This window comes from Perca flavescens, chromosome 12 (assembly GCF_004354835.1).
Source record: "Perca flavescens isolate YP-PL-M2 chromosome 12, PFLA_1.0, whole genome shotgun sequence".
Classification (NCBI taxonomy): Eukaryota; Metazoa; Chordata; class Actinopteri; order Perciformes; family Percidae; genus Perca; species Perca flavescens.
The window spans coordinates 13,593,820-13,735,385 of record NC_041342.1 but is presented as its reverse complement, the minus strand read 5'-3'; the positions used below and the strand labels follow the sequence as shown (position 1 = coordinate 13,735,385).

The 141,566-nt window shown below is 40.8% G+C and overlaps 10 protein-coding genes, 1 long non-coding RNA gene, 2 other non-coding genes and 1 pseudogene across 15 annotated transcripts in view; 3 read left to right on the top strand and 11 right to left on the bottom strand.

The window, feature by feature from the left end:
* LOC114565939 (uncharacterized) overlaps nt 1-4,550 on the top strand; it is an 8,205-nt pseudogene extending 3,655 nt beyond the window's left edge.
* per2 (period circadian clock 2) overlaps nt 1-17,798 on the bottom strand; it is a 70,931-nt gene extending 53,133 nt beyond the window's left edge. The window contains exon 1 of the mRNA XM_028593276.1: nt 17,766-17,798. The gene's annotated coding sequence lies outside the window, so the exon portion shown is untranslated. The remainder of the gene's footprint in view (nt 1-17,765) is intronic.
* On the bottom strand, nt 8,490-12,598 carry LOC114565938 (uncharacterized). The gene is made up of 10 exons (XM_028594284.1): nt 12,466-12,598; nt 11,454-11,565; nt 11,274-11,354; nt 10,608-10,788; nt 10,368-10,457; nt 10,144-10,221; nt 9,879-9,939; nt 9,439-9,477; nt 9,166-9,353; nt 8,490-8,671 (listed from the first exon to the last, which is right to left on the bottom strand). Exons 1-10 carry the CDS (start codon nt 12,501-12,503, stop codon nt 8,490-8,492), a joined length of 1,050 nt encoding a protein of 349 aa, XP_028450085.1. The 5' UTR covers nt 12,504-12,598.
* A 6,040-nt stretch (nt 17,799-23,838) lies between the features above and the next one.
* Nucleotides 23,839-33,885, bottom strand: LOC114565724 (solute carrier family 12 member 9-like). The gene is made up of 14 exons (XM_028593932.1): nt 33,444-33,885; nt 32,809-32,943; nt 32,196-32,333; nt 31,744-31,841; nt 31,226-31,427; nt 30,427-30,534; nt 29,804-29,915; nt 29,288-29,445; nt 27,938-28,020; nt 26,527-26,651; nt 26,225-26,417; nt 25,970-26,144; nt 25,364-25,510; nt 23,839-25,231 (listed from the first exon to the last, which is right to left on the bottom strand). Exons 1-14 carry the CDS (start codon nt 33,649-33,651, stop codon nt 24,285-24,287), a joined length of 2,829 nt encoding a protein of 942 aa, XP_028449733.1. The 5' UTR covers nt 33,652-33,885; the 3' UTR covers nt 23,839-24,284.
* A 1,134-nt stretch (nt 33,886-35,019) lies between these two features.
* thpo (thrombopoietin) lies at nt 35,020-39,462 on the bottom strand. The gene is made up of 4 exons (XM_028594282.1): nt 39,300-39,462; nt 37,570-37,751; nt 36,993-37,157; nt 35,020-35,163 (listed from the first exon to the last, which is right to left on the bottom strand). Exons 1-4 carry the CDS (start codon nt 39,460-39,462, stop codon nt 35,020-35,022), a joined length of 654 nt encoding a protein of 217 aa, XP_028450083.1.
* Nucleotides 39,463-42,602: 3,140 nt separating this feature from the next.
* Nucleotides 42,603-53,068, top strand: LOC114566101 (uncharacterized). Of its 2 annotated transcripts, none has more exons than XR_003694010.1 (3): nt 42,603-42,922; nt 50,853-50,963; nt 52,791-53,068. It is a non-coding gene; the product is annotated as an uncharacterized LOC114566101 (long non-coding RNA). The 2 variants fall into 2 exon arrangements; XR_003694009.1 differs by having other exon boundaries at nt 50,848-50,963.
* A 1,487-nt stretch (nt 53,069-54,555) lies between these two features.
* Nucleotides 54,556-56,931, bottom strand: LOC114566099 (zona pellucida sperm-binding protein 4-like). The gene is made up of 7 exons (XM_028594453.1): nt 56,562-56,931; nt 56,275-56,462; nt 55,946-56,043; nt 55,710-55,867; nt 55,297-55,637; nt 55,132-55,207; nt 54,556-54,725 (listed from the first exon to the last, which is right to left on the bottom strand). Exons 1-7 carry the CDS (start codon nt 56,926-56,928, stop codon nt 54,664-54,666), a joined length of 1,290 nt encoding a protein of 429 aa, XP_028450254.1. The 5' UTR covers nt 56,929-56,931; the 3' UTR covers nt 54,556-54,663.
* Nucleotides 56,932-57,071: 140 nt separating this feature from the next.
* Nucleotides 57,072-75,935, top strand: clcn2a (chloride channel, voltage-sensitive 2a). The gene is made up of 24 exons (XM_028594454.1): nt 57,072-57,416; nt 61,146-61,277; nt 62,058-62,186; nt 62,558-62,691; nt 63,040-63,120; nt 64,757-64,780; nt 65,206-65,284; nt 65,709-65,834; nt 66,270-66,354; nt 66,784-66,885; nt 67,358-67,442; nt 68,951-69,106; nt 69,190-69,259; nt 69,351-69,461; nt 69,997-70,210; nt 70,425-70,558; nt 71,012-71,256; nt 71,653-71,764; nt 71,907-71,953; nt 73,104-73,172; nt 73,672-73,710; nt 73,808-73,912; nt 74,828-74,914; nt 75,064-75,935. The coding sequence occupies exons 1-24, from the start codon at nt 57,167-57,169 to the stop codon at nt 75,577-75,579; spliced, it is 3,132 nt and encodes a 1,043-aa protein (XP_028450255.1). The 5' UTR covers nt 57,072-57,166; the 3' UTR covers nt 75,580-75,935.
* A 4,221-nt stretch (nt 75,936-80,156) lies between these two features.
* fam131aa (family with sequence similarity 131 member Aa) lies at nt 80,157-86,308 on the bottom strand. The gene is made up of 5 exons (XM_028594281.1): nt 86,090-86,308; nt 83,304-83,415; nt 83,027-83,203; nt 81,195-81,378; nt 80,157-81,069 (listed from the first exon to the last, which is right to left on the bottom strand). Exons 2-5 carry the CDS (start codon nt 83,392-83,394, stop codon nt 80,580-80,582), a joined length of 942 nt encoding a protein of 313 aa, XP_028450082.1. The 5' UTR covers nt 83,395-83,415; nt 86,090-86,308; the 3' UTR covers nt 80,157-80,579.
* A 1,145-nt stretch (nt 86,309-87,453) lies between these two features.
* eif4g1a (eukaryotic translation initiation factor 4 gamma, 1a) lies at nt 87,454-109,119 on the bottom strand. Its single transcript, XM_028594280.1, has 31 exons — nt 108,667-109,119; nt 106,662-106,788; nt 106,491-106,577; nt 103,767-103,946; nt 102,683-102,782; nt 99,276-99,427; nt 98,927-99,019; nt 98,084-98,159; nt 97,194-97,987; nt 97,070-97,163; nt 96,892-96,980; nt 96,520-96,700; nt 96,235-96,368; nt 95,879-95,998; nt 95,077-95,466; nt 94,718-94,864; nt 94,359-94,595; nt 93,715-93,819; nt 93,230-93,523; nt 92,987-93,104; nt 92,801-92,903; nt 92,265-92,602; nt 92,019-92,140; nt 91,698-91,870; nt 91,417-91,542; nt 90,906-90,987; nt 90,654-90,752; nt 90,109-90,252; nt 89,887-89,968; nt 89,465-89,605; nt 87,454-88,860 (listed from the first exon to the last, which is right to left on the bottom strand). Exons 2-31 carry the CDS (start codon nt 106,734-106,736, stop codon nt 88,679-88,681), a joined length of 5,058 nt encoding a protein of 1,685 aa, XP_028450081.1. The 5' UTR covers nt 106,737-106,788; nt 108,667-109,119; the 3' UTR covers nt 87,454-88,678.
* Nucleotides 93,924-94,000, bottom strand: LOC114566103 (small nucleolar RNA SNORD66). Its single transcript, XR_003694011.1, has one exon. It is a non-coding gene; the product is annotated as a small nucleolar RNA SNORD66 (small nucleolar RNA).
* Nucleotides 94,962-95,040, bottom strand: LOC114566104 (small nucleolar RNA SNORD66). Its single transcript, XR_003694012.1, has one exon. It is a non-coding gene; the product is annotated as a small nucleolar RNA SNORD66 (small nucleolar RNA).
* A 1,315-nt stretch (nt 109,120-110,434) lies between the features above and the next one.
* On the bottom strand, nt 110,435-122,891 carry tfa (transferrin-a). 2 transcript variants are annotated; one of them, XM_028593120.1, is made up of 17 exons: nt 122,774-122,891; nt 122,528-122,676; nt 121,649-121,754; nt 121,335-121,526; nt 120,321-120,450; nt 120,037-120,092; nt 119,445-119,608; nt 119,114-119,276; nt 118,848-119,008; nt 118,660-118,756; nt 118,537-118,557; nt 117,814-117,975; nt 112,262-112,412; nt 111,657-111,724; nt 111,373-111,557; nt 110,963-111,155; nt 110,435-110,798 (listed from the first exon to the last, which is right to left on the bottom strand). In XM_028593120.1, the coding sequence occupies exons 1-17, from the start codon at nt 122,811-122,813 to the stop codon at nt 110,752-110,754; spliced, it is 2,085 nt and encodes a 694-aa protein (XP_028448921.1). In that variant the 5' UTR covers nt 122,814-122,891; the 3' UTR covers nt 110,435-110,751. The 2 variants fall into 2 exon arrangements, with proteins under 2 accessions (XP_028448921.1, XP_028448920.1); XM_028593119.1 differs by having other exon boundaries at nt 111,373-111,724.
* Nucleotides 122,892-132,731: 9,840 nt separating this feature from the next.
* Nucleotides 132,732-141,343, bottom strand: ubxn7 (UBX domain protein 7). The gene is made up of 11 exons (XM_028593194.1): nt 141,264-141,343; nt 139,020-139,173; nt 138,673-138,737; nt 138,492-138,557; nt 138,211-138,323; nt 137,226-137,372; nt 136,728-136,818; nt 136,130-136,260; nt 135,163-135,649; nt 134,981-135,060; nt 132,732-133,871 (listed from the first exon to the last, which is right to left on the bottom strand). Exons 1-11 carry the CDS (start codon nt 141,331-141,333, stop codon nt 133,710-133,712), a joined length of 1,566 nt encoding a protein of 521 aa, XP_028448995.1. The 5' UTR covers nt 141,334-141,343; the 3' UTR covers nt 132,732-133,709.
* Nucleotides 141,344-141,566: the final 223 nt, after the last annotated feature.

Genomic DNA, 141,566 nt, shown 5'->3' with positions numbered 1-141,566 from the left:
GTGTTTATCTGTAGATTATTTTAGAATTTGAAAAGAATTCATCCCAAATAAAGATTCCATCTGATTTTTAAACATCTAGGGTATACTAAATCAGGGTCCTCCGATGATTCACATACTCAAACCATATCCATCCAAATGTATGTTATAAGCAATTATTAAACATGAAATGGCAAGCATAAAATAAATAAAATAAAAGAATAAACACTGTAAAAACCACAATTAATCTGTAAAACAAAGTAGTTGGGTCAAGTGTTTACAAGGCTATCAGCATCAAATATTCTCACATTAAAAAGATTGTCGAAGGCTTATACCACCCCTCTCAAACAAACTTTTTACTGGTTGGGCTAGTCTATTCAGATCAAGGTGGTCAATTGAAACATTAGTAGTCACATATGGCTATGAGTCCATTAGACTCCATGTATATGGAGCTAATGTATAGTTTATGTAATCTCCATAAGCACTTATTTCTCACCTGTGACAACACTGTTTTCATAGAGATTGCCTAGCCTGTTAAGAGTTGTTTCATCAGTGTATGTTGGATCTTTAAAATTAACGTTTGTCCATTTTGTTTATAATCAATTATTTACTATTTTGTGGTTTGCTTGTTTCTCTAAATATTATAAAAGGTGTCCAAGCTTGAGGCTCTGGGTGTGGACGGCCATTTTATCCTTTGACAGTCAAAAGGCCAGCTTAGAGGTCTTTGAAATGAGTAGCAAAAAAGCCACTGTGTTCCTTGACTCAACGGACACAGTGATCAATTTTGCACTGCATTTCAAAGGTAATATTTGTTGTATGAAAGTCCACACAAATGGACTCAGCCCCATAATAGTGCAAATATACATAAAACAGTTTTATGGAATTAATTGTTGTCTGTTTTCACATCTGCAGCCAGCTCCTCAGCCGCAACACCTACTACTAAAGAGCCCATCAGTGTGCTTTTTTGAAAAAAGTACAAGATCTTTTCAACCAAAGATATAGTAAGCATACGTTCAAACACTTTTTTATTATTATCAAATTAATAAATTATGTATCTTATGTACCCATCAACCATAAGATTATGACACTTTAACAAAACTAGCTTTCAACAGGAGGGAAGTCAGAATTATCCAACTGTGTAACATGTGCATGCATATGTGCCCACTTCTTTCAGAGGAGGCCGGAGGTACTGGAAGGCTCCCCTACCAGTCCATTGTGAATAACGATGATGTAACAATCAAAGTTGCTGGGCTGCCCATTGGACTTCACATCAAGAAGCCCTCCTTCTACGGAAGAAACCAATTAGAGGCCATTTTGGCAGCTGCTGAGCAAATTTCATTTGAAATAAGTAAGTGATATTAACAGTGGCTGTTGTCTTTCTTCACTTGTGTTCCTGCAGACCATTTGGCTCTATGCAAAGTTGGGAAAATAAGTTAACTAAAGAATAATACAGGCCTTCATGTGAGTCTTTGTTAAGTGCTGGGCCATTGCAGACATCCAGAACAGCTTTATTGCATTTTATGTCTTTGACAGTTTGTAAAGATTGTTACAATATTCCTCAGTTGGAGTTTTTATCATTATGGGGGGTGGCAGTAGCTCAGTCTGTAGGAGTTGCTGGTTGCTGGTTCAAGTCCCAGTACGGACCAAAGTACAGAGTGTGGATTGGTAGATCTAGAGATGCCAGTTCTTGGGCACTGCCAGCAAGGCACCGTACCCCCCCACCCCCCTACCGCAGCCCACTCACTCTGACTCTCCATTTGTGCATGAATAGGTCCTGAGCATGTCTGTGTGTGTTTCAGGCCAGTGTGTAGTGATTTCTAACAAACAGAGTGTAAATTGTAATTTCCCACTGGGGATCAATAAACAGTATAAATTAATTAAAATTATAGTATAACACGTTTTCTAAAAAGGCACCTCTTCAGAATATCCTGTAAGTGTTTAGTTAAATGTGACTGGGATGGCCCTTGGCAATGGTTTACATATTTTTCATGCTCATTAAACTATTAACTATAAACTATTAAACTAATCTTCATTGATACTGCTATGTGATTATTTGTTCTCCAGTAATGCAGGAAGACCAATTATTTGTTATGCTCATATTACACATGTTTTCCTTTTTCCTAAACATATCAATTAGATACAGCACAATGCAACCCCACTGACATGGCAGAGGGAATGTCCGAGCACATGGACGCGCGAAGGTACGCTGAGTAATAAAACATTATTACCTCCTGGGAACTGCCAAGGTGATCTTTAGCAAGGCACCGAACCCTCCCAACTGCTGGAGATCAATAAAAATATGAATTAAAAAATTGAATTAAATTTAAATGAATATTTAACATTAAACTTAAGAAGCACATTTCACTACATATGTAACTTTTGTAATTCAACCTCATTACACAGCATATTTGACCACTGTCCACATGTCTGATGTAAATTATATGATGAAATTTTCACCTTTGTGTCATGGTTGAATGTCTTTAAATCAACAGACGCAGCAGTTTGCATCCAAAAGAAGTCAGTGGAACAGATCTTTGAGGCTATGTGTGGAAATGGTATTTCTTGCAATCTTAATACATTTTGAAAAACAATTGCTACAAATCATTTACTTGTTTGAAAATTACAATATATAGATACAATATTTATCCAAGTGACATTAAACAGTTTCTATAAGCTTGGTATCCTGATCATTTCACACTTTGAATTGGCTGTTGAGATTTAGATTTAGATGTTTACTATAACCATTGACAGTATAAATGCTAAATTAAAAATTTTTAATTAAGATTCAAAATTTGCATCTAGAAAGATGTTATTGTGTTTTTTTTTTTATGTTCTTTAGGTGCACAGCAGATGGAAGGAGAGTCCTCAGAAACAGCCACTAATGTAGCCATTGTGATGACTGAAGATGAAGGTATCTGTCCAAACTGTGGTTATATATATTTAAGGAAGTCCAATTGATACTAATAATGCCTTTTTCAAGCAGCAAAGATAAAAACAAGTAATTTCAACAGATTACAATACTGCAATATGTTTCACAATTACAATTACACAGGTGAAAACTGGTTGAATTGGATTGAACCTAAAATGCATTTGATTTAGGTGCAGTCCAGTGGAAAAAAAGAAGTTGAAACAACTGAAAATAAAATATAAGAACAAGGTTCTGACATGAAAATTAGGGATATTTCCATGTACAACTAAAAAGGCCAGGCCTGTTATCTATGGGGAAAAACGACAGTTTTGTGTTTTTTTGACCATGGTAACGGTTATGCTGTGATAAACTGAGGTGCAGGTCACCTGATAAAAGGTGTCACTAAATAATTACTTAAATTATCTCCCTAATTTAACATTTTCAGAAATTATTTTTTCATTTCCCAGCCCCCTCAGCTAGCTCGTGAGACCGTCCTGATCTGGCGAGCTCCAGTTTTCCACCGCAGATCAGTCTGGTATCTTGAGGCAGAGAATATTTGGAGCCGATAGCCAAACGACCGGCCCAATCAGCGTTGGTTTTGAGGCGGGTTAGGTGGTGATAGACAGATGGTTTATCCAATCAGCTAACCAGTATTATCAGCCAGCGGTAGCCCTAATTCTGTTAGCCGCCGCTAATGCTTTTTTTCTCTTGGATCCTTCTTTTGGAATATGGTCCGGGAACCTGAAATGGTGCCTTTTATTCCTAAATTCTCGTTACACAAACGGTAAATCTCCTTTACCGACATGTTGCTTGCATGCTGAGCTAACGAGCTATGCTTTGCCTGCAGCAGCAGGGGGGGCTTGTGGTTGTATTTTCATACGCTTCGTGGATCTGATTGGTTGATTTGGCCCGTCTATCACCAACATAGGTGATAGACAGATAGTTTATCCAATCAGCTAACCAGTATTTCCGCCCCTTCCCAAAAGTTCTCCAACGGAAAGTTCCCAGATGGATATGCCGAGCAAATGCGGCGATCCATCTGGCGGAGTCAGGTTACCCCTCAGCCCCTCTGATTGTCAAACCAGCGCAATTTAAATGTCAACTGGGCTCCACAGTCTTTTCTGACTTATTTTATTGTTATTTAATTTTGCTTGGTGTTTAACCGTTAAAAATCAGGGAGATTTTCATTTGGCAAAAGTTGTAAATGAAATGGCTGCCTTAGAGACATTGTTTTATATATGTTAATGATTTCAACTAACTGGCTTCACTTCCAAAATATTTATGTTTTTCTTTCGGTAGATGGAGGCAATTTGTGCTGTGTCTGCCGCATACATTTTGACGACCAGAAGAAGAATGCTACAAAGAAGTGGCGTTCATGGTCTCAGTGCTCAGTGTGTCAATCATGGTCCCACACTGCCTGTGGTTTTAAAAGAAGCATGTGCCTTCATTGCCAGGGTCAACACACCATGCAAACACCCTGATTTCTAGTAGTCTATATCTAGGTCCATTGCCACCGAAAATTCCACGGATAGCCATCATTTTCAGCTGATGTCCATCCCCTTCCTGTTTCTTTGTGTTGGCAGTAGTTTTTGTGTTCTCTGCAGGGTAAATCCAGACAGCTAGCTAGACTGTCTGTCCAATCTGACTTTTCTGTTGAATACAAATATTTACGTATTTAACGCACACAAGTTTGAGGTTTTTTACTGTGTTGATGGCCCCGACTGCATCTCTACAAACACACACACTCCGCTTAAAAAGAACCCTGGAGTGTTTGGTCGGAAAGTCCGCTTGAGTGAAAGCTCATTTGAACTCTGGTGCATGTCTGTAATGGATTTGGCCGGCAGCCTTGAGTTGACACGTGATTTAAAGCCTGTTAACATTTATTAGGTGCCTGTTCATCATTTTCATTAAAATAGGCTCCTTGTGAATCTTGCCTCTACATGCCTTTTTGGATTACACTTATATATTTTAATTTACCCTAGTTAAAATTCTTTGTACTTTATTGTTGTTTATTGGCTCCATCAATGTGGTCCCTTTCAAACCGTACAATGTGGGGAACATTTAAAGTTATATTGTACTGAATTGAGTACACATGTTGGAAATAAAAGGTATCCTATTTCTCAGTTTCATTATTGGCTTACCTATTCAATACCCAGGGTCACTGTATGATTTGATGTTTTACATAACTTAAACTTATTTTCCACAGTCCTACTACCCAGACTGTTAAAATTTCCTTGTTTATTGTCACTAGTAGGTATTTTGCAAAATTGATACTGAAAAGAGGGTTTATGTCAAAGGGATTAGTAAACTTGTGAAAACGTGGGCATACAGTTGAAGACTACACTTTATTTCTAATTTAAAAATAAATTAAAAAATAATGGTTGGATTTTCAAATGTGCAGCATGACATTAAGTATCAAAAGAAAATATGAAAAGTACAATTGATACATCAACAAGATAGAAGAAGAAAAGCTACAAGCAAAGAAAGGAAAAAAAAATAAGATAAAGATACAGAAACGTAAGTACACTACACAACACAACCCAACAGCTAGCACAAGACAACCATTGTTTTCATTGGTTGCTATGGACGCTGCTTTAGCTGAGGCTGAAACCATAGAGGCTGAAACCAGCTAGCTTGCATCATGGCTTGCATGACGTACTTCCGCTCACAAGTATTCTTTACTGTCACGTGTTAAGCTTTTCTTTCTAACGTTTTAGAGAAAATATGAAAGTGTCCGTGACAACTCAACAATATGACGTGTTTATGTTAAGGATATCCGTTTTAATTATTATCCATCGATTCTGAGAAGTACATTTTATTACGTCAGTTTGGATAGCGGAAGGCTAGGGCGCGTTCAATCATGGTTAGAGCTGTCCGCCGTGGATGGGCTCCATTCCGTTTCAAATTGCCGCCGGGTCGGCCGCAACCCACATCCAAATGCCACTAGACTATATCTCTATTAAGAAAAGACGTTTAATAACCTGTGATTGTAAAATTTTATTTATGTCATTTGATTGTATACTTAAAAGAATATGTCGCTGGGGATATGCTACTTAATATTAAATCAGCGTTCTTGAAACATAAAACAATTTCTACATTAAGTAGGCCTACCATCTGGTTGGATTTTACAGTAGGCTAAATAGGCTATGCTAGATTTGCCAAACATAGCTGAAGCATTTAGTTGCTCACAGTGACAGGGTGTTGGAAGGAGGAAAATGTTAAGAGAAAAACTAAATATTTGCCTTTTGTAAAGCTCAAAATAAAAAATTTCAATGGAGGAATAGCCTACAGAGAATAGAACAGGGCCCTAGGGCTACACTATGTGTCCTCTTGGTTTTGAATAACACTAATAATACACGTTTGATTTACAACCCTAATAGCAGCATTAACATAATAGCCTATGCCATGTGTGTGTGTGTGTGTGTGTGTTAAATATTTTTACACAGTCAGAAACAAACAAACAAACAAAAAGCTTCATTTTATATATTAAGCCTTGAAAGTGCTCTCTGAAAGAGTGCACCTGCTGGCTTGTGTCTGTGAAATGAGAAAATTAAAACTTTGTTGTAGAGTTGAACCAAATACATTGTTGGAAAGGTCTTGTCCTGGAGAGTAACATATGTTAGTATAAAGATTCTTCATGGCTCCTGCTTTGAATGACCGCCCTTTGAAACATCCCTCTGGTGCATGTTTAAATGCTTGTAATTCAGTAACAAAAGGGGTTAGAGACATGGGACCAAGTGTTATAAAAAGCTATTGGCCTCATCTATCAAGTCATTATAGTCAACAACTGGGGGTGGTGTCAAATACTGTTAAAATGTAATTTAATTAATTTTAACCAATTTAACAATTACATATTTGAAATATGATTACATAGATGCGTTTACTATACACCTAAACCCCTCACTCTACTCTCATCTCAATATTTACAACCTCCAATTCTAAGAAAAACTGTAATGTTTTAAAAACTACAACTCCCTGTAGCCACGCCATGTAGCTTGATACAAATCAGCACTACAGTTGTAGTTCTTCTGGTTTGCAAATTAGGGTTGTAAACTAGGGTTCTGAAAAGATATATCTACTGAATATTTCAAATATCTAGTAAATCCGAATTAGTAATTACACAGCATCTAGATGTTCTGTTATGAAAAAATGTATATGTTGGTTTATTTCAGAAATATAGAGCTCAACATTGACTACCCACTTTTGAATGGCTCTGCTTCCGGAAGTGTTTTTCCCCATTCGAAAATAGCTGATAGAAAGTTTTAAGCCTGTAACCATGACAACCAGCTACAGATGAATAGTGAGCATAAACCATTTGATTCGGCAAAAAAAAAAACATTTTGAAAACGGCAAGAAAAGGCATATATATCTATGGAAAAGGCAAAGGTAGCCGTTCAGATTTTTGCGGGTAAACGTTTCTATGGTAACAGCGAGATTGGACAATCAGAGACGTTGCTGTTACGCGTAACATTGTGGGTAGTGTTGTTTTTTCAATGTACTTCCGAAAACCTTCTGCTACCAAAGATTGAAAAAAACTTTATTTAAGTATCCTTCTTAGAAAAACATACTGTACAGATACAATATTATGGTTAAGTGTTAAGTGTAATCATTCAAAACACCAAAGCTGGCTATACATTGAGTACAACAACGCTTTAAAAAGTTACTTAGACAGCAGCTTCGACAAAAAAGTGTTTATTTATTGTCCAAAAACAGCTTGTTTCAATATTTTTTTTTGGTTCACATTGGCAGGACTGTTCAGAGCTCAAGAAAAACAAACATGGATTTTTTTTGCAGTTAGACTAATCAACTAATCAGCAACACAGCATCAATTAGATCCTGATCAGTTACAATGAAAACACACAGAACCTAAACTGTCAGTTTGTTGAATTTTGGTTAGCGCTGAATTAAGGAGACATTTTGAATGATAAATAGCAAAGCATACAAGCCTGCTCAAACTATTCATTAAAAACCAGGAAGCAGCAAACCAGCCCTAGTTATGAGTGCTTACAGTGCTAGTTGCTGTCATTATCATCATCATCATCATCATCATCATCATCATCATCATCATCATCATCATCATCATCATCATCATCATCATCGTATACCAGTGTCTGTATGCTTGACATGGGGAGGTCCTGAGACAGGTAGGGGGTTTCTGGGACGACATAACTACATGTTGCAGGAACAATGTCTGGTACATGTTGGTGAAACATCACAGTGGCATGATGTAGCTTTCTTTCCAGCTGTTTGAGACGTTGGATTAGAGCAGCTTTTTTGCACCAGGCTGCTCTGTGTCATTGATGGCAGAGCACAGAAAGGCATGCTGCTGATTGAGGTGTTCAGTTACAGTTCTCATTTCCTGGTAAAGCATGTGCTTTTCCTCAGCTGCCCGTGTCCTCATATGTAAGACATCAATTCCACGCCTTTTCAGACTCCTTGAAACATCATCTTCTTCAATCTAGTAGAAGACATAAGGAAACAAAGTGCTATCTCATGTTAGCAGGTGGTTGATGAAAATGATTTCCAGGTAGTTGTGGTTACTAAGCGGTTGTCAGATGGTTACTAGAGTGATTGCAGTGTGGTTACTAGGTTTAGGTAACTAGACTTACAGTCTCATCAGAGCAGAAGTAGACAGGCCAAGAGGATCGCATGCTTCCTGAAAATCAATTGTTGCAGGGAAGATGCTCATCTGCGGTGGCCACTGAATACGGTTGTATTCCTTGATTGCTTGTCTCAGTCTCTTGTTGGCTACCTGCTTGGACAGTCTAATGGCAATGCCCTGCCCATCTGAAACAAAGTTAGAAAACACACATGCAAAGAAATTAATTAGTTTGTATTATGGTCCTTTGAAAAGTTAAAATTCAAATCTTAAAATTCTATCTACTTATTTTATCTACTTATCCTAGAGCTGGGCAATATATCAATATTATATTGTCTTAGATTTTGATATCGTAATATCATAAAATGACATAAGTGTTGTCTTTTCCTGGTTTTAAAGGCTGCATTACAGTAAAGTGATGTCATTTTCTGAACTTACCAGACTGTTGTAACTGTTCTATTATTTGCCTTTACCCACTTATTCGTTATATCCACATTACTGATGATTATTTATCATATATTATATTTTATCATTTATCTAAAATCTCATTGTGTAAATATTCTGTGAAAGCATCAATAGTTAACACGACACTATCGTTGTGGTATTGATATTTTGGTCAAAAATATCGTGATATTTGATTTTCTCCATATTGCCCAGCCCTAACTTATCCACAGCACTTTACCTGGATATTTTCTTTTCAGATAGAGGAGGACTGCTCTCTCCCTTGATTCAGTTCTTGCCTTGCATATAAGTTGGCCTCTGAGGTCACTGTCAACATCTTTAAGGGTAGACTGGAAGTCGAAATCAGATTCTTTCCATCTTCTCCCAATGCGGTGTTTTGTTTCCATGTTCAGCAGAGAGTTCTCAATTCTACAATGGTCATCAAGTAAATATTATTAAATGTTATTTAGACACTTGATCAGAGAACAGCAACAGACAGATACAGCCTACTTACTCTGTTCCATCCTCCATGTACAACTCACGAGTTCCAGATCTATACATTACAAGAAGTACAGCACAAGAATTCAGTAGTTACCTACCAGAAATCATTACTGTGGTACACCTGACCAAACACTGTAGAAGTTATAAGGAACTGGTACTGCAGCATTATAGCAACTCTTCATTTATAACAGGAATCTTCAACAGGGGGTCTTCAGAGTCAATGCGGTGGGGGGTCTTAAAATGAATCCAACATATTATGAGTTGAGCTGCTTATAGGTGGGCCTATAGGTAATTAATAAAAACGTTGGAAGAGTTCCCTAAAAAATATGCTGTTATTGTCTCACTCATAGCTATGTAATCACACCTAGTCTTCCATGTTGAAGCACATCAGTAGGTTACTTAAAGATGGGTGTAATTACTATATAGTCTTACATCAACACATTGAAGTCTTACTTGAACTTGTAGAACTGAATCAGCTTGGTGATGTAGTCCCTTTTCCATCTACAGACAGTGTCTGGAGAACAGATAAAGACATTACTACTGCTATAATAAAGCGCTTAATTTCATGTTACTTCTTTACCCTCACAGTTTACAGGATTGTCTTTCATTACTGTACATGGAAAGGTAAGTATAACATATTTGCAATAGTCTTTGTTAATAATATTCATGACCTTATTACAATATTAAAGACATTCACACATTCACTTCAGTTGCATACGTATTGGTTTCTGTTTCTGTTGGGCTAGTTTGATCTCCCTTTTCTTCCATCTCTCCATGTCTCGCTCAGAAACCAACACTAGGCAACAACAAAATAACAGGAAACAAGACAATTAAAAAATAAAAACAGTCATTGCTACATACTCACAAAATGCGCTTGTAAATGGAATCTAAAATTCTTCCATTCACAACTATTGTTGACTGCTTCTTATGTGCAGGGTTTACCTGGTGCCTCTCTGATGACAGATGAGATGTCTTCTTGAGCGAGAATTGATATTTTCTCTGCTCTGTCTAATCTTTGCAGGAGCTGGACCTCTGTAAAGAAAGTTTAATGTACTGATGCTTACCAATTTGTGTGCGATCAGCTTAACTCCAAAATATATCAAATGTTTAGACATTAAACCACTTGGCACAGTGGTAACACTGAACAACAAATTTAGACAGGTTATACAGCAGTGGACAAACCCAGGTCAGTTGATTTCCTCCGTCCATAATGTAAAAGGGCATCAGTCAGCAGGTCAAGGCGGTGAGATGGAGTCATCTCCTTTGTGACTCTGGCAAATCTTCGGAGGAAAGACCACAGCCTTTCCATTCCTTCCCCATCTGTGAGCCCAAACCCTTCAAGCCGCCTGGTGCTGTACTTGATCTGTGATTAAAGCAAAGTCTTAGAATATCACATGCACTGGCACTAAGCATTATCCTACTACAGTGGAAACTGCTTATCGTGATCATGGTTACACCCTGACCTTTCAGACTTGAAGGGCTTGGGGCAGGAGAGGGCCCTGATACAGTTTATGTTATTTTAAATCAGTAGCAAAACTGTCCATTTCATTACTTTATATTAATGTAATAATTATAGAAATTAGATGTTAATCAGCATAAAAAATAAACAAAAATAAAACAAATTTGCTTATAACAATCAACTTACAGTTATTAACTTGACCTGGAGAGATATGAACACTGTAAGCGGTTTCCAATATATCACTAAAAAGTGCATCTCTGAAACAAGTCAAACACTAGGTGGGGAAATGTTAGAATAAAGATTACTTTAAGGCATTTGTACTTATCTCAGGTGTACAGTGGATAGACATTAAAAATGGAGGCCAAAAAGAGAGCAAATTATGAATTTACCTGGCAGGGCAATTTGTGTCCATAAATGTGAAAAGCTGGTACGGCCAAGGAGATGTTTTGTGGTATGCCCTCCCCGGATTTCTAATTGAACACAGTATGGCATAATTTTGAGTTAATTTGTCAAGGTCTTTAATCGAATCAATAATTCAGTTTTACACACACAAAAAAAAAAGTACTTACACGCAAATGTGAGGCAACAACACAGGCAATGTCATAGACTACTCTGAGGTGTATGTTCTTGTCCTCACGTCTTCGAAGAAGCTCATCAATGACATACAGAGGATAGGCTAATCTATTTCAACACAAAAATATGAATAATCAAACACTTCATACTGAGGAAAAGTGAAGACTTAATAAGGACACTCAAAATCATACAAACATATAAATAAAATGAAAATTAGAATGGTGGCAAGGTTTAAATTTTGCAATATTTTGAAATCTCCCATATACATTCCATGAGATTCATATTTGGTGATTGAAAAAAAAATGTATAAGCTGTTTCCCAATTCAAGGTCTGCAGCCTTGAAGGCTGCCACTGTAGACCGAATGGCTTATGTTAGGTTCATGTTATCCCACGCATTGAATATTGACTGAGTCAGTAGTAGGGCTGGGCGATAAAACGATAACAATATGTCTCGCAATAGACACGTAATCAATATCAATAGAAAATGCGGCTGATAAAACGTTTCATAACTTGTTTTTCTTCATCAGAAGAAACCAGAGGTTGTGAAGCAAGTTTGGCTGCATGAACAAAGGTACTCACTCTCTGGTAACCTAGCAATGTAGGGAGTGACACTCTAACAGCCAATCATGTAACAGTATCAAGTTTGGTTCCGCCACATCACTGTCTCGTGTTCTTCAATAACAGAACTGGCGTGGAGTGATAAGTGGAAAGTGAGTGCCGCAGTGAGCGAGGAAATTGTTGATAAAACAAAGTCAGTATGGCAGTTTTTGGGGATTTTATAATTCTGACCGTAGACAGACCAATGTCATCAGACCGTCGTCTCCACCAACACCGGTAATACCACAAACTTGTTTTACCACCGTAGCAGCTCCTGGTCCTTATTTTAAATAGGTCATAAAAAAATATCAATAATTATCAATATCGACCGATATGAAACACTTATATCGTGATACAGTTTTCAGCCATATCGCCCAGCCCTAGTCAATAGTCATAAATGTCACTACTTGCTTTTCTCCTTGGCTCATGTTGACAAACATTAGCGGCATTTCATGACGACAGGAAGCTCCAAACCCTCCTGTAACATCAAGTTTCTTTGCTTGTTGTTGGGACCTCAGAACATTGCCAGCCTTGAAGTTACTGCAGTCCTAAAGATTTAAGGAACTATTAGATTTATGAGCAGAATAATGGTCTTCTTCCAGGAGTTACATTTAACATTTCATGGACTCAGATTTTTCAGTCCTAATACAGAATTCTGCAACTGTGACTAACCTCGTTAGGGCTTTGAGCTGTCAGGATGTGAAAGAAGGCATTCCTCTACATCGTTTTCATCAACAAACATGCGGGTTCCATGAAATGGCTCAACCACACTTGTCCCTGAGCTTTGCTTCCGCACAAGGCCAAAGTTGGCATCCAATGTCACTATCATATCTCCATCTGCCTGGGAAACAAACATTTACAGTAATCCTGGTTAATCTCATACAGCCTTCATAAATGCAGGTTGTACCAGAGAACACCTGGTTGATACGCTCATACTAATATTGTCACTATTTTATTATAATACCTTATACAACAATTAACTGATTTTGCGATATAAATTTAATGCCAAAAGGTCAAATATAGTTAATCAAACAATAACCATGCTAGAACTACAACCAACCTTTGGAAATGCTGGGCATGTGGTCCCATCATCTAAGTGTGGGCAAACATCTACCAAACTTCTTTGTCGAAAGTGGTAATGCCTAAACTGGGATATGGATTCTCCCACCAGGGCTCTGTAGAGTGCGATAACCTACAGTATAAGCAGCATTTTCACATAAGTGAAAACCTTTACTTTTCATACAATTACACTTCCTAAATAAAGTCCAAGGTGATGGTAAGACATTATTTTTATAGAAAAATATCAATAATAACTTTGCATGTAACTATATAATCCTAGACAGTTCCATAAATAATAATGATGCAGTACAATCAAAGTAAAAGGTCCAATTGTCACATCTATGCGGACTGGTCAGTCTTCCATGAAAGTAACTAAAATCTTCACTTCACAAACATGACTTCTAACTGACCTCTGCAAACTGACTTACCTCTGCAAGTGTAAGGTTGTTTTTCCAGCGTAGGGTGTTGCAAAAACCCTCAACAGAAACCTGACACTCGAGTGACAGACAAACAAAAAGCTCTAGCAGAGGGATGGAAAAGGCTGTCTGGGGCTTGTCGGCTGTTGCTGGCCAGAGCCCATACCGTAGCAGAGTGCAGGCTTCTGGTTCACACACACACATATTGACAGTGACGGTGCAGAGCTGTCCTGCCAAATAAAAAGAGGGAAATAAAATAAAAAACATAACAAAGTACTACTATAGAGACACATACATTACTCCACATTTAATAGGACTGGATTCCTCAACTTTAAAATTAAATACATTACATACACATTTTTTCAATGTAAAATGACAAACCTGTGCTGATAATTACTTTCATGTCCTTCATGTACACAGCATGGGTGCTATGGCCTTCAGGTAAGTATAGGAATAACCCCAGGAAAACGGCTCATAGTAGGCATTCTGTAAGAAAGATTCATAGCTCTAGGAAAGTTTTTAAAACAACAGACTGAAGACACAAATAATTGATACAACACAGTGCTAAAATATTACCATAACAATTTAAAATTACTTTGAGTTAGTTATATCTGTATGTATGACTGCATGCTATTATTCTTACATTCCACTTATCAGGTAGGTGCAGTGAATTTCTGTGAGTCCTCTTCAGACAAGCCTCACAAAAAGACTGCAGTTGTGCTGCACTCAATGCACCTATAATCAGCATCTTCTAGGCAGACAACACACTGCGTAGCGATTGGTGCTGAACATTCAAATGACACCTTAAGCATGTCATCCTTGACTGCATCCCAGGCATGAATCTCTCTCTTCTTTGCCTTACTGTATGCAGTCTCAGAACATGAACTAGGTGCCACATCATCAGATTCAACCTGAGGTGTAACAGATGTGGAAGGGTCTGAAGGATGGGTCTGTTTGGTGCTGGGTTGGGGAAGACTTTGACTAAGGTAAGAAACCTTTGCACGGCCAGCGATACACCTCCTCGCCACCTTAATCTTAACGCTCCTGAAGCGTGCACTCTTAATAGCTTTTCCCATATCTGAAATCAAAATATTTGGCAATTATTTATTATTTAATAATGTAAAGTGCACTCCTTGCTGGAATGAGGAATATGTGATAGATAGATAGATAGATAGATAGATAGATAGATAGATAGATAGATAGATAAGCACAAAGAGTGTGCTTTTGGGTACTATTATTATTTATTTTTATTTCACTCAATAGGCGTATGGTATAGCGTTATTGAAGCGTTAATGAGCAGCTACATGCAATAGGCCTTACTATTTACACTGTGAACAGTGTGGAAAAAACTACTCTTTACACTGTGAACAGTGTGGAAAACTACTTACTTTCAAGCTAATGGGGACATTTACTAAAACAAAACATGCTAATTAGTAACGTTTTATGCTAACGTAACGAATGTAGGCTAATAATACAATAACGTTAGCTAACGCAATTGCAAAAATTATTTCATGTCAACACTAATGTCACGCTACACGATATATGCAATAGGCCTTACTATTTACACTGTGTACATTGTGGAAAATTACTTAATTTCAAGCTAATGGGGTCATTTTCTAAAACAAAACATGCTAATTAGTAACATTTATGCTAACTTAAAGCAAGTAGGCTAATAATAGAATAACGTTCGACTTACGTGCAGTTTAGTGTCCCAAATTATGTTCAAAAAACTGAGTGTCCCAAATGAAGAGGGTCTTATTTGAGACAAGTTATGGTAATGGTTATGGTTAAGATTATGGTAGCACAGGTGGTTTAGCAGGTTCATAGTTAATTAAGGACGTTGTATGGGGAATTTGGGACACTTAACTGCACGTATACCATAACGTTCTCATGTCAACATTAATGTCACGCCATCATAAAAAACAAATTCTGTATTGTTTTCGCTTATTGACTAAATAATCACAGTTTAAAGGCTCTCATTTTAATGGTCTTACCTGTGTATACATATGCCGTTATCCAACAGACTTCCGGTTAGCGGCGACCTGGATTGCTCTGGGATTGGATCTGGAGTCTTCTCGTGTATTTATCCGTGATTAACCATGCGAATGGATGATAACAGCCCTCTGAGCCTACCAGTAGGCGCAGCAGGCCCCTGCTGACCCATATCTATGAGGCTGATAACCACTGATAACGCCCATTCAATCCAATGATAACATTCGAAGCGGGTGGTATAAATTAAATAGGCTAAACTTCAGCTGGAGTCCGATTTACTACGGCAACACTGTTGACCGCATCAGTGATCTCTTTTCATCCCGCATTCTTTCTACAGCCTTTAATACCAGTTTTCAGGCTGCCAAATAGTACACACGTTAGTGCAAATGAACCGGAGATATCAGGGTTTCAATCTCCACCTCTGAAAAGTGTTGCTTCTCAGCCGGATTACGTCTCGCCATGTCGTAAATTGTAGGGGCGAGGCCTCAAAACCCAGAATATATTGGGGCGTGATATTTAAATGACGATCGTTTCCAGCCGCCGCATTTATCAATGTACGACCATTTTTACGCTCGGATTGGTGTGATACGAACTTTTCATGAATCCCACGTGAAGCCTGTCGTAAGATGATTTCTGTCGTAAGAGGGCCATTGGCCCTCATTTATCAACCTAACGTAGAAACCAGCGCAGATATGAGCGCAGAAATCATCTTCGACGGGCTTCACGTGGGATTCATAAAAGTTCAGATCACACCAATCCGAGCGTAAAATGGTCGACATTGATAAATGCGGCGGCTGGAAACGATCGCCATTTAAATATCACGCCCAATATATTTCTCGGTTTTGAGGCCTCGCCTACAATTTTACGACATGGCGAGACGAATCCGCTGAGAAGCGGCACTTTTCAGAGGTGGAGATTGAAACCCTGATATCTCTGGTTCATTTGCACTAACGTGTGTAGGCCTACTATTTGGCAGCCTGCAAACTGGTATTAAAGGCTGTAGAAACAATGCGGAATGGAAAGAGATCACTGATGCGGTCAACAGTGTTGCCGTAGTAAATCGGACTCCAGCTGAATTTTTTTTTTCCTATTTAATTTATACATCCTTGATGCATTTTCTATAGTCCTAATAGTAATATACAGGCTTATTGCAATCTCTTAGGCCTACATGGTGTACCTATATTTAAATAAACACACGGTAGCGGAGTTTATGCAGTGTCTTTTATTTTACTCGTGTTTTTTTTTTATGAGTCAGAACGAGTCGAAACTTGCGTACACGAGTTCAGACCAGACGTGAGATTTGATCGCAGCCTACGCCCACGTCCAAATTGATAAATGCCGAGCTTTGCGTAGGAATCGTCGTACGCCTGTTTTAGGTCGTACGCATGTTTCATAAATGAGGGCCAGTGTCTATATTATTGAAGATAAAGCACTTGCATTAGTGCCCACTCTGTCAAGTGGGCACTAGCCTACTTAACAAAAATAACTGACAATACTGTTTTGTATTACTTAACACTGCCAGCCTAATAAAAGTCCACAGACAGCTTTTTATGCTTTTCACACATCAGCAGCCAGTCAGTTAGAAGTAATGCAGTTCCTTCATCTAGTGGGCATGGAGGGATCACCCTCAAACGGACACCTATGGCTGTGGAGATGTGTGCCTATGAACGTATCACTTTATGGCACTTTGAGCCCAGACTGCCTCAGTCTGTGAACACACTACCTCCCACATGCAGTTTGTCAGTGACATGTAGGCGGGTGTTAGCACACCAAAATGAAAACTCATGAATTCTGCCACAAACGTGACGTAGCCCGCAGATGGCCTCGTCTCTTCGTCAGAAGGAACATTGTTGCTGTTGCCCACTGCCACCAAACCCGACTGAACTGCCAATGATAAATTGCATTAGCCAGGTTATTTTTCATGCCAAACTAAACCAGGTGACATCTGATACTTTAGACTGAAGACAGTGGAAGTATTAAGCCTGGCATTAGGTTTACTGCTTGCCAATGTTTTGTCAGACAATGTGCCAGAAAATCCAAATTGAGACAACTCTCAACTGGGCAAACATTCTCCAAAACAAATGTTAGGCCTTAATAGCTTAAATTGGAGCAGTATTTTTCAGCATCAACACTATGACAAACATAAGGGGGTGTTTAGTCTATATCGACGATGTTTCATTAATGGGATTGTTCCGGCCAGAGGTTCGGCAGGATATCCTTCATTTGCGTCCGGATGTCACTCACCTTCCGCTTTCTTTGTGTTGACATTCTAAACTCTGGTTCCCTCACTAACAGGTCGATTCGGGAAACATCCTCCGAGCTAGAACCGACAATCAAATTATATTTATCTTTTATTTGAATAAAATTCTTATCACACACTCAACAGCCATTTACATTTTTTTTTTAATTTAATAATAAAACAAGTTCCTTCCTGAGTCTATTTTGCAGAGGCACCGTACCTGCGTCCAGCGCTTAGCGGCACCCAAGATGATCGTGATTGGTTTAAAGAAATGTCAATAAACCAGAGCACGTTTGTCTCCTATCCAGGAATGCTGTGTTAACTAGCAGACCCTCCTCTGCAGCACTGTGGAGATAGGTCTGGCAATGCGAGACAAGGGGGTTAAATTAACTACTGAGGCGCTGCCGTTTTATGGGAAAGTATTGACTGGTTAAATCTAATGGTGATTAGAGAAGCTTTAAATTAAGACAGTCTCCTCCATAGTCTGTTATGATGCCATGATGGTTGGTTTGGTCAAATGCCCAACCTAGGCATGCCAATAAAACCATACATCTTCATAATACAAGGGATTTTTCTCAAGTGAGTTGAAGGGCTACAGATTAAGTACAGTACAGATTAAGAGAGATTTTATCCGCCACTGTGCTGAATGATCCAAAGGTCAGCAGTTCAGGGCAGTGTTTTATTATTCCTCCAAATCAGAAGGATGTTTTGATACTATTTTTTGGTCATGTTAGTTTCATAGGGATTCCATTTGTTACTCATTTTGGGATTCTGAACAGCTTCTCAAAAGGTTACATTTCCTTCATGACCCCAATTCACATATTGAAAGATCCTGGGAGGCAGATGACAGGATGTACATGCCCCTTTTAGGAATAATTCCTCCTATTGATCAGTGGATGCTTTATAACAGAATTCTGTCCACTTCTAGAGCCTGACAGGATCCCACTCCCAACATGGTAGTCGGATATTAGTCAGCAGGCTACAAGCACCACTTCACACCTCAAACTGCACTTGTTCAGCTCCTCTTCTAATGATGATTATACATGTATGACATGTCAATGCACTTTTGAATGAAATAAGTAAGATAAATTAATGTTATCCACCATGTTAAACAAAAGCAAGGGTGGTTTTGAATGAAGGCCTTAGTCCTCAACAGTTTGATAAAAAGAGATGAATAGACGGCGTTACATAAATGTATTAAGCACCAGTTGTTTCCGCACTGTCAAATTGGTACTTGTTACGTCCCTCATCCGTCTAGGGGTCAGAGGACGTAAACAATTTAAAATAATAACCCGGTAGAGAAACAAAGGATATCCGGCAACGCTTCCAACAAGAACTTAAAGGATTTATTGTACAAACTAAACACAAAACGATCTTCAAAAAGAAGACGAATCAACCAAACAAAACAGAACATGACTGGCCCACTGGCTCTGGTAGTTTGCAGACTTCTCTCTGTCCTCTGGCTTCCACAGCGCCTTCACCCTTTGGCTTCCACTGCCCAGCACCACACACTCTGTCTGGTACCTTTAACACCTTTTGCTGATTAGCAGATCAGCAGCAGCTGCAGCTCACACCTGAAGGGAATCACACACACACACACAGACACACACAATGACACACACACACACACACACACAGCGACAACACAGCAAAACAAGGCACGTAACACCCCCTCCCATAAGAAGAAACCCCTCCTCTCTTACTCACGCTTATACAACATCACAAATCAACACATCACTAACAAGGTTCACCATCATTTTCACATCACCATCACTGACCCACCGGTCTAGCTGGAATCCCACTCATGTTCGTCCAAGTAGTCTCACCCACGGGACAGCGCATCAGCCACGATGTTGTCAGATCCCATCTTGTGTTTGATGCATATGTTATAGCCCTGAGCCAGGAGGGCCCAGCGCATCAAACGCTGGTTGCTGTTATACATCTGGGCTAAGAACACAAGCGGGTTATGGTCAGTGAATACTGTAACAGGAAAGGAACTGCATCCCACGTATACTTCGAAATGCTGTAGGGCAAGGAGCATGGCTAAGGTCTCCTTCTCAATAGTGGAGTAGTTCAACTGATGGCACTTGAACTTTGTTGAGAAGAAACAAACAGGATGACACACATCCCCATCACCGTCCTGTAACAACACCGCACCAGCTCCAGTGGCACTGGCATCCACCTTAAGCTGGAAATGTCGGGTAATGTCAGGCACAGCACAGGAGCACTACAGAGGAGAGACTTAGCAGAGTTAAAAGCATGGTCGCACTCATCATTCCACACAATCTGGTCAGAGGAGCGACTACTACCGAGAAGTTCTTACAGAAACAGCGATAGTAACCTGCCATGCCCAAGAAACGCCGCAGTTCTCGCCTAGTGCTGGGCACTGGTAGCGACACAACAGCAGCTACCTTAGCGTCCACTGGCCGGACCTGCCCCTGACCAACCTGCTTACCAAGGTAGGTAACGGTAGCCTTACCAAACTCACACTTGGCCAAGTTAAGGGTGAGAGAGGCGTCCGCCAGCCGCTGGAATACGGTTTCCAGACTGGACATGTGACTCTCCCACTCACTGGAGTAGACCACCACATCGTCAAGATACACACTGCAGTTGGGTACATCCCCTAATACACGCTGCATTAGGCGCTGAAAGGTGGCAGGCGCGTTCTTCATGCCAAAAGGCATCACGGTGTACTGCATAAATGCATCAGGAGTGACAAAGGCTGATACTTCAGAAGCTCGCTGTGTCAAAGGAACCTGCCAGTATCCTTTAAGTAGATCAAGCTTTGTGATACAAACTGCTGGTCCAACCCTGTCAACACAGTCATCCATTCGGGGCAAAGGGAAAGAGTCTGACACAGTAACAGCATTCACTTTGCGAAAATCCGTACAGAAGCGAGGACTACCATCAGACTTAAGCGCCAACAAGCACGGAGAACTCCATGGACTATAGCTGGGCTTGGCAAGGCCATTCTCTACCAGATAGCTAACCTCTTCTCTCATGGCTTCCCTTTTAGCCAGCGGACAGCGATAGGCATGCTGTTTAATGGGAGCGGCATTGCCCACATCAATGTCGTGCTCTAGCACACTTGTACGTGATGGTACGTCTTGTAAAACACCAGGATACCTGCCTATAGCAAGCTAATCACATCCTGTTTGTGAGGCACGGGGAGATAGGACAGCTGCTGGTCGATTGTAGACAAGAACTCAGAGTTAGCTAGCCTACCACACAGATAACCTTCACGGGGTGTCAACAAGTCGACCTCCAGCTCAGGCCGAGTACCGACGAGAGAAGAAACCCCTACCACAGCAATGTCTGAGGTCTTCTCTGGCCCTCTCAGGTCAGTGTCCCTGGGATGAAAAGATTTCAGCATGTTAATATGACACAAACGTGTCTTCCGTCTACGCTCAGGCGTACGGATAACATAGTCTGTGTATGAGACTTTACCTTCCACCACGTACGGACCTGAGAACCTGGCGGCAAGAGCAGAGCCTGGTGTGGGCAGCAAGACTAGCACTTTATCGCCTGCGTCGAACTGCCGCACAACTGCCTTCTTGTCAAAACGTCTCTTCATGTTGACCTGAGATGAAGACAGTGACTCCTTGGCCAACCGTGTAGCAACAAGGCACGTAACAGTACTGAAAAGGGAAATTAAGGTCTTGGGCATATGGGAATCACCTATTAACTGAACTACTATCTCAGGTAAATGCTGTAGGCTAGGATGTTTTTCCACCTTTATTCTCCAAAATCATTGAAAGTCTGCCTTACATCAAAACTAATGTGTAATCCATTTATACCTAACGCTTTATATTGTCCATTTAATTTTAAACAAAAATGCTTGTTTTTGTTAAGGGGCTCTAACAAACCCTGCATTTAGCAAGTATCTGATCCCTCTCTAACAAAACAAGAACCAGGTGATATTATTCACAGTTCATTACGATTTCCTACATCAGCAACTTTTTTTTGAAGTCAATCAGCGGTCGGAAGTGATTCTGTCCCTCGACCTTTGCTTAGACGGAAGAGAAGGATAACCCTCAATCGGACACCAAAAACTACTGATAATTTGGATGTATCTACAGGTGCACCATTCATTCTTTCCAAATTAATCCAAATAAAGTTTGTCTTTAGAAATGTGTAGATGACAGAATGGATACTGTACAATTATATCTTAAATGCCCCCATTTCCTGCTCGACTGTTAACATGGTATCCCTTTATAGTACTGGAGCCCCATCTGCCTCCATCTGTGAACACACTCCCTCCCACATGCAGGTTGTCAGTGATGTGTAGGCGGGTGTCAATACTCCTATGTGCAAACTCATGGAATTTTCTCTAACCAAACGTGAAATATGCCACAGATGGCGTCAGCTTTCCATCAGCAGGTACAGCCTTACCATCTCCCACCACACACTTCCTATGCCAAATTACATACTGCGTCATTAGGTAGTTTTCATTGAATTATAACTAATACTCTAATAATGCAACAGCCCAGAAGAGAGGTTAGTTCATTTGTCAAATGACAAAGCAGATTATTTGGATATCATAACTGCATGTAAACATAATATGGTTTTCCTCTACAGAACTCAAAGGTGGAAAGATTAGGAATGTAAATCAAAATATCCCCTTCATGGTAATGTTTAAATTACCCTTTTGGATTGTGCATGTCAGTCCACACCACTTACTGGCCTACTCCCAATGTCCTCTAAACTCCCCAAGTGTTGGGCCATTGGGAATTTTATTATTCATTTATTTCATTTGTGTGCTCAGTCAAAATGTCCATGTTCTCAAAATTCTTTATGCAGAATGGGAAAGCAGTGTGTATTAAAGGTATAGTAAGTGATGTTAATCTACTACACTTTGTCAAATTCAGAGAATCATGGTCACCTAGCTCTCCATTTTCTGTGTGTGTGCGCTGAAAAAAGAATCCAGTGTTCCTATACCGCCCTGGCTTTGTAAATGCAAAAGAAACAGAAAAACACGCACAACCACACAACACTATTGCAGCCAATCAGCACTAGGTGGCGAGTGCAAACGAGTGATTCAGGCAGGCTCCCCGGCAGTGGCCGGGGGGCCAGGAATTATTAGTCTCACATTGCCAGACCTATCTCCACAGGCTGCGGAGGAGGGACTGGCTAGTCCACATAAGATTTGGGAAAAACGTGCTCTGGTTTATTGGCTTTTTTTTTTTAAACCAATCACCATCGTCTTGGGTGGAGCTAAGCGCCGGATGGAGCAACGGTGCCTCTGCAAAATAACCTCGGGAAGGAACTTGTTTTAGTGGAACAGGTTTAAGTAAAAAAATTGTTTTAGTCGTGCAAGAGAAAACTTAGATTCGACAGTCTAGCTAGCCATCTGGATTTACCCTGAAGAGATCTGAAGAGTTAACCATAGTCTTCATAAATTGACTGGAGTTTAGATTGCCAACACAAAGGAAGCAGAAGGAGAAGAAAATCTAAGGGAAAATAAGGGACATCCGGAGGATCCTCCAGCGGCACCAGAACAATCCCGGAAATGAAACGTTGTCAACATATCTATGATATGCAGATATTTTGCTTATAGTCGATCGGATATTTTTTGCTCTTTTGGGGAGGAGCCACACATACTAAATAAATAACTTTGTGCCACCTATGACACAAAACACACCTATGAAATGATGACCTCTCACCATCTTGCAAACTTGTAAATTCTAAGATTTAAATATCGTTCAGTCGAGCATAGGAGCCAGTCAGCAACAGGTCAACCAGTCACTGGTCTGTGCTGAGTCAGATTGTGAGGCTGCTAGTTTGAGATAAAGAACATCTGTGACTGAACAGATTAACCAACATGTGCTCAAAAGTACAGATGCATATTAATAACTGCCATTAGCACTATTACAACAGTACACCAACAGCCTAGTGAAGGCAGACTTGGTACAGCACATTAGCAGCCATAATACTGGGTATATATCGCCCTCTGCAGGCATACAACAGCCAATAATCTCAATGGTTCTCTACACCAAATTGGATAAAAAGCTTTAAGAACATCTTTGTAAACTGTATACTAGCAGCACGTCTCTTTTCTCAATTCAAAAGTCAAAAAGGTAATACAAGAATTCATTTAATTCATTTTTCTATAACATGTACAAAAAGTCAAAGTTGACAATGTTCAAGAACATGTGGTTAACAGTATTTTAACAAATGCGTGGGCCAGAGCATGAGCCTACTATACTTCTTTCCGATTTTAACTACAACCTTTCACCTCACAAAATGTGCAAATTGTACATTTCTACACCACTTTAGCATTTACAGAAGTAAACTTGAGGTCATCAAATCCATTTCCCCCAAGTATATAAGGGAAACAAATTGCATAAACTCAAAATGTGGGTGTGACCCAGGATAAAATGAGTTTGTTGTGTTGTCATTGTCAGGTCTGATGTTGTAGTTGACAGCTTAAATATCAGGTGAATAAAGTGGTAGCAAGAGGCACAGTCCCATGGACAAACTATCAGATCAGTGATTTTGATAGAATAAGAGTTGATAGTAAAAGTTTAGAGGTCAGTAGTGACCACGGGAGTGACCCCGTGAATGAGCAATGTTGGGCCCAGATCCCGACTCAACACGGCCAGCTGGTGGAGGTAGGCGTGGTAATGGCTTGTGTCTGCTGGTGGCCGGGGTAAATACAGGAATCGAACAGCAGGCTGAGGGGCACCGTGTCTGCGAATCAGATCGTTGACAGCACAGATATACTCATCTGTCAGCTGAGCAACATTATTGGGAAATGTTTGGATATCATCTTCCTTTTCAGCTTTCTCTTCCTCTGGTCTGTCCCTCCTTTCCTCATTCTGTGCAGACTCTACCAGATTCCCTCTCTCTCTTCCTCCTCGTCTCTGCCAGTGCAGTGCCACCACCGGGTCCCATGCCACCATCTGCACCTGAGCTGAAATCCTTAGCTCCTTAAGCATCAACCGGAGCTTCTTCTCCTCCTCTTCTTCTTTCAGACTGCAACCAGCCTCGACACACAGGAAGAGGCGGAGTCTTGCCTGGCTCCAGGCACGGGTCTCTTTAAGCACGCCGGCCAACTGCAACAGGAACAGTGAGCAAATGTCGACATAGCCACAGCGGTCTGGCCGAAGCAGATTCAGAAGCCACATGTCAATGAATTGCCCCGTCATGCTTCGGTTGCCCCCTATCTTTCTTCCTGAGCCCATGACCTTCTCCCGGTTGAACTGGTTGAAGTAACGAGCCAGTGTCACATTCTTCCCCATTTTTACAGCGTCAGCGATCACAGACACATATTCCTCTTCCTGAAGGTCTTTGAGTTCCTCGGCATCCCGCACATTATGGAAGAAGGGGCACCATTGCTCTCGGGGGTCTATGGATGGAGTTTTTGTATCCAAGCTACAGCCTGAAGACAGAAGAATTTTGCCTTGGAGATGGTCTTGAGGGGTGCAGTCATCATAGAAACCCAAGACAAGGGTGTTTGGTCTCATTCCACCTAGATGCAAACAGAGGTTTCAAATCTGTGGTTTTGGATAAGAACTGTAAAGTTTGTAAGTAAAACGTTCAGATCATAGTTCAATGACGGAAAACCAACATCATAATACAGCAGCAATGTAAACTTGGCTACCAAAGCCTGTGACGAAAAGCAGGTTCTGAACTCCGTGTCGGACAGAGTCTGCCAGGGTAAGGTTGACAAATGCCTTGATGTTTAGATGGTCCACTAGAGACAGCCAGGAGTCATAATGGCTCTGCAGAGGATCAGAGGGCAACCCATCTGCAGAATCACACACACAAAGACACACATAATGTAAAATCTAACAGAACCATCTCATTCCTTAAACGGCAGCATGTGTTAAGTTTGTGTTGAGTTACCAACATAACTCTCTGGGTATCTGTGTATTTTGGTAAACGTATGACTGATGGAAACATACTAAGTTGTGGCTTAGACTGCAGGAGGGGGGTTAGGAAGTTTGTCTATTTTGACACTTTTTCCCCTCAGCGTGAAAACTTGTTATTGACATTAAAATTCATTCCAACTGATATGAATTCAAGCTTACCATGGCTGCTGTTCCTTATAGCTTTTAACGACAAAACCTTCAGCTACTATCCACTTCAAAAAACTTTAATAGCGGAGTTTTCAATACTAAAAACGTCACACACAACCACACACACACACAACCACACCCACACACCCACACACCCACACAACCACACACACACACACACACCTTACCCAGTGAACCCAGCTTTACATGTCCCAGTACATAGAGGCCACTCTTCTTCAGGTCATTCATAAAAGTCATTAGACCTGTACAGCTGCGAGGGTTTGCCACCATCAGCAGCAGCTGGGGCCTCCAGAACTTCACATGGTCCTTACGCCCATCCAACATCAACAGGTACTTGCGCACCTGAGAGAATAAAGATGTGGTAACTCATACAAACTTGCTCCTTATTGTTGCATTAGTGAGAGAGATGGCCTTTGTGACACCTGGTGGTAGATGAGAGCCTGGCTTATGTAGCCCCAGTTGCTGATGGGGCCGAGGTAGTGGATAAGCATCAATAGCAGTAGCATAAAGGCTATGCTGGCAAATGCATAAATGGCATTAATCAGGAACATCATGACCAGGCAGCCAAGAATGCCCAGAGTGCAGGTATGCCATGTAAAACAACGGAATGAGGGTCTAAATTCAAAAACAGACAATGACAAAAAGAAAATGAAAAAGACCTTTTCAATCAGGATAGTGCAAATAAATTCCTAAAGAGAAAGCCTGCCAATATCCTGCACAGTACCTGAAGTTTGGTGCAGAAGCCCATTCAAGAGCCAAACAGGCCAGGTTCACAGCAGCATAAACCAACAAGAAGAAGATAGTTACAATACCAGCAATGGTATTCAATTTACCAGCAAACAGCACCACCTAGTGGGAAGAATAAAGAAAATTAATTTGGCTTGCATCTAATATTTTGATTTTTATTATTTAACCAGGCAGGCTGTTGAGAACAGGTTCTCATTTGCAACGTCGACCTGGCCAAGAAAATCATAAGCGTGCAAGACAACATACAGTTTCACATTCAATATAGTACAAGAAAACAGAATACAATAGGCTAAATAAGTAGAGATTAAGTAGGCATTTCAAAGCCGGCGCAAAGTGAGGTGTAAGTAAGCCGATGGATATGCAAAAGTGATATGGTAATAATACGATATACATATTTAGACAATCTTTAACACTGCTGAGATGTAGTAAATAGTCAGAATACAGTTAGTGCAAATTGTGGTCTAGTTAGTGATGTGGATCAATTATAACGCAGTATATATAAATAGATAGTGTATATCTATTAATATCTAATCAATATTTTTGTATCTCGTGCTGCTTAGATATCATTCAGGTTGCAGCTACAAGTTTTAACATCATTAAAATATATAATAATTCTAGCAATACAAGTGTGCAAGCTTGGCACACATTACTTTAGTGTTACTGAGAACAATATACAAACATAACTCCCCATATCAATCTACATGAATAGCTTCAGACCTCTGGATGTCCCTTGACCCCATTAGGACCACACTGATAAACAGCTTAACTGGTTTAAATTACAGCTATACTATGGCGGAGTGGTCTGTGAAAGACCAGTCGATCCAAATCTTACAGTTATCCATTAAATGGTCAGCTGCTAATTTATCTTCCTCCATTCCAGCTCTACCCTTAAGTTTACATTCCCCTCAGGGCAGGGCAGCACTGACAAGCAGTGGCAATAAATGGTATAATGTCAATGTTGATGTCATTCCAGCATTTGTGGATTAAATGATTAGAGCAAGAATGTTTAAACTTTGTCTACTTCATCTTTCCCATTAATGTTACTTTTACTACATTAGAAGCAGAGAGCAAAACGGAAACCACAATTAAAGACAAACAATTACGGTGTAAATGAGTTTTTTTTTTTTTTTTTAAATCATCTTCTTCTTGGGTTGTTTAACTTTAGCTATTAATAATGGTTTATTAGTAGCCGTCAATGCGTAATGGTAAAAACAGCTTAATTTCACAGGTCAAACTTGTAAACTAGGTCAATAATCTAACATGCAAAAGAGCAATATGAACAGTAAGGGGTTAAGGCCAAGAGAAGTGAGCTTTAGTAGAGCCACTCCAAACTTTATGAACAGAGGAAAAGTATCATCGCTCCTTACTGTCTGTGTGTATTAGCCTACCTGTACAAGCAACCAGGAGACAAGCACAGCAGCCCATGGGTTCCCACTCTGAGACGTTTTACTCGCCAGAGCCAGGACACCCCCTGTAGAGATTTAAAACATTAATAAAAGCCACTAGTCATTGCCAGTATTGGGCAAGTTACTTCAAAAATGTTATACATTAAAGATTACTAGTTACTGTAATTTGAAAGTAATTCGTTATATTACAATATTACTCTCTGAATTTCTTTAGGCTACCTTTACCAAAATAACAGCGGAAGTAGGCTATGACTTGGCAGGTAGCTTGTGAAATCCACCAAGGGATCAACAAAGTCTCATCTTTATCCACTTTAATACATAATTTATTCATAATATTTTATATTATTAATCTGAATCTGCAAAGTAACTAAAGCTTTAAAATAAATAGTGAAGTAACATGTAAAATAGCCTACTTGACACTAGAAGTAGCCTATAAAAGTAGGAAAAAATATAAATAACTCAATTAAAAGTAGCCTACCTTACAACTGAAGTAGGGTATAGTTATACTTTCCACCTCTGATAAAATGTAATGCTAATATTTACATGTACCAAGCCTAAACATTAATTCCCGACATGTTTATATCTGTAAGCTGCTCGGACACACGGCTGTCCACTCTGACGTACCATTACCTGCTGGGACACAGATGTTGTCCATCTCGCAAATGTATCCGTCTCTGCAGTCATTTCAACCACCAGATTCCAGCAACAGGAAATAACACTCGCGGACTTTAAACGGGTATATTATTACTAAAATGTTATTAATAATGCATTATATTACTCCGTTACAGTAAAAAAGGAATACATTACTGTAATTGCGTTACTTTTGTAACGCGTTTCTCCCAACACTGGTCATTGCTCATGGTCATTAATCAGATAAACAAATGAATCATCCTGCAGTCCTGAAGCCAATGAGGATTTTTTTTTCTAAGAAAAACACAGCAAGCCATCTGCTGTCAAACGATGCTTTCCAAATGAACATGCCTCCTCTTGAAAAATGAGAAATGATGAAATTAATAACAAGTCAATTTCTCACATTTGAGATGGAGGCCTCTTTCAACAGATGGCTGATTATTGAAATGTTGACTCAGCTTTATAGAAGACCAGCTAGAGTTGGATATGCTTTCATATAGTCTGGATCAACTATTTAGCCCTTATCATAGCCTAAACAAGCTAGATTAGTACTTAAATCCTTCGCTGTCCAGAAATTATCAAATGCAATCAGTTAAAACCCCATTCCACCAAAAAACAATAATTTGGTATGTCATTTTCTAATGTTGGGGACAACAGACAAAACTAATAGCAAACATTGGGCAATAGGACACATGTTCTCACCAAACAGGTTGTCTTTGGACAGGGCATACAGGACTCTGGAGGCTCCTATCAGGTTACTCATGGCAGCAGACAAAGTGGAGGAGTAAACCCCAATTGTCACCAGGGGAGTCCATATATTGATGTCTCCCAGGAAACCGTAGTCTTTTTGAAGAAGGTGACTAAGGATAATGGATGAAATTCCAAATATGAAATGAGTCAAAACATAATTACATAGGCTAGATTTAACGTGTTGATAAAACCACATTTTAAATCCCTTGTAATGTATACAAACAGAACGAATCCAAGTAAAATCTCAAACTACAGCTGATATATTCCATCTCTGAAAAAGAGAGCAAAAATATGCAAAAGCGCTTAAATGCAAAAGCCTCTTTTTTTAAAAACAATTGTTAAATATTGAAATGCACAGCAGCATTTGGGGAATGTATCTATATATTGAATACAAACTTGTGTTTAATATATTTCAGGGTATTTGTACAAGGACTACTTTGACTGTGTGTGTGTGTGTGTTGGTCTAACCGGTCACAGGATAACGCAACCAGCAGGCTAAGCAGATTGTATGTGATGAAAGTTGTAAGAACTGCTGCAAGCGTCCCTCTTGGGATGGAAAAGCTTGGGTTTTTCAGGTCGCCTGGAAAATGCATGACAAAAGTTGCCTCTTAAACAAAACCAAAATGATTAAACACCTTATACAAAAATTTGTCAAAGTTCACCCTTTCCCAAATGTGTACATGTATTGTGTCTTAAATACCAGGGCCTGGTCTACCAAAGTCTGCATTTCAAGACCTGCAATAATTGGTTGGCAAATGTTGCTGAGAAATGTAGCTTTCTCCCCTCCCACCCCACCCAATCCCTCAGTATTGCATTATCCATTAATAATATCAGGCATAATCATGTGGCCATGTTCATGATTACTAGGTTTTTCTCTCAGGTGATCAATTGTCACTGATAAATACATTATCAGCAGCCTGAATATGCTGTTAGTCAAAAGGACACTAGCCTCTGAAAGACCCACCATGATGGGCTTCCTGTTTTGGTATAGTTTCCTTCCTTAACGTAGCTAGAAAAAAAAAAAAAAAAAAAAAAAAAAAAAAAGGGCCCTTTGTTTGCCCTTTACGAATTTGATTTTAATACCATTTTACCTGACATGTTGGAGCCTGCCATAATCCCAGTGCAGCCATTGAACATCACAGCGAACACTGTGGCAAAATTCATCATGGCACCAGTGGTGTAGTCTACTGTGTAATTGGCTAGGAGGTACAGGAGAACTGTATGAATGATCATACATAAAAAAAAAAAAAACATACATACACATACATCTTTTTGTGCATGTTATAGCTTTACAAAGTAAAAAAAGCCCAAAGTCCACCCCAAAGGGAGTTACCATCTTCCAGAGAAAACACTGTCCACAAACTGCTCCAAACAGCTCTACTGTAGTCCAGCCTTTAGTTCCGTGATAAATGTGCATCATTTTGCGTCACTTTGTAAACACGTTATAATGCTCACCTAGGTGCTAGCGTGGCACGCCCTCATACTCTGCTTCTGACTGGCTAGTAGTCCTTACCTAGGTACTGCATCACTTTGTAGCTAAAAGGGAGAGCTCAATACCCAGGGTGAAAACAGGAGCTGCAGCAATGTGCAGTTTTAGAAAAATCTTTTTGCCCCTGCTGCCATTATTATGCAACTATTATTTACCAAAAGACTGTTACACACATTTGAATGATTACTCACAAGACACAGTTATATTATCCAATCTGCCTGTAATACACTTTGACCAACAGACGGTTTTGTGTGCAAATTAAGCCTTTAGAATTGAAAGGTTCTGATGCTTTGTGAAGCTTCATCTCACCACTACTACTAAATATTGTTTAAATAGGTTTAAGATTATGAAAGCTAATAAAATGCCCAACCATCACATCTGACAAAATTTCCAACACTTACGCAATAGGTTTCCCTCCAAGGTGTGGAGCTGAAGGCCAGTATAATTGGCGGTGCTCAGCCTGGTACTGTTTAGACCAGAACTCTCTGGCAGAATCACCACAATGGGCCCCACAATGAAAAAACTGATGAAGATAGTAGCCAAAACTGCCACGACTATGACTACGATAATAAAGGTGGCGGTGGCATAAATGTGGGCTCCAACCTGTAATGACAACACAGTTAAAAATATAGGAACTACTGACTTATGTTATCCATCTATCTCGTAGCACCACTGTCAAGTCCAATTTTTCTTGACTGTCAATTTGGCCTAAAGCAAAAGGTATCTTGGGAAAGGAAAAAAAAAAAAAAAAAAAAAAAAAAAAAAACTACCAGTTAAGAGTTTGCTAGTGGATATTCACGTTTTCAGTGAATTTTCCTTTAGCACCACCATAGCCAGAATTTCCACTTTTACATAACAGATAACATAGTACTTAAAATTACACAGTAAAACACAAAGTAAAATGAAAATGAAGTCTTACCAAGCAGACAATAAAACACAGGAAGAGTAAGACAGTGCCGTACAGCAGAGACCACCAGTATCCTGAGGGCAACACCTGATGGAGACCTGCAGCACCCTCTGAAGGACAGTGAAACAGGGTTGATTGATAGAACACACTCACATGCCTACATGTCCCACCTTGTAATAATAAAAAATCATTAGTTTGCCAAGTACATTTTACACATACAAGGAATGTATCCTCTCCATTTTACTTTAACTAATTAGGAGCAGTGGGCAGCCATAGTCCAGCATCCAGGGACCACCTTAAATTGTAATCCCAGTACCTACGTCAAGGGGGATGGTAGGAGTTCCTAGCATAATTGTCATTATGGAGGGAGGAAACCAGAGCAACCGGTGTGCAGTGCCTATTTTCTGTGAGGCAGCAATGCTAACCACTGAGGCACAGTGCCGCCATCTCCCAATGTTCCTTACCTTCTGGGATGCCAAAGGTAGACAGGATAGCCTCAACCAGACCCAAAACATAGAGAGCACTGCCACACACATTGGCAAAGAAAAACATGATCCCAATGCCGCCGCCAAACTCTGGACCAAGGGCTCGACTGATCATGTCTAGGGATCCAAGTTGAGGGATTTCTGACTCCACATTTGTAAACTAGGACCGGACACAATATCTCACCTTAGTAAAGATGATTAAAAAGATCAACCCCTGGTCAGATTTACAACGAAAAGGAACCTGTGCCATTGGATACAGCAAATCATGAGGAGAAATAAAGAGCAAGAAAAATTTTTTCTTAATCTATGAGTCAGGCTTAATCACAGACAAAACACCCAAGTGAGGCTTTTTAGCTACAACATTAAGCGTAGCGTTCTCAAGCAGTGTGTCGAAACGCTGATTAAACACCAAGTTAAACCGCAGCCAAGGAGTCGTAGTAAGTTTGACCGTTGGCTGTCACACTTTTTTATTAACAGGCTGGTAAAAACTGTATTAAAAAAAAAAAAAAAGAATTAAAAGACAATACAGAAATATTCAGTCTGTAACTAAACATTGTCAACACAATAAGTCTCTCTAAGCAGTAAAGGATACAGTAGGCACCTCCAGCATCTAAAGCCCCATTGGTGGAGATGGCACAGACAGAAAGCACGGTCATTGTGATGATAAAGTAGGCCACCACGAACATGGCAATGGACTGGTAGAGCCCTGCTTGACCCACAACAAATCCTGCAAGAGGTTGGAGGAAATCTTATTGATAATGTAGTCTAATGTTCACCTCAGACCTGTAGCATTACTTTTGTCTGCAAAGTAAAATGCAGGATCATTGTTTCCCTGATTTATTCTACATTATGGACACAACAGATGGAATAAATTGGCGCAAATGCAGTAACGTTAGGCCTATGTATGACAGACGGTTGAGATCATCTGCACTGTAATTGCTTGCATAGTTTGACACTCTTTGACCAACAGGTGGTTTTATGTGCACATAAAGCCTCGATAAATTAACGTTAAACCCTTTTGCGAACCAATTTGCCGATAAGCTCCAAAGCTTCATCTCGCAATCTTAGTAGTTATAGCATCGACTAATCACAAACCTCTTTCAAAATGAACCAGAAATGCCTTTATTCAGAATATGTGCAGTTGTGTTTTTGTTTAGTCTAATGTGTTCTTTTTAGGATAACATTTTCCAGATTTAAGATTAAAGTTGTTTTGCCTCCTCAACTTACCAATTCGCAGAAACAAAACGACGCCAAACATGGACAGTACAGTTGGTATGACCACGCCAAACACCACTCCGAGCTCCCGGGCGGTCTTGTCCCCGGTCCGTCGACCGTCTCTGCCCGCCTTAAGCCCGCTGTGTTCAGACACATCTTTCGCACACGGACTGGTGCTTGGTGCGAGTCGGTAATGTAGAAGAGGAGACTTTTCTGACATGGTCTTAGGTTAGTGGTCGGCAGCGCTGGTGTCAGCTGAAAAGCACAGTTTAAACCGTACGTGCTCAATTTAAGCCTATCCTCTTTTCTGTCGCTTTTTGCTAACATTCGAATCAGCGTTTAGCTAACGTTGGTCAGTAGGGCGTAGGCACTTTGTCCCTGCGCACCTGGCCGGTACACCTTCTGCAGGTAATGACTGTTTGCTAATTAAAAAATGACGTCGCCTCCTATAATGGGCTCATCCAATCAGTTGTAACATACCCTAACGTTAAAAAACTAAACGAACGAAATAAATATATTATCAATAAATAAATGGCTCTATGAAATTTAGAGTTTATTGCAAAGGTTTTGTATCATAAACAAAATTGTATCAATATAAAGTGGAGCAAAAATGTCCTCTTAAATGCAAAATCCGGGTATTTACATACACAAATTAACAAAGACACCTAAAATAGATTTCCTGAATTTGAAAAAAAAGCAATACATGCACACATTTACAGCAAATCAATAACTTTTAAAATAAAAATGTAAACAGAGGTAAGATCTAAAAGTGCATTAAGAATAAACCACATTTGCTCACTAAAGTCATTCCAGAAATGTAGGCTATAGGAACACTTTCCAGTCTACATGATTCTTCAGTAAGTGTCTTTGATTTTATTCTTTTTAATTCCACTAACAATTATGTGCAAGGACTGTCTAATGTTAGCAGTAGCCTATTTGCAAAATCGCTCCTGATTGAAAGATAAAACAGTTTGGAGACTGGATATGGGCTATGAGATTTCATCCACTTTTCAAGACCTTTTTACCACTGACTAAGGAGCAAAACAAATCTGGTATAAGAACATGAATCCAAACAAGTTGATTTTTTGGATTGGCCACGTGATCAAATAGGACCACAACCTCTGATGTGAAACAATCATTCCGATTAGTATCATTTTGCATCCAGTGGAGACTTGGAAAAGCTGCCTGTAGGCTACATACTCTAAAAAAAAAAAATATTCCTAGTTTTATGTAGAATGATACAAAAGAAACTGTCCTTCTGTCATATATTAATTTGTCCATAATGTTCATACTTGCAGACATATTGCTGTCCGTCATTTTTCTCTACTTCTCCAGCTGTAGTTCCTTGTAATGACCAGCAGAGAAGGGTGTATTTCTTCTTTTTACTTTAAAGAGTCTACACATCACGCAAGCAAACATTTCACAAATTAGAAGTTTAAAAAAGACAACAAGGTTAGGAGAATATCCTGATCATTCCAGCTGTTTTGCTCTGGTGGATTTTCATTCTTCTTTTTTGAACTATAGGGTCCTATTTGAACTCATCCCCCAGTTTGTAAAGAACATTGGGTCTACTAAAGTTGTTCTTGTGTTACTGGGAAATGCAGCGATCTTCCAGGTTTATCATGAACCGCTCCAGTTTGCCTAAGATCAGTTGGTTGTAGTTAATAAGGATTGTGCTCAGACTCTGGGTGCTTCGAGGAACACAAGACAGTGCTGGACTCCCCACTGGCCCCTGCTGGTCCAAACAGAACACACAAAAATGAAAATAGTTTTAAAAATGAAACAGAAACAGACAGGAATACAAGTAAAAGGAGGGAGGAGATTAGCCCCAAAAGGATGGTGACATAACCATCCATGTTGACACTGTTGGATTGCACAAAACGTTCTTCAACTCAACAACTCAAAATCAGAAATCATATTGTTCAGACCCCCCAACCTCATCAGTCTTATTGAGAGTGGCCTTGGTCCCCTGTCTGCCAATGTAAAGGCCACTGCAAGAAATTTAAGAGGAGTATTTGACTCAGATCTAGCCTTTCAACCACACATCAAACAAGTTGTCCACTCATGTTTCCTTTAAATAAGAACCATGCCCAGAATCAAACCCATGCTTTCACTCTGACCTGGAAAAAGTCCTTTATGCTTTTATCTTCTCCAGACTTGACTACTGTAACTCCCTCCTCTCTGGCATCAATCAAAAGTCACTCTCTCACCATTAACTAGTTCAGAACGCAGAATCTAGGCTTCTCACTAGTTTTAACTGACAACATCACATCAGCTCAATCCTGGCTTCTCTCTATTAGATCCCTGTTTGATTTAGAATAGACTTTAAGATTTTACTGATCATCTGGGTCTAGTTCCAAGCTATATATAGCAAAGATGTTAACCCCAGTTCGCAGCCTTAGATCCTCAGGTGGGGCCCTTCTGGCCGTTCCAAAGTCAACGCTTAAATGGCTTTTACCATCAGGGCCCCTTGACTTTGGAACAACCTGCCTGGGAAAGATAAGGCTCGCAGAATTAGTGAACTCTTTTAAGTCACTTTTAAAACCCATTGGTAAAGACTTGATTTCATGTGATTTCTCTTTTTAAAAATTTTTTTTTTATTTATTCTATTTTACTTATTAGTTTTATTGTTTTTACCCTTTTTTATCTTTTAAATCGTTTTTTATTAAATTTTTTTTATTTTGTCTTCTCTCTACTATGTTTTGCGTCTTTTGTCTTGTTTTTATTTTCCCCAAATTTTGTCTTGCTATCGTTTGGCTCCACTGTTAAGCTCTCTGTTGTTATATTGCCCTCTGGATATCCTGCTTTTGCCTTGCTTTGTCTGTCAAAGCACTTTGTTAACTCTGTTTTTAAAGGTGCTGTATACATAAAGTGATCATTATTATAACACCCAACACAGATTATAAAAATGCCACTATTTACTGATAGGAACAAAAAATGATTACTGATTATTGACTATTAATCCACAATTTAACGTTTTGAATTTTAGGACATTATGTAAAACACAGATCACAGGACATCCATCTTGCACTCTGTCTCACTGGTAAAGTATGCACTGCTATCTTCTTCTTGTCCTGAGGAAGGAAGGCTTGGGGTCACACAACATAACATCATCACTCCCAGGGCACAGACACTGTGGAAAGCCACATATTTATGAGAAACCAGGATATTTCCACACCAGAGGAAACTGATAATGCTTCTGAATCAGATGCAAACCAGTGAGAGAGAAGCCCATCAACACGTTTTCACTCACGTTGTGTGAATGTTCATCAACACACTGATACATTTTACTTGGCTGTTTGTGTGTGAATGGCAATAGCTTTGATTTGGTGTTTTACAGGTCAAAAGGCATCCAGACGATAAAAAAAACAAAAGTAAAATTTTCTTAGAAGTCAAATCTGTTTCAAAAGCATTTCATTGTCTATATTATGGATCCAAGACATCCATAAACTTGGCAGATACATTTATAGCAACATGTACACATTTTTTGACCAACAAATTACCAAAATCAGTGCTTGTGTGCTTGTTTGCATGCAAGTTGTCACTGTGATCACTTCTTACACTCAGCTGTAGGTGTGTGAGAATGAGCAGGTAGTTGTTGATGTTGTTCTCCAGTCTCTGCAGTAGCGAAGCAGCACATTCTGGCTGGCTTGGAGATTTCACAACCTTCACACCTTCAATAAGAAGACTCAAGGATGCAACTATGTCTCCTCTCTTCTCCTGGTGCTGCGGTAACACACACACACACACATACACACACACACACACACACACACACAAAAACACACACAGGATATTATTAAAACAAGGTAAACTACTAGGAAGCAATAAAGAAAACCATTGTGGTAGATGATTTTGGACTCATACATGTGCCAACATACTGATTTGTTTTCCCAAGATGCTACATGAAGCTCGATACAGGGTAGCTGAACCGGTGTGGAGAGGGTTGTCGAGCCATTACAGTTACTCTGCAAGGGAGGAGACAGTTGACAGAAGCCAGACAAATAGTTGGGCTACAAAGAGACACACTGATGGGAGACTACAGGTAACAGAAGACAAGAAGGAGGATTAGTACATCACCCCAAATGGAGGCAGAGAGACAGAAATGTTGGGAAAATGTATCTGTAACAGTCCTCACCAGTACACTCTCCCTCTCTGCCACAATATTCATAGCCCTCCTGGCGCCTTTATTACACACAAATTCTATGGGTTTGGTCTCAGCATCCCACACCTCAGAGGCTAGCATACAGATCAGCAGGAGTCCTGGACGAACATATAAACACACATTAAAGTTGAGGCGCCACAAGCCAGCTTGTTCAGCTTATAGCAGGTGCATTGAAATCCTCACAAGTTAAACTTTTTAGGCTCACTACTCACTGCTTAAAGCCATGCCCTGCTTGGCTGCTCCTGATGAATCCACATTTGTTCCATTAAGAAGTGTGTGCCAGGTGGAAAATGCCCCGTGTCCACTGTAGAGGAGCTGTGTGTCCTTTTTGTCTTCTCACTTTCTCATTCAGTAGTGGGAAGTGCGAATGTTATCTACCCTGAGAGCAGGATGCGCTCCAACTTCCCTGCTGCGCAGCATAACAAAATGTTAAAAACTGAAAATGGCATTTCATTGATAGCAGGACTATTTTGCCTCTCGTTTGGCCAGAGTTGGCTTTCAGGGCATTGAGAGTCAGCATGCTTGCTGACTAAAAGGTTAATGATTTATTATTGTGAAAGACTCCATTTACACAGTTGACATCAAATATGGTCACTACCACAGGAGGCTATTTACTTTTTGTCAAGGTTTGTTCCAACCAATAGAGGTAGCAGCTTGGGTTCATATAATTCACAAAATTGGTGTCAGAGGGAGCTACACAGCCCACATACAGAATGTGGGTGTGTGTGTAAATAACATGGTGACTGTGGTGACTTAGCTGTATCTGTAAGTGAAGGTTGTTAATGTACCAGCAAGCCATACTGTTTTCACATTTAGGTTTCACAAAAGTGTATAAAGGTCCAAATTGTGGCAAGATTTTTTATTTTGTAACTTTTTTTGTAATAATTCTTACATTTTGACTATGCTGCTTTGTGTAGTCTTACAGGCATGTGGTGCAGGGAGGACAAGGTGAAATCACTGCCGACGTGATTACCCCTCTGAGGATCGTTTAATAGCCTTACTGGCTGTATTTATTACCCAGAAGGAGAAGTGAACAAGCGGTTTTCATCCTGATACATACAATCATCCATGGGTTGTGATGCCTGGGGGGTGCAGCTGGAAGACGTAGTGACGCTCCAATTCAATTGCCATGTGGGGGGTTGAGGAGGTATAATAGCTGTCAAAGACACGGATAAGAGAAAACATGGGTCAATGCACCATCCATCCATATTTCAGACACTGGCTCAACCCCATCACCTCAGCCTGGACATTAAATGAGCCCCGAGCCTCTTCTATGATTAAGACGCATGGTCTAATATTAAGTGTGTGTTATCACATAGGCTACAAGGAGAGAGAGAGAGAGAGAGAGAGAGAGAGAGAGAGAGAGAGAGAGAGAGAGAGAGAGATAGAGAGATAGAGAGAGAGAGAGAAAAAAGAGCGATGCAGAGAGATATAGCATGAATACTAAACACATGCTTTATTTTGCTATCTCTGCAGACATTCTCCACCGCCGTTAATTGAGACGAATGTGCGCCGCGGCTCCGCAGATAATGACCGGAGCGCATGGATTTCTGCACACGAGGAGAAAACTGCGGGCCATGGCACTGAAGGTACCCGCATTGCATCACGGAAACGACACCCGGTACCCCGCTCTCTCCCTCCCACTTCAACTGGAGCCGATGAGGAGACTGTAGCACCCTATCATATGTTTTTTCCCCCCTCACAATCCCATGCAGCCGCGCTCTCAGACGGCTGGCTGTTGTCGTTCCCGGTCTCCAAAGCCAGCCAGCAGCTGCCTGCTCCGCTGTGCGCTGCTCTGGAGGCGCAAAACCGGTAATTACGCGCCGTGTTGACGACCTGTGGCGCGCTGCTGTATGGATTGCGCATCAGGAACGGGACAGTTTCTGGGATCTACTGAGATTTCAGAGGGTAGTCATCAGCTGCCCGATCACATCATCGATTAAGTGTGTGCGCTGCAACCTGTAGCTGCGTGCCCCTTTATTTCAGTCATTGTTACGACGAGGCACAATGGAGGGACACAGCTGACGGTTTTCAATCTGTAGCCCGAGGAGAGAAGAAAAAAGAGGAGGAAAGCAGACTCAGGGGAAACCGTAAGTATGCTGCGTCCTGACAAGATGGATCACAGTCTCTTTTCTCTTTTCAAAGTGTCTAATCTAATCCATGTATGTCTCCTGAACTTTGTCCATATCTGGCTCAAGGGCAAATGGTAATTGAAGGTCTGATTGGGTTATAGTGTCATTTGCTGGTGTCATTTTGTGATTTTTTTCCCCCTGACAGTTTAAATATTTTCTTTCAGCTTAAGCCAACAGGGAATGACTAATAATTGAGAAACTTGCCATACAAAACAAAAAGAGGCACAGGTGGTTGTACATCATAATGTGCATACACCAAGGACTCAAGGTCCTTAATAGCCTACTGTAGATGTATGGCAGTAAAAAAACACATATGTGTGTGAGAAAAATTCATTCGCACACATTCATGACTAGGATGTCAGATTCAATTATTTGTTACTGTTACTTACCGGTCCATGATAAAAAATGATAATAATGAATGGTAAGAAATTATTGATTATTCATCTGACCTCTCTAAATTCAAGACGTAGAGTTAATAACAACAACACACACAATTCATTTTGAATTAAACCAACCATTCACTTAATTCTAATCACAACCATAAATGCTTTAAACCATTTTATGTCTGAAAAATAGATGTGACTATTTTCTTATGCTTTCTCGTCATGTGGACGTTAGCTCTCTTAATACAGGAAAAGCATTGATCTTTGTCTTTACTGTCACACAAGACTCAGGACATGTTTTTCCTCTTGTATTTTGGTACCAAACCTCCATGCAGAGGTGGGTGGTTTATATTTCTAAAGAATCCTGTGGATATGGAGAGATATGGGTCAGTGTGCTGCTCCTTGGGGCTGCAGAGCACCCAGTTCCTCTGTTGCCGGGGCCACAGTACCCCTGCATGTGGCTGCCAGCTCCCTGATAAAAATAAAGTCGGTGACACTCTTTGCCCTCAGTAACGAGGTAGGGAGCTGATGTAAGGACAAGTTGTAGATGCAAGGTGCATTATGAACCTGAAGTGCATGAATAGTGACATTTGTGAATGATTTTTTTGTGAAAGCGTGCTTTTGGTTGCAATCCCTCCCATCACTCGACATTCTCAGAAGCCCTAGTTCATTCTGGTGCCTGTGGTCCAGGGCTTTGAACTGGTTGCCTTGCCAACGGCCAATCAGCTGCAGTCTTGTGCGGGACCGTTTTTATCTGTCAGTTAGTCAGAGGCAGTGACTCCCAGAGGAGTTAAGTCTTTTAACCTGTAGCGTTTGATATTCAAATGCACGCAGGCCTGTGACCAGTTAAATTGTTTAATGTAATGCCATCAATTTAAAGCTTAATTTCATTAGTGAACTTGGTGGTGCAATTTAAAACAATGGGGTGGTAAGGCAAGCATATTTGTTGGGGCCTGAGAAAGTTCTGAACTCCTGAAAATGTAAACAATCTGAATTTCCCATCAAACTAAAGGCATATTGGCAAACATGAAGGACGTTTGGCTCCTGACAAAGCAACAGCGAATCCTTGGAACAGTGGTTATCTTTCAGGTGAGACTCTCACTTGGCTCCACATCTTTCCGTGCAATAGATTTCCCTGCCAGTAAGTAGCAGCCTTTTGTGAAAGCCCAGAGAGACGAGCTTACAGTATTGTTATACATGTGTCATCTGAGGAAAGAAAGTGATCTGAGAGTGTAACAAACTTTCATGTGTGAGCTTAGAGTGGTTGATACAATCTCTCCTGAGAGGTGCTTCTGCAAACGCACACATGCACTCTAACACACAAGGAAGTTTTATGGCACATAAGCCTAGACAGTGACTGCTGCTGGTGCCCATGAGCACGGTACTTCACTGTGAAATGCTCCTTATGGGGCTGTTTCGCAGCAGAAGATTGTGGCTCTTCTGAGTAAAATATACTAAAATATGAGGCAATGCATAAATTCCAACATAAAGTGTCTTAGTAAGGCTTTGGACAACTATGAGAACAGATTCAATGCTCATTGATTCTACTGGTCGCTGAACTCAGAGGGGTGAACACTATTTGCCCACTCGATATTGCCTCATTTGCTTTGATGATGATGATCTGTCCAAAACTTCCAACAGGTGTTCAGTTGGGTTGAGATCTGGTGTCTGTGAAGTCGGTCAGTCACATAATGTTCATATTCATTGACCCTTTGTGCCCTGTGGATGGGGCTGTTGTTGGAAAGTCACTTTAATTTGTCAGCCATCTGTACACTGATTGTGTTTGTGTGTGTGTGTGTGTGTGTTTGGGAGCTTGATCCAAAGCCATAGGAACTAAAAAGTCAGGGCATTTTGTGTTTTACTGACCCCTATCTTTATAAAAGTAAGTGGCCCTTGAAGAACACCTAACAAGTAAAAAAAAAAAAAAATTGAATGAGATTTAGAAAGATTATCTGAAATCAAATCCTGAAATTATAAACTGATCGTACAAAATACTGGAGCCACTTCAACTGAAACTACTTAGCCTATAGCCTGGGCTACACAACAGTGAGGTAGAGACGAAGTAAAAGGGCATGGCTACTAGCCTATAAAGTCACTAATGGGTGCTCAGCCACCATTCTGTATTCACTTAAAGGGATAGTCTATTATAGGACTGTAAAGATGTTGTTATGACATTGACAGAGCCATATCCGTCTAACACAAGCCTCACCCTTGTGAATTACTCATCACACGTTTGATCAATCGAGTGATGACTCAAATCGGGAGCAAAGGACGGATCAGAAATACCACGCAAGAAAAGAAGAAAAAACAAAACATCAAAACATCAAAACTGTCTTTTATTACAACTGTGCCTATCTGCTCCTGCCTCCGCACAAAAACATCATCAAATCCAGTAACTCCAGAGAGAGAGAGAGAGAGAGAGAGAGAGAGAGAGAGAGAGAGTAGAACAGAGAGTGGAGGAGGGGGGCGGTGTTTTGCAGACAGTCAAACCGCACCAGCGCTGCTACGAGGCTAGCCGGCTATAGCCTACTCTCATCTCTCTCTCGCGCGCACACACGCACGCACGCACATACACACACACACACACACACATATCGCGGCGGCGTTTTGCATCATGCAGGAGTGCTCACGATAAGAACCCGTTTAAACGCTACACACGTGATGGCAGGCAGCCGCGCCGGCTCCTTGTCCGTAGATTAATGAGCGGATTTGCGACTTCTAAGAGTCTCGGATTGAGTGTCTTAATGAGGATTTTGCGCAATGGTGAAGGACAAGGCCGAAAACCGGACGCTTCAGTATCAGCAAACTTTGGTGAGTTTGGTTGAGGTCATAGATGATGTTTTCGGGCATAGAGGGGGGAGGGTGTCACGGATGCCGGTTTTGGCCGAAGGATGGAGACACAGCTGCACAGTTGCTGAACTGTGTGGGAATTGTGTGCAGCTTTTTATGGAATATTCCTATATAAAAAATCAGAATCTTTATGCGCTGATCTGATTGCCTTTTGCTCTGCTTTCCCTCTAGTTGCTGCTATGCTGCTCTCCATACCTTGATCCACAGGTGTTGCATCACTCTCTGCCTGGCCTGCCTTCATAATTAATTCTTATTCATTTGGATTTGACCAAACCGTGTCAGATTAATTTGTTTAGCTTGAAGAAATGCATGTATGACTATCTTTGATTACTTTATGTGTGGCCTATTAGGTCATTATTAAGATGTTCCTTGAAGTATAAGATAAGAGCCTCACTTTGCTTACTGAGCTCTGATGTATTTTGCTCACGTCCTGTGTCTTCCTTATCTCCTCTATTTCTCCTGCAGATCTTGTCCCTCCTCGTGCCACCTTATGTATTCCTATGTCATCTTCCCCTCAGCCCTTCCTGTTTGCTAGTGCGGCCCCTTTTTACTTATGAACCAAAAGTGGAGTGTTTCTGAATATAAATTGCCTCATGCACCAGTTTCCCATGTCATTGCAGGACTGACAGTGGTACCCTGGAGCAATCCACACAGGGGTATCTATATTCAGATAAAGGAACTGACAGATGACAGTCTCCTTCCACCCTGATTTGTGAATCTGTAGCAGCAGTTATCCCTCATCTTCCTTTCCTCTCTTCTTTTTGTGTCTATGTATTTTCACATGTGCACAAACTGTCGGTCAGTCCGTGTTCGTGCAGTTCTGTTGGGCCACGGGTACAGAGGTGTTATTTCTGCTCTTTGTTGTGAAGATCAATGCCGTGCTTTGTGTCTCAGTGCAAAGATCAATAGTAATATAAAATGGAGAGTCTGAGGATTGAAACATACCCCCCTCCCCCCTTTGACCATAGTACTGAGATCATTGGCTTTATCATCCACTCCCTGCATACCAGTCCATTACCCCTAATGCATGTGTGTATCTGCACATGCAAGCGATAGTGCAGCTGGTGTCCCGATACTTTCCCAAAAATACAAAGTGGCAACACTCTCATCAAATACCCTCCCTCTGGTAAAACAAAGCATCTGTGTTTTCCTCTTAGAAAACTGAATGACCCACAGAGATATATATTAACCACACATTTAAATCAGATACGTGAAGGCTCACAGAGTTTTTTTGTCTGCATAGCTGCAGTCTAAAATTGGATTTTAGTGTTGACAAAAGGATCCTCTGTGTTTTATTGTTTGCCGTCAGCAAGATTCAGAAGTTTTTCAGTCATGTGGTTGCTTGAATTTTCTGGAAGCACAGAACCACTGATGCTGTATTATGGGATGGAGCAGATGACATGAAGCAGATAGAGAAAAATATAGATCTGTCTGATAACTTCTCCCTGAGGAAGCAGCACAGAAATGTCATCTCCTCATTCTCCTCAGCTACTGTACTAAAAATTGCCATTCCATACATTTCTAGCAATAATCTTTTTATAGAATCAGCATTGGATTGACTGTAGTGTTTACCAAGGCAATGGAACAAAACTATCCCTTTAATTTATGACTACTGTTAGTGCTGGAGTTTTAGAATCAATGAGCATTGCTGTGACAATCCATTAAAATAAAATGTGGTGGGTGTCATAAACTTATCATATAAATGAGCTGAACAGCTGAATAATTGATATAATTACATTGCAAATGGCCATGATTACATTTCCCATTGTGCAAACTCATCCCTAAAGAAAACAATCATTTTATATGTAAATGATACCCATTCATATATCGTGCACAGCAGCACTGATGCTGTATTTTCAGCCACTGCACCAAACAGATTTCTTGGAAATTTCTTAGAAAGCATCCCCACTAACCTCTCTGAACTCATCCAAAGTAAATAGAGAGAATAAACAGGTTATTTATAACCATTAAGATATTCATGAATACAGCAGTGTGTAGAAACTCTTTATCTTAGGCAGCAAGATGTTATTTTCTAGGTCCTGTGCAGAGATGCAGGAGAGATCCTTTGAGCAGCAACTGGCAGTTGGAAAGCAACCAGGGTCTGGTGCATGGGTCACTGGCTTCTACAACTGCTGTCAGGTGCAGTGCATGCTGGGATATTGGGCAGTGGCTGTCTGTCTCCCCGGCGTCTCGTGGGATGGCAGGATGGAGCAGATAAAGTGGAGAAGACGCAGGTCAGGGACTGAAAAGAAAAGAGGCCGCTGCTGTTGTGGTGACTTGGTGTTGCAGCCTTCCATCTGAATTCTTTTTAAAAAGCTTTTTTTCAGAGGTGTAAGAGGTCTGGATGTGACATGTATTTTCTCTTTTTAAAAAGCGTGGGCAAGTTTACTCTTGCATTTAGTTTGTGTGTGTGTAGGCGGGTATGCACTGTGTACCTGCCTACACATCCGTGCTTAAATGAGTGTGTGGTGAGTCTCTGTCGGAGCAGATGTTAGAGACGGCATGTTCATGTCCTTCCAGCAGCGGGAGGCTTAAAGATTTGGCTACTGCAGGGATCAAAGTGAGTCCACCTGAGGAGAAAAAAGCCGCCACCCCACACCTTCCCTCACCCCACTCCCCGCCACAGGGCACTGCAGCAACGCAGAAACCGTACACAGCACACAAGCTGCCGGCCTTTCTGAATGTGTGCATGTGTGTGTTGTTTCTGAGCAACCTGCTGAACTGACTATCAAGACATGCTGCTGAGAAGATCCAGTTCTCACCCTTCTTCTTCCATACAGTACAGGCCAAATGTTTGGACAAACCTTCTCATTCAATGTGTTTCTTTATTTTCATGACTATTTACATTGTAGATTCTCACTGAAGGCATCAAAACTATGAATGAACACATATGGAATTATGTACTTAACAAAAAAGTGTGAAATAACTGAAAACATGTCTTATATTTTAGATTCTTCAAAGTAGCCACCCTTTGCTTTTTTTGATAACTCTGCAAACCCTTGGTGTTCTCTCAATGAGCTTCATGAGGTAGTCACCTGAAATGGTTTTCACTTCACAGGTGTGCTTTGTCAGGGTTAATTAGTGGAATTTTTTCCCTTATTAATAAAAAAGCAAAGGGTGGCTACTTTGAAGAATCTAAAATATAAGACATGTTTTCAGTTATTTCACACTTTTTTGTTAAGTACATAATTCCATATGTGTTCATTTATAGTTTTGATGCCTTCAGTGAGAATCTACAATGTAAATAGTCATGAAAATAAAAAGGAAACGCATAGAATGAGAAGGTGTGTCCAAACTTTTGGCCTGTACTGTATGTCTGTTGTTGATTAATATTTAAAGCAATGCTACTGCAACAAAGATTTATGTAAAAAAAATATGCAGATAGTGGCGCAGGAGAAGAGAACACCGTCTCTTCTCACTGAGACAAACTGTTGGCAGCCGGTTTGTCCAAATTCATTGATTATGATTTCTCTCATACTTATATATTTGTATACTGTTAGTTTGCACTGTACAGCATGCGGACAGAAGGACAGATTGTCTTCCTGAACAGCAGTGAGCAAGCGCTCTGTCCACAAAATACTAGACTGTGAGATCTGTTGCCTCTCTCTTCTCTTTTGTTTTGTTTGGTGTAAAGTATCACAGACCAGTTGGGTTGGTAAATATGCTGTTTGCAATTTACTTCCATCGTTTTAAAGGACTTTTTGCGTTTTAAAAGTTTCCGTACATCTTATTGCCATTTGGTGCAGCTATGATGAGAAGTTTTATGAGAAAAACTCCCATTTTCAATAGAATTTGACTGTCATACACATCTCCATTTTATCTCAGCATCTCTCTTTCTCTCCCTCTGTCACTGTTACACACGGACATAAAAGCACTGTCTCTTCAGGGGGGTCTAGTTCCTCATCGTCAGCATTCTGTTCTCCAACGCAGAAGCTGGCTTCAGTCCATTTCAGCTACTGTCACTTTGAATAGTGCTGTTACCTGCACACCACTGAACGGGCCACTGCAGAGACTGCAGACAGAAAAAATCCATCTCAATACATTTGACAGTTAAAACAGACCCAGCTCATTGTACTGTACAGGGTGTACTCAAGAACTAACTCCCAAAATATATACTTGTACACTCTTTTATAAAAAACCCTCAGAGGATGTAGGCCAAAATCATTTGTAATAATACACATTAGGCCTAGTTGATAACCCTATTATATTATATAATAGTGTGCACTATTGTGAAATATGGAATGAAGTATTGAGATCCTTTGAGTAAAAGAATTATCAACAATATCAAGTATTATCAACCAAATATTTCTTATACAGAAGCCCTTTTTAATAATGTTATATATTATATTATTCTCCTCTTATTACTATTATTAGTATTATAGATGCATCAATATGTAAGCAGCCTTTTCATCAATGTGGAAATAATTATAACTGCATATGCTGTCGGGTAGTTTATTCTATAACAATGCATCATATTTTAGTAAAATTACCATATGTTTTGTATGTAAAATTTTACTAACTAGTGGCTATATCTGTCAGCTAGGGCTACACCTAGTATTTTCAATATTCATTAATCTGTGTATAATGTATTCCTGATAAACTAATTTAAAAAAAAAAAGATAACATTTTATCTACAAAATGTCACTAGTGTAGAATGCACACTTCCTTCAAATTTCTTGTTTTATCCAACTATTAGTATGAAACCCAAATATACTGTATTTAGTTTAATGTCATATAAGACAAAAAAGCAGAAAGTTCTGGTATTTGAAAAGCTGAAATATTAATACATTTTCAAAATTAATACATTTTCTGTTGATCGACTAATCGATTAATCTTCTATTTGGTTAAGCTTGTCCGTCAAATAAATGCAATAGAGTAAACAGTTTATGACTTCTCTTAAAATGAGGAGAGAGAGCAAGGTCGCCCATTAATCACAGAGTTGGTGGTTTGATGTCGACATGACCTAGAGCAAGACACAATTCCTCCTGATGAAAGGTTCTGCCATCGCAGTGTGAGAAGTGCTCTGAATAAAAGCACTACATATTCAAATGTAAATGGCCTGTATTTATATAGTGCTTTTCTAGTCTTAATGACTACTCAAAGCACTTTTACATAGTACAGGAACCATTCATCGTTCACACACATTCATACACTGTGGCCGAGGCTGGCGTACAAGGTGCCAACTGCTCATCAGATAAACATTCACACACATTTACACTCCGATGCGCAGCATCGGGGGCAACTTGGGGTTCAGTGTCTTGCCCAAAGACACTTCGACATGGGACCTTCCGATTGGCAGGCGACCACTCTACCACTGAGCCACAGCCACCCGTAGTGGAGTGTAGAAGCATAAAATGTCAATACTGACTTTATAGTAGTTAGAATTACAGTTCGTAAACTTACATACTTCAAACCAGTGTTGGGCAAGTTACTTCCAAAATGTAATACATACTACTGTCTCTGAATTGTAATGCATTACACTACTTTTGCGTTCCTTTTGAGTTACTTTCACCAAAATAACCATGGAAGAAAATGGAAATACTCAATTAAAAGTAGGCTACCTTATAATTGTACGGTATAGTTACTTTTTACAGCTGTTAAAATGTAATGCTATTACATGTAGCAAGCCTAAACGTTAATTCCCAACATGTTTATATCTAACAAATCTACAAAACCATAGACAGACTTTCAGTGTGTATAGCCCTGTTCTGACACCTAATGCTCATTTTAAACCTTTTGCAAACGTAATTTCTGTGGGTGAGTGTCATGATGTTTGCGAAACAACCAGCTCCCCTCCTCAAATCTTTTTTAACAAGATGATCCCTGACATCACCCCCCTCCCAAACCTCCCCTATCATTTGTGGTGCTTTCTACTAATATGATCAGAGTGTGTGTTGGTGTATTTTCACTTGTCTGGGTGCGTCAAGGTGTGTGTGTGTGTCTGTGTGTGTGTGTGAGCTCTGACTTATAGGTAACTATTCTGAAAGCAGCCTCCACTACCTTTATTACTGCAAATGTAGACAGCGGGATGAGTCAAATTTGTCACTTCCTCCTCTAATTCAATTTTCAATCTTTTCCGTTGAAGCTCAGATTAGTCCGAGTGCTTTAGTCCTCCTGTTATTCCCCTGGTCGCTCATCAATACACACTCACCACACGTTTAAGTAATCACACCGCCACAACAGTAGGCTGTGTACTATAGGAGTTTAAGGGTGTGAAACATCCATCTTTTCTCTGCAGTGATGGGTCCCTTCACTCTCACACACTACAACAAAGAAGAGATTGAATTCGCTTTATGAATATGTATTAGTGAAAAGCAGCAAGGATGAGAGTTTTAGATTTTCAAGCCTTCATCATTGTAGTGTCAAATACTTGTCCTTGCTGTTTCCTCACAATGAATAAATTATCCTGTAGTGCCTTTGGAATAGCTAAATAACAAAGAACTTTTTTATCTCATCTGTTGTGCTAGGCTTGCACATGGTCTGACATTGAAAGGCGGCAAAGTGAGCGATGTAGCAGTTAAGTGGGGGGTCTGACGCAGTAGAAAGTTGGTGGACATGTGGTGCTCTAGTTTGTATTTTTTTTTGTGCGGTAAGTAGTGCTGTAGAGTGACATGTAATTGCTGCAGGATAGCTGGTAGTAATAATGGTGCAGCCCTTGTTAGTACATGGTGTGCAATATAGCCTGTCCAATACTGGATGTTTTGAACACATAACATGAACAAATAATCTTGTTTGTTTTTTTAATTTATTTTTTTATTCTGAGCAAAATCCATACTGAGCAGGACAGTTGAAAAATCAAGTGCTTTCTAATGGACAATGTATGTAATGGTGACACCTTTTCTAAATGAACTTAAAGCTAGTTCGGCATTTCTGCACTGCAATTTGATATTGCTGTATCAGCATGACATAGTATATTTTCTGGAAACTCGTTTGAGGACCTATTTATAGATAAAATAACTAGAAGAGAATGTCTGTTTTTGGATAATCCAATCAATTCCATTTTTGACAAATGAAGGTGTTTTATCACACTGATGCAATAATGGTGTGAATCCAATTTTTTCACAGTATCTTTATATTGCACCCCTACAAATTACTATCACTTGTAGTATGGCAGACACATGGTATTGAAGTGTCCAGCAGGATAAAATGACAGTGATGATATTTTGTCTCCAAATTGTCAAAGGTCAACTTTACTGTGACATATTTATGTTATGCAAAAACACCTTTCTGCTCATTACTCAACGCCATAACTCAGGAACAGAAGGGGAGATTGTGTGACCATATGTCACTTTTGATCGGATACTCAACTGGTGACACTAATTTTGGGTGCCCACCTTGAAACTGTGATGATTGTATAGATCTTCTGTGCTGCCGTGTGAAAGATGTGTGTGTGAAGCATCCATGTTTTAAAATTTGTAGCTTCTTTGCAGCAACATCAACATTTGAGGCATTTCCTACTGTCATGGCTACAACTTTGTGTTCTATCCTGTTCCTCTGGTCGTCCACCACAAGCGCATTGATTTTGTTGATATTGAATGTCCCTACAGTATCTGTCTTCTGTACGCCTCTGTAAAGTCTCTATAAGAGATAACAGCATGTTTCTCACTGGAAATTATTCACTGGAATACATGTCAATATAGTGATAACTTCCATTTTGCCAAGAAATACACTTAATATCTGTTATTAAATTCCTTCAGTCTTCACTTCATATATTATATGAATCTGGACAGACATGGATGAAAATTGCAACTTGACTGGTTGGCGGACGCATACAACCACAAGGCGGTAATTCTAGTTTTGTGAGATGTTTGAAGGCGATTGTTGGTACTACTGACTAAATACAATACAATATTACAATATCAATGCATATTTTTGTTTTATCTCAGTATAGATGGTCATCACCTTCTATTCCCAGGATATCTGGACTGAATTAAAGCTGCAACTCTAAGTGGTAAAGCTGCTCTAAAAGACTCTCGGGATGCAGTTTCTCACCAGATGCAAAGTCAGTATTTTCTTTCCATTAAATGTTTGGGTCTAAATAGGTAATTTTACTTCATCTCATTTGTTTAGTTGGCAACTATGGGAATTATTGTTCAAATAAGGAGGAGAATTATGACAGGAGCCATGTTTGATTGACACATTCATTCAGCCTTGATAGCTGCTGCTCTTCAACTCCACTTAAGATTCCTCTCATTTTTGTCCAAATTTGGATGTTCTGGATTTTCAGTCTGAGGGCCCTATTTTAATGATCTGAAACGCAAGTATCAAACGCAAAACGCAAGTAGCTTTGTGGGCGGATCTCCGGCGCTGTTGCTATTATACCGGCGGGATAAATGAGTCTTGCGCCCGACGCAAATCTAAAATGGGTTGGTCTGAATTAGCTAGGTGTGGTTTGGGCGTAACGTGCAATAAACCAATCAGAGCGTCATCTCACATTCCCTTTAAGACCAGGCGCACTTGTTCCATGGCGGATTGCTATTATGACGGCGGATTTGCCTGGCACACGCCAGTGGGAGCTGTCCGGGATGAGGCAAAGTAATAAATGCCCGTCTAGACCGGGTGGCGATTGTGCTTCGGCCTCTCGGGCGCATCTCCTCAAGTCTGGAGAGGATTGCTGCAGCTATGGAGCGTGGGCCTCCAAACGCACCACCTGTTCCTCCTCCCCCCACTCCATCTCCGTCCACCTGCTCCACCGGGAGCGCATCGCGCATTGCCACTCCCGGACGCAAAATTACGAATCCCACTATGGCCACGCCAAGACCCGCCCTACGAAGCAGCTCGATTGGTTGGGGTTAGGCATTTCACCTCGAGTGGTTAAGGTTAGGGTTAGGGGATTGGTCAGGGGATAGGACCCATGGACGCCTGGCCAACAGTAGTGTGTGAATGCTATTGAAGGGCGGGTCTTGGCGTGGCCATAGTGGGATTCGTAATATCGCCTCCCGGACCCTCAAGTGTCCAATCCCGTAGGCTAGTTCAACATCACGTCTCCTTAAGTCCTCTAATATTACCTCATTTATGTCATCAACACATCCATGATTCATGGATATGTTGGGTAAAACACAACAAGCCACAATGAATGCTGCAACTTTTTGAGTACTGTAAAGTTCCTCCTGAGCTATCCAAACACCTGAAGCCATTTTCAGTAATATTATTCTTTGTAATTATGTATGGTTTGCAAAAATGGGAACTGCTGCGTCCTTGTAGCTGAAAAAGCAAAGTGTATGCGTGTTGTGCACACGCTACATTATGGCCAAGCATGCGCCCCTTAAATAGCATCTGAATAACGCACCACTGACTTTAGACTAGCGCCACTGACTTTAGACCAGGTTTTTCCTGGTCTGTGGCGGAATTGTTTTCTGAAACTGCAAAATGGCACGAGGGAACGTTTGCGCCGGAACACACCTCCTCTTTTTGCTGAACCGCCCCCAGGAGCGCAAGTTTGTTCCTAATTTACCAACGTGCGTCTGTGGAGGGAAAAGTCCGCTGTGCGTCGGGTGCAAAATAGGAACGATACATGCGTCGGTGTACAAAGTCAATTGCGCTGGGTGCAAGATAGGGCCCTGAGTGTACAATTGAAATAGTTAGATGAATGTGAGTTGGATTGTCTTTCATCTTTTTACACCAGTTTTTGTGTGGTAAACATAATTTCTTCCCATGTGAAACTATTTTGCACCAAACTGGAACTCTACTTTCTGCAGTCAGTAGCAACCTGTGGGAGGCGGGAGTTGTAGAGGGTTGTGATGTGGGAGGTAAACTGACTAATGTAGATACAGAAGTTGGTCACGTGGGAGGTGAACTAGTTACAGATAACAGCTCATTTAACCCACAGGGTCCCACCTGCTGCTCTCCCAGGAGGCCGTGCTCCAGATGGCCAGTGATTGCTTTCACACAGGCCACAGAAAGCATCACTAACAGGCCCCGTTTAAACTCCCAGTGGGTGTTTGTCTGGTGCTGGTGGTGTGGGTATGTGTGTGTCTACAGTATACTGTATGTGTGGGCGCATGAAAATGTTTTTGCCAACACACAACATTCAGTAATAAAGTTGAAATTCAGTGTAGCTGTAAATAGATTTTAAAATATAGATCAGTTACCAACCAGGAAAACCAAGTGTCTGTCATTTTTCCTCAATGCACGACTTCATTGGTTAAGATCTTTAGAAGACAGATGACAGATGTGGTTCATTTAATTTAGGAAATACGAACACAGCCATATTGATTGTCTTTTGATGACGTATCATTTGGGGGGTTTCAGATTCTGTGTGGATACTTTTTTCTCATCTTAACTGCTTTCCAGCCAAGGCATAAAGCCAAACATAATCTTAATATGTAATTACTAGAAATTAAATTGTTGCACATTTGAATGCCTTGCTGAGTTTTAGAAATTATGCTGACCACTGTGGTGTGAAGGTTGTGTTGTCTTTGCATTAAAAGCCCCACAAAGCTAGAATACTAAGTTGCACTACTTCATTTTCATTGCAGCTTTAAGACCCAAAACAATCCACTTCAATGAATAGCACTAACGAAATGCAAACAGAGAGCTTGAAAGCAAACCTTGTCAATATTAGAATTTGCCAATGATTTTATTCCACCATTATTTGTATTTAAGAATAAAAGTAGATCTGGATTCTCTTATTTACGACGAAGGGTGATAATTTGGTCAAATATGACTTTGTTGAAGAGCCCATTTTCGCCTGAATAGTCTTGGTTTCACACTGACTTATTTGCTTAATTCTCCCAATATTTGCCATTCCACTCACATGCAAACTGATCTGCAGACAAGTTTGCTTTATTTGACAGCATTTTTAACCTGTGGCAAAACCATTTTATATTTCACTCCAGACATGTTTATGCATGTCCACAGCAGCTGCTTGTCAGCTGGCACCTATTTGCTGATTCTTCTGGGATTTTTTGGTTTATAGGTGAGGCAGTGCTGCTGTCTGAATATGTATAGGTAAATTTTTTATTTTTTTTTTAAATGCTTCCCAGCAGGTTGGAGGTTTAAGTGGATGGAGATGAGCATCCCTGACAGCATGGTCCTTCTCTCTGCTCGTCAGACTGAACCTATACAGCTGCTCTGCTTTCCCTCTGCACCGCCTGTGCATGCGAGCAGTAAGAGGGAGGCTGGAGGAGTCGTGATGCCCATCTCAATGAGAGGAGGGGGTGGACGGGTTGGAGTGGGACAAAAAGGGGAGGTGGTGTGCAGAGCAGGGAAGGAAAGATGTTGCAAGTTGTAGCATACAGAGAAACCTAGAGGGACGGTTATAAAAAAAAAATGTGTGTGTGTGAGAGACTGGTGGAGTCGTGATGTTTCTTAATGTGGCATACTAGATAAGAATGAAGATCATGTTCATACCACCAGTACTGTAAAGCTGGTTTGTAGTTGAGCACATTTAATTGAACAGCTTTGTACTATATTGTTACATTTTCAGTTTTGTACTAGTATTTAGTTGCAATTCAACCTTGTGATTTCTCAGCACAAATCAGGAATAGGGGTTGCATTAAATGCTCAACTTCACTGCCTCTGCACAAAATCCATCTCTGCAAAAAATGTGTAGCATGTGACCTTCAAATAGGAAAATTTAAGACCAGACCCAGTTGTAAGCAAGAGCTTTTAACAAGCTTTTTATTAAAAAAGGTTAAATCTGACTGCCAGATCTGACTGTCATCTCTCTGATTTGAAAGGAGCAGACTGACTCTGCTCAGTCAGCTTGATACTACAGCCCTCCGACTTGAAGAAACTTTCCTTATTGCAGCCACAGCTCTTCCTGCAAGAGAAGGATGGAAAGTGCATCATAACTTGACAAGTTCATAATCTCATAGAAGTGATAGTCATTTGTAAAGCACAAATACAACCATTTGGTTCAAGCTCCTCCAAAGTAAGGAACTCCCTTCCCATTTGCACCAATCATCTATTCCGATGGATAATTTTTCACCCCCAAATTAAAAATGTATATCTCACCGTGAGGAGGCAACATAAGGCGACTGTAGTGCCAACAACTTATTTGGCAGCCTCCTGTGGCTTATGAAGCTTTCAACAGGAATACCATCTCATGACGGAAATGGCATTTTATAGTAGTCTCCAAACCTGCTCTTGGAGAGCTACTACCACACTTTTGTTTAGTTCTCCAGGAGCAGGGTTGAGACAAGCTGTCAAAATCTTAGGTCACTTACGTTGTCGCTGGCATGGCTGCTCACAGGAGTTTGTGCTGCTGGGATAACACACTGCCGTAGCACAATGGATGAACACCTGAAAAATTAAGTCGCATATTATGTAGGAAACCACAACTAGACTAAGTTGTCTTAGGGACTAATGTTATTGCGCCATGAGTATATTACCGCATCTTGCTTTGTAGAAAAGGTGTTTTGATCCACAAATGTGAACATTTTAACGATGAAACGTTTGTAGTGCGTTGGGTAAATAAGCCCAGAGGAGCCATCCACAGGAACCACTGTGGTTAAATAACGATCATCATGATAGGGACAGCCGTCAACCAGAAGGTCCCACTGCGGCAGGCTGTGAGGATTGGGGGTAGAGGTGGCCCAGCAGTGCTCCAGGTTCAGAACAAGGTTTGGATCAGACCTCTCCAAGATGCTCACCTCAACATACAAAGGTTCTCTCAGCACTTTAGTGATTGGGTAGTCTGCTGCAGTGTAGAAGGAGCTATACGTTGCCTCTTCTGCAATCATAAGATCTTTTAGTATGTCAAATTCTAAACTAGCTGGCATCATAAGGCTGTTGTGCCACTCACCCTCCACACACCCCTTTGAGTGACACTGCCCATTGCCCAGTCGGAGCTCCACTCTAAGAGGTCCTGCAGCAGCGACCGGCACAGGTGGAGGAACAGCATTCACCTCCATAATGAGAGCCTCCACAGCTGAGCCAGAATACTTACACTGAAACAATAACCTGTTGGAGAGAGAGAATGGAGGACTTTTAAATCTCAGTGGACCATAAAACCAATAGAGATCAATTTTACACACTCACTCAAAATGGCTGTCCCTGGTGATTGATCCTCTGGGTCCAATTCCCACTTCATACGAAGAAGACATGTGGTTCTCGTATACCACGTAACTCTCATCCTCCTGCAGGAGGAAACCAATTTGTCATTTATGAAGGTAGACATTTTGTTTCAATCTTAACAAATGTGACGATTGCTGATATCTCATGTTTACATCATTATAGACTGAATTTCGGGCCAGGGTAACTCATGCCAGCCTCTTTTAATTTGACATTTTATAACATGAAAAAAATAAAAATTAGTCAGACTTAATAACTTCTCATATATTAGCTAAAGCAAAAACTGCACCAATCACCTTGAGTGTAGTACCACATGCAGTAACAGGGAACTGAAAGATGGCAAAAGCAGAGGTGACGCCCACAGGGGTACAGGAGGGGTCATTTGTTTCCAGCAGGCTGACTGACTCCACATCTATGTGGGGCAGAGTGGCATCTCGAGCCACGACTACCACAAACTGACCATCCCTGGTGCACTGCACAGTCACTGGGTGAGGAGAAAATAGATGAGAAAGTTGCAGCAGATATTTTACCCTTTCCATGCAGCGCTTGAGAGGCACTGGAAACTAGTCCAGAGCACACACACCTGCTTTCCCATAGTAGCACTGCTGCCCATCAAAGCAGCAGTTTATGTTTTCACACTGCTTAGCAGTGATCTCTTCAGTCCCACACTGGATCTTGTTTGCCTGTGTTACCTGGCATTTATCAAAGGGAGCTGCAGGTGGAGGGACCGTAAATGGTTGCTGAGACCGCGGAGAAGGAAGAGGAGGTTGGTTTTGCTGGTGAGGCAACATCCAGTGACGCTGGGCAGTAACATCACAAGCCAAAGCAACGACTACAACCATCACACCAAACAGATATTTGAAAAGCTGCATTGTGGTATTAAAACTGCACCAAAGATGTAACAGCACACATGGCTCAGGCGCAGGCTTTATACATGATTGATCATGCATTGTTTGCTGAGAACTCCTCTCATCGTTAGGTGTCAATTGTGTGGCGGCCCTGCAGAGTTAATCAGCTGGGAGCTGGCAGGTGGAGCTCATTGTCTGCTCATCTCTCTGAAAAGAAGTAATTGCACGACTGTTGAGTTAAAACGGAGTGGATTTTTATTTCCTAAAAAGACTGAGTTGCAGGCAGTGAATTTTTCAACACCTGGCCCTGTTTAACTCTGAGCTGACCCAACACTGAATTATGACATTTCTTTTACTGTCTCCCACTGCCTACCACCTGCATAAAAGCTGTCTTTTTTTTTTCTGTCTTTTTTGCACACAGATGTATGGGCGATACACCCAGGAGCTGGGTGTGTATGCCAAGGAGGAAGCAGCCCGCCTACGGGATGGAGGAGTGCGGGACGGTGGAGGACTGCGGAGGAACACCAGTGTTCGCAGTCGTGCTGCAGAGCTGCTGGATTATGAGAAAGAGCCATGTGCAAAGTGCCATTGTAAGTGATGAAGATCTAAATCGTCTTCACCATGTTCTTGCGGAGACAAAGTGTGTATGTGTGTGCGTGTGCCCCTACCGTGTCCGGCATGGGTTAAAGTTGTGACAACATTGTGTACAACAGAGCAGCTGCCTGACACTAGGGAGCAGGAGAGGATGTGAACACCACTGATCTGAGCAATGACCTCCAGCCAATAAGGGCTGTCAAAATGTTAGACAAAGACTGCCCCCTCTGCTGGCTGCCAGTGGCCCACCGTGTACACATCTGTGTGTTTGTGTATTGTGGAGAGATATTTGCTTTGGGGTGTGTGTATTTTTGTGAGAACTCTGATCTGAACTGTCAGATTATTTTATGTCTAGTCTTCCCAGATGATCGCAGATAACAGAGTGGCACAAGAAGAGAGCTCTATTTTTAGTCTGATGTACTCCTATTTAACTGATGAAGGTCTAAGACCGAAACGTATTTTTCTAAATAAATGCAAGTTACTGAAATCAAAGGGATTTTTTTGCAAGTCAGCAGAGATGCAATGCAGGGTCAGTTCACCCAAATTTAAACTACTTTCTGCTGTAGAAATAGTCCCCATAAAACTATTCACACTGAATATCCTTAGAATTTCCTGGTTTTCCTAGACTTCTGTCATCATAAACTAAATTATCTTTTGGGTTTAAATATGTTAAAATTGCCTTTATAATCATGCCTGATAATTTTAAAACATTTTTTTTAAGTTTTCTTTAGTATCAATGTCATACAGGGATACTGTAGGTGTTTTGTACATCTATTGGCATACTTTTATGGTGCCAAAATGTAAACAAAGAGAAGTTTAGAAATTGGCTCAAGTTTTAGCCCGTGTTGTAACTCATTGAATCCATGACGACAATATACTTCCTGTCTACATTCCCTAAAGTATGGGAAATGTAGTTGCAGTTGTCTGAATTCTGTCTTGGGGGTCCCACGGACTTGAACCTGTCCTGGACAGGTTAGTTGCAGGTTAGTTGAACTGACCTTTTTAGATACAAAAATCAACACAAAGTCTTAAAACATGATTAGATAATCTCTTAAAAAAAAAAATTGAGAAAATGTAAAAGGAGAGCAATCCAGTTTGTTTTCACATGTGTTTGCACAAGTGAGCCAGTGTGGCTTTTTTCCACAAGCCGTTTCTGCCTCTTTGTCCTGGTGACTAGTGATCTGATACATTGCACCACAGGTGAAAGCTACACTATATCAGCCTAGCCTCGCTTGCTTGCTGTAATGGAAGCCATTTAAAACAATCAGTCTCAGATCAGGAGCCAGCCAGAGTGATTTGAGCGCTTGCTGTCTGTGCTATGTGTTCGTAGATCAAGCTATGTTTGTATTTTTAGCCTTGTCTTTAGATAGACGCTCAGGCTGGACAGGTTCTGCTGTTGTCTTGTTAAGTAAAGGAGAGAACCTTCAGATTTGGTAGATGTGGGAGTTTTAGTGTTTTCCTCTCATGATGTATCTGTGTGGGAACATCACCTCTGTGGATGATGGACTATGAGTGTGCCTCGGTTCAGATCAGTAACTGGAGCTGCAGCTTTTGAAAAAGGCAGCCTACACATGCAGCCAAGGGCTCTGTTACTGGTCGTGATGAAGAGCGGGAAATATGTACTACCTCACTGCAGTTATTTTGAAAAAAAATGTCGGTATTTTTAGATTTATTCCTGATTTACATATAGTTGGCTTCAGGTAATGCAATGCAGGACTAGCAGAGGTGGAGAAAATGTCTGGCGTTGGGTGTGATTTTCATAACGGGATTGTGTGTGTGTGTGTGTGTGTGTGTGTGTGTGTGTGTGTGTGTGTGTGTGTGTGTGTGTGTGTGTGTGTGTGTGTGTGTGTGTGTGTGTGTGTGTGTGTGTGTGTGTGTGTGTGTGTGTGTGTGTGTGTGTGTGTGTGTGTGTGTGTGTGTGTGTGTGTGTGTGTGTGTGTGTGTGTGTGTGTGTGTGTGTGTGTGTGTGTGTGTGTGTGTGTGTGTGTTAATCTGCACAGATATATATTTATTGTTTAAATATTTCTCTCTGACATTGATGTGCCCACTGTATGATGGGTTTGTCTGCACATGAGTGCGTTTGTATGTGTATGTTCTCTGTTGGCTACTTACATCCAGCAGGTGGCCAGGCAGCTCGCCCCGTCATGCACACAGTTCCCTCAGGAGACTTCAGCATCGCCCTGTGACCCGAATTCCTGCACTTGAAAGACTAATGCATTGTCATTTAGTATATTGTTTATGATTGTCTAGACAGTAGCAATGTTATTCAAACAGCAAGAAATATTTGTGAACACAATCATGAAGGGGAAGTACTACTTCTTTTCCAATTTCCAGCATAGTCATAAATTTGATTTATTGTAGAAAAAGAAAACTACTTTGTTAAAACAAGTAAAGGATGGGCTCCCGGATAGCTCGGTTGGTGGAGCGGGTGCCCATATATAGAGGTTTACTTCTCGATGCAGCGGGCCCGGGTTCAGCTCTGACCTGCGGCCCTTGGCTGCACATCATTCCCCCTCTCTCTCCCCTTTCATGTCTTCATCTGTCCTGTCAAAAATAAAGGCCGAAAATGCCCAAAGAATAATCTTAAAAAAAAAAAAGTAAAGGATAAAAGGGATAACAATGTCTCGTTATGTTTATGTGATTTTAGAAATTATTTGGAGCCATTCTTTAATTTTTAAAGCTTGAAACTTTCCACAAGTAAAATTAGTTTTAGAGTGGAACTCAATTCAGCCTTAAAGGATAATTCTGTTGATATTCTTTACTTTTCTTATTGTCAACCGATCCTATTAAAGAAAAGTCTATAACCAGTGATGTGTTAATCCCTCTATGACTTTCAAAGCGGGAGAGTAAAATATGGATCTGGTAAATGTGTTAGTAGCATATCTTTAGCTTCTCTTGGGATGTGCACATCTATGAATGCTCTGAATGTTGAAGTGAATTCCAGGTTTTGGTGTGTCCGCAGAGAAGAGAGAGGAAATGAGTCCAGTGATGCTTCTTTTAGCTGTCCTAGCTCAGAGTTATAGATTATAATGTAATGGTAGAATTTATAACCGTGACCCATTTTTGTTTTGTCTCTGTATTCTTTATATTTGAGGTGGATGAAGTGTTGCTCACACTCAACATATTCACCACATAATAACCTCCAGTTTGTTATTTCAGCTGCTCACTCGTGCCGGTTAAATGGATATCTCTCCGTCCAATCTAATCATTGTCTTTATAATACACCATTCTCCTTTAGTTTTTCATGTGAAATTGGATTCTTTATTCACACAGCATGAGAATAATTGTTTTTTTTCTTTCTGTTCAGGAAATTTCAGCTAATTCAGAATGATGTTACCAGAGTAGAATACAACATAATGGACATTAATTTGCTGAATCTTGTCTACAAATCTCTCAGTTGTTTAGGACCAAAATACATTCCTGATAGGGCTGCAACTAACTATTATTTTCTTTATCAATTAATCTGCCAATATTTTTGTCGATTATCCTATTAATCATTTGTTCTATAAAATATAATAAAATGGGTACCTGGATAGCTCACCTGGTAGAGCAGGCCCCCATATATAGAGATTTACTACTCTATGCAGCAGCCGCAGGTTCGACTCCACCCTGTGGCCCTTTGCTGCATGTCATTCTCTCTCCCCTTTCATGTCTTCAGCTGTCCTATATAAATAGAGGCCTAAAATGCCCCCCCTTTTCCTCTGTCCCTTCCTCTGTGTCCTCAGTGTGTGCGTCCCGCTGCCAGAAGTTCCTGATCTCGCGGGTGGGGGAGGACTGGATCTTCCTCATTCTGCTGGGGCTGCTCATGGCTCTTGTCAGCTGGGTCATGGACTACGCCATCGCCTTCTGCCAAGAAGGTAGGAAAGAGACAGAGAGCCAGAAAAAAAGAAGAAAGTGCTAGAAAGACAGGTGGATAGATAGACAGTGAATAAAGGGCAGCAAAGTATTAACCCAGGCCTTGTCAGGTGTGGTGTGAAGATGGTATCAATACATATTACTGGCATTCTGCTGCAGAGTTGTATTGAGCTAATAAAGTGTTGTTTTTTTATATTTAAAGGATAAATTGATGTAAAATACCATATAATGGTCTGTATCTTTATGTCTTGTAATGTGTTGTCTAATAAGGAAGAGGAGGCCACAAAGCTGCTACAGGTGCAGACAAATGCATGAATAAGGCAGAGATGGGAGGTCAAAGGGTGGGAATGAAGAAGGGCTGGGTATCGGCAATGATTTCCCAAATCCATTCGATTCCGATTCACAATCTGATTCGATTCAATATCAATTAGGTTAGGGAAATTTCGGTTACAATACCAATTTTGCTTGTATATACGGTAAAAGAGATTCTCAGTGACTGATTCTCTTGTACAAGCAAGAAGCAACCTAATGTTTACATTAAGAATTGACCCCCCAAAAGATCATTCAAACAAAGATTGATTTTAGTTGGAGAATCGATTATTTTAACCTATAATGAAGATCAGAGGAATTGGGTGAATATATTCACAACTGATAAATATTGTTAGATGGGGAAACTGTTTGTTAAATGGTTTAGTTTTCTACTGCATTATACTGAGATGAAGTTATGTGTATGTATATGTGTCTGTGTGTGTGTGTGCGTGCGTGTGCGTATGCGTGTGCAGCACAGAAGTGGATGTATGGTGGACTGGACAGTAACATGCTTCTGCAGTACATCGCCTGGGTCACCTACCCTGTAGTGCTCATCACTTTCTCAGCAGGATTCACACAGATTCTGGCTCCTCAGGCTGTGGGTAAGACGCACATACACACTTACACACATTTGAACAGGTCATGCATAAACATAATATATTCAAATTTCCGGTCATATTTCTGTGTTTGAATATTGTAATTGACTCTATAATGCACCATAAGGCCTCCAAGGACATATGCTGTAGGTGTCTTAGTGGTCACGTCTGCAGGAAATCCATACGATATCCCTCTGATGAGATGTGCATACAGAAAACTATATGCAAATCAATCAGCTTTTCCCCTCACCCACCTCCCTCACTCTTCATTTATTCCCCTCATCCCTCTCTCTGTAATTACTTTTCTTTCAACTAATCCTTTCTCTCTGCTCCATCACCACATCCCACCTGGCACCTCTTTCTTTTTCATTACCCAGGTTCAGGTATTCCTGAGATGAAGACGATACTGAGGGGGGTTGTCCTGAAGGAGTACCTGACGTTTAAGACGTTTGTGGCCAAAGTCATCGGTCTGACCTGTGCTCTGGGCAGTGGGATGCCTCTGGGGAAGGAGGTAGAGGGTTTCTTTTTCCTTCATCTCTTACCATCACAGTCTTCTTGGCTATACTAATGACACATGACAGATTGCTTGACAGTTTTTGAAGTTTCCTGTTGGGAAGGATATAATCATTTAGCTTCTTCTAATCTAATTAAAATAAAAAATAAAAGTGATTTACTGCTAATAACACTTGCATTTTCCTATTTGGGGGGGTTGTAAAGTTGTTTTTAATTTGAGTCTGAGCAGGCTTTAATCGTGCAAGGTTTATGCCCCTGAACCTGAGTGCAGCATGCTCTACTGAAATGTGCTTTTAATCATATCCTGTCTACTTACATCCTGATTTCTCTTCATCCTTCCTCTCAGGGACCCTTCGTTCATGTTGCCAGTCTGTGCGCCGCTCTCCTGAGCAAATTCATGGCTCCTCTTTTTGGTGGGATTTACATGGTGAGGATGGTAACCACAGTTATAGAAGGAATGCTGATTTCCTGATGCACAGATTTTAACCTGTTTGAGTTTACTTTTAAAAGAGACCTATTATACACTGTTTACATGTTATACCGCATCTGGGTAGATGCTAGATTGCACCCAAACACGTGTCGACGTCAACACTTGGGCTTCCCTTCCCATCCGTCATTGCAGCCAAAGACTGACTGTTGCGGAGTATAGTGGCACTTTCTATCGTGAGAAATCATTAATAAAGGCTTCAAAACCAAAAACAACCCAACCGGACATGTTCCAGCAGGAATGTGATCCGAAATTGGGGAGAAAATAACAACATCTGCAACCAAGATTACAGGTTTCCCTGAAGTTAGCATGTACAGTAGCTATATGTAGCAGTCAGAAGCGTGCCTGTTTAGGTTCAGAGCAGATGACCATATAGACAACAGGCTCGGTGTGCCTTTATACCAAGCCGGTTGTCTATATATGCTCCTCTGCTCCGAATCGAGAGATTAGAGATTAAATCATTGACGTTTCTTAATTAACATGCCATTACAGAAGTTGGTGCTCTCTCTACACTTAAATATTTAAAAAATATTGATCATGTTTGTGTTAGGTCATACCAGTCTTCTAACTTAATCGCTTCAGTTCAAATTCAGTCACACTGCATGACACCTCCAACATCACATTACAGATTGCAGCTTTAAAGGAATAGTTTACTATTTTATGACATTTTGCTTTATGTCCAAAAGTGAGACGAGGAGATTGATATCACCTTCATGTTCAACTGTTTTGAGTTCCACAACAATCCTGTTTTAATGTTTTATGTATCTGTGTACATGTAATAGCGGATTCATTTTTCTTCGAATAGCCTTGTTGTCCTTTTAAAAAAAAAAAAGGACAAATATACAGCTTTAATTAGCATATTAGGCATATTAGGCATATAAAACTCGCGAGGCGGGGGTCGCGACTGTATTCAGGGTGGCCGTCGCCACTGGTGACAGTACTTTAAACCAAAGTTGTTGTTTTTTTCCAAAGACACAACCTAAATTTGTGCCTAACTTTTGAAATTGAAAGATTTTTTAAAGGCATTTTGGGTCCATTTGAAAGTGTGAAAGTATAGTAGGCAGCACACACACACACACACACACTCACAGATTTTCTTTACCTTGATGTTTTACTTGACTTTCTGCCGTTCCCCAGGACACACTCTCACCTCCACTCATGTGAGACCACACCCTGGGCTTCTGTCTATTTTGGCAGTGGAAAGTGTGCAATGCTTCTCCTCCATGTACCAGCAGCACCAGCATCAGCATCAATACGGAGGAAGATAACCTGCAGTGATGAGGAGGAAGAAAACCTCATGTCAGCGCAGTTAGACAGACTGAAATAGTCCAGGGGTCGACTGTGCAGCCATTAAACATAATCATTTTGGGGAAAAAGATAATTCAGTTCACTGCTGAATCAAGACTGCGCTGAAGCTCATTCGCCGCTTGTTTTGAATTTGTGTGGTTTGGATAATAAGTTGGATGTCTTCCAGGAGCAGAAATAGAAGGTAACTTCTGCACTTGTACAAATCGCACTCACAAACGTTTCTGTCTTCTTTTTTTTTTTTTTTTTTTTTTTTCTTCCACTGCTAAAGGAAGAGCCCTTTGAGGGAAGCAAGGTATGAAATGCACAAGTCAGATAGTTTCTTTTTTGGCAATTCCATCAACATTAGTAATCCATGCTGTCCATTTCAGAAGCAGAGTTAGATTGATGCTTTTCCATTGGCCTGCGCCGTTTGATTCTGTTCAGCGAACCATCACAGCGAGGCATTGATTTCAACACTCAATTCTGGGTTTTCAATTATGGCCTCCCATATCTCACCACTCATATGTAATCTCATCCAATGTCAAAAGATACAGCAGCAGCTTAAACTGTTGCATTTGTAAACAGTTTTTTTTTTTCATGAGACATGCATTTGTTGTATTGTGTACAGTATTTGTGGCATTTGCACGTACATGTGCACCTGTTGGGATTTGATTGTGTGTGTGTGTGTGTGTGTGTGTGTGTGTTTTTTTGTGTGTCTGTCTGACTCTTTTCGGACAGAACGAGCTGAGGAATACAGAGATGCTGTCGGCTGCCTGTGCAGTGGGTGTGGGCTGCTGCTTCGCTGCCCCCATCGGAGGTAAGACAACATGGCTGCAGCCTCTGATTGAATGGTATCTAGTTATGGTAGATAATTACGGGAGCTAATTAGATGTCGGTTCAAAATGTACCATTTCATCCAAACTTAGATCCACGTCTAGAAATTTAGATTTAAAAAAAAAATCCCTCTGCAGATGGAGTTGCCAACTTATCCTGGCCACTTTCCATACATCAATGTATGTATTTAATGTATTGTGTCTGTCCATGTATGTATCATATTATATGTATTTTTATGTGGCAGCCTTTTGTCTAAGACAAATCTCCCTTGGGATAAATAAACTTTCAACTATTTCTTGAAAAAAGTCTTTGAGTGGGAATGTCTTTAAAGTGTTTGTGTGTGTGTGTGTGTGTGTGTGTGTGTGTGTGTGTGTGTGTGTGTGTGTGTGTGTGTGTGTGTGTTTCAGGGGTGCTGTTCAGTATTGAGGTCACTTCCACGTTTTTTGCGGTGAGGAACTACTGGAGGGGCTTCTTTGCAGCCACCTTCAGTGCCTTCATATTCAGAGTGCTGGCGGTGTGGAACCAGGAGGAAGGTAAGGGGAAATATTTTTATGTATGAAAGTCCTTATTCAACATTTGTATAGCAGTTTTTCTGCGTTTGTGTAACTCTGTGTGTGACTTTGCTACGGTGTGTTTTTTTCAGTTTTCTGGATTGATAATAAATAAGATCTTATAAAATTACAACTGGAAAAAGCTTTAGGTAGTAGTTTCATCATACTTTATATTATTAATCACTTTAAAGGAAAGGGTCAGTATTATTATTTAAACCTCCATGTGTAGAATTGAACATCACGTAATATGTGATTCTGTATTTGTAAGCAGATATTTTAATACAGTTTACCAATATAAACATTTTGTACTAGTGTCCAGTCCCTTTTAAAGGTTAGTGTAATATATGTGCATCTGTAACAAATAGACATATTGCTTTGCAGTCTACACACAGTGACAACAATCTTCTTTTTTCTCAGAGACCATCACTGCTCTTTTTAAGACCCGTTTCCGTCTTGACTTTCCGTTTGATCTTCAGGAGCTGCCGGCGTTCGCCATCCTCGGGTGAGTGTGTTTCTCTGGACTGACGCCACATTCAACTGAGTCCTGATCCCAGAGCAGTTTGGAGCCTGAGTTACTGAAGAGATCATTGTTTGTAGTCTCCAACCGGTCACATTTCACATTCCTGCTGAGAGTCTGAAGGTTGATTTGTATTCGATGAACGGGGCATGAAATTGACTTTTTACTCTGCTGATTACAAGTAGAGACTGTATCCACATCAGCATATGCCAAATTTGATTAGTTTGATGCCAAAACGTTTTTATAGAGAAAAACAAGAACTTAATATTGGTTGGCTTCCTGTCAAAAAGCCCCAGAAAAGTGACTTAACCAGCTGCAGTCAAATTGTATTTCAGTGGCAGTGTGATTGCTTTTCAGTTTTGTCCCAGGATGCTCTTCTGTAGACTGAACAGGTGTGTCTTTGTCTGTCTGTAGGATTGCCTGTGGTTTTGGTGGTGCTCTGTTTGTCTACCTGAACCGGCTGATTGTAGAGTGCATGAGGAAGCAGAAGACTATTAACAAGTTCTTGCTGAGGAAGTGAGTATCTTATTCCTGATTCTAACATTTTTGGAAATGCATTTATTTGCGTTCTTGCCGATAGTTGGGTGAGAGGATCGATACCACTCTCATTAGAAGGGGTATCAATCTTCTCATCTAACACTTTGCAAGAAAGTGAACATGTGTATTTCCCAAAATATTGTATTTTTCTTTTAAAATCCCAACAAATATTTAAGATGCATCTCGATAAGCCAGATTTTAATCAGTTAAACTGTAACCAGACCCAAGAAGGATCAAAATCCTGCTTGTGTTTAAATTGGTTTGCTTATATCACAATGTTAATGTAGTATTGAGAGATGTAGGTGATGTCCTTGTATGAGTTTGGTCAGTTTCACACATTGCATGGAGCCATTTATAGTTCTTCCATTCTCACCACCCAGAAATCAAACAAGCACATACAGTGTGATAAGCACACCCATTAATGACCCCACAGTCCATCTCTTCCGGTCAGGCGTCTGGTGTATCCCGCTCTCGTCACCCTGCTGATCTCCACTCTCACGTTCCCTCCGGGCTTCGGGCAGTTCATGGCGGGACAGGTGAGAAAATACTTTCACACTCTTATGACAGCACGAATGCCAGCCTTGACTGTCGTTTCATGATTGATGGTAATTTTAAACGAAGTGAGAGTTGGTTGTGGGTTATTTTGTGCTCCTCTTATTATATACTTCTAGCATACATTGTTCAATAGCTGCGTTTTTTTTTTCCTGATATGGATTACTTTAATGATAAAGCAAAGTTAAAACAAGTATTTTCTTTTTGCTTTTGAACAAATGCAAACAACAGAAAACGGATGTTTATTGTCTTAGTATAATTTTAAATTTAGGCTTTTCTACGTGTGCTTCTTAATTGATGAATGTTAAGAGTTGCTAAATAAAAAACAAAAATAAAACATCCTCTGGTTGCAGACACTTTGTCCTGCCACTGGAAACGTCTGACAATTGACACAAAAAAGGAAAATGTAGTGTGAGCTTTTTTTAGCGATGTAGCAGAGCCCACCATTTGAGTGCTGGTGTTGCCTCTGGACTTGCCGCACTGCACAATTGTCCTGCATAACAAGCCATTTACATTGGTTTTGAGCCTTTCAGACAACATCTGCTAGTGAGTCGAGAGAATAACTTTTATTTGTCCTGTGCAGTTTTCAGACAGTGAAAAAGTATTATCAAAATCCTGACGCAAAACAGAATAAGAGAAGTTGCTGAACTGGCATCAAGTTACACTTTGTTTTTTCGTTTCTACACAATATTGGAAACAATTGGAGTTGTAAAGCAGGTGAAATTATCTTACCCTGATAGCATTTTTTTCTCTTTTTTTTAAGTCAATAACACCCAAAATGACAATTAGAGTATCTTTGCAGTGCACAGATTACAAATTTTAATTTAGTTCAATATACTTTATCCAAATCCATCCATGCTGTTTTGAGTGAGATACGGTTTCTGAATGTGTCCTGCCTTCAGTCTCCTGGTGAGTTGTTCAAAATCGGCTCGGACTGTGACGTCACAGTCCAAAATGAGTTGGCTAACCACAACCGTTAGCTCGTAGCATGCTAGCGTTAGCCATGCTACGTCGATCTCAATAGCAAAGCACTGCTACAACATAATCTACAAAAGCACTACTTACATGTGCACCCTCATTTAGAAGAAGTCTCCCAGCTAATCCTGCCTTGTAACTGACCAAAGTTGGAGAAACAACCTTTCTATTACTGTCTCTAGAGTTAGCTAGCTGACATGATCTACATCTGAGCTACTGGGCATGTGCGAGTGCAATCAAAGATAGTACAGAAGAAGAAGATGAAAAGAGGTCTCACTCTGTAGCTAAAACAGAAACCAGGTGAAAAGAGGATCTGCAGCAGTGAGAGAGAACTGTGCGGTACAACAAAAGTCCCAAAAAAACATGTAAACCTATTCTGGTACAACCTTAAAACACAATTATGAACCTGAAAATGAGCATAATATGGGCGCTTTAAGGCCTCCTGCACAGGTCTGTCAGGCATGGTAGAATAAGAAACGGACATTCACATAGCCTTTCTCTCCTGTTGACCTGTCAGCTGACGCAGCACGAGTCTCTGGTCGCACTGTTCGACAACCGCACGTGGTGCCGCCACGGCGTGGCGGAGGAGTTTGACTACACCAGCCACCACCACGCCTGGAAACACCCACAGGTCAACGTCTTCATCACACTCATCCTCTTCATCATCATGAAGGTAGGCCTTCGACATAACGATGTCTAGAAAATGTGTAGGATTTGATGACTGACCGTGATTCATCACTTGTCTTTCTGTTTCAGTTCTGGATGTCCGCCGTGGCCACAACCATGCCGGTTCCATGCGGGGCCTTCATGCCAGTTTTTCTTATCGGTGAATAAATTCCACTGTGTTTTCTAATATTTCTACTGCAATGTAAAGAACCACTTATAATAACTCCTTCCTCTCTGCGTGTGACGGACAGGTGCAGGATTTGGCAGACTTGTTGGAGAGGTCATGGCAACCATGTTTCCTGATGGCATACATGCTGACGGCAGCGTGTATCCCATAGTTCCCGGCGGTTATGCTGTAGTTGGTGAGTGCTTTTTACACACTGTGCTTTAAATCACCATTTTGTATTTAATTTGCCTTGATAACTAATTCTCAGGCCAATTTTCACTTTCCCTCTCTCCTGTGTGATTGAAACCGTCCCCCGCTGCAAAGCTGCAGCCATTTTCATCACTTCATACCAGCTTATAGAATGTGACTGATGAAAACTGATTCCATTTAACCTGAACACTACATTTTGGACCGAAGTAAAATAGAAAATCGTTCCATACAAAATTGCCACGGTCGTGACTCACTGGTAAGTGTGACAGGGTGGCGCTAAATGTTATGAATTAGAATGACATCCTGCAGAAAATCTGGTTTGGATTTGCTGTCTTGCAGGGAACTCTTGTCTGATTAATAACACACAGATAGCATCAAATATTAAACAGTCTAATTTTTTAATTCCTGTTAAAAAAAAAAAAATTATGCCTGGTCACGCACTAAAACCTCGCATATTAACTGAATGAATGGCTTTAAAGAGAAGACAGAAAAAGATGTTTCTTTAATTCCCTCCTACACAGGTGCTGCAGCGTTGTCTGGAGCAGTCACCCACACTGTATCCACAGCAGTCATAGTGTTTGAGCTGACTGGTCAGATCTCCCACATCCTGCCTGTGATGATCGCTGTGATCCTGGCCAACGCCGTGGCCCAGTCGCTCCAACCATCCCTGTACGACTCCATCATCCGCATCAAGAAACTCCCTTATCTACCTGAGCTGGGCATGGGACATCACGAGTGAGTCTTTGTTTGCAGCGTTCCAATGAATGCTCAGGATGGAGTTGTACCCTTTTTTTTATATTTGTTATTCTTGATTGTGAAGTGATTCTGTGCCCTTGTTTGTTTTGTATCTCCTCTCTCCTTCTCTTGCCTTTCATTTCTTTCCCTCTCCTGTATACACATCTCTCATGCTCCCTCTTCTCATCACTTCCTCCCCTCTTCCATCTTTCAGGAAGTACAATATCCGAGTGGAGGACATCATGGTCAGGGATGTGCGCTACATCACTCTTATCTCTTGCTATCGAGACCTGCAGGAGATGCTGCTGACTGGTCAGCTCAAAACACTGGCCCTGGTTGAGTCCAGCGGTAAGTCAAGTCTCGGCGTTCAACTTGATACTAGTCAATTTGATCCTGTCAATTTTTAGAACAAGCTGCTGTTGTTTCGATACTAGTGCTGATGTAATACCTGCGTTTTTGATAGTAGTAAAATTATCATTTAAAATTTACAGTACACTTAGTCAACCTGCAGTCTAATTTAACAATCCTGCAATAAATCCTGTCTTCATGAAGATTGTTCCTTGTATGTCAATGAGTGTAGACTAAATCTCTAAACGGCTTACTAAAACTGACATTTGTTCTACTGTATGCTGAATCAGTCATGAAGTGGTTGTATCAGCATTGCCGATGCAACCACTTTATGACTTTATTTTTTTTTTTTCATTTGGTGTTCCACTTTTACCTCTGTGAGCTTTGTCTGCATTACACTCCCTAACAACTTTCCTGTCACCTTTTTCTTCCTCTTCCTTCCTTCTCCTTCAGACTCGATGATCCTGCTGGGCTCCATAGAGCGACTGCAGCTCCAGTCGCTGCTCTCTCTGCAGCTGGGCCGCCAGCGGAGGCTGGAGTACCTCCGCCGGCTGGCCCAGGACAACGGCAACCACGATCCCCTGCCCAGCCTGAACACCGACAGCACGCCCAGCTCCCCCTGCTCCCACACCCACATCAACACCTCGACCAACACCAACGCTCGCCAAGCGGTGCGCTTCCTGGTGAGCACCCAACAGGTGTGAGGCGTGCGGGGGCGCCAGGGCTGGGCTGGGCTGGGCTGGGCTGGGCTGGGGCAAAGTCTGGCTTGGGTTGGGATGTAGCGGTAGATTAAAAATGGATCAGGCACAGCATGTGTACTGTGAAGCATGTAGCAGTAGGTAAAGGCACAGATGGTGTTTTTGGACAACACTGTCGTGGTAAGTGGTAATTGTTAACTGTATAAATGTGCTTCATTTCTACATTTACATTAACACATGTCTTCTGTGTCTCTTTCGTCTGTGCCCTTACCTGTGCTGTCCTGTTTGTTTATCTGCACGTGCTCTTGTTTGTCTTTTCTGTGTCTTCTGGGGCCGTTTGTGTGTGCGCATGCACGCTTGTGTCTGGCTTCCTCTGTTAATACATTTTCCATGTAGATATCCACAGAGGAGTCTTCCTCCTTCAGCCCAGGGGTTTCCAACGTTCAACTCCCTCTAAAATCTGCCTTGAAAACTGTGTCAGCCATCAGCGACCCAGAGACGCCAAATAGTACGTGCTTTACATTGCTGCAAAAGAACGCGCGCGCACACAGACACACACACACACACACACAGAAAAACACTGATGTAGGATTCTGTGAACAAGCAGATCCAAATGGAATAAAGTCAGTTTTTTGTTTTTTCTCTCCGAGGTTCTCAGACCCTCTCCTGTGCTGACCAAGACAAGGACTTGCTGGAGGTGAGAAAGAGAGAAGGATACATGTGTGGGTGCAAGTGTACTGTATGAATGTGACACATATCGTATGCATGGGTGTGTATGCTCTCTCTGAGTCCACGCATATGCCGTCCACGTCTTCCTCCTGCTGATTGGCAGGATCCACCCACAGGCAGCAGGGTTTTCCTGTGTGATCTCATGCCGTGGAGTTTTGTTTTAAAACTTCTGTGAGTCATTGCCGCCTCACTAAATAACAGATTCACCGCCAGTCAAACGTTTTTGAACATCCTACATGCTAGCATTTTTTGGTTACCTTCTAAGCAATACACGATGGTGTCAGGCAGTCAGGTAAAACAGTTTTGTCTATTTTTAAACCCCTTTAACAACTTGGGTCAGTCATTGTTTAAAACCCACAGAGCTTTGATGTAATGATGCAGCCATTAAAACATGGAGTCTTGGTTTCAAATATTTCCCTCAGTGTAAATATCATGCAGCCCCGACTGTGTGATTCTTTCTTTGTTTCTGTTGTGTGAACAACACTGCGAGTCTACAGTCACACTAGCAGCTCCGTAAGGTTGTATTGAGGCACAGCGGTCCATTGAGCTAATTGCTAACATCCAGTTGCCGATTTAATGCCATTCCCCTTGTTAGCAAAATGACCAAAATGCATGGCTCTGAAATGCAAAGTCATATGAATATCAAAGTTATGACAATGGATGGATACATGAATGTTTGAACTGAATTTCATGGCAATCTATCCGATAGTTGTCGAGGCTTTTCAATAGAAACCAAGAAGCTGATTAAATAGTATGTGATGGTGTCAGACAGTGTGTGATAAGATAATTTTTTTTCAACCTTAAGCTCCTTAAGTGAACAATTACAAAACATAGCAACTCAAAGTGCTAAACAAAAATGTTAAAATGTTCAAAAACCTTTATTCTGGCACTGTATCAATCACCCAATGTTGTATGAACATTGGGTTTCATGTACAGATTTTTTTCTCACTTTCATCTGTGGTGTAGTAATTATACCCTTTCAGCAACATTGTGCTCGCATGTCAGGGACTTCTCCCAGTAGTAGAAGTCAAAGTGGATCCAATGTTGCAGTGACACCGTGTAAGATGCTCTGTTAATGTTGTGCTGTGTTGTTGATGCCTTCTCTCCCCGGTTGGAAGAGCCCGGCTGGGCCGGCTCCTCCTGAAAAAAGAAAGCCCAAGTCCAAACGAGTGAGGATCTCCATGGCGGTAAGATTGTCTGCCGCCTAGAGACTGTTGCTTAGTAACCGTTGCCTTGCGACACACACGTAATGAGTGCTGGACAAAAATATTAGTAGTGCGCCAGTCAAAGCATTAGAGTGGTTTTGCAGAGAGAGCAATGTGTGTGTGTGAGAGAGAGAGAGAGAGAGAGAGAGATGAGGCGATTTTTAAAGTGGCAACGGTTTCATCTTCTTTTCAACATAAGCTGCTGTGATGCTTGTTCTGCGTGTGGTGGTGTCATCGTGTGTTTTGGAAAATGTGTTGTGTGTTTAATTTGAAGGTGCTTGATTCTTAATGGTTAATGGTGTTATTGGTGTTGTCAGTATGGTTTTATGGGTACTTGGTGGCAGGTGCCCTGCTTGACCCATAACTCTAGATATGTTATTCAGATTGCTCCCTGTGTAATGTGTATGTGCTGGTACACTATGTAGTGTACACAGTGTGTAAACATGGACAATGTATGTCTTACTTGATTTAATCTTTTTAGGAATCTACTGAAGTGGAGGATGGCATGTCCCCATCAGACGTGAGACATACAGTACACTTACTAGAAATTATGCAAAAATGACTTTTACAACTCAGAGTTCAGAAGTTGCAGTGTCCCGTCATCCTTCTCGTTGCAGATAGCAGAGTGGGAGGAGCAGCAGCTCGATGAGCCGGTGGATTTCAAGAACTGCAAGATTGATCCCGCTCCCTTCCAGCTGGTGGAGCAAACATCTCTGCATAAGGTACGATATCAACAAAAAAAGCCCTAACTGACATTGACCATTTTACCATAGTAGGCTATTTTATTTATCATATGAATATTTTACAATAATGTCCCAGATATTATTACAGCAGTTACCTAGCTAAGTCCTCTTACAAGTGGACCGAAATATACAAACTTCATGCTTTCAAAATCTAGTTTCATTGTGTAGCCTAAATGTCCTCTCTGGTGTTAACGTTACAGCTTAACATACAGGACATGGCACTAACTAATGAGGTCCATGAATCCTTGTTGAATAATGTTGAATAAAGTTAATGACACTTAATTAGAATGTAATTTGTTTCTGGTGTTTTAATGGTTTGATTAATGCTGGAGAATATCAGCTAAATGAGCATCAGGAAGGACAGTTGCTCATTTTATCTCATGTAGTGTGCAGTGGAAGATGTACTCAGATCTTTTACTTAAGTATAGTAAAAATAGCAATACCATAGTGTAGAAATAGATTATGCTCTGTAACAAGAAAAATCCATGCATTCAAAATGACATACCACAAAAGTATTTGCATCAAAATATACTTAAAGTAGCAAAAGTACTGTAAGTAAAAAATGGAGCCCATCTTCAGGGCAGAGGGACCTTGATTGGTTTCACTTTCATTCATAAAACTGTGACTACATACATATTGTTTTTTTGTTGCCAGGTGAAACAGTAAAGTCCGGCCCTGGCACCTTCTTATTACCTATGTACGTCACACGATGTAAAATATGGCAATCTATGATTAGTTGGCGTCCGAAGCCATGTCTCACAGCGAGAATTTATGTTTGCCTAGTCATGTTGTCTGATCCTGGTATAGTAATTTCTATGACCCTGATCCAAAATGCAAATGAAAGCCCTCTCTGAGACTGTACCAAGGCCATGACCCATCTCTCCTCCTCCACAGACCCACACTATCTTCTCTCTGCTGGGTCTGGATCACGCCTATGTCACCAGCATGGGGCGTCTGGTTGGAGTGGTCTCTCTCAAAGAGGTATGCATGTTTCCTTTTTTTTGTATTTGTTTAAGCTTCTGATAGATGTTTTTTTGTATATGATCAATAATGCTCACCTTCTCTCTTGTTATTACCTTTTACTGCTTTCTTCTTCTCCCCCCCTGCCGGCTGGGGCTCTGTATCTCCAGCTGCGTAAAGCCATAGAGGGCTCGGTGACAGTGACTGGAGTAAAAGTGCGCCCTCCGTTGGCCAGTTTCCGTGACTGTGGGAACAGCACAAGTGTATCAGAGGTAACGGAACTACACAAGCTTTGCATCCGCCACAGGGGGCTCTCATTGCCACGCGAACCCAAGCGTCCTGACGTGGTGGACAAGCCAGATCTCGCCTACAAAGAGATCCCCGTCAACTTCTCGGACCAATCAAATTTGCAGTTTGAAACCAGCCCCGGTGACGTTTCAAGTCAGTCGTCGGAGTTGGTGCTCCAGGAGAGCCCCTCGTTCACCGAGGAGCAATCAGAGTTTACTTTTGACTGCAGCCCCTCCCACACTGAGGAATCAGAGCTGGCCTGTGACTATGACCCCCCCACCCACACTCCTGAGCCGGACGACACGGAGCAAGAACAGCGGAGTCCATCAATGATCAGGGACCAATCAGAACCTGAAGGAGAGGGTATCCCCGTCCAAACTAAGCATCAATCAGAATGATTGGAGGGGATCCATACTGTTGCCTCATGAATGTTGACATGTCTTACATGTGTAGAGGTCACTCTCCCCTGAAAAGTCCAGCCTAGATACCTGTGTTTCTAACATTGTGTGGCGTGAGTGAGCGAATGAGCGTGGGCATGAGTAGATGTGACATTCATTATTGTGCTTAAATGCTTGTTTTACAGGATAAAGCTGTTTTTATTCTATATTTTTATTACTGCCAACAAAATCCCATGAAAAGACCCAATCGAAAACAGGTTTGTCTGTCTCTTTCAGACTTCCCTGTCCTGTCTGTGACTCTTTGATTCCTATTAAAGACGCATATCATTAAAGAGGAACACCACAGTTTTAACACATCAAAGTCTGTTTACAGTTGTTGGGGAGATTTTCTGCATACAGTGGGGGAAATAAGTATTTGACCCCTTGCTGATTTTGCAGGTTTGCCCACTTACAAAGAATGCAAAAATCTACAATTTTTATCATATGTACATTCTAACAGTGAAAGACAGAATCCCAAAGAAAATTCCAGAAAATCACATCATATGAATTTATTAAAATTGATAACCATCTGATGAGGAAAAACAAGTATTTGACCCCCTGGACAAACAGCATGTTAATATTTTGTAGAAAAGCCATTACTGGCCAGCACAGATGTCAAACGGTTTTTATAGTTGGTGACAAGGTTTGTGCACATTTCGGCAGGGATGTTGGCCCACTCCTCCCTGCAGACAGCCTCCAAATCATTCAGGTTCCGAGGTTGTCGCCTGGCAACTCGAATTTTAAGCTCCCTCCAAAGATTTTCAATCGGATTCAGGTCTGGAGACTGGCTAGGCCACTCCAGAACCTTGATGTGCTTCTTCTTCAGCCACTCTTTTGTTGCTTTGGCGGTGTGCTTAGGGTCGTTGTCGTGCTGAAACACCCATCCTCGACCCATCTTCAGCTCTCTCACTGAGATGTCGGTCCAGAATTCCACGATACATGGCCCCGTCCATCCTCCCCTCAATACGATGGAGTTGTCCCGTCCCCTTGGCTGAAAAGCACCCCCAAAGCATGATGTTGCCACCACCATGCTTGACGGTGGGGATGGTGTTCTTTGGGTTGTACTCGGTGTTCTTTGCCCTCCAAACACGACGAGTTGAGTTGAGGCCAAAAAGTTCTATTTTGGTCTCATCTGACCACATCACCTTCTTCCAGGCCTCTTCTGAGTCGTCCAAGTGGTGAATGGCGAACTTCATGCGGGCCTGTACATGTTTCTTCTTGAGCAGGGGGACCTTGCGTGCGCTGCAGGATTTCAATCCATGACGGCGTAGTGTGTTACCAACCGTTTCTTTTGTAACTGTGGTCCCAGCTGCCTTCAGTTGATTCATCAGTTCCCCCCTTGTGGTTTTGGGATGATTCCTCACCGTTCGCATGATCAGGGACACCCCACGAGGCAAGATCTTGTGTGGAGGCCCAGACCGAGGGATGTTGGCGGTGGTGTGGTGCTTCTTCCATTTCCTGATAACTGCACCAACAGTTGATCTTTTCTCTCCAAGTTGCTTTCCGATTCTCTTGTAGCCCATCCCAGCCTTGTGCAGATCAACAATCTTGTCCCTGATGTCCGTAGAAAGCTCTTTGGTCTTGCCCATGGTGGTGATGTTGGATGCTGGTTGTTTGGGTGTTGACAGGTGTCTTTTATACAGGTAACGAGGTGAGGCAGGTGTATTTGATGTAGATAATTGGTTCGGATTGGGGCTGTGTCTTAAAGAAAGACTAACTGGCTTGTAGGAGCCAGAATACTTGCTGTTTGTCCAGGGGGTCAAATACTTGTTTTTCCTCATCAGATGGTTATCAATTTTAATAAATTCATATGATGTGATTTTCTGGAATTTTCTTCGGGATTCTGTCTTTCACTGTTAGAATGTACATATGATTACAATTGTAGATTTTTGCATTCTTTTTAAGTGGGCAAACCTGCAAAATCAGCAAGGGGTCAAATACTTATTTCCCCCACTGTATGTGTAAAGAAAGTTGTAAAAAGCCTTTTGTGGCTCCAGAGGGAGCGGTGTGAGGGCTAATAAAGTCAACCTGGTTAGATCTGAAGAATACAACTTTGGAAATTAAGAAAACAAAGTGTGGTGTTAGAAAGAAGTGAGCTTCCCCAAACCTCCGCAGCTCCTCATCTCTGCCTCTAGGCTCGAGGGAACTTTAGCTGCTGCTCGAATAAGCCGCCTGAATCTTTGACCGAACTGTCGGTGGTCAAAACCTTGAGTCTACATTATCCACTAATATTGGCTCAAGGTTTTGACAAGACGGATGTGTGGAATATAAAAGACGATATCTCTGGTTATGCCGCATCAATTTTGATTCATTTTTGTATCTATCCATTGTGAGACTGATTATGTTAAAGCCGTGCAATGCTAAATCAGTGGGGTAACGAATGTTTAACGTATCTCAGTTTGAACTGCTGTTTTGGAGATTTTGATAATATCAGCAGATGGAGTTCGCCCAGCTGTCATGGAATTGTAGATGTTAAAATATCTGTTTTTACTAAACACTTTAAGGACTTCTGTTAGCTTAAAAGTTGAGTTGAGACTACAGTTTCCAAGGTCAAGAATGGCCTTGAAAACTACAGTTTCATGACAACTTAGCAAGGTCTGATTAGGTGAAATGATCGAAAGCTTGAGCACATCTAATAATGGACCTTTAGGTGAGATTATTTAAGTCATTTCCTGAAACGGCTGGGCACTAGAGGTTAAATTACTCAAGTAAATAGTGCATTTTTTTTCAGCCGTCTAGTGAGCAGAAGGATGGTGTGTATGTGGAATTTGACTCTTTTTAATAGTTTTTGTGGAGCTCCACGAAGAAGGCAATGACAAGTTTGGTCTTTTCATGGATTTTGTTCAAAATAAGAAAAGTATTGTGTGTGTGTGTGTGTGTGTGTGTGTGTGTGTGTGTGTGTGTGTGTGTGTGTGTGTGTGTGTGTGTGTGTGTGTGTGTGTGTGTGTGTGTGTGTGTGTGTGTGTGTGTGTGTGTGTGTGTGTGTGTGTGTGTTCCCAGCTTCATAGTGAGTGAGTGAAAGATCTGGACTCTTACACATAATTTGAGTCTTCATGCCAAAAGTTACATGACTTCAATTACATTGCAAGTAGAGAGGAAAAAAAAAAAAAGTGAAAATAAAAGGGGCAAATAATAAGCAAGAAAGCACAGAAGAACAAAGACAAAACATTCTAATGAGCACATGATGTTATCAATTCAAACTACTACCTATTCACTAGCACTGGACTAATACATCAGAGGGACATAATTAATGGCTAATAATAAAATATAGTGGCGTTGGTTATATGTTGGCTGATATGCAATAACTACAGTAATGCAGTAAGAGGTGGTTTAGTAGCTACAGTGTCAGTTTGTCAAGACTCCATTGTTTACAACACATACATATAACATATAATAATCAGTATTTTCTTTCATTTTACTACCAAATATTGGTGTCAATATCAGCCCCCAAAATCAACTGGGATCTGCTGTTCAAAGGCAGCTTCCAAAGGCCTATCAAGCGTATTTCAGGGCTCCAAATAATTGTGAAGCACATTGTAATTACCATGAATATCATTTTTCTGCACATGTAGCCTTGTTTGGCTTTATAGGGGCTGATTCAATAAGGGCAATGTAGACTGTCAGTCTTGTCACTTGAACTGCCTCTGCATTTTCTTCTATGTGAATTTAATTGTGTGTTTAACGTGTTTCTAGCATGATAAAGTGAACAACACTTGAGCTCCGAGGGAAAGGAAAATACTGGCTGTTGTACAGAGCACACAAACACACACACACACACACACACACACACACACACACACACACACACACACACACACACACACACGCAAATGCGGCCTGTAGATATTAACACCGTGATATGTTACACGTATCTTTATGACAGTACATTTAATCCAGCCTGGCCTCTAATACAATGTTGAGAAATGTAACTACTGTATGAAGCACAGTGATACCCACAAACTGTCATAGAGCAAAGGGTGTGTGTGAGTCCTCGTTATGACCCTCAAATGGATGTAATATTTTTAGCTTCATGCTGTCGCATTTTTGAGCCATATTTCAATCTTATGTGATATCATCGCAGCACACAACTCGGTCTCATTTTAAAAAAAATATGTAAACATTTGTGCAACGATTTATTAGCGTGGTTACATGTTTCGTTTGCATATAGAATGTTAAGTAGTGCTTGCCATATAAGATAACATATAAGGAGTTAAATGTAGAGAGAGTATAAGCTAATTTGCAGCGTATCTAGTTAAGCAATAAGTCTGTAGTATCTCCCTTTATATGGCACTGGCCTGTATATGCTTTGTACATATAAATACACTGATGAGATCTACTTACATACTATTGTACATAGGAGAATAATGCATTTAAAATCCAACAGCCATCGTTATTTTTCAGAGAACATGAAATTGTTTTTGTACATGAGTGATTGATTAAATTAAAAAAAGGTTGAGTTTATTGTGTTTTTTCCTTAAATGTTTAGTTTGTGAAAAAAAGACGACAAAATCTTTCCAAAAAAACCCAACGTATTTATATATAAGCAGGACATTCAGACATTCAGTATTAAACATAGCCCGACCCACGACACAGCATGACCCAGAAAAACAACAATACAAAATATCCATAGAAAACCAATGCAACACGTGACTCTTCACAAAAATTTACAAAACTAAGTTTAAACAACAGCTTTACATTCTGATTGAACTCTCCAATATATATATATATATATATATAATAGATAGATAGATCTATATATACTGTTTACAGCAGCGATAAACAGAGGAGCTAGATCAGTACATGAAAGGCCTAGAGGATGAGAGACAGAAGGCAGCGAGTGGAGAAGAGATGATCAGGGGAAGAAGAGGAGGTGGAGAGAGGTTTACAGTGAAAGAATAGATTATGTCATATCCAGAATCAACACGGACTCAAAGAGACATAAAGATGGACAACACATCACATCAAATACTCTTCTTCTCCTCTACTTCATCCCTCTCCTCTTCATCGAAGGACGCCACTCCAGAGGAAGCCCGGTCAGAGAAGAAGCTTCTCCGGCTGGAATGCCACGCTCGAAACTCATGAAACACGCTGCCTTCGTCCTCCTCGTCCTCCTCGTCATCCTCTCCAGGAGACTCCGAGTGAGAGGTGGAGTAGCAGGAGTCGAACCTGCTGCTCCTGGCCCGAGGCCTCCACTCAGGCTTGTTGTGGATGCAGACCTCGCTGCGCTGCTCCTGCAAAAGGGCCGGCTGCTCCACGCGACCACCCAGCCTATCTCCCTCCTCTTCCTCCTCCAGGAAGGGACTCGTGCAGTCGCTGGCTAAAGTAGGTGAATTGGTCTGGGATGAATGTGGGTCATTGTAAGACGCAGGCCTACCACAGAGCGGGCTGCCCTCGTTGCTGCTACTGTCGGGCGGTGCCTCGCCGCCATCAACCTGCTGGCATGGCACTCCGCTGATAGGATTGGACGTGGCTACGTCTGAGGGAGGAGCAAAAAGTCAGAACACCTGGAGATGGATGGAAAATTTGGGGAGGGGACGGGAAGATGATTTTGTCAGTGATGATGCATTAATGAAGACGATGAGTGATGGAAATGAACAAAATGGTAGCGACGGTGGATACCTGCGTTCTGGCTGGAGGCGGTTTGAGTCCGTCCGTTGGTGTGGGAGTCTTCATCGTTTGAGTCTTCCTCGTCGTCATCATCATCTATAGAAGCCCAGGCACGCAGCTTAGCCTCAGCGATGGCAAACTGCTCAGCCACTCCTGCAGAGACACAAGTCCAATAAATGATTGACCCCTTACAATGGAGGAAAAGTTGTGTGAGTCCTCCTGTGACCAGTTAAACCAAAGGGTGATTTGCTTTCCTTGTTTTATTCAAACTTTCAGATGTAAATAAAACAAAATGCTAACATTAAAGAAAATTCGGATCTTGATGCCTCAGATTTGTCATGTGACTCCTTAAAGAGGATACAATCACTGCATTAATGTATCTAACAGAGTAAGACTGAATCTGATTGTTCTGGTGTTTGTCAGTACATCAACATACTGTATATTAAACAAGGTAGAAGTGTTAATACAACTTGTACCTCTTTTTTGAAAGTTAATTTGTTTCCATATTGCCAGATTTTACAAAACACTTCATATGTCTTCCCATATACCAATTTAAATCAATTTTAGGAACCGATGAAAGTTTATGTCAGACTGAGTCAGACGTAGGGAGTCATAATCTGCTGATTACTATGTAATAATAGTGTTCACACACAATTTCCCAAAGCCGGAGGGTACATCTTCAAATTGCTAATTTTGTCTGACCACAGTCCAAAAAAATATATTCAGTTAAACAATGAAAAGCCAAAAATACTCACATTTGGTATCATCAAATGTTGCTTTTGCTTTTAAAGTGACCCAAACAATGAATTCATTATCTAAACAGTCAATGTTAATATTTTGTACATCTACTAATCGTTAAGTTGACTAATTGTTTCATCTCTTGTCACGAGCTTTTTGGAAATCTACAATGCAGGAAAAAGTGTCCTTATTTTGGAGCAATAATCAAAGTGTAAAAAAAGAAGATAAAGACTTTATGACGTACATGTTGTACAGTCACTGTGTACCATGCTTCTCTCTCTCTTCCTCTCTCTTGATCAAACCATGCCGATGTCGTCGGCACCAGACAGGATGAGTCACAGCAAAACAGCAGGAGCTGTTGTACCATTGGTGGGCAGTGAAGTGTTCTGGGAGAGTGTCTAAATAATAGGCCGCCATCTGCTGCCAAGACAAGCCATCACCCAAGAGACAGCGCGGTGGGCGGAGCGGACCGCTGACATACAGGACTTTTAAGGGATTAGGTGCATGACAGAAGGTGGCAGCCTGCCAGGAGATGATGCTGGAGCTAAACCAAGCTAAGGAAAAGGATGCATGTACAGAGACCAGCTAGTTCACAGTCTAAGCTGGATACAAAACATAGTCTTGGCTAAAGGTCTCAGAGATTACAGTCTACCTTATATCCACGACCTTCCACTCTGGGAAATTCCACCATATGCCTTTCATTTTGGCTGGATGTCTGTCACCTTACGCTTTCTTTGTGTTGAAATTCTCAACTCCGGTCAATTTATGAGGACTAATGGTTAACTGCTGATCTCTACAGGGTAAATTGAGACAGCTAGCTAGACTATCTGTCCAATCGGAGTTTTCTGTAGAACCACTAAAGCAACTTTTGAAGGTATACATGTTACAACAAAACCGAGGTTATTTTGCAGCGGCACCATGACGATTGCGATTGGTTTAAAGAAATGCCAATAAACCAGAGCACGTTTTTCCCCCATCCTAGAATGCTGTGTGGACTAGCCAGACCTTCCTCCGCAGCGCTGCGGAGGAAGGTCTGGCAAAGCGAGACTACAGAGATGAATACCTGCAGCAAACCGGGCCTCCTTCTCTCCTTCAGTCAGGTGGCAGTAGGAGCTAAAGTGGGCGGCTGGCTGTGGGTTCGCAGGTTTGGGCCAACCTTTCCACTCAATGAGGTGGGCGACCCGGCCCTGAGCCAGGGAGGTGGGCTTCGTTACATGGTCCTTCACTGCCTGAGAGATACCTGGACACAGAGCGAGGTACAGGTCAGAGTATGAAGTTGTAACTTTAATCACAGACATTTCATCATAGTTGAAAAACACAAAAAGTCAAAAGGCCATTACCATTTAAGGAGGACCTGGCAAGTGCTGCAAACTCATGGATGCCGACACTTTTCCTCGAGTCTGCCGGAGATTTTCCTGACTTTGGAATCATTTCACTCTCCTCGAATTTCACCTGCGAGACAAATTTGATTTAAGCAAAACTCCTCGTTTTGCACCAATGCACAAAAGCTCTGTTGTGCGTCACATCCAGCAGTAGTCCACTGTTTCAGTATTCAAAACAGTTTATGTTTACTTTTCCAATATTTAGGCAGTGAGAAACATTCTAATAGGATTTAAATAAAAAAACCTCTAATTCAAATATGAATCACAGGACAAACATACGGCTGTGGCCTCCATGCCAAAAATAAATGCTTTATCCCAAACGAAGATCTACACTGCTTTAAAAATAAAAATAAAAAAACGTTTCCTACCTCTTCCTATCTTTGTCTCTCCCTTCATTCTCTACTCCTTGATCTCAGCCTCATCGTGGACATGCAGAGATGGTGTCACAGCGCAGCAAAGCAACACAACTAAAAGTCACAGCTTGGGTTTACTGGTTTAAACCACCAGGCAGACGAGCAAACAGCTATGCCCTACATTAACTGTAATGCTAAAGCCACAGTAAGCCGGTGAAACCGGTTAGAATGGTTGGGGTTAAGGGAGGTGAGGTCAGTCTCCTTGTGGACCGGGCAATCCCATGGCATTTGAGCAGCTCTGGTAAGCAGCTCCATTCAGGCCTGCTCCCTCCAAAGCTGCTGATCCCTATTAAAAGTGATATTGCTACCCAAATAACTCCATGTCCAAAACAATTACACACATGACTGCACCCAGTAGATCAGTTGGGTCAGCGAAATCTATTGGAGCAGCTTGGAATATGTCTTGTTTTTAGGGCAGGTGAGTCTTTCAACGAGCAGGAAACATGTTGCCTGAACACAACTGTGAGCATGTGCATGACTTGACACATATCCTTAAGCAGATTGGCTCCCAAAGCAGCTCAGGAAGCAGACTTTGGTTAAAGGCTTACGTGCTTTAAAGTAAAAAATGACAGTAAATGTGTGTCAGAGGCACACAGGCAGGTAGGAAGCTGGGAGGCAGTGATATGAAGCCAGAGTGGCGTTCAACACTTATCAGAGTTAAACCTGTGAGCACTGCAGACATCACTCATGCTCAACACTGATACACACTCCACATGTTCAGCCTGTGGTGTCAGCTCCCTCCTGAGACTCAGACACAGATTTCAGCACCATGGATGTCTTAAATCATGTTGACAAAATAAGACACACGCAATGGAAATCCGTTTTTACTTTGAACTATTAGAAATGGGGCTTATTTTAGGTCATGCTAATTAGCAGGCATTTGTCACCACCTATACAATGTATACCAGCAGCTCCATTCCCAACCTTTTTAGTTTGTGTCTCAGAAAAAAAAAGAAAAAAAAAACAGAAACAGCCCTCGTCACAGAGTCTTTGAGTTCTGCCAAATATAAATTTTCCCCTCCAAACGTTTGATTTGGATAATCTTAGGGGGAAGAAAAGTGTGATTTGGGGGGAATTGTTGGTTCTCTGTAAATTTTGTGGTCTAGACCTACTCTATCTGGGTCTTTGACACTATAAATATAATTGAATTGAATTCAAAGAGCAAACTTTTGAGAGAAGACAGAAGACTAATCTAATATAAAGAGATGTAGTATATTTCCCGTTTTCTATCCAATTAAGTATATTGTGACCACTCAGATTGATCTTGTGACCCAATGAAGGGGTCTCGACCCCTAGGTTGGTAACCACGTGCTGTAAACAGTTTACTTCCCTGTCATCTGGTTTAAACTTGTGATCCCTGTTCATCTCACTATGTGTTCATCTGTTGATGCAGTTATCTGTTTTAGTGCTGATAACTGGTCATTGATTCACTGGTTCCAGCTTCTCAAATGTCTGTGTTTTTTGTTTTATCCATCATTGTAAACTGAATATGTTCATGTAATAATTGACTGATGAATCAATAATGAAAATAATCATTAGTTGAATTGACTGTTCCCTTTGATATTTTTTTTCTTTTTTGAACCGGTGCACCTGCACATGATTTGGCCTCTCTGGAGCGGTTAATTTGTGTGGTGCTGCTTTTTGGAAACAAAAAACAAAAAAACTCCCACTTCAACATGCTGATTACCAGCTGACAAGTGCTGCTAAAATTCATCCTAACAACAACATGTGTAGCAGCGCTTGCGATCTAATGCCCTTGTTGCTTTAAGTCATTTTTCATGAGGTGTTTGGATTCTTTTGTCCACTCCCTGCAGAGGCAGACGGCTTGTGTGCCTCTTTGACTAAACGTGCCTAACAGGACGATCGTCTGACATCCACACAGCCAGTGATGTGACATATAGGACCAACAAGTGGGAGGGAGTTAGGCCAGTTTGACTGCAGCCAAACATCTCGTATTTGGCATGAATGGAGGGAGCTGCACTGTTCATGTGATGCTTTTCTCTCTCTCTCTGGAAATTTAGAGCAACAGGAGCGACACGCTGACGGCTAAATAACGCATACAATCGCCCCGCCATTGATGGGTGCAGGCCTCGTAGTGTGCAATTAAGAGGAAAATAACGCACGAGAGACGCGGATGCAGCAGCGGGTCTCCTGGCAACCTTTGAATTCTCCATCTGCATACCAATGGCTCCATACCTGCATCGGATAAACAGCACGGAGATGCCGAGAGCCCCCTGCCTTTTATATTATGCACCTCTACAGCTCGAAGCATGCTCGCTTATTATAATATATAATATAATGATTCCGCTGTCAACGACTCTGGCTACCTACCTGTAAGTCGGACCGCGGTGGCTCATGATAATGCGCTTAATTGTCTCCAATCCGATCAACAGATGATGGCGCGCGGTCTGTCCCCCTGCAGCGGGCTCTGCAGTGGATCATTAAAGCCACTCAGTCTGCGGAAACATCTTCCTAACTCCAGTATTAGGTCTCCAGCTCAGACGCACCATTTGTTGCTCGGTAGGCTATGTGGGTTATATCTCCCGACGGCAAGCGTCATCAACGCAAGGCGGTGTCACAGCCTCCCCCCACTCCCCTCTCTCCCCGTGCAGCCAAGATACAGTAGCCTAACCTGCAGCTTTGGCCCCGAAAAGCACTGCAGCTGCTTTTCTATAAAAATACAGGCCTAGGCGTACTTTACCGCGCACATCCGCAGTCATTTGGTAAACACACTCAACAGGACGCATGCAGGGTGGACATGCTGTTCATGTGCGAAAATGGGCTGCAGTCTGATATCAAGAAAACGCTGGAAATATCTGAAAACAATTGTGTGATTTAAAAAAAAAATGTCAGTTTGACCTTATTTGTCCAGTTATAGCTACAGCCCGCAACGAGAGACTTTGAGAATTTGAAAATACAACAAAATGCATTCAAGCCACGGCTCGATTACCAACAAGTCCCACATTCACTACCTGTTTTTTGTTTAGTTATCGTTGACAAATATAACCCTAAAAATTAAAAATGTTCTGCTTACAACTATTGTCTTATAAAACATTGAACTAAAGTGTTACCCTTTAAGCCATAAGACAGAAATGTTTTAAAAGGTTTCGTTTACATGGAGCATATTGCTAAATGTTTCATTGAAATACCACAAACTAATTTAACATATCTAACATAACAGTGTGGATTGTATCTAGAGCACCAGGTTCATTAGTAATGCTGAAATCATGAGCTGATTAATCAATACACTATTTTAATGTTAAAGTAATTTATGAAGAGAAAAAATGCTTAACTTCTTCTGGTTCTACAGTCTGTGAGGATTTCTAGGATCATTGTATACTGTAGGCTATATGGAATATCTTGTATATATGGAATGCATCCAAGAATATTTTTTATATTTTTGTTTCGAATTAAAAATCTCTACTTCACTGCATGTAACGAATATGAATTGTTTTTATGTAAATGTTACCTGAGACCTGGGTTGCATTGAGTCGATGGCCCGCTGCGACTGAATTAAACTGATAACGGATACATCTGTTTTAATTTGTATGACCTTGACTATTCAGTGTGGATTGGTGACATCATGGCTGATAACCAGTCCCCTTAATGAGATCAGTCGATTTGGAGCATCTTTATACAACCAACCAGAAAATCCCCAGGGACATGTTTCAGACAGACTTGTGGCAAAACTCTGCTCAGCAACTTAATAAGTCCTTTATTTGCAATGTTCCGTGACCTCATCTGTCTAGTTTCCGATGCAAAAGAAGCAATAATTTCTTAAATAAAGAAAGCAAAAAAAAAATATTTACAAAATTCCAATACAACTAATAATCAATGGATTATCTAAAGCACCTCTCTGCATCTGGACAACTGCTGTTTCTGTTGGATACACTGCAATTACATCAGCAATTTCTCGTTTCTGAAAAATAAACTGAAAAACATTTTGTTTGTTTTTAATTATATATTTACAGAATGCTCCTGAAATAAGTTTCCACTTACAGTAGAAAAGGCTTTCGGATCATTTCTGTGTTGTTTTAACTGTATATATTTTCATCAAGTCAATTTTTCTGTAGATTTCAAGTTTTAACGGTGATTGGGTTATTAAGTGTCCTCTACGACAGCTCAGGTTTAGGTATAGAAGAGGTAAAGATGAAGAGTCAGTGTGGTTTACTACTGGGGATGGGAGAGGATGGCTTAGAGGAAGCATTAAGACCACCCCCTAGTAGTCAAAGGTCAACAACAGTCCATGTTTCTGTCCTCTAAGTTCATCATGGGAAACAGGAAGAGAAAATACACAACCTTTGCATTAAAAACTCCATTCATCAAATTAAGATTAGTTCATGTACATTTGTCTATCCAAGTTTCGTCCACTGTATCATTAATAGAAACACACTTCAGTCATGCTGCACACGCCAGTAAGGGACAAAGACAGAGCCGAGTTTGGACTGAACACACAATATGGCATGACGATACCCACGTTTTAGGGAACCCACTACACCACACACGCCTCGCGGTTCATCTTGCAGATCAGATAGGATGTTAGGCATTACAATTATCTAGAACCATAAAAAAAGCAGCCTGTTGGTTTGCATTATTGTGAGAAAGAGTTTCGTAGTCATGTGGGATACTTCACACCTCGTTAACAAGCAATCCTGCTGAATCAGTTTTCAAGTTTATTTGATGAGGACACTTGCTGTGACAAGCAGGTGGGGGAAATAATGAGGAAGCGAGAGAGGAAGGGTAGAGAGAAATGATTGTTTTCTGAGTCCATCCCTCAAAGAAAAGAAAAAAAATAAAAAAAAATAAAGGTTTATCCTCATTGAGGATTGATTCGAGTCTGCCTCTCTGGCAATATTGTCTGTGACTCTCTGCAAAGCCCCCACCCTGCCAGAGGGGGGCGGCAGCTTTCAGTTCAGTCTTTTATTCCTTGTCAGATTCCTCCTCGGCCTCGCGGAGCCAGGTGAAGAAAGCGGTGACTGATTTCAAGGCCACACCTTTGCCTGTTTGCTCCGCAGGGTCTTTGCTGGTTTCCCATTTGTAGAAGGCATCCTCTTTAATAACGTCCTCATCGTACAAGGCGTCGAAGAACATGCGCAGCAGGTCTGCAGAGACAGGATACAGAGGTCAATAAAGTCCTTTTTTTTTTTTTTTTTTTTTTTTAAATACTTATTTCTCTCTCTCTCTGATGTCACTTTCCCACCTACTAATCTGAACTAAATATAGGAATGAGCACAAACCACCATAAACACTAGTAGTTTACTCTATAGTGAGGCGTAAAGGGAGATTTCACATATGAATCATCATTTTGTGTCATCGGGCCCGGTGTTGAGGCCGTTTTATGCTTCTGGGTCTAATCAACGGCGTACCCCCGTAGACCCGTCTGCGTCTACGCCGGACCCTACGCCATAGCCTGACGTGCACCTCTCGAAAAAGGTAACTACATCTCGCAGCGACAAAAATCAAGGATAGGAATCACTTTTCCTGCTACAGATTTCTCACCGTGGTCAGAAAGCACAGGGGAGACACTTTGTTTCTCTCACTATGACTCTAGAGTCGGTACACACCCACACGCACACTCGAAAGCTCTGCGTGGAGCCTCCGCAGAACCATAAAACGGCCTTTACATCCATCAATCTGTCTCAAGCTATGGTCTCAATAATGGCCATATATGCATATTTATTTAACATTAATGAGAATATTACTCACTCGCTGGCTGCTCCATGTGCACCATCAGAGCCTGGAGGGCGTAGAGGGCCTGCAGCTCCTTCTGCTCATCAGACAGGTATCTCTGCAGCAGACTGGCCCTCTGACCGATCTGCCGTGCGTCCACCCTGTACGGGTTGTCGCCTGAAACAAGAAGAAAAACTTATTAATAGAGATAAAACTTCTTGTATGCCATGAAAATGTTTACTCTAAAAAAGGGTTGCAAAATCAATCACATGTTGTGATTTGAGTTTCTACAATGAATCGTCAATGATCATCGATATCTCAGTAATACGGAAACATTTTCAACATTGAGAATGAATGCCGCCGCTGTGAGATGAAAAGACGAACAGACAAAGAGAAAGGACAATTTCAGCCCAAAACAGACAACCCTTACATCTACATGCTGCATTAGATATACTTACATATGATTGCAGACTGACACACTGATGTCATCAACGCTCGTACAAACTGGTTGGAAGCAGTTTGCTGCTCGTCCAAGTTAGCCTGGGAAGAAAAAAAAAAAAAAAAAACACAAAGAACTGTTACACAGAGGAAACAAATGACTCCTACAGCTTTTAAAACCTGCATGGGATATTCAAGTCTGAAGTCAAACCTGAGCTCCATCACAAGTACATTTCACCCACCTCCACCCAGTCTCTGATGCGCTGGTTGTTGGCCTTGTCCTGGAGGAGTCGGTCCAGCTGTTTGCTAAGCTCCTCTCCACTGAGGACCTTCTTCTCATCCACGCCCTTTGACTCCATCTCCTCTCCTGTGGTGAACTCCACTTTCTAAATGACATAAACAAAGAAAATTGAAGATTCTCTTGTAAGTGATTCACTTTTAATTATTTTGCTTTTAATTCTTTAATTTTTCTTAGATGTGAACGACCAAAACACAACACAGGACATGAGGGATATGTAGGTATTGGCATTAGGTCTGCATTTGTGTCAATTTGCTGCAATAAATCTTTATTTCTATATGATAAATAATCAAGACATATATTGGCACATTATGTTTTCTATGAGATTGTATGAAGGTCTTTCATTATAGAGTGTGCCTTCTCTGAATGAGAGCTTACAATCTCTCTGGTATTTCCCTGTGTCTCCACCAAACTACATTGAAAAATGAATAAAAAAAAGAAATCAGTTTCTATGCGTTTCACCGTCTTGTACTACTGTAGCCTACAGACCTGATCGGTGACAAACTTGTTGACGTCTTCATCCTCGGGCAAGAAATCACTCCAATTGAGCCCACCCTCAGTCCACATGGCCCCAACCTTCTTAGGGGTCTGATGGGGAGAAGAAGAAAAACTCTAAACTGTCAAACGGCACAAAGTATTAAGATTTTGTTAATGTACAACAAGGTGTAATGAAACAATATCAAAGGTTGCACTCAATATAGACAGAAGGAATGGGGTTTTTGGGATTTATGTAGGACGTACCATTTCTTTGCAGAGCAACTTGAGGATCTGTACCAGAAGCACGCCAGCCTGCCCCAGAGGCACGAGAGGCTTTGAGATCTCCCTGAAGATGCAACACACATACATTGAGTTATTCATTCCATTTGCTTTGAACTAAATTATTAAAATCGGTCGTTTCATTTATTGCCATAATCAGTAAAATCACAGCTATACTTAAAAAGGTAAAAAAAAAAAGTAAGTGTTTGTTGTGAAAAGGAAAAGTGAAGAAAGGGAATGAAAAACATGAGAGCAACTACAGACACCTCAAAATATTTGTGAGCTGACAAAGGTGTCCCAGTTATCCAACGGACTCAGATTTTGATGTTTTTGAACTGCATGTGTACAATCTGTATTATTGTGACGCATGTTTAGGGCCAGAGCACTGCCAAACACCCTACAAATGTTGCTGTTTCTGACAAATCTCAATCCACAGGAACTAGGCTTGCTAAAGAATTATTTATTATGTTTGCTGACTTCCAGCACCGTAGCTCACCTGAAGAGCTGTCCCATAGGGATGCCTCCCTCATGGAGCATGGGGGTAATGAGTTCAGCCAGGTAGAGCCAGATGTGAGGTATATCTATGGCTGTGTCTTCCGCAGCCTCCAGGGTCTCTTCTAGCCTACGGTCCCAAAAAGCACAAAGCACTCAATCTCACTTTAACACACTTTAACCTTCGTTAGCCTATTTTGCATAAATCAGTCCATCAAGAGTAAATAAGGATGCACTTTACAGACATCGGAAACACAGTGTGGTGTTTTTCTTGTTAAAGCTCACCCTTTGTAGTACTGCGCTGTGGGCAATAAATCTGCCTTTACAAGTTGGTGCAGCAACAGGCCCATGTGTGCTCTAGCAATGGTGCTGCGCTCAAGCGTCGACTCCACGCCGTTCCGCACAAACACATAGAGCAGTGAGGCACTGTTGAGTTCCGTCACACACTGCAACGCCTCCTACAGCAGCAGCAGAAGACACAAGATGTTGGCCATCAAAGTGGTTTCATATTCCAAGCATTTGCTGTTAAAGCCGAATAATATGCATACATTTAAGGAAATGCACTTTTTTTTTTGCATGCAAGTTTACATGGCGTCATGTTTGTACCTTCAAGTCATTAATGTGGAGGTATTCTTCTATAATGGCGTTCGACTTCTTCTCCAACTCCTCTTCACTCAAAGCAGGTTTTGGGAGAGAAGGAGGAGGAGTGGGGGTGCTCTCACGCTTAACTGCAGAAAAAAAATGAGTTTAATATTATTCCAATCTCTGTGTCCACAGCTTTTCCTTCAGGACATTTTTCTACCATTATATCCATTTCAAATCCTCACATTTGCTGAGTGGGTTTTTTTTTACCTGGGAGATCTTTGCTTGGGGCCCTGTCCTGACTTCCTCTGTCTCTGCTTCCTCGGTCCCTGCTTCCTCTATCCCGACTTCCTCGGTCCCTGCTTCCTCTGTCCCTATTGTCGGTCATGCTGGCCACGCGGCGCACCGGCTCAGTCGAGGCCCGGAGGTCTCCGGTCCTCCCGCCGCGCTCCTGAGACTCTCTGCTGAAGCTTCTCTTGGTGATTTGGTTCCGGGTGCTCCTGTCGTCACGACCCTCCCGACCCTCGCTGCGATCGAATCGGTCAAACCGATCCCTGTCGCGATCACCCCTGTCTCTGTCGCCACCACGCTCGCGGCTTGAGCTTGACCTAAAGGTTGTAAGTGAAACAAGAAGGTCCACATTTATCATAATGTGCCATCAAATCTGATCTGAAACTGGTTGCTATCATGTCCTATGAGTCTTAAAAAAACAAAAAACATACAGGCCATTTATTCAGTGAAGGAGGTAAAGAAAACATTAGGAGCAAAGTACGAGAACAAGACAAATATCTGCAGCTGCTAAATACCTCTGAGGAGCTCTGCGATCAGCGTCAGTTGAAGACAACAACGAACCAGACTGTTGCAGGGCTGAGAAGCGGTTGAGGGTGCTGGTAGCTGGACGACCAGAATCTTAAAGTGGAAAAGCATAGATTAACACTAAAACCACTAAAACATCTTAAAACCACACTGTCTTTTTGAAGAGTATGTTATACCCGTCTCTCCGCTTGCTGGTTTGGCTCCAGTTCCTCCACTGCTGCCTTTGCCCCAGCTACCCCACATGCCTTTTCCCCCTGGAGCCAACAGTTGATTGTTGAAGTCCAGAGAACCAGGCTGACGGTGAACACAAAAGTAACAATTACAAAACAAGTTACATAAACATTTACGCAAGTCCTAAATCAGATCAGTAGTCAGACAGTAAATTTAGTGACAACTTCTGTGTTAGACTTGGACGTTACCTTTGTGATCTTGCTAAGGCGAGTGGTGTCGATGGGTCTGTTCTTGGAAATGGGCACCGTGTTCCATCCCTCATCCTGAGGCTGGCTAGTCCGGCCACCTCCTGGTGTGTGAGAGCCACGGCCCCCCATGTTCCCTCCCATCCTGCCGCCTCCTCTTTCTCCTCCGCCCTCTTTCTTGGACTGGAGCTGCTGCTGAACTTTGATCTGTTCCCTGTGCTCCTCCATCTCTGCCTCCTTGTGGATCTGGTCAATTGTTTTAGGTCCCTGGTCTCCTCTACGAGGCACCCACCCACTCTGTAGACCAAAGATGAAAGATAAGTTATAAAATGTTCCCACACCTGCTGGTTCCCATGTGACTCCTAATCCCTGTGGAATACCTCACACACAGTTTAAAACCAGTCTGCTCATTCAAGAACACTTCTTAGCATTAGTCACCTCCATAAATGCTTATTTTCATCTCCGGTTATGGATGAAGTAATATTTACCTTTCTGAGGTCCAAGACGTCTTGCAGCATGAAGCGGATTCTGGATGAGGTCTTTCTCTCTTTGATGATCTTGTCCATCTGGTTGAAATACTGATCCATACGAGGCTAACAGGGACACAGAAAAAAAGCGACTTTTATGAGTCACAGCTACAAAACAACAACCTCATTATGAATAAAGAATTGAGACTGATTTTTATGTAGAGAACTGTCTCCTCAGTTCCTCAATCCCATCACTAATAATCAGTGGCCCAGACACGTGGCACAAAAATAAAAGTCATCACCGGAGACGGTTGAATGTGTAAATACTTAGGTTTTCTAGGGGTGTCCCAGACTAAGAATTTACATAGCCGAATGTGAGTGGTTAAATCTTGCCTGTAGTCGACTGATATTACAATCATAAAAAATATATTTAGTGCTCTGCTTGTATTTTAAGATAGGCTATACACTATATCATGATTTATTGGGAGAAAGCAAACAATTCTATGTAAAATCTGACATTCAACACCCCCGTATTGACCGAATGGAACGATCCTTTGTTTCATGATCACATTTTCCACCACTGCGACAATTCAACTGTCCTTTGATCAAATCATCGAGTAGTCGACAATTCGGGGTCACACCTATTGTGTTCATGCTTTATTTACCTTGGCCTTCTCAAAGTCCAGGTCTTTGCCAATTGTGGAGAACAGCCTGCAGAGACACTCCAGAGACTCTTCATCATGATTCTTCAGTAGTTTCACTACGCAGTCGTGCATGATGGCCTCTGTCAGCATCTTCAGCTTGAAGAGCTCGCCAATGAACTTTATGTTACCCATTGAACGGCGGCGAGCCTTGTCTTTGAAGTCCTGCAGCTCCACCTTCAAGCGCTCACACTCCTCTCCCTGAGGGCAGATACAAGTAGGAGTTTGTGCTTAGTGCTGGGGTAATATGATCAGTTTAGTCTAAGTAAACAACAAAACCTGTGGTGGTTGCAACAGTGCGAGTAAAGGACCACATTTCTTACTTCTTTGGCAGCCTCTATTTCTTTTTGCTTTTTCTCAAAGATTTCATCATCATCCTGGTCCTTCTCAAACTCTTTCTGGCAGCGGTTGAGCAGCAGTTTGCGGAAGTTCACAAAGAGTCCTGGCTTGTCGGGGATGGGGACTTTCAACTGAAGGAGAAAAACAGTACAATTAAACATTTGTAATGAATATAAATCATCTCACATATAATTATATGGCCTAAAACGTGATTATAAAAGCTAAAATCAACAGTGATTAAAGTGTCCTTTATTTTGAACATTCAGTGGCCCAGACACGTGGCACACAACACAAGTCATCATTGGTGCAAATAATAAAACCCTGATAAAATTACACGACTTACCCCCAAAAGGCAGCGGCACATGTTGGCATAGGCCACAGAGAAGTTGGGCTCTGAGATGGCCTTCTCAAAGATGAGGTCAATGGTTCCCTTCAGCCTCTCTTCTGTGTCTATCGTCAGCTCTGTCACTTGTTTCATCAGCTCCTGGAACTTCTGAGGGGTCAGCTTGTTGAGGATACTGCGCAGACGCTTGAACAGCTCTTGAGTCTTGGCCTGTTCGGGATCGTCATCTTCGACTTCCTCCGCGGCGCGGGTTCGAGTGGACTTCTTTACTGTGGGCTTCCAGGCCTTCTCAGCCTTGTTGAGTTGCACGTCGTCACCGAGGGACATGCTGCTGATTATTTTCCTGGGCTCTTTCCTCTGACCCTGCTGGGAGCGACGTGGCCCAGGTGGCTAAAAGAAGGGGAAGGGATGCATTTTAGAAAAGAAACCATGATCCAAAAAATAAAAACATAAAACTATGGTTAAAAATCAGCAAAGAAAGAGAAGAGACAAAGTCACGGTTGCGTGCTGTGGTGTTTGTGTCTGCTCTCTCTTGTGACTCTCCAAGTACCGGCCGGCCTTGCAGCTGCAGTAAGTGATTGAGTGTAGCTTATTTCAATAAGTAATCAGGGCTGGGAGTACGAAGGAGCTGGAGAGAGCTACGGATAGTTCCAGTGGGCCATTACGCCAACGTCCATGTGTGTACTTTATACATTAATACATTGCTTGTTTGTCCATATACTTTAATTTCCCCCAGGTTATCTTTATTCATTTTATTGTTACTTCAGTCATCCCCTGGGCTATTCAGGTAACATTCACTCACCGGGCCTCTTGGTCCTCCCACCGATCTGCTCCCAAGGTTACCCAAATACGAAGGCGTAAAATCAGGACCCACATTTATCATTCGAGCTGGGTCAGCAGGCCGCATTGGAGTCTTGTTTGCCTGAAGTTAGAGTAAAAAGGAAAAACAACCTTAGAGTCCATACAAAACGGACATCAAGTGTCCCAATTCTCTATAATAATCACCATGATATATTCAAAATATAATTATGCTAAGGTAGTCAAAAGTTGTTGTTTTTTTAAACTTACATGCAGCTTCTATTTCAATATCCCCTTATTTGTCATTAATGTCACACATGAAAGACATTCCAAAGGAGAATTATGTAAAACATCCTCTACCTTGTCCAGGACCACATCACTGATGGTAGGCAGGCCATCAGGTTTGTGCATACTGGCGCTGATAAACTGGAAGCCCAGGAGGAACTCCCTGTCGTACCGCTTCTTGTCTTCTGGGTCTATCGGCTTCCATTTTTCTAAAAGATGTACGAGAAATGTAATACGTTTTGATAGATAGATGATAGATAGATAGATAGATCACAGACAGACAGACAGATATTTCCCCAACTACACACAAAATACTTCTTTATTTCTTCTAATATTTCTAGAGAAATCTAGTCAACCTACCTTCTTTGTACTGGTATTTCTGCTCAGTTGGCTCAGATGTGACTTTAGGATCTGCATTTTGCTTGTCTTCTTTCTCCTCCCAGGTCTCATCTACAACCTCAGCTGGAGGTTCAGGTGGAGCAACAGGGACAGGGTCGGCCTGAGTGGACGAGGGTTCAGGAGCAGGCTTGGCTTCTTGCTCCTGCGGCAACAAAAAAACCCAAAGAGATTAAAGTATTATGATAACCCAGTTAGTCACAGAATGCAGTGTTGTAAAACTAAACTTAATATTAAATAATATTAAATATTATTGATACAGCTGAAACTGCGGAGACGCTTGATGACCTTGCGTTAACTTCGATCTTTCTTGTATTCATCTGGCCTGATACTAACCTCTGTGAAGGCATCCAGGAGGTCTCCAATTGCCTCTTTCTTGTTGAACTCCTTCATGTTCTTCCTCTTCTTTGGCACAGACGTTGCAGCTTCAAGAAAATGACAAGTGTTGACATTAACATTGAGCACAACACATGCGGCAATCACAAATGCGAGCCAGATTTAACTCCACCCTTACCTTGCATAGTAGATTCCTCTGTAGGGCAGCTAACGGAGGCAGGAGGGGCATCCTCACTTTTCTCCTTCCTTTCTTCCCCTTTCACCTCCACCTCCTCTACCTCCTCCTCCACCACCTCCTCCTCCTCCTCCTCCTCCTCCTGGGCAGGCATTGCCGTTTTAGCCACAGGTGTGGATTCCTGAGATTGAGAAGCATCAGGCTTGTCAAGGGGTGTAGTGTCTGAAAATGCCACATCCTCAGACAGTTCCTCAGTGTCCTGAGGAAGGCCGTTGGAGAGAAGAGGCTCTGCTGCTTCAGCCGGTGTGGGTTCAGGTTCAGGGGCGGGGCTCTGGGTGGCGTTCTGGGTTTGTGGAGCAGAAGGTTCCTGTGCAGAGGGTGGAGGCGTAGAGACTTTAGTTTCTGTCGTTGTAGCCGTTTCTTCTTTTGCCTCGTCAACAGGGGTAACTGTCACAGGAACCTCAACTGGAGGCTCAAATTTAGCCACCTCCTCCTTATTTTCCAATTTCTGCAAGTCCTCTGCTTTCTTTTCTTCCTTTTCTGGTACCTTCTCAGCTGGAGGTGGGGCAGCCTGTGGTTCTTCCATTTTGACAGGCGCCTCTTGTGCCGCTAATGATGCAGAAGGGCCGACAGGAGCGTCTACGGTGTCACCAACTTTAGTATCAACTTTATTTTCTGCCTCAGGAGGAACTGTAGTAGTAAATGCTGCTGCTGCAGGGAGGGAAGGGGGAGACTGCAGGTCCTTTATCAATGGGGGTGGCACCTCTGCAGCGGCTGTAGGGGCTACAGATTGTACGGCTAACTCAGCAGGCGGTGTCATCTGGTTGTCCGTTTCCTGTTTCACCTCCACCACAGGCTCTGTATTTGCTGTGGCAAGAGGTGGTGGGGTTTCAGCGCTAGCAGAGGGCTCAGTGTTTTCATCTGGGCAGTGAAACATGAAATAATCACAATAAGGAAAATCTGGAATACAGCCATCTTGCATTTTTTATGTAAACCAAAACAAGAAAATGTACTCACCTCTTCTCGTCACTGTAGTGGCAGGCTGTGGGACTTCACCATTGGTCTGTGCAGGACTTCCATCTGCTGTGGAGGCCTACAGTCACAAAAAAAGTATGAAGTGTTTTTAAGCTCTGATGATTGCGATGGAAATACACAAAAGACGTGTTGATTAAGCTCTATGGTCTTCTTTAAGACTGTAGTGTGTCCTGTGTATTGTATTGCATTTTATAGTGTAGTAATAGTGTCTCAAATGTTTTGACCAACCCAGCTGGCCACTCAATGTATTTTAGTTGAAAAATAACTAGCCTGAAAATATAACCACAGCTCAAAACATCAGTGTTGTGCATTGGCTTTGTATCGTTTGTTCTGTGAAACTCTGTGCAATATTTATACTGTGCTGATAATAAGATGTTAGCACAGAGATGTGTAAACAGTAATGTACAGTAATGAGTACAGTAATGATCTGGTCAAGCTATAGTTTATTTTATTTTTTTAAATCACTTATGTTCTTATGTGCAATTACATCGTAAGACATTAAACTGTAAATACATTTTTGAAAAAGAAATACTAAGAAATAAGTTGGATTCTTTTTTTTTTTTTTGAAACAGACACAACGGTCTACCTTCACTTTATTTTCCACCCACACACTACCTTAAGCCAGCACAGAATAGCTGAAAACAATTTAGATTTCTAAAATAAGAAAAACTAATTCCTAATCACAGATTAAAATGGGTCATTATTTTTCAAGACTTACAATCGAAGAATCAGTTCTGTCTTTAACCATGAACACAACCATGCTTGCTTCAGATCAGAGTTTAAATGAGTCTTAATAAAAACTGGTCTTCCTAAAATGCTTCTTACCTGTGGAGGAGTTGGTGTGGTGGTGGACCTTCCACCTGACATGATCTCCTCGGTGATATCACGCCCGCCCTGGTTGGGGTCTCGTATCCTTATCTATAAGCAGACAGGGTCAATATTGGTTAGGTTTCCACAAAACGTGTATCCTGTTTAGAACATAAAAATACAGACAGTATGTAACGATGCTGTCACTACTGATCTACAGCTGTCACCCATCATGATAAATGCTATTGTTATTTTTAGGTAAAAGGGAAAGTTCCACATTGAACAGACAATACACTTTCTGTCCATTCAAATTTTTTTTTTTGACCTCAGACAAGAGGCGCGCTGCCCTTTTGTTGTGACACACTACCGGTTTGCGTTCCCTCTTTGGTGGCCCTTGTGACTGTGCGGGTGGTTGCTGAGGAGGCGGGGCTTGTTGCTGTTGCTGGGCGGGGTTGATCATGACCGGTGCCGGCTGGACAGACTGAGAGTACTGCGGTTGAGCTGGATAGTATGCTCCTGCTGTAACAAATGTAAAATGAAACAAAAAACAAAACAAAAAAAAAGCATTAATGAAAAGAAAACAATACTCGTGCGAAAAACGAAGCTTCACACTAAAATAAAAAGTCCATCCGGGAGTCTCAAGATTTTTATCCTGTAGTTATGAAAACCCTGCAAGGCTGTTTGTGGGTGTGGACCCTATTCATATAAAGACCTTAGCACAAAATAAAAAAACACATCTTGCATTAACAGAGTAGAGATTCCTGTAGGAACACAAAAACAAAAATTCACACAGAGCCTATATGAGGTGTGTGGGTCAAGATCAAAGCAAAATATAAAACTTGTGCATACAGTATTATACATATAGGCTAATCTGCAGGCTGGTTAACGTGTTTTGCCATCAGTTTTAGAAATAAAGTCACTAAGAGGGTCCAAAAAGTTGCTGAATCTAGCAAGAAAGTCGCCAAGTTGGCAACACTGTGTGGCTGTGACAATAGTCGGTTACTGTCCATTTGTGCGCTCAAAGTAAACCATAACACATCATCTCTAGCCATTACTGTGCTACTGTGGGTTGCACTAAAATAAATAGAGACCACAGATGTTACAGATAGCCTGTGTGAATGTTCAAGTTATTCAATCTCAAAAACACTAGTATGAAATAGGGGCGTTGAAATTAATCATTGCATGGATGCGTAGCGACTGACCGACCATAATTGATTACTGCCTACTGATATTACTTGTTGATTTTCCACTTGCTTTTTTTGTTTTTGCCTGTTGTCTGCCGTGTTCAGACTCCGCTACATTCAAGAAGTGTTTTTTTTTTTTTTTTTTAGAGCAGATACAATAGAAAGGGGAGATCGAATCGATTTGAAACGTTGACAGGATACAATCGAATCGTGAGACCAGTGAAGATTCACCCCTGGTTAGGACAGGCTTTTGAAATAATACCCTTCACATTCTGTCTGTGAAGGTCAGACAGAATAGCATGTTCAAATTCCTGTGCAGTAAATGAACACAGCCAACATTACTTGCAAGCTTACAATTATAAATCAAGACACTTGCAATCCACAATTTCTTTCATTGTCATCACATGAAATGCATCATTTAATAAAAATCTGAAGCATAGGACTTTATTAAAAGTGGAATTTTGGCCCAGCTAGCAAGAAATCTGCAGCCTGGCAGCCGAGTGGCACACTGCAGGCAGACTTTTTAGCTCACCATCAGCCCTGTGTAGGCGGACTGCTCGTCTCAGCAGTAAATTAGGGTGAGCTTGATTTCAAGGGCGAGTGCTTTTTTTGTTCCTTCGCCAAAGTTGAAGGATATTGTTAGAGCAACTGAAAACAGCCCAGCTGAGCCCAGTATGTGTGGTTTTGTTAAACAGTTTAGAATCTTTTAGATTATAACCTTTACGTAAGTGGCAACTATATTGTTCACTCCTATCTACAACCTGATTTTAACCTATACTGAACTGACAGTGTGCATGAATGAAGGTGTACTTTCTTGTGGTATCATCATCATTGAGAAAAACAAAAATACCAAATGCCATTATTTATTTTGGTAAGGCTTCCCTATTTTCATCAAAAATACTTGTAGTGGAATGATTTTTTTTTTTTTTTTTTTTTTTTTAAATATACATTACCGGTCAAGTTTGGGGTCATTTAGGAATTTCCATTCCACTACGTTATAGACAGAATACCAGCTGAGATCAGTTGCATTGTTTTTGTTTGTTTTTTAACCAGGGCAGCAGTTTTCAGATTAGAGATTCAGACAGTCGCCAAGGTTTTCTCAGTTAGCCTTTTAAAATGATATCAGATTAGTAAACAGAATGGTTGGATGATTGGTGATAATGGGCAATGTAGATATTGCATTAAAGATCAGCCACTTCTTTCTACAACAGTCGAGAACCTTTTTGCAATTATGTAAGCACATAATATAATCTGAAAACCGTTGCCCTGATTAAAAAAAAAACAATGCAACTGATCTCAGCTGGTATTCTGTCTATAATGGAGTGGAAATTTTTAAGTGACCCCAAACTTTTGACCGGTAGTGTATGTGACATTCACTTTGTATCTCATTTGCATATAAAAGTAAACGTGGGTGTTAGCAGCAAAAAAAAAATAAAACACAAACGTTTCCAACGCTTTCAGCGACAGGAAGTGCCACAGAGATTTTTGCCACTAAAGCCTGCTGACCAACACACAAGCACACACACTACTCACCAGGGTAGCGCTGGGAGGTGAGAGGAGCACCGTGGAGAGAGAGACGGCCGTTCTCTCGCCCGCCCCCTCTCCCCCCACCACCCCGCCTCTCCCTCGCAGCAAGAGAGGGCTCTGAACCAACGCAGCAAACGAGAGGAAGGGAGTGAGGGACGGGAGAGGGAGGAAAGAAGGAGAGAGGGCAGGAAGAGACAGATGCAGAATGAGTTAATGAGAGGATCCAGAGGAAGCAGGGTGTTAAAAAGGTCCCATGAAATGAACGGCTTTAATGTATATATTGCCTTGTGTTCCTGGCTGCATCTTATTCTTATGTCAACCGTTTTATTTTTCGTCATATCTTTAAATACAAATCATAAATTTCTTTAAGTTCTGTTCACCTTTTCAATGTGAGCCAATATAATCTGAGGTTTTAGTTTTACCCACACAATGCCTCACATTTAAGAAAAAAAATGTGCCTTTCAGCAAATGAATATTTGCAGCAGGAACACAAGAAGTGTGTTTGGGGTGGCATTTTCAGAATAGTTTTTTCAAGTGCAGTGGTTGCGGCAATACTCAAATGTTTGCCTTGCATTTTAGAAGCTTTGTCCTGGATACTTTTGAACTGTCATTAATATTTAAAATTAGATCCATCTTAACATTAAATCCCACCCCAACGGCATGTTTATATGGACAATGCATCCAGCAAAAGAACAAAATTCTTGTCTAAAAGCCATTTCATGGAACCTGTAAGGCAGTGTCCGGTGAGACTGCAGATAGAAAGAACACAGGCCAAAGCAGAATCAAGCCAGACCACATGCAACTGGCGGTTCACCACATACAACAGTGTTTTGACCCAGAAAGACATTAAACACACCAACCAGCCAAGCAAAACCACGACAAACCCAGCGATACCTTATGGGCAAAGAGGTGCCCAAATGGATATGGACTAAAACTACATGCTTATACTTTAAATGTGTTAAGTGAGAGGTTCTGTTGTTTGAGATTCCATCCCCCTTAACTGATAACCTTCCATGTTTATAGTTGTGCTTGGTGGTTGTTGGTTTTGGTCAAAAACCCTTACCATAAGCAGGGTATTCAGCAGGGCTAGTTCCCGGATAGAAGCCTGCTGTACCGCTGGTCACAGGATACTGCTGAGTAGGAGGCATATATGGGGCCCGGTACTGCAGAGACAAAATAAAAAGGGTCAGAGACAACAATAGATGGAACAATTAAGTTGGGAGAGCGTCAGATCAATCCCTGCCATCTCAACAGTAAAAGGTGAGACCCTTTTTCTAAAGTCTAATTTATGGTTCTGCAGAGGTTTCGCCATAGTCTACGTAAGTGGCCTGAAGTTTATACTTGCGCGTTGGTGTGCGTGTCGATCTCTTTAAGAGAATAGCATGGCTGGCATGTGTGTTTGTGTGGGGAGTATATGGTAGAGCGAATGAGAGAGTGACAGGGATTAGCTTCGGAGCGAGTACCGACTCTAGAGTCTTAGTTAGAGAAACGGTGTCTCCCCTGTGCTTTCTGACCACGGTCGGAAATCGGTAGCAGGAAAAGTAAACAATCTCCTCGATTTCATGTTGTCTGTAGAGAGGGAGAACACGGAAATGAGTTGGGGGAAATACAAGGCTACCAAGCCACGGCAGAGCTACGTGTACAGTAGTTACGTTTTTTGAAAGGTGCACATCAGGCTACGGCGTAGGGTCCGGCATAGGGTCAGTATCTCCACGTACCTACGTACGTACCCACGGGGTCGATTTAACACAGAAGCATAAATTTGCCTTATTACCCGTTTTTGGTAGATAGAAACTTGCACATTTGTGTAGCTTGTCCAACTTTCTTGTCAGGCTCTTGAAAGCAGACGGAATGATTTTCTCTCTTCTAGACCGTTTCACAAATGATTCAGTCCTCAATCTGTTTCGTTCTTATGCTCTCAACTTATTTTCACTTTCCAAAAATTGTATTTCTCTGTGGCAGCAAAACAAGCTAAATGAGCGGTCAGAAACTCCAGTAGGTTAAACTGGGTTCCTAAACAGTTTTAGTTTATGCTCACTCTGTAGGAACAGATACTCTCTCCTATTCAAAGAGAACATCTAGTTGTTAGGTCGACCGGTAATGTGTGTGTCACTTTAAAAAATGGATGATTGCTTATTTGAACCAACCTGTCCAGGGGGGATAAAGTAGCCCTGAGGGGAGCCAGCAAAAGACAGCTGCTGCTGGGAAATCATCATCATCTGTGAGCCGTGCGGGTAGACTTGAGTGGGTCCGACAGGTCGTGGGCCACTACTTGTCTGTACCCTTGGAGCACTGGTGGCCATGGCTGGTCGGTTTTGATAGTAACTCTAGAGAACAGATAAGGGAGAACAAAGAAAGAAGGATGAAGAGTGTATCACAAGCAAACCTTTTGCTCTTTGTGTGCATTTAGTGTCTTTACTATGGTATCCCTAACCTGTGTTAGCACACACACACACACACACACACACACACACACACACACACACACACACACACACACACACACACACACACACACCTTGAAGCATTCACAACCACTGACAATGTGTACAGCAAGTTCAGTTCTTGGGTTACACAGAGTCTAAATTGTACTGAATGGCATGTCGCCCTGCTACACTGAGGTTAGCCAAAGTTGGGGGGACACGAAGAGAAAAGCTGTTACCTGTAATGCTCTGTATCCACCCTTCAGCCGCACAACACATGAGCAGAGAGCAAGAGAGGGAGTGAGATTAAGGTGAAAATGAGGACAAGACAAGAGACAACGTGGAAGGTTGAGATTACAAGGTGCAAGAAGGAAGAGTATGAGAGGCAGCAGCAAAATATCTCTCAGCCATGAACAGTAAGCTCAAACAACCACATGCAACTCTGTACAGGTCGGCATAAAAGTAAGATCCCCTGAAGTCCTGCAGGTCCCAGGTTTGAGCGGATTAAAGAATCACTTTAAGGGCTAAAGGTGCATGCGAGCAATGAAACAATGTTAGAATGCTGCAGGTACTAAAATCAATTCACTAAATATTAAACGGTTATAGTGCAGGTGCAAGAATAATGAGGGCTGGGAGAATTCTGCTATTAAAACATTGTGACCCAGCAACAACATTAAAAAATAAATATATATATTTTATAAAAAAATATATATATATTTTTTTCACAGGGTGTGCATAAGACTGACATGACATCATGAACATGAAGGAGACTTTACAAATCTTTCAGACTGTTGTCATTAAGGGTCATTTGGTAAATAATTCTGAGCACTCTGGCGGCTGGACTTTCAAATAAAGAAAATAAAATCAATTTATACCCAATATGCCTGCCTATTCTTGTTCGAAATTTTCACTTTCTTACTGAATTAATGCTACTATTTTTGAACATGTATTAGTGTGAGCAAACTCCTAAAAAACATGGAAACTCCATAATGATAACTGGCTCTTTAACTAGAAAAAGATCTCAGACTAGGAGGCAGTTCACTGAGGAGTGATGGTTAAAGTCTGCGATTATGGAAACATTATTGTAGTATGCAGCATCCTGATTGGTGGAAAATGCTTGCAGAAAGAAAGGCTGTTGTCAGGTAAACAGGTCACTGTCGAAGACGCTGAAGCGAAAAGTTGACGTGGAAAAGCCAAAAGCCCAGCTTTAATGATGAATGCACTGATAAGCAGGCTATGCACTCGTTATGTATGCCTCATTTGCAATGAAACGATGTTGCAAAATAATACAACCATCATCATCACCACCACTGGAACATAACGATCGCGTCATTCATGTGCATATTAAGTAGCTCCAGATTGTCCGCTCTAGCGGAGAGTTTGGTTTGTTCAGCCAGCAGTGAGGTTTACAAGAATTTGTCAAAATTTCCAGATTCCCGGCAACCTAGCGGTGTGTGTGTTTTAACGCACACACATCTCGGCTCATGAGCCGAGGCATCGCTGTAGGCTACGGAATCCCGGCATGTAAATACAGGGGGCTGGGTTTTTGCTCTAAATGCTTGAAATGATAAATAACAGAACGCATTTTTTCCTCTTTACATTTTGTGAATTCATGATTATTCTGCGGGCCAGACTAAAAGCTTTGGCGGCGGGCCGCCAGTTGACGTTGGCTGCTCTACAGCGACACTAGCGGCTGGCTGACCAAATCGCTCTTCCTGCAACGTGAACAGGGGTAAACAACACGGGGGATTTGAATGGGACTTATGTATCGATACTCGCGGCATAAAAATTTATACTTTCTTGGGGGGAAAAAATATCGATTTATATCGCAGAATCGATAAAATTGCTCAGCCTTAAAAGTAACAGCTAACTGTAGTTAGCCGTCATTAGAAAGTGTACCATGTTCATGACCGGTATCATGTCAGTCTTATACACACCCATTCAAATAAAGTCTTACCAAAAAGAGAATTACGCATTTCTAGAATGAGATATGAACCTCAATTTAACTGGACCGCCGTTAACTCATCTAATAAACACGGCGTTTTCATTTAATTCTCCAACAAGTGAAACTGAAAGCATGTATTACACTAAAGAGACAGTGGGGATGTAAGGAAAAGTGAGGACTGTTAGTACCTGTTGGTGTAAAGTACGGGGACCTGCAGCAAACTGGGAGGACAGCAGAAGAGAGGAAAGAAGTCAAGATTGAGAGCACACACACACACACACACACACACACACACACACACACACACACACACACACACACACACACACACACACACACACACACACACACACACACACACACACAGTCAGAAGTCTTTGTGAAAGAGTAGGAAAGGGAGGGTTCCCATACAAGGCAAAATATCACAGACACTGATGCAAAAACCTTAGCAGAAGAAAAAATAAAATAAAAAATATTTAAAAAAAACATGCTGTTAACAATACCTGTCTTGGCTGAGGTGCAGAGTTCATTTGTGGAGGTGGAGGGGTGGCAAAAACAAGAGAAGGGGGCTGTCCAGGACCGTAGGCAGCCTGGAGAGGATGGGAGTAAAATAGATGTTACCAAACTTGAATCTACCAAAACAACTTACATTCTACAAGATCCGTTTCTCTCACCTGTGTCAATCCAGGGGATGGGGCAGGATTTGGGACAGAAGTGGGTCCCGTTATAGGCTGTGGTGGTTTGTTCATTTCACGTTCTTTTATGGTTCTGCATTAGGGTGGCCGTTTGTTGCCAGCCTTTCTGTGGAAAAGAGGAGGAGCAAGGAAAACAAAAAAAGATGAACAATTAAGAAAAGTGTTAAACAAAAGTATTGAGAGGAAATCACTTTCAGCTCAAAGTTGATCTCTACATATGATAATTGCAGTCATACAGGTTAGATATCACTTAACACCGTATGAAGAGAAGACATGAACCTTTAGTGTGGCATCATCAAGCCAAGTACTGAGGGTGTGGTCTGTGGTTTCGCCTATGATAACACCACCACCTCCCACAATGTTACTCACTTGCATATTGTCTCATGTCTCATGCATCCAGCCTTATGGACAATTAGTGTTAAAATCATCTGCGGATTCCTTGCTCAAATCAGATAACAATGACACATTTGTTTTAACCTCCACCCAAAGCTGTCTGTTGCTGAGTAGAAAAGGGGTCATGGTGCTATTTAATCAATTCTAAAAAGGGGACTTTACTGTAAAAAATAAATAAAATAAAGAAACCTGACCATGACTGAGTTAAACCACAAATAGCTAATTACTTATAATGTCTTGGAGCTCTACTTCCAATTCATACATGCCTGCCACCAAATCAGTTGGACTGTTCCGTTTTGAGTGAATTTAAGAAAATGGATACCTCAGGTCAAAGTTCGTTTACTGTGTTAACAGTGGCTTCAATGCCCCCTGGTTGTGCTAGCTACATGTGCAAATAGTCCACTCAAATAACCTCAATATCTGTTTCAAAACTGACCGCAGTTTTCTCACGAAGATAAATGATCGTATAGGTGCTGGAATAGCACAGTCATGCTGGATTAATAAAATCTGATGAATACTACTAGCAGACGTGTCATTCACCATCCACCTGCTGACACAGGAACTACCGTTAGCTGCTAGCTAATGCCATGCTTCTTTCAACAGGGCATCAATGTACAGAGCTACCATATGGTTCTGTTAGCAGAGATGGCTACCAGTCTCACGATCAGTCAGTAAATGTGACAGGTAGTCTAGGAAACGATTCCCATTGTGTCTTACCTAAGTTATAGTGTGAAAGGACATTTTACTGGCCCGCTAACAAGGCAGCATTCCCGGCCGAAGCAGGTTAAATCGTTAGCAATCAGCCAGCTAACGTTACGTGTCCCACTATCAGAGGTTTTTGCCTAGTTACGCTACGTGGCTGAACGTAGAGTCCACATTTGCTAACCTTAAAGTACACAGAGCTCAGTGTGATAGTTTGACTGTGCTGATGGACATTATGACTAATCAAAACTCGAGAACAGCAAATAAGCCGGTCCTCGCAATAATGTTGCAACACTAACACCGATTAGGTTACAGTTCAGCTAACGCTGGTTATCGGTTTAGCCCTGCCCTACGAAGTGTATTTAATTACAGGCCCAGCGAGCAAATGAGACCATCAACCTGACATTAAACTTGAGCCAATATTGTGCCAACAAGACAAACATCAGGGTTTCAAACAAACCGTTATGATAGACAAGTTAGCTCTTAAACACAGTGAAACGTCGTTTTTAAACCATGCCCCAGTAGCGTTAGGGCTAACCTTACGAAGCCTCAATGTTAACGGTAACACCAAATGAAGCTTAGCCACGAGAGCAAGGGACCCTGGCTGTCACGTCAGTTAACTACGCAGCTCTAGCTAAATAATACCTCAAGATTACGTACCTACCTTTTAACCACCTTTAAAACATTCAGATTAATTTGGTTTCATCCGTTTTCGAATTCTGGGAAAGATTCGTAGGATAGCTATCCAAGTGTGAGGACTGACAGCCGGCAGGGCCTCAACCAGCTAACATTAGCTAGCTAGCTAGCCTGTGTGCCTTTGACAAAAATGAAGCAAAGCTCGGGTGTACTCCAAGCAAGCGATAGCACCGTCAAATGGTTTTATTCTTACCAGGAATCAATAGTGAATATGTTGTTAGATGGTAACTCGGGGAATCGGCCTCTGATCAGTCTTCTGTTAATAAAAGTAGTGGTGTTGCAGTTTCCTTGTCCTTTACTCCAAAAGAAAAGTGATGCCCTTCTTGGCTATTGACTTAGCGAGCTAGCTAGCTGACCGGCAGATGGGGGTGAGTGCTACTACTGTCACTTCGGTTTAAATCCCCGGGCGTGCAAAAGTGACAGTGCTCAAAATCAAATAATATAGTACTTAAAGAGTACTATTGACAACTCCGATGGCCCCGAAAAAAGCCTCTGGACCGGAGGTCCATGATCAAGGCGTCGATGGTGACGGATTGCCGGTTAGGTATGTACACAACTGTCGCATCAGTAGGCTCAGAGCGAGGCCATAATGCGATGTTTCTGCTATGGAGCCGGTGCGCCTCCAAGTCGCATGGGTAACTTCCGGGAAAATAAAATTTTGATGCCGTTTCCTTGGTCATGTGATACAGGAGCTCAGATGAATTCATCAACCGTCGCCTCACAATAATCTAATCAATTTAATACTATTAGCTGAAACAAACACAATATACTCATGTCAGGAATTTAAGTACCACTACATAATGTAACAAAGTCTGTAGTTGTACTGTGCCTACACAGTAGTCAAAATTTAAGTATTACGAGTGAATACTACTTATAGTTCTAACAAACATTAAATAATCAGAATAAGATTTATTGCCAAAGTAAGTTGTTACTTGCATTGATTTTGCTTTGGTGTGTTTGGTGCATACAATACACATAGCTACAGTTAAGAACATAAAATATGGAATAGAAAAATTACAATAAAAGTATGTAAAACAACTGTTTTAAGGCTGTACGGTTTTGTGCAGGGTGTGCAAAATATTAATATGAATGTAAACAAATCTCACAGTATAACATAAGTCACAGATAAGTTAACCATCACATATGTCTAGAAAAACTGTAAATCCCCGCATCTGAGAAGCTGGAACAATCCTGTTCCTGGTTTTTACTTACTTACTTAAAATTACTTAAGATGATGAGATTAATTGATTATCAAAAGTTGTGACACATTTTATATATACTATTAATACTACTACTACTATTACTACTACTACTACCATATACTACTAATACTATTATTGCTGAAACATAACATCAGCTGAAATGATAAAGGCATTATGGTGTGTCCTGCATTATTACCTGCACAGTCTGCATCATTTGTGGAGGGGCACATTTATAAATAAATTTGAGTTGAAATAGCCTTCATTGCCAAAAACAGGTGGCCTTACGTTAATTCCTACCGTGGGGCCTCAAAGCGGACTTGTTTGGCCACAAGTTTTGACATGAATGACCCCCCCACCCCCCTCTAATACAATTTATATATGTATTTATTCATTCCTTTCTGAAGTCTGTGGAAATGCAGATGAAGGTGCAGACTGACTGACATGGCTGCTGGAATGGAAAAATTGCTTCCCTTATAGGTAAAATTATGACATGAACTGATCATTGTTTTGGTGATTATTTAGTAGTAAGATATTTTGTAGTACAAGTCCTTTTATTCTCTAGGGGTGTTGTACAGTTACATTACAACCAATACGTCACAGCGATTGTTCCAGACTGTTTTTGCTATTGGAAGCAAATTTGATAATATTGTTCCTTTTACTTTTTCAGTTATGACACTTCTTTGTACTTTTAGTGATATTTTAAGATGAATACTTAAACATTACACTATTACAAAAACAAACCATACTGTCACCACAAAAGAGCATTAAAAAGGCTTTATTTGAGAAAAGTCAGGCACGTGTTGACGAAACATAGTTGATCCAATAACAGGTAATGAAACATTATGTTTCATCAGCATGAAAATGGCTACATGTGGACATGATTGATCACAGGATAGTTGTTTTATAAGTTGCCATAGTGCAATGTATGCATTTGTTGGTTGTACTTCTAAAAACAGTCTACAACACAATCAGTAAGAAAATACACAATGCAATTTTTGGGTTGAGTGTGAGAAGAGTGGGTATGGTGCTCGAATTGCTGAGGGCTGAATGAGGCACAGCATGGTCTATGGTTGCCACTAGTTTTTTTGCTGGCAGGAATGGAAAGTGCAAGATTTCTCCAGATCTGTTGGAAACAGAAAAAGACAAAAACTGACTTGGGAATTTCAGAACAGGTACATATCTTTATGGTGTCTGTGATGTGTCTAGAATACAAAGATACAATTTTAATGTGATCTGTTAAATTGCGGTCCAGTTAGTCTTGATTTGGCCAACAACAGTAGTACAAACCTGGAGTGGTTTCACTGCACTTTCTGAGTGAATTCATGGCAATCATGTAGTCATTTCCCAAAAAGCCTGCATATGTTGTTCCAGCTGTAATCTCTTGGAGACACTTAGTAGAGTCCTTGAAGAGGAGGTTCTTTCCTGACTCTGACTGGAACATCTTGAATGTGGCATCACTGACACTGCTACCAAACTTGGCCTATTAATAAAAATAAAAATGAAGATTTAAAACCAACATATTCCTTTTTAAGATCTGATCTAATTATGGTATTTGAACATCAAGGCCAAAATCAACGGGGAATTAAGGGTAAAAGTGAGGAAAATATCTGTAAACTTAAAAACAAGTGTGCAAAATGCCCTTTTTAAATTTTACCCTGTATCTTATGCCTCATGACTTTAAAAAAATCATCACCAACCTGCTGATCTTGGAGAACTTTAACAACCTCGTTTCGGGTCTCTGGACGAGTCACCACAGCGTGGGCGGGCACGCCAGCCAGATGACAAGAGGCGTAATCAGTGACTGGCACTGGATTCTTCCCAGGGCAGATCAGATGGTAGTCAGCAGAGTTCACACCACTAGCCCATGGTGCTACATTATTGCCTTTGACAAGAAAGGTGTAAGAATGTTTGGTAGTTTTATAAAAAAAACAAAAAACTTGTGTATATTTGAGATGAAGACAGGCCAGTGTCAGTCTCTTACCATCACTGTTTTCTGAAACGGTTGTATGTTTGATGAAGGCAACATCGCCGGCACCCTCAACCAGACATCTATAATGATATGCAAAACATAACTTGGGCAATATGAAGATGATGTTTACTAGCCTGAGCATGGTACTCTGGAAGTGTAATTCAAAGGAAGGAAGGTTTTTCATTTTTGAAAAAAACATTTAGTTGCTTTGCTAGATGAGAACATTGATATCACTCTCATGCCTGAGTGTTAATTAAGAGCTGGAGTTGGGAGGCAGTTAGCTTAGCTTAGTTTAAATAATTAGGAAACAGTTGGCCTGGCTCTCTCCAAAAGTTTAAAAAAAATATGCCTATTAACAGCTTTAGAGTTGCTGGAAGAACTTTAGAGAGAACCATGTTAGCGGTTTCCTTCTGCTTACAGTCTTTGTGCTAGTCTAGGTTAACAACCTCCTGGTTCAAGATCCATACTGAGCTCACAGACATGAGAGTAGTATTAATGTTTTCTAATTCTCAGAAAGAAAGCAAATGTGCATATTTCCCAAAATGTCCTTCCTTTCTTGAACATACTGTACATGCACGTAAAATTGTATGCAGAGTAATTGCATTGTTGCGTCCTACCTAAAGGCTCCAGCATAGCCGTAGTACTGCTCTTCAGAACTCGCTTTGCACTTATACTCATCTCCCACAGCTTGGCCACTGCCACGACAATTAGTACAGAATGGAGACGTGATGTTTGCTCCGGGGGCACAGCCGCTACTGAAGAACTTGGCTGAAGAGAGGAGGAGACATAATGTGTTGGTGTTGCACTCAGAGGTGTTGAAAAGGCTATCGTGTCTGCTAACAATTATATTTATACACTACAGAAAGGTTTCACCACATACATTTTGGAGGAAACGTAATTTCTCTCACTCTTATCTTTATTGTTTTAGGAAAAAATGAGAACAAAGAAAAAAACATAGCATAGTAATCTCAGTTTTGAAAATGATTACAAAGTGCTAAAATAAGATAAAGTGAACAATCAAACATAAGACAGCAACCAGATGTCGTGATGAAAAAATAAAATAAAAATGAAAACATTTAGATTACACAGATTCTAATGCTATTTTATATGTTGTCCATTTGACCCATTTTTCTTTCAATTCAGCTTCTTTCAATCTTAGAATAAAAGTCATTCTTTCCATGGTGAATATTTCCTGCACAATGTCTATCCACTGAGTATGGCTGGGTGGCTCAGGTTTGAGCCATCTTCTAGTTATCGCTTTCCTCCCTGCCGCCAATAATATCTTAACCAAATATTGATGATCTTTTTTTACATTGGGCAAAAGGCCCAGATACATTGTTGTAAAGGTTAATGGTACAGAATACTTCAATACTTTGCAACAAGTAAGGTGGATAGAAGTCCAGAAAGGTTTTATCTCAATGCAGTCCCAGAAAACATGCGTGTGGTTGGCATCAGCAGTGCCACATTGCCTCCAACACATTTGTTGGGTGGACAGTTGTTTACCTTTAATAGATGGCGTGATAAAGAATCAAATGAAATTTTTCCAGTTGAATTCTCTCCATTTTTGTGAATTTGTAGATGTTTGTGCCATCTCACAAATTTTATACCATTCTTCATTTGAGATCGTGGCAACTGCTTCTTTTTCCCACTTTTCTTTGACATATAGAGTTGTGTTTTTCTGACAGGACATTAAGCTAGTGTACAGCTTTGAAACAATTTTGCGCATTTTCTGTTGATATGCCCCACACAAAGTCTTTAAGACCGCATTAGGTTCATTTCTGTCCTTAATTTCTCTATTGTAGTATTCTCTTAGTTGCAAGTATCGGAAGAAGTCTCTATTATCTAGACTAAATTTGTCTTTCAGATATTGAAAACTTCTTATTTCCCCTTTATCAATTAAATTACAAAAGGCTGTAATCCCTCTATTGATCCAATATTTGAAATTTGAGTCATGCGTTCCTGGCATAAAGTCTTTGTCATGAGCTACCCATCTTAATATTTTCCTTTCTTTATTGAATTTTAATTGTCTTGCAACACTATACCAAGTTTCCATTGAGAATTGTGGAATTGGGCCCAGTAAATCTATTAAATCGGTTGGAATATGGTCTTCTCCCATAAGTGTCTGAACATTATATCCGGGGATGCATGTCTCAATCTCTTTCCATCTGGCAAAATAACTAGGGTCACACCAGCAACACAAGTATCGCAATTGAGCTGCATAGAAATACAACTTTAAATTAGGCAGGGCCATGCCCCCCTTGTCTTTCTGCAGGTGTAGTGTTGAATACCTAACTCTGGGCCTCCTCCCATCCCACACAAAATTCGAAAACAGCTTATCCCACTCTGTGAATTGTCTTGACGGTATATTTACCGGGAGAGATTGAAATAAATAAAGTAGCCTAGGGAGGATGTTCATTTTTACTACATTTATTCTATCACTTAAGTCAAGTGGAGAAGTAGACCATCTCTGGATGTGTGTCCTAATAGTTTCGTTTTTTGGATTGTAGTTAAAATTATATAGTAGTGAAGGATCTTTGGACAGAAATACTCCGAGGTATTTGATTTGGTTAGTGTACCAATTTATATCGTATGTGCATGCAGTTTCATTTGAGGGTGAATGATTAAACAGTAATACTTGGGTTTTGGAAATATTCAACTTGTATCCCGTATATACATTATACATTCCCAAAAGATCCATCAATGAGAAGTGATATGTTAATATCTTCTAGAAATAACAATATATCATCTGCAAATAATCCAATTTTTTGTTCTATTTTGTTGATCATAATCCCCTTTAAATCATCTTTCTCCCGAATCGCCTGAGCCAGTGGTTCGATGTATAAAGCAAAAAGGATGGGACTTAGTCTGCAGCCCTGCCTACAGCCTCTACTGAGTTCAAACCGGTCTGTCAGAGATCCATTCGCTTTTATTCTTGCAGTTGGCTTATCACAAATTGCTCTAATACACTGAATTGAGTCGTTAGTAAGGCCAAATTTCTCCAACGTGAGATATAAGAAATCCCAGTTTACTCGATCGAAGGCCTTTTCTGCATCAAGGCTGATCAAGGCCACTTTAAGCTTATTGCTGGAAATATTGTGAATCACTTGAAGACTTCTTCTGATATTATCTTGCGTTTGCCTACCAATTATAAAGCCAGTCTGATCCTCATCAATTATATCAGAAATGAAGGTTTCAAATCGTTTAGAAATAATGGATATATAGCTTATAGTCCACATTTAAAACTGATATTGGCCTATAATTGGCACAATTATCTCTATCTTTATTTTCTTTGGGAATCCGCATAATAATTGCTTCCTTCCAGGAGGGAGGGATCTTGCCTTCTTTATGGATATAGTTTAAAGCTCTAAGAAGAAGCGGGTTCAATTCTTCCATAAACATCCTATACCACTCACCGGGAAAGCTGTCACTGCCCGGTGCCTTATTTGTCTTTAGTCTACTTATTGCTTTATCCAGTTCTTTTGACGTAATTTCTGCTAATATTCTTTTATTTTGTATTTCTCCTATACAAGGGAGGTCTAATTTGTCTAGAAATGCTTTGATCGACTCTTTGTTAGGGGCGCCCTCTAGTGAATATAATTTGCTGTAGTACTGATAAAAAGAGTTTTCTATTTCTTTTGGCTCGGTTTGAAGCTTTTGTGTGGAAGGGTCTTTGATTTTCAAAATTGTAGAATCCGCTTGTTGTTTGCGTAATTTTCTAGCGAGCAACTTTGTAGATTTTGGGCCTAGTTCATAATATGCTTGTTTTGTATATCTAGCTTTTTTCTCGACTTAATCTAAATAATTTTCAAGTTGCGTTTTCAATTTTTGAATTTCTTCTTGTGTGTCCTGATCTTTTTTCAAAATGAATTTTTCCTCTTTATCCTTTAACTCTTTAATTAATCTTTCATATGCTACAATCCTTGATTTCTTGATATTTGTTGCCTTGGCTATTAGTTTCCCTCGTAGGACAGCTTTTAATGAGTCCCATGATATTGATGGATCCACCTCCCCATTGTCATTCTCTTCTATAAATGTTTTGATGTCCTGTTTGACAGATCCCACTACTGATTGGTTGTTAAGAAGGCCCACATTTAATCGCCATACAGTATTTTTGGGGTTATTCTCAGAGTTAAGAGTTAAATAGATTGCACTGTGGTCTGAGACATCAGAGACTCCGATCTTACATTCATAAAAAAAAAAAGATTGAAGAAAGCTTCAAAGGCAGAGTATTCGTAAATCTCCCATTTTCGCCAAAATAAGGTAAGGGGGAAAGCCTCCCTCCAAGAGCGGACCCCCTCCCAGAACCAGTGTATAAATCAACAAGAGTTTTTCCACTAATTCTATCTTAGGCGTTTTAGCTCCTTCAAGTCAGGTTATTTGCATCATAAAAAAAAAGATGACGATATTAATGTTCACATCATTAAGCGTCAATGTCCGATTGCAACTAAACACACAGCTCTTTGGATCATAGTTAATACCCATTTCCTTAAGGCCTCCGCGTCTTTCTCTTCTCAATTCAAGTATTGATCTTCCGTTGGAATTCTTGTAGCCGCTCCCGTGCTCTCTTGGCTGTCTCCCTCTCTCCGCGCCGGGGGATGCGTTGCCATGATGATGTTTGGTCCATTCTTCGGGTCGCTGATGTGCCGGTGCCACTGGCATTATCCACCCCGAGGTGACCCCCAGATAGGAGACCTCGGCGACGCAGTTCTCTTTCGGCTTCCTCAGCGCTATTGTAGGTCTGTTGGCCGCTCTCCCAGTGGATACGGATTCGGGTGTATGGTGTCTGGAAGCGGATGCCGTTCTCTTTCAAAACCAGCTTAACCTTTTTATAAGCTTTGCGTTGCTGAATCACGTCTGTTGTGTAGTCGTGGTCAAAGGAGAGGGTTTTATCCCCAAGCCGGATCTTCTTTTTCCAGGCGTTTCTGAGAACCGCATCTTTGACTCTGTACTGAAGAAAGTTAACAACTATTGACCTCGGGGGTGAGTCGGGGGTCGGTCTCGGGCCAAGTGAGCGGTGCGCGCGTTGTATTTGGGCATCAGTCCCTTCTTCAATACGTTTTTCGCTCACCAACAGCTTCTCCACAAACTGAATCACAGAGGAACCTTAAATTTCCTCGCGTACCCCATATATTCTGAGGTTGTTTCGCCTCCCCCTTGATTCCAAATCGTCAACTTTTCCAAGCAATGCCCCATGCTCTTTAAATGTCTCTTGGAGCACTTCATTTGCCGCCGCAGACCAGCTTTCCAATTCTTCAATACGAGCCGCCGCCTCCTCGAGTTTATTGGCATGCTCTTGTAGGGTGAGCGTCGTAGAAGCTAACTGTTGGTTAATCTGTTGTCTGAATTCTGACAGTTCCTCTTTCACTTCTCTCTTTACATCTTCTTTAAACGATGTTAGATCGGCATTTAGCTGAGTTCGAAGGCTGCTTATTTGATCACTTATATCTTTCAAACTTGGTTGACCATTCGAGTTACTGCAGCGTGCGTTTATGCTAGCATTGTTAGCGTCAAGAGTTTTCGCTTCACCTCCTTTGCGTCCCTCTTGTTCCGCTTTTCCAGTCATCTTTTGGCTTCTTGTTTTAGCCCCCCGCTCATATTCCGAGTCTTTTACCAATACTTTTTTTTTTTAAATATTCGCTGAATTCAAGGGGTTTTAGTCGCCTGACTTTACGGAGCTCTCGTTTCACACGTCCATCCCGTTCCGTTGCATACCGGAAGCCGGAAACGTAATTTCTGCCTGGATTATGCTCTCTCACAATGTTCCCAGTCCAAGAAATGTTACAGTATTCTACTGTACACACTAAAGAAGTCGTAGGAAGGTGGTCGGGGTGGATGTTGGATATATGCAAAGTACAGAATTTAGACACTTTGGTTAAGGTTAAGGAAAAATTGGGGTTTTAACTAAGACCACAATCTTAACCTAACCATAACCAAGTGCTTCAAGTTGCCTTACATATTACAACCATAAAGAAAAGATGTTTTAGTTGCTACAAGTGGACTTTGTAATTAAATATGTAAACAGTTTGCAACCTTACAGATACTGTGCGTTCAAATATTTCCTCACAATGTTGATGGACAAGACCATCTGGGCATTATGTTTCTTTCTTAACATATTTATTTCAAATTTGTTGTATATGGACAGAATGTATTGCAGAAGAAACACACTTACTGAAGTCACAGTCCTGAGTGCTTTGGTGGATCAGACCCATAGGGATGTTCCAGCCAGCAGTTCTGCCGACGCCCGTGTGGCAAGACCTCTTGCCCTCCAGGTTTCCCCAGGTCACCCCCGAATCCTTCTTTACCACAGCAACAGCATAGTAAGACGGTGTGTCTACAAAAGTGGAAGTACAGAAGGAGATGAATCAGAAAACGATCCGCCTTATTAGTTATAATTAATTAAAGTTAAGTTAAGAGATACACACATATTTACTGCTCTGCACTTACAAATAATTTCTTAATAAGGTCAATGAAGTGTCCTGGAAAGAACTACGCCATTTGTTACTTTTTTGCAGAAAATACAGTGTTCACTTGGTACACTTCCAATAATCAATTCCAGTTAACTGCTCTAGAATCTAGAAAGTCTTTTAGCCATTGCACAGGTCAGCGGAAAATGCCACAATGTGACATTTGTCTATAATGAAGCACACAACTCCAGATAGATGGAGAATAAAGTTTAAATAATAAATGAATAGGCTTTCCTCGTAATTTTCAACAAATTACATAGTTTTTTTCACACATGGACAAAGTCTTATTGACTAGATGTTTTGCTTTTGTAATATACGTACTGTGGTGACATAGATGAATCCCACACTTTTCTAACCTAATTCCATGATTATACATGATGGAAAATTACCAAGTAATTACATGTTTTTAAATCTAATTTTGTCTATACCTCCAGTGGTGCTGCACAGATCTGTGGAGAGAGACACAGATTCAAATATTAGAATCATGTAGAAAAGGTGAAATAAAACACAGAATTGTATGGGATGGTTTCTGTGCTATCTAAGCCTCGTACCGTTATCATAATTCTCCACCATAGCAGGAACCAGACCACACTTTCCTGCTGTGTACACCTGTCCTCCATCCACTGCCATTGCGTCAGCCTCTTTACTCTACAGGGTAATTGAGATCAAAAATAATCAGAGACAAACACCACAAAATGGAACAAAACAAATTCTCACATTTTATCCAAGACTGTTTTACCATAATCATTTTCAGGCACTCCTCAACTGTGGCACCCCTTGCGCATTCAATGGCGGTGGTGTCCAACCCCACACTGTTGATGCTCCAACTGTCACACTTGGTCGTCTCAGCGTGGCCCACAGCACACCATCTAATGGCTTTGGATGTAGTGCCTGTCGGCTCTGGAAAGTGAATTACAACCATAAGCCAATGTCTGCTGTCTAATAATGTGTTTGCATGATGGTTTGTATGTTAATGTGTTTTTCATCTGCTTATGTTTACAGTACCTTTCTTAAGGGAACGGACAATGCTCATGTATTCAGCACCCAAATACAGGAAGGAATCTGTGTTTGCGGGCACCTGCACCAGCTTCTGTGTTGAGTCCTTGAACATCAGATTTTTGGCAGGTGCATAGGCTTCAGAGGAGAAGAGGTTAAAGTCTGGAAGAGACTGAAGAGAAAAAGCTCATTATGTAAGCACTGAAATACATCGTAAGGGAACTAAAACATAATTAAATGAATCATTTTATATTGTGATTCACTGCATTTCTCCCTCATCTACCTTATCAGGCAACTCTACTACTCGCTCTTTGTGCAGTACAAATATTTTGTATCGTACCTTTGCTGAATTGAGGTTATTCCAGATTAATTGAGCCAGCTGTGGGTCCTTGCGGGTGACAACAGCATGAGCTGGTGCTCTGGCCAGGTGGCAGTTTTGATAGTTGTCGATAGGCGCTCTGGTGTTATCCTTGCACAGCAGCTCGTATTGGTTCTTTTCAGACTCTGAAAGTGTTCCACAACATTGTTTTAAGTTTTTTTTTCCTCTTAGAATCTTCCTTTTCTAAATAAATAGATTTTGTAACCATCTTCTTTCTATGTTGTATGCTTTCCCAATCATGTAATCTACATAAAAAGTTGCTGTCCATAATATTCAGTGATTGTGATATAGATGTGATGATGCCGGGCAACAGTGCTGTTGCTTTATTCTTTGGTATTGAGGAATATAGGAATATCTAATTTTATAAAACAAAATGCTATAAATATATATATATATATATATATATATATATATATATATATATATAATCTAATAACAATAAAATATAAAAAGATAAGAAGATTTTGGCATTTAACTGAAATAAATAACACTGCTTGTATTTCATACTGTCATAATACAGATTTGAAACAAAGGATGATTGTGTGATACTAACCAGGTACAGTAAGATGTTTCACAAAAGCCACATCTCCAGCGCCATCCTTTAGACACCTGTTAAGTAGACCAATCAAGATTACAGGTTTGTTTGTTACCAGAGGTATGGTGTATATCCACTGGGTTTAAGAAAGCATCAAATTAATCAAATAATAAAAATGTCACAGGATTACAGACTGAGCTGTGACAGGTTATCATATTTGGAAGATACATGTGTAGAGGTTGGTAGAGGACAGTAAAAGTCATAGTAGAACTGAGAAGGATCAAAGAAAGACTGATACTGACTGGAAGGCTCCGGCGTAGTCGTAGTAAGGCTCACTGTGAGACCTGGAGCAGTCTCCTCTGCACAGCGAACACAGTTTGCTGCCTCTTGTTGCCCCCGGGACACAGCTGGCCGAAAAGAACTCGCTCACCGCTGCAAAACAAAAAGCAAGGCCGTGGCTTTAGGTATTAGAAATACTGAGGTTATGCTTCCCTGTGCACACCCTTAGGAAAGTTTGACCAGACTGTTTCAACATTGTTTTTGGTATCCTTTGGATTTCTATTTAGTGAACTCTTCTTTTCCAACATGAAGCTATTCAATAACATAATATTTGTGTTGGTCCTTAAAATAGTACAAATTATTTATATTGGATATCAAATCAGCCTATAGAACATCCACTTTGTTAAAGGAATAGTTTGACATTTTTGGAAATGGGATTATTATTCACTATCTTACCGAGAGTGTGATGAGAAGATTGATATCACTCTCATATCTGTGTGGTAAATATGAAGTTACAGCCAACAGCCAGTTATCTTACCTTAGCATAAAGTCTGGAATGGCTTGTATTTTGTTTGATTAAGAACTGAAGTGTAAAAACATCGCATATGGTTATGTGCCAGAATGTTTCTTGGCTGGGCATGGTAACTTGTCGATTTACACTTCAGTTTTTGTACGGATTAAACAAGTATAAAGTACATGTTAATGTGCAAATGTTGTTACCTTTGGACAGACCCAGGGTAGCTATTTTCCCCTGTTTCCAGCCTTTATGCTAAGCTAAGCTAACTTGGTTATGGCTGTAGCTTCATATTTAACTGACAGATATTACATTACATTAAATTACAGGTGTCTGAAACTAAATAAAGGAAATAAAACTTCCCAGAAAGTGTACTGGGAAAATACTGATTGTCCTCAATGGTAGGCTAGCTGTAGCTCTGACTAAAAGTATACATATTATGTTTGCTTGTCTTTGTCTTTGGTGACTTTGATCAGTGGTGACTTTCATTTGAGGATTGTGCTAGACATTTAGTGTAACTCACCCTCCTCCACAGGTTTTTCTTCAATGCCCGCCCACTGAATCAAATTCATAGACACCAGAGTTCCTATGGGGATGTTCCAGCCTGCAGATTTCCCCAACCCAGTGTGGCAGGATTTCTTCCCCCTGAGCTGGTCAAAGGTAAAGTCAGTGCCCTTCTTCACCACAGCAACGGCGTAGTAACATGTGTCCGAAGCTGGATATGTGCAGAACAATTGTGAGCAAAGAGTTAAAACATGTAGCTCATACAAAATGCTATAAGACAGCCTCTTTCTTGTGCTGATTTCATCAGTAAATTTGACCAATTAGTAAACATACAGGAGGTGCCGTAGTCTTCTGCAATAATGGGCTGCAGTTCATAGTTCTTAAGTCCAGCTGCGTAGATGTCCCCTCCATCCAAAGTGATGGCATCTGCCTCACCAGCCTGATGAACAAAACACAAATTGTTATCAACCAGCAAACTGATGTTGGATCTCTAGCTGAAAGACATGTGATGAATGGTTTCTTGCATAATTTGGTACTAACTAAATGCAGTGGTGGAAAGTAAAACATTTATTCAAGCACTGTACCTTTTTACAATGCTGAGATATGTGTACCTTTTATTGAAAGCTTCAATTTAATACTACTTTATACTTCTACTACACTTAATTTCAGGAGGAAATTGTATGTGTTGCTCTTCTACATTTATGTGATGGCTGTAGTTAACAGTTATTTTACATCTCTACAACATATACAAAACATATGATATATTGTATGCATACTGAGTACTTTTACTGTTAATAGCTTCCTTTACTTAGACTTTTTTCTAATAATACATATTAATGTAACACTTTAAAAAGGGGACATCCTGCATAGTGTGAACTTTTTTCTTTGATACTTCAAGTTTGCTGGTAATACCTCTGTACTTTGACTCATTAACATTTTAATTGCAGGACAAGCTCGTCATAAAGTATTTTTACATTGTGTTGTTGATACTTTTACTTAAGTAAATGATTGAATCCTTCCTCCACTGGGAAAATCATCACTAAAACATATATATTTTGACCATTGCAATAGCCTTTTAAATTATTAGCTATTATTATAGGCAAAAGATTAAATAAAACTGAAGACAGAGCTATGGAGAATCATTTTCTAATGGGATTATTTATGCAGCACATCTCATTGAGTGTGTGCTCTGTATAATGTTACTCTCCTTACCTTGATTGCAACGATGCAGTCTATGGTGTTGGATTTCTTCACGCAGGAGAAGGCAGGAACTTTGGCTGCAAGGGCCACACATTTGTCATGTTCTTTGTCCGACTTGACGCACCATTTCACCCTGTCAGCTGGGGCCGCGAACACGGCGGCTGCAAATGCAGATGGTTAAATAACAATACAGATAAATTGAGCGTTTAGTAAATATGTGTAAAAGGTGCCTGTGCAATAATATAAAAATGTCTTTACCGAGGCATCCGAGCAGCGCAACAAGGAGGAGAGTCTGCATGTTGGACGGCGGGGTCTCCAGGTCAGCAGAACAGAGTGTCCGGCAGGCAGCTCAGGCTTTTTATAGCAAACCTCGGACCGAGCTGGAAGAGGGAAAAAAAAGAAAAAATGTCCTCAGGTTTCCTAATGTGTGCGTGCATTGGCGTGCACGTGTGTACTTTAGTGTGCTGCTAGGATACACGGGATGGTAGAAAAACAGAGAGATGAGGCTTCATCGGCTATCTGAAATTTCAACATACTGGAAATTCAGACTATCCTCTGAAACTTCTCAACCATTGTTTGAACTATCTGAAATCATCCATCATGCACTTTGAGGACAAATAACCTCCATTACAAGTACAAATCCTGCGTTCAAAATTTCAGTTCAGTATTATCTACAAAATGACTTCAAGCATCAAAAGTAAAGTAAGTCACATAACAGCTTCCATCAGTGTTATATTGTCATATATCATATATCATTATTATGCATTATGATTACTATTTCACTTATGTGTGAGCAGCCTTTTACTCTTATAGATGATCATGATGGAGCTCATTTTAACTAGGCCTACTTTATAGGCTACAATTGATTGGTTTAAATTATAGCCGCATCATATTTCATAAATTGATCATGTGGTTTGTGAGTAAAAAAGTAACTTACAAAATAACCAGAAATGCAGAAACAAATCATAAGCATAGTGGAATTAAAAAATACAAAATTCCCCTTTGAAATGTAGTGGATTAGAAGTATAAAGTGGCATAAAATGGAACCTCTATCTCAAAATTGTACTCAAGTACAGTATACCTATAGGCCTACTTAGTTAATGGCTTTGGGGTGACTACTGCTTCATGAAGACAAGGAGAAGTTCTGCAAAACCTGACTACTATATACTGTTAGTAATTATCCAGCCACTTCAGGCAGAAGTGTAAATAACCCTGACATTTATGCCATCAGAAGAAAAAGGCAAAAGCGTGTAAAAAATTGCATTCATCCAGTGTACTTTACTTGGAAAAGCTGCAGTGTGACCCACATAGGAGTCGAGTTTACAGAGACAATGTTGCCCAACCCAAGAGCAAATGTTCCTGTTGATTTTTGTAGCGTTAATTTGACCAATATCCAATCTACCAAATAACTTTCACAATAGATTTAATGTTTCACAAGGGGCCTTTAGTAGTGCAACTTTGGAAGATCCGAGACATGGTGCTGGACGGAGTGGATATTTTTACTGTGATGACATTGGCTATTGCTATATATGTACACGTACAGTGTCTTATAATAAAACATTTTCAAGGCAATGGGATTTACAGGAACAAATAATCATTTAAAAAATTGACTAAAATTATAAATGAGAATCAGGTGTAGCAGGAGAAATGCAGATGGGGACATATCAGAGACAATGAAATCTGTCTGGAGTTATTCCTCTTATTGATTTGCCCTGTAAAGCAAATATTTGAACATGAAGCTTGAGAGGATTTTCCCAACAAGGAAAGGGGATAAAAGGTAAAACTGTAGCATTATGCAACAATACTCAAGGCATTATATTATATATTATATATGTATATTATGTCAGCAGGTGTAAATGGACACGTGTATCAAAGTATTACGATCCTTGATCAGCAAAGCACATTACACAAGAAAAGCACATTACACAACACTTTATTTGCACAGTTGAATGTCCATTATGTACTCAAAGTAGTGCACAAAATGCCCTTTAAGCTGAATCATCACACACTATGTTACCCTGACCTTAGTCTCACCCTCACCCTACCATGACTAAATCTTTATTTTCACCCCCGTCCACTGAGATAAAGATGACACTGAGTATACATAAAGTTTCCAAACTTTTCTATCACATGAGTAATTTTAGTGACATATACTACAAATAGATAGTACACAGACTATCAGGAGATCATAAAAGTAGTGACTGCTGCAGTGCAAATTATACTTGAAATTGACATTCAATCAGCAATAAAACTAACAATCTACTTCCGGTAGATTCTTGATTCCATGCTTTCTCAGTTGCCTGTAGAGTCTAGTGTCTGAACACGTTTACTATGACAAACAAGTATTTTATTTCATGTTAAAGACTTTTATGCACTGCTGCTGACAATGTGTGTTGCTGTTTCCCATGTATTCCAGTTACCAACTTCGTCCTTGTTGTATGGACCCCCTTTTGCCTTCAGAACTGCCTTAATTCTTCATTGCATGGATTCAACAAGGTGATGGAAACAATCCTCAGAGATTTTGGTCCATACTGACATGATAGCACCATGCAGGTGCTGCAGATTTCCACATCCCAAAGGTGCTCTATTGGAGAGCTGACGGTGGAGGCCATTTGAGTACAGTGAACTCATTGTCATGTTCAAGAAACCAGTTTGAGATAATTTGAGCTTTGTTACATGGCGTGTTATTCTGCTGGAAGTAGCCAATAAACGATGGGTACACTGTGGTCATAAAATGATGGACATGGTCAGCAACAATACTCAGGTAGTCAGTCTTGTTTATATGTTTAAAGTGCTCATATTATGCTCATTTTCAGGTTGTGTTGAGCTCTGTGTTTTAGCTACAGAGTGAGACATCTCACTTCTATTCCATCTTTGTTGGGAGTCGCACATGCGCAGTAGCTAGGTAAGGACAACCAGCCATTAAGAAGCAGAGTATGAGGGCGTGCCACGCTAGCAGCTAGGCGAGCATTATAACGTGTGTTACAAATTGACGCACGTTCGTCACGGAACTAAAGGCTGGACTACAACAGAGCTGTTTGGAGCAGTTTGTGAACAGTGTTTTCTGTTGGAGATGGTAAGTCCCTTTTGGTGGACTTTGGGCTTTTTCACTTTGTAAACTTATAACATGCACAAAAAGATATATAACACAATAAAGGAAAGGGAAAAAGTTAAAAAGCATAATATGAGCACTTTAAACAATGCTCAATTGGTAAATTGGGGCCCAAAGTGGGCCAAGAAAATACCAGTACACCATTACACCAGCACCAGCCTGAACCGTTGACACAAGGCAGGATGGATCCTTGCTTTCATGTTCTTAATGCCAAATTCTGACCCTACCTTCTGAATGTCGCTGCAGAAATTGAGACTCATCCTCATTTTTTGAATCTTCTATTGTCCAATTTTGGAGAACCCGTGACAATTATAGCCTCAGTTTCCTGTCCTTAGCTGACAGCAGTGGCACCCAGTGTGGTCTTCTGCTGCTGTGGCCCATCTGCTTCAAGGTTCCACATGTTGTGCATTCAGAGATGCTCTTCTGCCTACATTGGTTGTAACAAGTCATTTGAGTTACTGTTGCCTTTCTATCAGCTCGAACCAGTCTGGCCATGCTCCTCTGACCTCTGTAATCAACTAGAACTAACTCTCACTGGACATTTTCTCCTTTTGGAACCATTCTCTGTAAACCCTGGAGAAAGTTCTAGTAGATGATCTGCAGAATTTCAAACCAAGCATCAGAATGGGGAAGAAAGGTGATTTGAAAGTGACTTTGAAAGTGGCAATTTTTGTGCCTGATGGGCTGGTTTGGTCAGAAAAAGAGAAAATATCCAGTGAGCAGCAGTTATCTAAGGTCACAAAGCTCAAATCATCTCAAACTGGAACATGACAATGAGTTCACTGTACTCAAATGGCGTCCACGGTCACCAGCTCTCCAACAGAGCACCTTTGGGGTCTGGTGGAACGGGAGGTTCACATTATGGATGTGCAGCTGACAAATCTGCAGCCACTATCATGTCAGTATGGACCAAAATCTCAGAGGAATATTTCCAGCATCTTCTTAAGGTAAAGGTACTTTATTGTCACATACACATAGTGAAATTCATTCTCTGCATTTAACCCATCCCACAAGGGAGCAGTGGGAGTGCCTTGATCAAGGGAGAACTGACTAAAGAACCTAGAACATGTTTTTTGATGGTGGGCAAAACCAGAGCACCCAGAGGAAACCCACACAAACATGGTGAGAACATACAAACTCCACACAGAAAGGCCTGGAACGAGCTGGATTCAAACCCAGAACCTTCTTGCTGTGAGGTTACAGTGCTAACCAGTGAGTCACCAAGCTGCCCAAAATCTATGACATAAAAAATTAAGGCAAAAAGGGGGCCAAACCGGTACTAGCAAGGTGTACCTAATAAAGTGGCCAGTGAGAGTATACTCCTCCTCAGCCAGCATTCACCTGTTTACCCACATTGTCTATATTTGATCTTCCTTCCTGCGTGTGAGATGTGTTTGCTTCCCTTGCCCAATGGTTTTGTCTGCTGCCTTTACGGAATTATTGCTCTTTGAATGATTAAAGATTCTCTCATGATCTGCCTGGTGAGTCAGGATTTGAATTTTAAACCTGTGCTTGTTTCCTCAACCCCCACAGATTATGATTACTGTGCCTTTGTCAATCAGTGCTGACACTTCACTAAGCAGCATTACTGTAATGACACCTCTTGACAACACAGCCGGCAACTCAATAGCATTACTGTCCTGTAATCACTGTACAAGTTGATATTCACTGCATGCTTTATTTATACAGAAATCAGCCACGTTTATATCTATCTATGAGCTGGATTTCTGCTGGAGGCACCAGACAAAACAATTAAAAAAATATATATACAAATGAGTCTAAAAACAAAAGCTCTAAGTGATAGCTATTTGTTGCAGTAAACATTCATATGGATATATAGGGATATTAAGCAATAATTTGTAATATTTGTTTTGAGTTTTTGAAGTCCCCCAGCTTCCTGAAATTGCTCTGGGACTCTTGTGACTGACTTGCATGTGTGACAGTGACTACAGTCCACAAAGACATCCTGACTAAATCAGAGCGGATAAGCTTATTATCAGTGATTGTTCTCTTGAAACATGCAGAACAGGGGGTTAACAAGGCATTATAGGTTGGACATTACACACAAACACTCTTTCAGTCTGTGACGCAGGCCTCAAGTACATTTTTTCCTGCTAAGCTCTGCGTATAGGCTCTGGTACATCATTAAAGCAACTGCCACTTCAGATGTACATGAAATATTATACAAATAATAAAAAAAAAAAAAAAAAGTCTTGCCAAGGGAAGGGGTTGTGTATTTTGCACTTGACTAAAAGTCGAGTATAAGTGAAGGAGTGAGCGGTGACATAATGCTCAGCCGGTGATGATTCATCTCAAATACCCACACATGATGATAACACTCTTGAATCAGCACCTTTGAAAACTGTTTCTAGAAAAACACATCTGGCTGGTTAATCAGGAAATACAGACACTGCTGGTCCCAGTTGTTTATGATGTCACAATGTCACCTTTGCAGAGGTGGAAGAAGTGCTCAGATACTTTCCTTCAGTAAAAGTAACAATACCACTATGTAAAAATACCCCATTACAAGTAAAAGTCCTATTCAAAATCCTATAGCAAAAGTACAGAAGTATTATCAGCAAAATGTATCAAACATGAGTAATTATATATAAATATAAGTAATTGTTCTCTCAGAAAAATATAATACAATAAAATATGATTTATTATTATATTACAATATTTTAATATTAATGCATCAAGGCATTTCACTGTTGTAGCTGGTGGATGTGGAGTTATTTGTAACAACTTAATTAACAGTTTAGTTTGGTTCTCAACCTGGGGCTTCAAACAGATACAACCCCTAATTAAATCTCAGGGGTTGTGAGATGAATAGTGGGGTATGAAAGATGAAAACCCCTAAATTCTGCCAAACAAATTTGTGTTCAGTTTTGCTTTAAATTAAATAATGAAGCGCTTTAGCTCATTGTGCTTTCTTTGGTGGAACAACTCATAGACAGTTTTTTTGTGAAGGGTCTTAAGTTAAAAAAAGCTTGGGAATCAATGGTTTAATCTCTAATAATGCATTATTTCATAAACTTATCAAATGTTTTTTTTTAAATAAAATCCTGATCTGAAAAGTAACTTGTAGCTATAGCTGTCAAGTAAATCTTGATGAGTAAAGAGCACATTTTTCCCTTCTGAAATGTGGAGTGGAAGTATTAAATAGCATAAAATGGAATTACTCAACTTTAATACAAGTACCTCAAATGCTTACTTAAGTGCAGTATGCACCTATGTAGGTTGAAACTTGAGAGGAGGCGACATTCATTAAGCTTATCAGATCTTTGTTTGATCACAGTGCAAAAGTGATCCTATTTTATCTATAGTTACATCCAGCAGTTTTTTTCAGGATGGGAAGGACTGCCAACTTCTTTTACCGGGCCAATCTGGTGAATCAAATCTTCCATCCACAAACATGCTTCTTTAAACTGCAGGCTCCTGTCGTCTGCATATATTACAAGTACTCTAGTGATATATTTATGCACTGTCATAAAGTTGCGGGACTTACAAGAGACAGATTAAAACAAGAATGGTCATGCAGCAGAGGCCAAGAAAAACTGGATCCTACTTTTCCCACAATTGCGTTCTTTTTGTAGCCTTGTGAGACCGTCCTGATCTCGCGAGCTCCAGTTTTCCACTCGCAGATCAGTCTGGCAGAGAAAATTTGGAGCCGTTAGCCAAACGACCGGGCCAATCAGCGTTGGTTTTGAGGTGGGTTAGGTGGTGATAGACAGATGGTTTATCCAATCAGCTAACCAGTATTTTCAGACAGCGGTAGCCGCTCGCTAATGCTTTTTTTCTCTTGGATCCTTCTTTTGGAATATGGTCCGTGAACCTGAAATGGTGTCTTTTATTCCTAAATTCTCGTTACACAAACGTCAAATATCCTTTACCAACATGTTTGCATGCTGAGCTAACGAGCTATGCTTTGCCTGCAGCAGCAGGGGCGGGCTTGTGGTTGTATTTTCCTACGCTTCGTGGATCTGATTGGTTGATTTGGCCCGTCTATCACCAACATAGGTGATAGACAGATGGTTCATCCAATCAGCTAACCAGTATTTCCGCCCCTTCCCAAAAGTTCTCCAATGGAAAGTTCCCAGATGGATATGCCGAGCAAATGCGAAGCAATCCATCTGGCAGAGTCAGGTTATTCTTTTTGTCCACCGAAGTCAATCTACGAGTCATTTTTCGGAGTTACGAACCGGAAGTTGCAAAAAGAACGCCCCCGAGGTCGTATATACAACTCGTCAAGTCGTCTGAACTCAGAGGACCCCGAGTTCGTTTCTCGTTTTTTGACACGGATATGACGTCACACTCAAGCTACTAGTCGCGATTACAAGAAAAAAGAACGCACCATTAGTCCCTTGGCTCTTAAAGAACGCACCATTAAGCTTCGCTTCAGAACTCGAACCTCCTATGGCGCCATTTTGATGCTAGAAAGCAATCACCTCCCGTTAGCATTCCACTGACTGCCATTCATTTTGATGTCACTTGACAGTGAATAACTTTACATCTGAAGCGTTTAAAGACTCTATTTGTTCATTGTTTATTTCTAAAAAAACACGACAATGTATAAAAGGCTCCATTACGTTATGGCTCCGTAGCAGACGTTTTTGTAAAAATAGGCTAACGATTGTGTCATAACCAAGCGACTTACTGTTGCATAGTAGAGGAATTACCATATAGTACAGGAGCTCGAAGGCAGTTTCGACTTACGTTAGCTGTTTAGGTTTAATTACTAATGTTAACTAGCATTTTAGTTAGCAATAATTAGCCTGTGCCCATGTCATCTCCTTACATATACCTACGCTCTCCGTCTCTGTAAGATTGGGAATGATTGAGATTTCTCTTGGCACAGCTACCAGAAGACTTACAACTTTCAGACAGATTGCTCACGTCACATTTACGTTGTCTCTCTCAGTTGGAGTGCCCCTTTAAACTCAGCTCCAAGAAGGCTCACTGATCACACATTAACTATAATTGATTTCTTTCTGAGAACTATCTGACAGGGTCCATAGATGACTGGGGTCAACATACTTCTTATGCAACAGACAAAACTTCAAACAAGGGTCATGCTGAGGGGCCCTGTCGTGAAGCACTGATGAATAAATGTAGGTTTCAAATGAAATAAATGCAAGTTATCACTGTTATGTGAAAACATTTAACCTCCTCAACATACAACTTTTGCAGGATTTTAGATCAGACTTGCTATTTTAGCTTGTTAGTATTTTCCCAGCTGGGTTATTAAATGTTTTTATGACCTGCAAGCTCAAAAAACAGCAAAACAGCAAAACATCAAAACAGGCGTCACATGTCAACTATCCAAAGCAATGTTGATAGTTCACTGATATAAAAGATGACATTTTGACCTGTGATTTTGTTGATTCCAGATGCCATTGTGCAAAGAAAACCTACAACCTCGGCTGTTCTGTATTCGAGACAGCTGATCAGCATTACATACATACATTTCTTTTTCAAGTTAAGGCGGAAAAGGATTCAGTACTTTATTCAGCGCTGCCCTTTGACAGCACATTTCCCCCAATTCTCCTTTTGTCTATTACACACACAAAAACGGTGTTGAAGGAATGCCCTTCACGTACTGTAGTATCCAAACAGCGAGTGGAGTGACACAGAGGCCTCATCTGTTTCTACAGCTGCAAGTCCTTTTCTTTCACCTCTGACCGTTGCCCTGTACACTGTTAGCATTATCAGTTGGGGCCCTCATTCAAAGGGAAATATAAAAAAATGAATTTTTAATTTTAAGATGCTAAACAATGACACGTTTCTTCTTCTTTCTTTCAAATGCTTGACACTAAATGTGATCTACAGTATAAATCACAATGACATTCTGTGACAAAAAAGACTTTTTGTTTCTAGCACTGGTCACATTTTCCTATTTTTCTAATTTTTGATTTTCAATACTTATTTACACTGCTATTTACAGTTATACCTCTGCATATACAGTATTCATTATATCCAAATCGCAACATTTCAACAAATCCTTTAAACGATCCGTGAATATGTTATATTCACCCTGTCTAAAACGCTCCATTTTAGTGCCTGTCTCTTTAAGCCCCAATCCTGGAAAGGCCCAGTCTGCTGTGATTGGTCAGCATTTCCGGGTCTTACGCGTCTGCAGAGTCTCCACACCATCACTGCAGCTGGGGAATGAGTGTAACAGCACTGCAGCGGTTCTTTCTACCTACTGTATATATAGTATATATATATAGTAGAGTCCTGACCGCTCGTTTAAAGACGGGCTGTGTACATTTCCCTGTGGATTGAGTGTTTGATATTTTTACAGTATTTATATAGCACCTTGACCTGCTTTATAATAAAAAAAAGAAATGGAAATTTCACTTTTTACAATAAGGGACCATTAAAAATAGAAAACCGCTCCTCTCCAGGAAAAAATTGCAACAACTTGAACTTTTCACCAACAAACATTAACATTTTTTGTTTTGTCATCCAAAAACATCCTTAAGGATGAAAAAACATTCTGTAATTTCCTTTTTCATAAAACATTTGTGAAGCTCATTTAAATATTTTTAAACCTTCATTATTTACATTGGATAGTGGTCTTCTTCACCTAATTTATTGAAGGATTGTTGATATTTAAGGCATATTACTGCCACCAACTGTCCACATTTGAGCTAATTAAAGCCCACATGGTGCATTATTAAAAAGCAATATAACTATAAGCAGGAGTTCCAGACACTACAGATCCTATCACAAATTGCCAGATTGTTGAGGCATTGGTTGGTACTCTGAAGTGGTCCCCCCAACCTTATACAGCTGTTGTCATCAGTTTAATTTACTAAACATTGTCAGTCTTTGATTTAGGCCTAAATAACAAATTAACATAATTTGATTAAATAAAGTCACAGGGTTAGCTAGGTGCATACTAAAACAATTCTTCATAACCGAGTAGTACACATCTGCTTTCTAAGTTGTTGCAGTTGATTCTCATGAGTTTTTGCTTTTCTCTTTTTATTACATGTCTTTATTTGTTTTGGTATTGGTTTGTGTTTTATCCTTTGACTATGTCTCATCACATGCCTGTGTAGTTCATTTAAAATGTGACAAAAGACCAAGCAGAATCTCTCTTGGTTTTGGTGGTTATATTTCAACATCAGCATATTTTCTTGGCAGCATATAAAAAAAGAAAGGAAACATTGACTACAGCTAAATATCAGTCTCTCTAAGCCATCTCTGTACAGTGTAGGTCCGACTGATGAGATGTACCACCCTTCATTCATTCCCTTCTGTATCAAAAGTTGAAATCCAAAAACAATCTATGAGCCTCTAATTAACCAATAGAAACTTGAGTAAAAATGTGCAGATCAACCCAAATCCTCTCAGATCTACACAAGTGTGTCACAGATGTCCGACGCATTTTCTTGACTAGTAATTTCCAAAACCATTTCTCTTAGTGCTCCTGCCTTCCAAATAATTACAATTGTTCAAACAACGACCGTGTGAGGGACTGACTTTGGGTCAAAATAAACAAGAATGAGCCTCTCTTAACCTGTCCCCGGGTAAAGAAAATAACAAGAGCAAGAAAATAAACTCTGACATTTAACATCCTTTCTGGGAGGTAAAAGTCTTTTTGTACAAGTCCCTGGTGCCTCATCATCAATCAGTGATCCATTATTTAGGCTTTGTTTTTATTTGAATATGAGCTATCTAATATATATATATATATATATATATATATATATATATATATATATATTCTATCCAGATGTGCCTCAGTGTTCAGAACCATATGAAGCCTGCATCAGAAAAGAATATATTGCATTAAAAAAATTTGAGAGTGTCGGCATCTTTAACACCTTACTGGCCAACTGTAGCGCACTACAAAGGGATTAGGCTGTCAGTAGAGATGTCAGTATTCAGACCCGTGGAGTGGCGGGGAAAGTAGTCCATCCACAAAGAGCTGTCTTGGCAAAAATGGGGCCTAATTCCAGGAGAACAGAAGGTTATAGGATCAAGGCCAGTGACATCGTCCCAGATCATTGGTGAGAGGGTGATGTCTAGCAGAGAGATACAGACAAGCAAAAGTGAGTGTGTCTGACAAGGCTAGTTCCTCTCCTGAACAAATACAGTCTCCTGTGGACAAAGCCCCGCCTCCTGCAGCGTGATGTCATAGTCCAAGTGGGCAAGCTTCCTTCTGGGAAAGTTGGTGACGAGTTCAAAGCGTTCATTTGGGTAGCCTTTGGATTGGACGTGTCTTACCAGGGCCTTGACGAGAAAAAAAGAGTAAAATAGCAGAAGTGAGACATTGTAAGTAACAATCAGTATTTGTGTGATAATATTAACTGTTTGGAAATGCTACCATTTATTTTACTCAAAGCAATAGTTTCACATTTAAAATACGCTTATTTGCTTTGTTGCCAGGAGTTAGATGACATGACAGATGCCACGCCCACATTTGTACAGTAAATATGAAGCTGGAACCAGCAGCCAGGTAGCTTAGCTTACCTAGAGCCAACCTAGCTCTGTCCAAAGTTAATACATCCACTTATCAGCACATATAATAAACACATTATACTGTACTGTACTGTATGACCTCGTTTGTTTAATCTGTACAAAAAACAAAAGGCTAAAAATTACAATTTGCAGTTTTGTAGAGAGTTCTTCTGTGCTAGACTTATTTTTTGGCAAGCAGCACCTTCCTGGAGTCTGGCAAAAAAAATTCTGTTTGCATCCAGTTTTATGCTTATACCCTCTTGGCTCCAGCTCCATACTAAATCCACACTTATATGTTTTTTTTCTTTAAAAATGCATATCTTTTGCTACCTTCACGCCTCATTTCCACACTACTCCGGCATTTCCAAGCCCCTAAACTAAGACATTTGGAACCACTGCTGACCCCGTTTGAAAACTACGGGGTTCCGTTGTAGTCTGGATGAGCAGAAACGACGGCGCACGCGAGTCAGGCAAATAAATCCCATGTCCTACTTTTCACCATTCTTTCTCCTAAAGTACTTTCTGTATTTTCAACCTATACATCCATAATAACCGCAGATCAACATTAAACAATCTGCTTTCTGTTTGCACGTGCATGCCCAGTGTATGCGAATTGTCACGTGATATGCATTGTCAGATGTGTTTATATGGACAGAGATCATTTCTTATACAGAGTCTAAAGGCATGGGTGGACGCAGACCGCTTTTGTTTTTCAAAATGCTGTTCAAAAATCAAAACGTAGTAGTGTGGATGCAGCCTTAGTGTACAGACATGAGTGTGACATCGACCTTCTTATCTGACTCTCGGCAACAAATCTCAGAAGCGTATTTCCAAAAATGTATGAACTATTTCTTTAAAGTAGTATTGTAGTGTGTTCTCACCAAAAGTTTTGCTTTAGAAGACAAGGAAATTTGCTCTCTCTGTCCATCAGGGTAACGGAGCATCAACCTGGCTTTGGGACCTGTGTAAAAAAAAATAAAAATAAAAAACATGATGGTAAATATCTTTAATACCTTAACCGTCACAATAACTGTTTGAGGTTTAGAATGACGCGTTGACGTACCATTGTCGTCAGGACAGTCCACGTCACAGATTTTGGTGGTGCTAGTTGTGGAAGGTCCAGCGCTTTCGTCTGCTGGGGGACAGTGGTTACCTGCAGAATCGGCGTCAGGCTGAGGATGACGAGGAACAGCAGCTGAGGGCTCCAGGTGGTTCTTTTTGCTCTCCTCTTTCTTATGACTGTGGTTGTTTTCTTTGTATGGAGACTTTCTATGGGAAGAAGTGGAACTATCGGGGTGTAGACGCTGCTGGGCCGCGGTGGCCGGAGGGGGCGGAGTGCGTTTGCTGGTAAAACTTTTCTCTTCGCTGTCTGAGCCATCAACAGATATAGGACCCTCGCTATCAGAGAAAGGCTCTGCATCTGATTCGTCATCTGATCGGGGGGAATCAGGGGCCTCGGGGGCATTTGAGGACTCGTAGTGGGTCTCCTGTAGGGAGGCTCGTATCGCTGCCTCCAGCTGACTGTCTTCACTGGCATCAATCAGACTCTCCTAGAACAAAAAACATAGTGTGCAGCTGTAGAAAACAAATCAAAGAGCTGGGTAAAATAACACAAAAACATGGCATTACTTATTACACTAGCCATGGCTATATTGGCCAATGCTGATGATAATGTGACCATCTTTGGAGGTGACTAACGGTGCTATTAGAGTATAAGACGTGTGCAAATTTTGAGATACGGTCGTCAGTAATAAGAGATTGTACGCAGATAGTACAGTGTAAGTAAGGTCACAAAAATGTAATATTTTACATGTTATTCAGCCTTTAGGAATTATATCATGATATATAAATAACAAATAAAAGCTCAACAATTCTAATTTGTGACATTCCTCACAGAGTCCCAGAGAGAGAGAGAGAGAGAGAGAGAGAGAGAGAGAGAGAGAGAGAGAGAGAGACAAAGTGAGAGAGAAAAGAACTCTTATTAGAGCAGAAAAGAGAATGAGAGGCGACACATGAGATGAGAGACCCACAGAGCGAGCTCGTTTGGCAGGGGGTGCGTGGCAGGATGGCCCATCGAGCTGGCCGTGCTCTGCCAGGAAGCCAGTAGTCTGCTCCAAAAACGATGCCACGTCCAGCTGATTCCATTCCACCATTTTTTGACCTGAAGTGAAAATGTTTTGAACACCACAGGTCAACAGCAAAATCAATTTAACAGAACATTTAAGCAGCAAAAGTAGAAGTGTTCCGCTTAAACTGCATTGATTTAGAACTACTTTGCAGATGTAAACAGCGAGGGCGAGACATCTGCTCATCGTAGTGTTTATATATTAGCATTCGTCTTTATTATTTATTTAGTGAAAAAACCTATTGTTGGACTGTATTGATCCCAACACTTAATAATTTCTTGCTCAGTCACGCACCATTATTCAAGGATGTTGTGTAATGCTGCTTTTGAATTACTTCTCCTAATGCTGTTGTGTTGTCTTCGAAATAGTATGCATGCATGCATGTATGAATGAGAGATATATGCTGTCCTCCACCCCAAACAACAGCAGATATATGGTGTCACTGAAGATCAAGCATCAGAACTGTGGATAATGCTGCAACTAACTTCCCATGAACACTCACCTGTGCGGGGATCGAGGATGGAAATATAGGGAAACTTGTTCAGCTTATAGAACTGGATGTATCTTTGTCCCTCTTCACTATCATGATATACCTGTAATGAAAGAAAATGCACAATACAATTCAGACATGAACCATAAACCAGATATACTCAAATTGAGTGACATTTATGTGAATATTAGGATAGGATCAGGCTGAATAAGGTCAGGCTGTTTGCAAGACTTTTTCTACAGTAGAAGAAGAAATGGGTACTACAACATCACTGTGTACTTAAAAAACATTTGCACTGTAAATGCACTGCTTTACGTTTCTTGCTTACCGTGTCCGTTGCAGTACTGTCGATGGTTTCCATTTTTGCATCACTGACTAAATTAATTTCTCAAATGAATAATGAAGTTCAACTTGACCTTCCCATCAAATGAGTTGCTGGACCCTTGCAAAGACCTCAACACAAAGCTGCAACATGAAAGCATCACAGGCCATGTACAAAAAACAACATACCTGCCAGAATATGAAGTGTTCTCTGATGATGGTCTTCACTGCATCATTACTCCAAACATCCCTGTTCAGGCATTGGCAGGCAAAGTCCTGAACATTTTGAATGTTGATCATAAGCCACTTGTTCTCAAGTTGTCCACAGTCTTTTGCCTGTAAGCACAGTAAAGGAAATATATGATTTGATTTTTATTATTGGGTCATGCATAAACAAGGTTTCACCAAGTTAAATTTAGGACTTTTTAAGACCATTATAAATTAAATTTAAGATCTTTATCACAACATCAACTAATACCTAAATTCCGTTTTTTTTGTTCGAAATGTTGGTTACAAAACATCTTTTAACTGTTTTTGTTCAAATCGCACAAGTAACTTTCTTCTAATTGTGTTAATGCTGCATGATAAACTATATACATACTCTATATCGTAATTCAGCTTCTTAAAAAACAGCTCTGTAGCCCACTGAGAAATATGTGATTTATGTGTATTATATTCTATTATATATAGAATAGAATAAATAGAATAGAATCAGAAGAAAACACAGAAAATCAAGATGGATTTAGTCAATTACTGAGAGATGTGATTGTTAAATCGCCAAATCTGGAGGAAGACCCAAAGAAAATATGTGGTTAAGCTACAGCTTGATGACAAATGATAAAATTCATGAAGTAAACGTGTCTCTTTATGGAGAACAATCGTAACCATCTACATCAGTGGTATGTGATCATGTCGTGGAGGGTCTGTAGGTTTTCATTTTAAAACACTACATCAGCTGATTTCACATACAGTATACTGCGAGTGCACATGCAACCAGAGAGGGAAAATGTATACATCACAAATGACAACCTGCACACAACCTACAACCTTCCATACATGGCAGACCTGGTTTCCCACCTTTGATCTAGATAGTCACCATCTGAGATTTCACTGAAAGTTCACACAAACTGAATAAAGAGCTGTGGTTTAAAGTGTCCAGTGATTGACTCCTCACCGTCTCAAAGCTGCCTTTGTGCATGAGCTCAATGGGAGGACGGAAAAGGTCTGCCAGGGTGCTCAGTTTCTTATCCACTGTTCCACCGTTACGCAGCTCCTGTTCCTGGCGAACTGGGAATAGAAAAACATTCATAGTCATTACAGGAAATAAAGACACAGTGGGAAAAAAGGTTGAGACAGAGAGAAAAGGTGACAGGTTGTCTTGTTGGTGTTAATTACGCAGCATTAATCTATACCAGATCGCTACGGACCAGATTCTTTAAGCTTGAATTTACTCACTTGTTTCTGTTTGAAAGTCTCGGAAACCATCAAATATAGATCGAGCAGGTCTTCTTCGCTTTGGCACTGCATGTATAACAGACACATCACATCATATTAAGCTGACTGAAACAGCACAGCCAGAAACAACTATTTCGTGTAACATCTGTTTGCATGAGGTCCAATAAGAAAATTACAATACCTCCAAACAATGGTTCAGGTTCCACCAATATGTCCTGCTTCTGAGGAATGGGTGCTCGTACGTCACTGAGACATGAGGCAATACAGTATTATTCTAAGAAGCAATGAACTTTGTTATATCAACCAGCAACAACACAAATCACAGTAGTGCTCGGAACCCCAAATTCTACTCTAAGCTCACTGTTAACCACAACAACCACCATACTAAACTAGCAGCGCAAATATGGAGAACTATAAAAAAAAAGAAAAAAAAAGACTATCTTTAAGATAATTAAATGTGGCAGGAAACTGGAAAGACTTTGTCTGACTTTTATCTGACATGAGTCTGGAAGAAAAATATCAGCATACTCTGAAGGGGGAGCTCTGCTGCTTGAAGCTGCTGAACTGGAGCTGGTGCTGGGCTCCTCTGCAATCCCGCCTCCGTCCAGAAACATGGTCACCGCCATCTCCAGGTTGTTGTTGCATGCTTCCAACATATGTTGTCCTACACTCTCTGTGGCTCCTAAAAGAGTGTTGGACAAAGGCATACTGATGTTGAAAAACATTATGGATAAAACTCTAATGCACAGGTACATGTGTGTGAAATATCACACTATCCATGTCAGTCATGGAACAGTTTATCTATGACTGAAAACTGCAGATCATCAGTAAAATATGTTTTATATTGAAATAACCTATTTAATGGACTATGTTTATTTTTGCATGTTGAAACTTGTTTACTACACATCATGTCGCCTATACATTACATACATTTTTTCAAAGCATCCTGTTTTATAACTTACTTTAACAGGGCCCATGGATTCAATTCATTTTACTATGTTGTGACTAGAGCCTGAGGAATGCTTTGACATTGATATCAGTATTTCAAAGTAAAAAAAAAAAAAATCTGATGATCTGTTTGGCGATTTGGTTTTATTATAAACATTTAATACGGATACTGTAGTTCGGTTATTAACGTCGTGACCAAGATATGTACTATTCAGAAACTGAACAGGTGAAAAATGAACTTTTCAGGGCTCTCAGAGGGACAAACTATGTAATGGGGACGACGCTTCTAAATTACCCCAAATACAGTATATCTTCGTCAATTCTGCACTGCAATTTCTTATTACATATCTGCACACATCTACAGCAATAATACATCTGTAAACATTATAAATGCAACGTATATAGTAACATTTAAATGTGACACATGGTAAAGCATATGCTGTACTACATACAAAACATCAGTGATGTATTAGTTTGATGTCTGCAGCTCTTCTGTTGTATATCAAATTAATCCATTAAATGAATCCATACAGTATCATACTAATTTATGCATGTTTTAGCCTATTTGTAACATGCGCGGACATGCTAACATGTTTTTTGTTTGCTTTATAACTTGCCTTTTACTAGTTTTTATTCATTTGACTTTTTGTGACAATGCATACTTGCATAAGATTGAAACAGGCTTGTGAAAAACCTTGTCAATGTGAACATCCTGTTTAATATTGCTTTCGACGAAATAAGTCCTTGTTTAGTCTAAATGCAAAATGAAGCTTTACAACTATAGGGTCCTATGAAATGCAACGACATAAAAACGCAGATACGCTGTTCACTGTGATGGATTACCAACAAGTCTTTGTCATTTGACTACAACACTGTACTGAAATGAATGAAAGTAAAACTGCCTGAAAGTTAATCTATGAAGAAAATGCATCCGGTCTAAACAAAGTTAATGGTATGCTTTGGGAAATAGTAGGCAGTGACGTTAATGTAGCTCAAGTGTAGGCTACGTGATTTGTAGGCTACAAATAGGCTGCAAAACACCAGGATTGTCCTTAAATGTCTTAAGATCATGACTTGACACAACGAATAAAAGTATGGAAATACTCTGCATTTGAGAAAACACTAATCTGAGGGTTAACTTGAGTCTTTTTTTACGTGAACAGCGCCGTTTGGCTACACTGATCTTTCCGTGTGTACTGCGCATGTCCGTTTCACTTTCCAAGTCAAGCAGCAGCCCCCGAACTGAGTCTCCCCTCTCCTTTCCGTTAAATAACTTAAAACTGATAAACTGTCCATTGTGTCAAGCACACAAACTATAGAGGACCTCTGACGAGTAGTTGGAGACAGACAGTGAGCTCATCCGAGTGCAGCTAACGTCACAGTCAGAGTGAAGAATACAGTAACACAACGTAAAGCCTGGATGATGATGAAGAAGGGAAATGTTGCACAGCCGACGTCCATTCCACATTATCAAACAACATGTAATGGAAAAAGGAGCAGAAAATCAGCTCTAGGCTAGCGAGATAGTCTCTGCAATGAGCACCACAGGGAAAATATCATATTTTAAAGTGGTTGTGACAGATACTATTCGAAGCGGATGGGTTTCTGGTCTTTTTTCTGAGTCTTTCACTTGAGTTTAGCAGATAACTGGCTGTGCTTTTCCCCCTCTGCCAAGCATTGACAGCGTAGGGGCCAGGGGAGGACTTAACGTCCGTTTTCTCATCTACGCACTCATTTTGTGCTTTGTTGGACAAGGGACCTATTCCTGTTGGATAACCAAAACCTACTTAATAGATCACACGTAAAATAAAATGTATTTTTTACCTGTTATTGATGTGAATTGTTGTATTAACCCATTCACCCCCGGAGCTGAGGTGTCTCCGAGCGCCGCCATCTTACCGCCACAAACAACAACATAAATGTCGCGCATGCGCTACGCCGTCCCTTTTCCCCTGCCTGGCGCGCTGGCGCGGCGCAAGCCCCACACGTCACCAAAGGATTGTGCTGCATTGTGGGTTATGTAGTTCAGTAAACAAATGGCGAGTTATTAGCATAATCATAATTCTTTTTTTATATATGGCTATTTTATAGGTTTTATGCAGTTCTTGTAGGTTCACCATAGGTTTT

Coding starts and splice junctions, on each gene's coding strand:
- LOC114565938 (XM_028594284.1), bottom strand. CDS start 12,503: ATGCCGCTAATGTTTGTCAACATGAGCCAAGGAGAAAA. Junction 11,566..12,465: donor AACATGAGCCAAGGAGAAAA/GCAAGTAGTGAC, acceptor GTGTTGAAATAG/ATTAGCCTATCCTCTGTATG. Junction 10,789..11,273: donor GACACAAATTGCCCTGCCAG/GTAAATTCATAA, acceptor CTTTAATCACAG/ATCAAGTACAGCACCAGGCG.
- LOC114565724 (XM_028593932.1), bottom strand. CDS start 33,651: ATGTCAGAAAAGTCTCCTCTTCTACATTACCGACTCGCACCAAGCACC. Junction 28,021..29,287: donor GTCCAAAGACAACCTGTTTG/GTGAGAACATGT, acceptor AAATCTCTACAG/GGGGTGTCCTGGCTCTGGCG. Junction 26,145..26,224: donor AGGCTCTCATCTACCACCAG/GTGTCACAAAGG, acceptor TTATTCTCTCAG/GTGCGCAAGTACCTGTTGAT.
- thpo (XM_028594282.1), bottom strand. CDS start 39,462: ATGCGCAATCCATACAGCAGCGCGCCACAGGTCGTCAACACGGCGCGT. Junction 37,158..37,569: donor CAGAGAGGGAGAGTGTACTG/GTGAGGACTGTT, acceptor GTGTTACCGCAG/CACCAGGAGAAGAGAGGAGA. Junction 35,164..36,992: donor TCACACACCTACAGCTGAGT/GTAAGAAGTGAT, acceptor TTGGACCAGCAG/GGGCCAGTGGGGAGTCCAGC.
- LOC114566099 (XM_028594453.1), bottom strand. CDS start 56,928: ATGCATGATCAATCATGTATAAAGCCTGCGCCTGAGCCATGTGTGCTG. Junction 56,463..56,561: donor GTGCTACTATGGGAAAGCAG/GTGTGTGTGCTC, acceptor CTCCTCACCCAG/TGACTGTGCAGTGCACCAGG. Junction 56,044..56,274: donor CATGTGGTACTACACTCAAG/GTGATTGGTGCA, acceptor TTCCTCCTGCAG/GAGGATGAGAGTTACGTGGT.
- clcn2a (XM_028594454.1), top strand. CDS start 57,167: ATGACATTTCTTTTACTGTCTCCCACTGCCTACCACCTGCATAAAAGC. Junction 62,187..62,557: donor TCTGGCTCCTCAGGCTGTGG/GTAAGACGCACA, acceptor TTCATTACCCAG/GTTCAGGTATTCCTGAGATG. Junction 69,107..69,189: donor TCCTCTTCATCATCATGAAG/GTAGGCCTTCGA, acceptor TTTCTGTTTCAG/TTCTGGATGTCCGCCGTGGC.
- fam131aa (XM_028594281.1), bottom strand. CDS start 83,394: ATGATTCCAAAGTCAGGAAAATCTCCGGCAGACTCGAGGAAAAGTGTC. Junction 83,204..83,303: donor TGCCAGGTCCTCCTTAAATG/GTAATGGCCTTT, acceptor CTCTGTGTCCAG/GTATCTCTCAGGCAGTGAAG. Junction 81,070..81,194: donor GTTCATTTCCATCACTCATC/GTCTTCATTAAT, acceptor CAATCCTATCAG/CGGAGTGCCATGCCAGCAGG.
- eif4g1a (XM_028594280.1), bottom strand. CDS start 106,736: ATGAACAAACCACCACAGCCTATAACGGGACCCACTTCTGTCCCAAAT. Junction 96,701..96,891: donor TCCTGGATGCCTTCACAGAG/GTTAGTATCAGG, acceptor TTGTTGCCGCAG/GAGCAAGAAGCCAAGCCTGC. Junction 93,820..94,358: donor TGGACTTTGAGAAGGCCAAG/GTAAATAAAGCA, acceptor TGTCCCTGTTAG/CCTCGTATGGATCAGTATTT.
- tfa (XM_028593119.1), bottom strand. CDS start 122,813: ATGCAGACTCTCCTCCTTGTTGCGCTGCTCGGATGCCTCG. Junction 121,527..121,648: donor AGAAGACTACGGCACCTCCT/GTATGTTTACTA, acceptor GCACATATCCAG/CTTCGGACACATGTTACTAC. Junction 112,413..117,813: donor CACTCAGGACTGTGACTTCA/GTAAGTGTGTTT, acceptor TCCTCTCTTCAG/CCAAGTTCTTCAGTAGCGGC.
- ubxn7 (XM_028593194.1), bottom strand. CDS start 141,333: ATGGCGGCGCTCGGAGACACCTCAGCTCCGGGGGTGAATGGGTTAATA. Junction 136,261..136,727: donor CATCCTCGATCCCCGCACAG/GTGAGTGTTCAT, acceptor TTTTCACTTCAG/GTCAAAAAATGGTGGAATGG. Junction 135,650..136,129: donor CTGCCAAACGAGCTCGCTCT/GTGGGTCTCTCA, acceptor TTTTTGTTCTAG/GAGAGTCTGATTGATGCCAG.